Source organism: Episyrphus balteatus, chromosome 3, assembly GCF_945859705.1.
Source record: "Episyrphus balteatus chromosome 3, idEpiBalt1.1, whole genome shotgun sequence".
NCBI lineage: Eukaryota > Metazoa > Arthropoda > Insecta > Diptera > Syrphidae > Episyrphus > Episyrphus balteatus.
In genome coordinates this window covers 51,835,578-51,979,756 of record NC_079136.1, presented here as the reverse complement: position 1 = coordinate 51,979,756, position 144,179 = coordinate 51,835,578, and the positions used below count along the sequence as shown (strand labels likewise).

General features: G+C 32.2%; 7 protein-coding genes and 1 long non-coding RNA gene across 11 annotated transcripts; 3 read left to right on the top strand and 5 right to left on the bottom strand.

Moving 5' to 3' along the window:
• Positions 1-26,393: 26,393 nt before the first annotated feature.
• LOC129916306 (ras-related and estrogen-regulated growth inhibitor-like protein) lies at positions 26,394-103,648 on the bottom strand. Of its 4 annotated transcripts, none has more exons than XM_055996167.1 (7): positions 102,912-103,648; positions 64,533-65,590; positions 52,704-52,760; positions 41,092-41,168; positions 27,005-27,186; positions 26,753-26,942; positions 26,394-26,661 (listed from the first exon to the last, which is right to left on the bottom strand). In XM_055996167.1, the coding sequence occupies exons 2-7, from the start codon at positions 64,591-64,593 to the stop codon at positions 26,566-26,568; spliced, it is 663 nt and encodes a 220-aa protein (XP_055852142.1). In that variant the 5' UTR covers positions 64,594-65,590; positions 102,912-103,648; the 3' UTR covers positions 26,394-26,565. The 4 variants fall into 4 exon arrangements, with proteins under 4 accessions (XP_055852142.1, XP_055852144.1, XP_055852141.1 ...); XM_055996169.1 differs by having other exon boundaries at positions 26,394-26,631; XM_055996166.1 differs by having other exon boundaries at positions 26,395-26,661; positions 27,005-27,204.
• Positions 103,649-112,826: 9,178 nt separating this feature from the next.
• On the bottom strand, positions 112,827-114,221 carry LOC129916305 (spermidine synthase). The gene is made up of 2 exons (XM_055996165.1): positions 113,757-114,221; positions 112,827-113,699 (listed from the first exon to the last, which is right to left on the bottom strand). Exons 1-2 carry the CDS (start codon positions 113,888-113,890, stop codon positions 112,958-112,960), a joined length of 876 nt encoding a protein of 291 aa, XP_055852140.1. The 5' UTR covers positions 113,891-114,221; the 3' UTR covers positions 112,827-112,957.
• A 4,405-nt stretch (positions 114,222-118,626) lies between these two features.
• LOC129916308 (protein PET100 homolog, mitochondrial) lies at positions 118,627-119,118 on the top strand. Its single transcript, XM_055996171.1, has 2 exons — positions 118,627-118,741; positions 118,794-119,118. Exon 2 carries the CDS (start codon positions 118,811-118,813, stop codon positions 119,057-119,059), a length of 249 nt encoding a protein of 82 aa, XP_055852146.1. The 5' UTR covers positions 118,627-118,741; positions 118,794-118,810; the 3' UTR covers positions 119,060-119,118.
• Positions 119,119-119,204: 86 nt separating this feature from the next.
• LOC129916298 (testis-expressed protein 10) lies at positions 119,205-123,207 on the top strand. The gene is made up of 5 exons (XM_055996158.1): positions 119,205-119,489; positions 121,259-122,429; positions 122,483-122,726; positions 122,784-122,941; positions 123,005-123,207. Exons 1-5 carry the CDS (start codon positions 119,310-119,312, stop codon positions 123,190-123,192), a joined length of 1,941 nt encoding a protein of 646 aa, XP_055852133.1. The 5' UTR covers positions 119,205-119,309; the 3' UTR covers positions 123,193-123,207.
• A 2,057-nt stretch (positions 123,208-125,264) lies between these two features.
• On the bottom strand, positions 125,265-133,183 carry LOC129916299 (eukaryotic translation initiation factor 4B). Its single transcript, XM_055996159.1, has 5 exons — positions 133,054-133,183; positions 131,362-132,711; positions 131,232-131,301; positions 126,157-126,283; positions 125,265-126,095 (listed from the first exon to the last, which is right to left on the bottom strand). Exons 1-5 carry the CDS (start codon positions 133,064-133,066, stop codon positions 126,039-126,041), a joined length of 1,617 nt encoding a protein of 538 aa, XP_055852134.1. The 5' UTR covers positions 133,067-133,183; the 3' UTR covers positions 125,265-126,038.
• A 3,367-nt stretch (positions 133,184-136,550) lies between these two features.
• LOC129916301 (26S proteasome regulatory subunit 7) lies at positions 136,551-138,033 on the top strand. Its single transcript, XM_055996161.1, has one exon. It carries the CDS (start codon positions 136,695-136,697, stop codon positions 137,997-137,999), a length of 1,305 nt encoding a protein of 434 aa, XP_055852136.1. The 5' UTR covers positions 136,551-136,694; the 3' UTR covers positions 138,000-138,033.
• A 3,354-nt stretch (positions 138,034-141,387) lies between these two features.
• LOC129916307 (40S ribosomal protein S20) lies at positions 141,388-142,593 on the bottom strand. The gene is made up of 4 exons (XM_055996170.1): positions 142,445-142,593; positions 142,140-142,295; positions 141,797-141,886; positions 141,388-141,566 (listed from the first exon to the last, which is right to left on the bottom strand). Exons 1-4 carry the CDS (start codon positions 142,445-142,447, stop codon positions 141,453-141,455), a joined length of 363 nt encoding a protein of 120 aa, XP_055852145.1. The 5' UTR covers positions 142,448-142,593; the 3' UTR covers positions 141,388-141,452.
• An 873-nt stretch (positions 142,594-143,466) lies between these two features.
• Positions 143,467-143,899, bottom strand: LOC129916312 (uncharacterized). Its single transcript, XR_008772432.1, has 3 exons — positions 143,752-143,899; positions 143,563-143,695; positions 143,467-143,520 (listed from the first exon to the last, which is right to left on the bottom strand). It is a non-coding gene; the product is annotated as an uncharacterized LOC129916312 (long non-coding RNA).
• Positions 143,900-144,179: the final 280 nt, after the last annotated feature.

Below are 144,179 nucleotides of genomic sequence, written 5' to 3'. Positions count from 1 at the left end.
AGTATGTTTTAAACCATTGCAGGTTTGTTTTTTGACTTCTGACTTAATTTAGCGGAAAATTCAATAGCTCAAAAACCATGCGAACAACAAACTATTTGTTTGCGCAACAAATTAACAACAAATTGCTACAATTAGGTACTGAGATTATTTTTTTTTACTCTGCCACAAAGTGTCCGCACTCGGCCGATCACTCCAAGTAAAATTGTAAAGCAAATCTATTTAAAGAAATAGAGGAGCGTCAAAACTTTGGAAGAAAGATATCCTTTTCTGGCAAATATTAAGAGAATTTGCCTATCGTACTTGGTGCCCTTAGTTACTACTTTCATTCGAATAGTTTTTTCACTCGTATTCGATAGTTTTTTCATTCGAATAGTTTTTTAAACGATAATTTTTTCGGGATCGGGACAAAATTCTGGCTTCAAAATTCTGTTTTTCAAAATTCTGCTTTTTTCACGAAAATTCTGTTTTTAAAAATTCTGCTTTTTTTCTATTTTGCCTTTCAAAATTCTGCTTTTTAAAATTCTGCTTTTCAAAATTCTGCCAGCATATTTTTTGAACAAAAAAATTCTTCTAATTCTGTTTTTTTTTTTTCATAGCAACTTAACTACTTTCCTTACTGTTTATTGTGTAATTGTCCCAAACATTTGTTTTAATGCATCGACTGACGTTCTTATAATTCACATCTATAAACCGTTGAAAACTATTAGAAACTAAAAAGAAATATACATATCAACAAAATAATCCTTTCTTAATCAATTTTTCGATAAATTAATAAGATTCTAATAATTTTTCGAAATTATTTAACATTTAAAATCTTTTCTTAATATTTTTTCATTTATTGGTTTATCAAACAAACAATGTGATTTTTCAATTAAACAATGAACATAAAAATAACTGACAAAGTGAGTAAGTAATCAAATAAGCAGCGAGGAGATAATTTTAGAAAATTCTGCAAAAAATTAAAAAATGGTTTGGAAAATGTTTAAATTTTAAATATTTTCCAAACCATTTTTTAATTTTTTGCAGAATTTTGTAAAACAGAATTATGAAAAGCAGAATTTTGAAAAGCAGAATTTTGAAAAACAGAATTTTGAATAGCAGAATTGTGAAAGCAGAATTTTGTAAAGCAGAATTTTGAAAGCAGAATTTTGAAAAAAGAATTTTGACAAAGGCAGAATTTTGACAACAACCCAATTTTTTCATTTGAATAGGTTTCTTAAACCATAGTTTTTATTCGATAGTTTTATTCGATAGTTTTTATTCGAATGAATAAATGAATGAATGAATGAATGAATGAACTATTCTATAGTTCAAACCATTCAGTTACTAACTAACACACAAACCAAAAATTTAATATTTGCTTGTCAGTCAAACCTTCATAAAATTGTCCTTAAAAACCAAACCTGTCTTTTGGAGCCTTAAGCTTAAAAGAGGTCATTGTTCCCTAATTTAAGACCATATTATCCATATTATCCCTATGTAACCCACAATAACCTTATTTCTCCTTCTTTTTCGGTTTCGGTTGTACCTTGTACCTTCCAAAATTACCCTCTTAAGCACTGAATACTGAAGGAAAAAATTTACTTAATAATCTTGATCGCTCAAAAGAATGCCGGGTCAGTGGGAGTTCATACATTATCCAGAATCCGCAGTGAATGCGTTCAACTCTGCGTGGATAATGATGTCTTGTTTTTGTTATCTTAAACCTGTTTTCTTGACCACGCGAAATGTGCGTACCTATACCTTTTAACTTAACTTATAGATTAATTTCGAATCAATTGAAGACCGACGACAAGACCCAAGAAGAACCCTTATTGTATATCTATGTTGTATCATGGCATATAAACGATGTCTTCCAAGCGATTAACTCTTTCTCGTGAATCGATGTATACATTTTAACAATCTTAAGAAGGACCTGTCCACATGGCCTCATCAATAAATCAGTTAACAAGACTTGGGTGCATCCGAAAGTCATAAATTATATCAAAGCGTATAATGACTCAATGGGGCCAACAATGGTCGATTCGTGCCGTAAGCCGTGATGGTTCTTATTAAACCGAGTCGCAATGCCAGCATTCCATAGGTCCAAGTCCATCTTGAATATCTTTATGTGTTCTGTGTCATCTGGCATTCCACACGACCAATGACCAGCAAACACACAGGTCAATTGCATGGCCATATTGTGTGCGCACCCTAAGGCTACGTAATTTGACTGTTTGCCATACTAATTAAGTTGGAAACACACATCTCTAGTAACTGATTTGCTAGAGATGGGCCTCTGGCAATTAGAATATTTTCCGTGTTCCTGTTTCGAGAGTTGGTGGTGTATCATTTCGTTTCGGTTAGAGATTTCATCATATAGACTCCATTCGAAAGGGATTGTGCTTACACCAAGACTTTTTATGGTCACATAGAGTCCAAGAGTGTAAGTAGGTATAATATGTGTGTTAAAGTAACGGTTTTATTGCGCGGATATCAGAGGTACGGATTTATTCATTTCCCCAACCGAATTAATGGATTTTATGTGAAAAGTCTCTTTTCATTGTGTTTTTTTTTTTGTCTTTTCTTTTCTGAGAGAAGAGGGCATCAGTAACAGTGCATATGGCACCGCTTTTGGTATCATGTATCTCTCCTGGGCAGTGAGATGAAGAATGTTAATGCAGATTGGAATGGTGTCTGTTGGAATGGTTTTAAGGCCTAAAGGTATTTTAAGATTCTTCTTCACGCTGTTTTTCCTCTTCCTTATATCGAGTGAGTGTAAGGAGGAAATATTTTTTTTATTTGTGGGGTTTTCATTGCATTCCCTTAGCAATGTGAAAGAAATACCTTTGATATGATCATCTTGGTCAGAAGGTGTGGATATATGTATATAATATTTCCGGTCGTCGTTGTATTTATTTCAGCGCAAGTTCAATGAGTACTTTCAAGTTTTATATAAGTTATGAAGCAGGTATTAATATTGTCAAATAAATTGATAAGCTAGAATTCTATTTCCTGCATTAGGTATATCCACGCAGGGATGTAAGAACCTCAAATTTAAACTCGGTTCATAAAAATTAAATTAAAAACTAGGGGAGTGATAACAAAAAGTAAAGTTTTAGGTGTTTTGGTTTAAATTTCACACAATTTTGCAGGTTTCCAGTAAACTGTTTAATTTCAATTTAACTTCAAGGTTCCGTAGATACTGCAAGGAGAGTTTTGAGAATTCTGTAATTTACTCTGAAGTTCTATTCGTTTGCATGCACTTTAAACTTCCCCATTTTTAGAAAAAATGTTTTTAAAAAAATATACAATTTAAAAGAAAATAACAACTAATACATAAAACAAAGTTTCAATTAAATCCATATAGCTCCGTTTTCATAAAATTGATTTTTCAAAAAAGAAAAAATTGAATTTTTCAAATTTTTAATTGAAAAATGATTTTTTGAATTTTTTCCTTAATTTTAACATTAAAGTTATAAGGTAACTACACACATGTTATGTAAATGTTTGTGTAATGTTAAAATGGGTAAAGTCGTTTTAGAGGAAATTAGAAATCACGAAACCATTTTTTTGGCAGGTACCGTTAATAGCGGTTACAAAAATATTTTTTTTAAAACAAGAATTCCTCTAGGGAGGAATCTAGGTAATCTTTCAAAACTCTCAACCAGACATGAGATTGAGTAATTTTTCGCATTCTCTATCATCGTTATGTCATGTTTAATTGTTATCTCCAGCTGTTTTTACTAACGAATACTTTACCACAAGTTAAGTTAAGTTTATGTAGTTCAGAAAAACAATAAATAACAAATTATTGACACGCTCAGGATGAAATTCAGGTTGAAGGTTTAAGAATTGGGAATTTGGTCTAAAGCCTCTATCTTAACAAACCATTTTGAATGTTCGTTCCATTTAGTCTTGTTCGGTATAAATGCATCTTCTAGAGTCTTAAGACCTAGAAGTAACGTTTTCAAATACATATATTTCTCCACATGCACCAAACAATGGCCAAAATGAATGTTTTCCAAATTTTTTTTGGATTTAGTTTTCAGGAATGATATGAAAATATTTTTGGTTTACTAACTAGAAATGTGTGTAATAATACAATTTATATTTTTAATGCGAGACCTGGAGCCTTTTTCAAAGCCTACAAAATCAACTTAATCCAGCGACCTCAAAAACCAGTAGTTGAGTTCAATTGAACATCGCAAAATACTTTTTACGGTCTGAATAGTGAAAATGATCTAAACAGAGTGTAGAGAAATCCTTCAACCCGAACCATTAATGCTTAAAGTCGTTGATGCAGCTGATTATTTCGAGTTTTTACATCGATGTTCTGTCTTTCGAGATTTTGGTTTTCGATTTAACGGGGTACACTCCAAATGATCACAACTGATTTGTGTGAGTGTTCAAACTATTTGCTAATGGGTTACAATTGTTTCTTACAATTTTAAAAAAGGCAAACAAATTTTGAGAAAGCAGAAAAGTAGGGTGTGTTTCACTAGTCGACAAGTCAAACACGATATTTTTTCTGACACTTTGCTAATTTTTTTTCTTTATGAAAAGAAGGTGAAACTTTCTAGGCAAACGCATTTGACTATCAGCCATAGGCAATAAACTGTTTTTCTCTGAGAAAATTCAACAAAACATTGTTCATTATTGACCACATTTTATAGTTTCCTGTTGCAATATTTGTCGAATGAAAACACTTGCCCAACGTCATCATATTCCTATAAAAAAAAACTTCTTGTCCACTTGCAGTCATCAACCAATAACATCGTTAACATCAATTCTCAAAAAACGGAACACTTCGCATCGCCGTAAAAAAAAACAAAAAAACTCTTGAAATAAACCTCCAGGCCATAATTTAGCTAACTGCACTTCTGCAGGCAATAGGACAATAGGAAGTCTAACCTCAATACTAACTTCAACTTCAATTCAAATGATGTATTTTTTTGTTTTGTTTCTTGAAAACAACTACTCACTAATTGCTGCAGGTTCAGTTTGAGTATAAAAATAAATTGTATCATATTAGAATCTAGTGCAAATGATTGCCATTAGCATTGAACTTGATCTTGGAGGCGGTCCATATAACAAAACCACCTGGTTTGAGTCCCATATAAGCAAACAGCTTACATCGCAGCACATTGCGACTTTATAGAAGTTCACATCACCGCACGACATTGCGCGCGCAAATTGTAAATTAGTGCCACAATAAAATAACGAACTCTCTTTCCTTTTTTATGCATTGAATGCAATTTTTATATATCGAGAGGATGTGAGGATTGAACTGAGCGCAATGCAAGGTTTATAAAACATAAACGGCCGACGGATGGACAGGTTTTCACTCGCAATCTCATAAATTCTATGCCGGCAGAGAAACTAGAACGCCTCACGACCTTGTGGACATTTTTGATTGCACTACACACAAATCGCCACACATCACACCGCACCGTTGCGCACGGGCTTTTCCAATCCGTGCAGAAATGAATTTAAAGCAGATTCAAATCGCGTGCGTAGAAATTTTTGTCATTTATAGAATTCGGAATTCGGTAACGAAATCAGACCAACTGAACGATCTGAGAGATACTTTCTGTATCTGTATCTGTTTCTGGATCTGATGTGTCCCATGGCGCACAGCGGGATTGATGGTGATATTATTTAGTAGAGCTGTGCGACTTTTTGGAGCAATGCTTGCGCCCGAAATCAGTTGGATGCCGATTTCGCATGATCGTTTCACCATTACGCCGCCGTCAAACAGGAAGTAATATCGCGCGTAGAATAGAACGCGCACTCTCGTCCTGCAATTTGAGATTCATTAGCGACACACTGGGCGCGTCTTCTCAAAACTGCACAACTTGCATTCGACATTAATGATGCGAACTTTCTTATAGATTTAAGCGCAATCACTATATATGCAAAGGCAAAAAGGCTGGTACGATCACGTCTCTGCGAAGTCGGAAAGTTTGCTAAATTAATTACCAACTGCAAAGTCTCGAACACGCAGCAAAGAAATGAGATACTTTATGCCGTTGCAGTGCACAGTGTTGTTTAGCTATACGCAGCTTATCAGGTTGTTGGATAGCTTTTTACTGCGTCTCTAAAACCCCCTTTAGCCGTATATTTACAAGGAGGTGTTAAACGATTCAGGATCATTTAGCCAAGTAGGCATGGCGGATGACGGGCGATTAGTTGGTAATTGCGGTGGTTTTAATTAGCGGTGTTTAGTTGCGAACAAGTCGGTAAATTAGAGAACATTTTCTGTGCACAACAGACGCAATGGGTGCGCGGAATTCGCTATCTCATTCGAAATGATAAATTGCATATAATAGCCTGTGGTAGCTAAGATGGATGATTGGTAAGTTGAAACTTATCCTTGACCATGTTGAAATGTTTCCTTCATAATTCAGTCTGCGATAAATAAACTTGAGTGACTATTAATATTGATACTTTCCATATACAAAATGATGGTGAATTGAAGCTAAAACTATTTAACTGGCATTTCTTACTAGGTTTTGATTTGTTTTATACTAATGAAATACGTATTTTAAGAAAACAAGAATGTTTCCTGAACACAAACAAACATGGTACAACATTAATTAAAAGTTAACTTTTCAGATATCCTGAAGTATTTTTGGACTTATAACTTCCTAACTTTATCAGAGTCTTGAATGCCGAATGGCATTCGCAATTGAGACATCTGCATTAGCAAAAAGGTAAATTTCGAAGTTTCTTCTGCTGTTCAGAGTGTGCACACTCAATTTAGAGTTAAGGATGCTTCGATTTCAAGCTTCAAAAATTTGCAAGTCTGCACCGGGTCTAACGAACTTTGTAACCGAAAGATTCTGTGTGCGTGTAGATACTTTGTTCAAAAAGTTTTCTGTGGAGCGGCATAATTATGATTGAGAATAGGACAAAAATGGATCCGCAATTCTATCTAATAATTTAAGTTAGGAGCAAAATTTAAATTTTAATCTTAAGACCAAAATTAACGGTAACTGCGATATCACCAAAATGAAAAAAAGAATTACTTTTCTTTAAAAAAAAAATTAAACAAAAGCGTTTTAGAGCCGTTTGCTCAAACGTGTTTTCACGTGTTTTCAAAGCCTTATGTGACATTAGGAAATAAGAACTTATGTTCTACTTAAATTATTTAAGATTCGTTTTAGCAAGTGACCCTAAGTAGCCGTAACATTAAAAACAACTAAAATTTTTGAAAAACACAATAATTTTAGATCCAGTTTTTGAAAAAGGATCCATGCATTTTTTTTTTAATTTTAGTTTTATCATGTTTTTTCATTATTTCTTTTGAATGGCGTACTGTGACAGCTTGTTAAGTCGGTTGTAGTGCTGTGGTATCTTCCAAGCAAAACTCAGACACAAAAGGATATTTTAAAATAGTAGTTTTATTGAACAAACGAAGATTAAATGATTTACAAAGTTTGGTACTACATACTTTTATTGAAAGAGTATTATTATGGTGTTCCGCAGTTATTACAGAAGGCGTAAGGAAACACTGTAATAATACTTTCAGAAAAGAAGCCAAGGATAAGAAGTGGTAAGTGTTACCTCTGTAATATCTTGACTCTTTCCTGGTCAAGTCGAAAGTGATTTAATTCTAATTTTGGGTCTCCTTTTATAGCAAGAAAACATTGATAAATTATTTAAAAAATAGGAGGCTTTGAAATTTAGAAAAAATATAAATAATACTAATATAGTCAAAGGCGACATTGATTTCAAACTCATATAAAATAAAATATAAAAATAATAGGCAAAGGCGGTACTGCATGCTAACAACAATAATGTGTTGTTACAGTACCAAAAACTTTCTAAAAAATGTTGGAAAGTTTTCATAATATACAAAAAACGATTTTAAAATGTTTTATCTAAAAATTCAAAAGCAAATTTTACAGTGCCGGTCGAAACTTTTTGGTCATCATTTTAATTTTGTCAAATTTGTTACATTGGGATTTTATTATGCGGCTTAAATCGATTCATGATAAATTAGAGTGACAAATTTTATCACACGCTATCACGGTAGTAAAAACGTTCTGAGTCCATTTTGGATGCTCCAGAGCCCAGAGCAATCGTTTTTCTTTGACTCTTATTTAGAAAATCTGGCTTCAGTACCGAGACGTTTCCTCACTGAGCTTGGTAAAAATTATTTTTTTTTTATAGCTCAAAACGGATCATTTTTAAGATCCGACGAGGTTTAGAACCGATGCCGATGACTGTACAACATTAAAAAGGACCTTCCACTGGAATCTTCGTTTTGGCCTCCCTGAGCCTTTATTTCTGCCGGTAGTTCCGGCTTCACGATATTATTTTAAATTATATGGCTCAGTTTGTTCAGCGGCATTCAATTTCACGTGTTTTCAACTTGAGACAGATAGGAAATGTTGGCTAATATAATTGATTTTTCCTACATTTTTTCACTTGATCAGTTCGTTCACTTCACTTTGTTCGGTTCGTATATTGGATTGCTATCAAATGCAGCTCTTATTGATAATTACGTCGACTTTTATACATCGATGTGTGCAAAAAGACCGTTAGCGTTCCTGAACTCCATAAGAATTGATCCCATCTGCATTGCTGTATATATAGTAGACTGGGCCAAAAAAATAAAATATTTTTTTTTTGAAAATTACTTCGAAAATCTTGTTCAGGATGATGAAAAAAAAATTTTGTGAAAATTTGAGCCGTTAAAAAAAATTTTAAGAGGTCTATCATCGATGTTTTTTATTTTTATACATGATATGATGTTTTACAACAGAACTGCTAGACGAACAAAGTAAAAAAAATTTCTGTTCATTTTTTCTTATATAAAATTAAATTTCCTACAAAAAAGATCAAATTGAAAATTTTCGTCAGACGAGCCGTATTCGAGTAATTAAGCTTTTTAAATCGAAGTGTTTTTTCAATTTGACTGTTTCAATTTGGAATTTTGTGATGAGCAAATAAGTGAATAGAAAAATAAAACCACGACAGATTCTTATAGGAAATTTAATTCTCTACAAAAAAGGTCTTGTAGTAAATTTCCCTAAATTGAGGTCTAAAGAAGTTATTCACGATTTAAATCGAGAAAAAAATTAAAAAATCAATTTTCAATTTCAAAATTTTCTAATTCACTGAAAATTCAATATTTTCAAATTAGCAAGATGTTTTCTTGTAGGGACTTAAACGTTCTATAAAAAGTTCCTTGGCAGCAAATTAATTGCTTAACCGTTTAGAAGATAATAGTATTCAAATCGCAATGCATACTTGTCATAAGAAAACTATTGAAATCAGTGGACATTGGTTTTGATACGAATATCTTCTTAACGGTTAAAGCAATTAATTTGCTGCCAGGGAACTTTTTATAGAACGTTTAAGTCCCTACAAGAAAACATCTTGCTAATTTGAAAATATTGAATTTTCAGTGAATTAGAAAATTTTGAAATTGAAAATTGATTTTTTAATTTTTTTCTCGATTTAAATCGTGAATAACTTCTTTAGACCTCAATTTAGGGAAATTTACTACAAGACCTTTTTTGTAGAAAATTAAATTTCCTATAAGAATCTGTCGTGGTTTTATTTTTCTATTCACTTATTTGCTCATCACAAAATTCCAAAGTGAAACAGTCAAATTGAAAAAACACTTCGATTTAAAAAGCTTAATTACTCGAATACGGCTCGTCTGACGAAAATTTTCAATTTGATCTTTTTTGTAGGAAATTTAATTTTATATAAGAAAAAATGAACAGAAATTTTTTTTACTTTGTTCGTCTAGCAGTTCTGTTGTAAAACATCATATCATGTATAAAAATAAAAAACATCGATGATAGACCTCTTAAAATTTTTTTTAACGGCTCAAATTTTCACAAAATTTTTTTTTCATCATCCTGAACAAGATTTTCGAAGTAACTTTCAAAAAAAAAAATATTTTATTTTTTTGGCCCAGTCTAATATATACCTAGGCTCAAAAAAATCATGTTTGTATCTCTTCAAACTAATTATCGCCTCGCCAGAACATTTAACTATTTAAATAACATAGAACAGGCCTTTTTGACATTCACAACAATCTCAGCGGGTGCAACTTAGACCGCATGGGGTCCATGTCCAAGTTATAATATTCAAAGCAAGGCGTTGCAAACCTAGTCCTATTTCGCAATCCCTTTTCAAATACCATTCATCATGTATCATCGACCCTCAAGCTAGACAGCAGAATAGAATTTAATTAATATTTTAACGTGCATTTGCGAGCATCTATTTCCAGCTTCATCCAATATTATGGACATAGGTCAAAAACTGGACAAACTATGATGCAGTGAGAGTGTAACATGGAGCGTCAAACCAAACGCCCGCCCCCTTATAAAGCGTGATGCATTCGCAAAAGCGAAACAAATCCGAAGCGAAACTTGTTGATTTAATTTCGCATCCATTTGCGCAGATCAAACCCCCAACAAACCCACCAGTTTAGAGTGATGGAGTGACACCCTGACAGACAGTCCAGACAGACAACAATTATTAATTTTATTCTAGAAAGAGTGTTGCATCTTTCTTCATTTTTGTTTTTTTTATTTTTATTACGGGCTTTCCACAGCTGCTGTCCACAGCTGGGGTCTGAGCTAGAGCTGATCTCTTGTCATATCTTTCATCCTATTTAGAGTAAGAATGGGATTACAATTTGAAATACTCTTGTATCTTAGCTCCTCTATAAATAGGATTTAAGAACACATCCAATTCAATATTTTTGTGTCCGGTGATGATGCGAAACATGCAAACACGCCCTCCCGCATTTGCACCGCTTCGCATCTTGCACTTAAATGCTATTTTTTTATTTCGGAGTTTTGGCGCGCAGGCGCGTGAAGTGCATGTTGTCTGTCTGCGCGCGAAGAGATTAATGAAGGACGCTCTTCAACGCACGCACGATTAACGACATTTTATGCAAATTGTTTTGTATTGTGCGAGACGAAATATTGGTATTGAAATGGGCTGTCAGATTTAAGCCAGTGAAACCTGTCAGCCTAAGAGGTTTGAGCAATTATTTTTCTGCGCCAAGCTTTATACAAAGCTGTGGTCTATCTGGTTTTAAATCAGTGTTGATGCTCTTGTTCCCTTAATCAACATTCAACAATGTGATGACCCAGAGGCTAGGCTAGGCTGTATTCGCATCGCATTGAGAGATAATTGATGACCAGAGAGATGGTTGGTTCCATTGTTAGGCTCATCATGTTCGGATTGTCTCTGGTTGAGCATGGTCAGTTTATTATTTATGTAAAACTTGGTGATTGTTGTGGTTTGTTATTTTTTTCGTGCGAGATTTTGCAAAAGGAAACAAAATGAAATAAACAAATGCAAGTGATTGCGAAAGTGGTTTGTTCAACATTCAGCGAGGAGATATTATTTATTGATGTTGCATTGAAAGGATTGAAGATATCAGATACTTTTATCTGCGTGCTATTTATGTAAGCTTGTCTATGATCATCTTGTGAAGGTGATTCGACAATAGGTGTTGTTTATACAATGGAACATGAGCATGTGCTAAAAGCAAATATTCCACGTACGAAAGTGAAAATAGATACTCATAAAAATGCAAGTGCCCAAAATGTAAACTACACAGTGTAAATTTGGAATTGTCTTCTGATTATCGTCCATGAAATATAAATATTTTGCATCCCCTTGAAACCTTTTAGCAAAGGCTTATTCACGGAAGGCTTTTTAAGGGACTATACAGACACTTTACTTATGCCATAATCTTCTATTTTTTTAAAGTTTGATGTAAGTTTGTGGGTAAGCAGGATTTTTTCCCGAGAAATAACTGAAACTAAGTTTGAAGGCTTCAATCTTCGAGAAATGAAACAAGCTTTTTTTTACCGTAATTGGTAATTGGTAATTGCTTTAAGTTTTCATTTCTTATTATAATATAGGCTGAAAAATCCGGGGATGCCTTGAAATGACGCCGATCGGAATAATTTCCAAATTTAGGCCTTCCCTAAATAACCCCATGTACCAACTGAGAAATAAGGCCGAATGTAAGTATTAATACAAAGTACTTTAAATTATCTATTAATTCGTATGGAATTATACAAAGTACTTCCTTAAATTATTATTCATCTTGAAGAATTGAAAATGTACGAATTGGTTGTTTATTTTTTATATTACTATTTTGTTGGCAGCTGGTGAACTGAGAATTAGTGTTCGAAGACTGAATTAGAAATTTCTTTTTGATCGTAATGAAAAGGGAATTTATCGATAAAATTTTTTAAAAAAGTATGTGAAATTGAGAATTTTTTACATTTTCATACTACCTAGAATATTTAACTTTATATGTTTTCAGCTGGGTTTTGTTAAAAAAAATAATTAATTGAATATAAGAAAAACCATTTTTAAGGTAATTTTGTTTTATCCTGAGAGAATTTTAATCAAAGTAGTGTCATAAAAAGTCCTATTTAACACATTTTAACCCAATTCGCACAGCAAAAAAAAATAAATTTGATCCCTTTTTTAACCAACCGTCAAAACTTAATCGTGGTTAATCGAACATTTAACCAATATTTTAACGCAATTCGAACACGGCCTTAAGGTCAAATAATGCTGAATTTTGAAACTCGACGTTACTTCACGGCAACAAAAATCCTGTAACATCAAATGATGCACTTTGCACTACCTTTGATTCAACTCTGTGCTCCCTTCATTTTATTTAGTAAAATAGAAAGTCAAACGAACTCCGCAGGTATAAATAAAATTGATATTTTTTTTTTTTCAATCCTATAGATTAAGCTAACTTTTTATTAAGATCATATTAAAAAAAACTCTTCATTAAGAAAGCTTTTGGTTAAGTTATTCTTGTCATTAATTCAGCTTTCTGCAATAATAAAAAAACAAACTGAAGTCAAGCTGTGATTCAATATAAAAGCTACCCAATTCCTTTAACATGAATCCAACAAAAATATTCTTTCACAGAAAAATCAATAAAAAAAACTTAAAAAAAAAATCACACTCGAAATGAGAACTGTCATGCCATTAATTCCCTTTTTGACTTGGAATTGCATGTGACTCAACTCAACTCAGGGCGGCATTAATGGACCACGAAACGATCGTTAGTGTGTCTTGCCAGGCAATTAGAGTTCAATTGGACTGGCTATGGGTATGCTTGCTAATCACTTAATCAGTTTTTATAATACTAAAGAAAAATTCCAATGGATTTTATTTATAATTTTTTATTTTTTATTTTTACTTGATTTCATAGAATGGTAAGAATTTCACCAAGATTCTTTGTTTTTGATTTTTTGAAAGCCTTATTATTTCTGTCAAATAATCATGTTGTCGGTTAATACTTTCAAATGGCAACGATTGGCACGATCTTTCGTAATATCGATAATATCTTAGTAATCGGTAATTATCTTCATTTTAAGCTGACTACCGATATATTCTTTTACTGGAGAAATTCACCTTTACATCGAAGCCTAAAGGGCCGACCAAAGGTGAAGCTATAAGCGGGGAAAACTAATTAAGCAAACGCCATCGTAGTTGTCACGCTGTTGCGCCGCTGCCTACCAACCAGCCTCAGTCGCCGCAGCCTATTCGCCTGTTAGGAGTCCACTATTTCATGATTATTATGATATATGTTTTTACTCAGCATTCCATTATCCTTAATGTCATTACATTAGGATTCCATGGGTCTAAGTCTGTTTTATGACTGCGGCAATGTGTCCAACCGAATAATATAAAAGCGGCTGAGTTAAAAGCTAAAAATAAAGCAAAAGGGACCCAGCGAGAGAAAGAGCCTAGACCAGACCTTTAGCAAAGATCTATGAAATGCTTATAGGGTCATTGCCTTGCAACAGAATGTTGCAGTCTATGAGCTACACTCTACGCAGCTGCAAGACTTAGCTAATTAATTTTGTTTCTTTGTATATGCATTTTGTGTTGAAGAGGATGAGTCCCTTTTGGGATTTAAATCATTTTGGCATTCAAGTGAACGATTGGTCATAAACTTGAAGTTATATAGTCTTTAATTAGATTGTTGTTGTCTTAAAGAAGCAATGGAACATGTTTCTCATATTTACCTTCCATCTTCACGAGGTATTTCTATTTTTATTACAACTAAGCTACTGCAAAACAAAATTAACACAGATTTACTCGATTAAGTTAATTGAGTTGAAATAAATGAACATTAACAGTCCATTTAGTTAGTTAAATGGATTTTTTTTATTACTTAAATTATATTACTTATTTAAGCTGCAATTAAGGATTTTTTAAACTTGTTTCTTGATAATTTTGCTGTTAGCTAAATTAAATTTGGTGTCAAAATGTTGAATTTTATTATCTTCGCTTTCGATAATAATTTTATGGGAAGTAATAATAAAAACGACAACAGCTGCTATAATATTGTCGCCTGATTGTAAAAAATAGTGAACTCGTTTTTCAATTTCTTATAGCAATGTTTAGTTTATTTGGGAAAATAACTATTAATACATGTTTGATTATAATACATGCTTCAAACTCGAGTTTCTGATTTTCATTTATACAAGAGTAATGGCTTACAAGGACGATTTTCCTTGTTAGCAACAAAAGATATTTAGTTCTGAATACTTGTTTCGGTTGGCAGACGATAAAAATACGTCCTGAAGAGTAAACAAGCAATTGAAAAACAAAAAAAAATTATTTTTATGTGTTCAGGCTATGGAATCAATTTTTTTGTTTGACAACCTATGTATATACCATGTGAAAGCTTATTATTTCACCTTTCATATGACGTATCAATCTGTCGAATGTTAAATTTCTAGACTGAGATTACGGTACTTCCCATACTGGTGGCTGTTCGGGGGGCAACAGATCATCATTTTGCCATAGCCCTTACACGTGTACAACGTTCAAGCAAAACGTTATAGCTTAGTTTCAAAATTTTTTAGAATTTTTTCTTAAATGCAATTATTCTTAAATTAATCTCATCTATCTATAGCAAAAAAATCAATTCTCTAGACTTCGCGTTTAGATTTTAGCCCAAATTTCATCTTTCCGTTTTACCCCTGTTTACCCTATTAAATGACGGAATTTTTAAAAATCCTTCATTTGGATTAAGCTTTCAGTTATTATTTTTCAAATAAGCTACAGAAGATTTTTGTACCTGTAATAGTTTATTTTTAATTTTGAATTGAAATTTTTTGCCGCACTGCGAAAGTGCGAGAGTGTAACGTTAGAAAATGGCGTCACTTTTTTGTGGTGGCTGCCATGGTTCATCGATTTATAAGACATTATCACGTCAAAAATGGAAGCAAATTTAGAAAAGAAACACACACCTTACTTGTCACAGTACATGTATTTTTTTTTTTAAATCGTTTAAGCAGTTTTTGAGATTTTTGGACCGTTATAAACTACCTGCCAAAGAAATCTTTTTACAAAAATTCTTTTTTGAAAAAAAAATGTATTTGCAAAAAGGCAAATACATTTTTTTTTTCAAACGAATTTTTGAAATTTTGTATTAAAAAAAACATCTTCAACGATTTAAAAAAAAATTCTAAAATATTTTCCCTAAAGAACTTTTAAAACAAAATTTCTAATTTCTTTTTGAAAATACATTTTTTTAGACGAATTTTTGAAATTCTAAAATATTTTTCCTATGCAAGAAATTTTATGGCATACCTACTTCAATTCAATGCTAATGTAAGATTGTTCTGCAAACCAAAAAAAAATACCTAGAGAGATATTTAAAGCATATAATAAATAAAAAGGGTAACGCTCAATTGTAATCGTTCATAATAATAACAAGATAACAGGGTGTTACATAATAATGCTCGATATGCAACAAACTCTTTTACACGAAACTTCATCACTTTTGATATCTCAGGCTAATCGTAAGCAAAACTTAATAATTGCATATAATTACTTAATTTTCAAACTTTTATTTAATAACTATAAATTGCATGAACTCTAACCAATGTAATAAAAGAATAATGCATTATGTCAAGACATTAGTCATGAATGGTATGCCTCTTAGCTGCTTTTCATTGATATGATGCCCCCATATAGATTACAAATGTCCCATGGCGCCCCAACCAGCAGCGTAACCAACAAACTTCTTTGCGCTTTAGAGCTAAGCTCCTTTATCAACCATTTTTACTTGCTCTATAGGGCAAGTATTGGTTTCGTGTAGAAAAAAAAAATCGAGGTTTTAATCAAAACCAACATTACGATGATGGAGAAGATCAAAAAAGTGGTTTTCGTCATGCCGTCCGTCGGTCTGTGCGTGTGTGCGTCTGTGCGTCTGTGCGTCTGTGCGTCTGTGCGTCCATCTGTACATCGAGCTAGGGCCTAAACGGGTGGATGGATTTGCTTGAAACTTGGTACAGATGATTTTTACGTAATTCCCTAGGTCCGTTTTTTTTATTTTTTTAATATCTCCAATTTAACGCATATCTCCCATATAACGTTTTCGAGGTATTTCAAATTTCTCGAAAACGGCTCTAACGATTTCGTTTAAATTTGGTGTGCGCAGTACTCTTATTGATTCCAACAAAACTGCGTTTTTAGTTTTTCTCAAAAAATGCCAAGAGCGGAAATATGGCGTTGCCGTTTTTCAAAAATTGACATGTTTTTTAAGTCCATATATTTCATCAAAGCATAAGTCAATTTTTTTCAAAATTTACAGACATCATAGGTATTGAAGTGTAAAATGTAAAAAAAAAATTAAAAAAAAAGTTTTTCAAAAAATTTTTAAAAAATTGAATTTTTTTAACTTTCGATTTCGATTTTCATTTACTATGCTTTTTAACCATCGCACTGTGGGCTAGAACGCTATTTTAGCAGGAATTAATTAAAAAGTCAACTTCTTCAAATATTGCTCATTTTAGTCTTATTCGATAGATAAATGGACTAGCTATAATTGTTCATTCAAAATTAAGGTCAAAGCATTCATTGGATACATAAAAACACAATCGAAAAGCAAATTTTGGAAAAAAAAAAACAAAAAAGTCCACTTTTTCCTCTATCCAGATATTCGTTTACTGAGTTTGTTTTAAGGGATCGATTGTGAAAATTTTGCTAGTTTATCAATTAGTGATATATCCTTATATAGTATTTGCTATTAAATTGTAATTTTATTGAACTTTTGTTTATAAATTTTATGTTATGTTATGTTACTAGCACCGATTTCATATAAAACGAATGTTCCTAAGCTTTAAAAAAAAGGCACGCGTAGGCACACTCTAGAAATAATTTTAAAAAGTAGCTAGCCTATATGGCATTATGTTTTTTATAAAACTATTTCCTACAAGCACAAACTTTTTTCGCTGTAACTCTGAAAGTATAGTGAGAAAAATGTTCAAAAAAACCACTTAAACTTGTTGAATGTTTTCAAATAACGGTTTTTTACTTGCTCTATAGGGCAAGTATTGGTTTCGTGTAGAAAAAAAAAATCGAGGTTTTAATCAAAACCAACATTACGATGATGGAGAAGATCAAAAAAGTGGTTTTCGTCATGCCGTCCGTCGGTCTGTGCGTGTGTGCGTCTGTGCGTCTGTGCGTCTGTGCGTCTGTGCGTCCATCTGTACATCGAGCTAGGGCCTAAACGGGTGGATGGATTTGCTTGAAACTTGGTACAGATGATTTTTACGTAATTCCCTAGGTCCGTTTTTTTTATTTTTTTAATATCTCCAATTTAACGCATATCTCCCATATAACGTTTTCGAGGTATTTCAAATTTCTCGAAAACGGCTCTAACGATTTCGTTTAAATTTGGTGTGCGCAGTACTCTTATTGATTCCAACAAAACTGCGTTTTTAGTTTTTCTCAAAAAATGCCAAGAGCGGAAATATGGCGTTGCCGTTTTTCAAAAATTGACATGTTTTTTAAGTCCATATATTTCATCAAAGCATAAGTCAATTTTTTTCAAAATTTACAGACATCATAGGTATTGAAGTGTAAAATGTAAAAAAAAAATTAAAAAAAAAGTTTTTCAAAAAATTTTTAAAAAATTGAATTTTTTTAACTTTCGATTTTTTTTTTTGTTTTTATTTTTTTTTTTCTTCACAAAATCTTAAATTTCCAATAGATATTTAAGATAAAGATGCTTTGAACTACAAGAGCAAGTACGTGCGACCCAGTCGTGCATTTTATTTCGATGGGAACTTCTTTTTTTTCGTGTAAGTAAGCTCGCCGAAGCGTACTTTATAGCTCCTCATTTACTGATTCATCTCTTGGAATCCGCTGTAAAAATAGTCCCGATTCCAATATGCAATGTCCGGTTATATGCATACATAGTTTCGGTCCAAAGACCAAAATCATTACATGTTCTAATCGCAACAGTAAATAAAGCCTTTGGGATAGTATTATAAACGATTTTGGTGGGTTACCACCACAATAGTTTTCATGATGTCAGAGATATAGCTTCTGCCAGAGCTTTGTGCAGGTTGCTCTAAGATTGCTGTAAGCGACCAACGAACGTAGACCAAGCGCGCGCGATCTTAACAAATGATTTGCATCCATTACACAGGTGGTTGATTGTTTAAATTACAGTGCTTTATGGTTATTTGAAGTTGTTGCTTGTTCACTTAACCATCTTCAGTGTGGTATGGTTACGATCGTATCATCCGATCCATTCGTTCGGTTGTGTCGTCGCCCAGCAGCTATGCGGTCTTCCATGGTCTTCTTGAGATGATTTTTTCCTAAGCAAAAAAAAAACTGTTTACTTATAGTCAAGTGATCTTGTGGTTAGGCTTTGTTTACCACTTTTAAGACTTGTTTTTAAAAGTAAACAAAAGGTAAAAGCTATCACGCGGGAATAGTCCGCACTAATTGACCACCTTATTATATTCTTATAGACTTTTTTTTCCATCCATGAACCATAATTTTTTACCTTTTACAGCTTATTTACATTGTTGCACGCTTCAAATAGCTTTGAAATGTCACAGCACGAGCAAGCCAACAAAAATAAAACGCATTCGAAAGTTGTAAGAACCTCTAAACACAATGGATATACGACTTTTGCATGCAACTTTTGCAAGCAAACTTTGCGTCGTCATGCGTCCATAATCCCAACAAATCAAGATTGAATGTTGTGTGTCCTTATAGCTGTCTGCTTATACCTGCTGACTTCTTCCTCAAGTTCTATATGCCAACTGCCAAAACGTCCCGACCATGTCCAACTGTTATAAGAGGTCTACCGGTCGTATACTGGTCGCATTATTTTTATTTCAAATCCGCACAGAGAATGCATATTCAAAAGTCCAACTTCTTGGAAAATTAAATAAATTCCAATATACACAAAGACTCCTTAGAGTACCTACACTCGCTGAAATAGAGTCTCAAGTTCTGGATGGTTTCTTCTTTTTTTTTCCCCCATCTAGCACACGCAATGCGGTCTTTGCGCGATTTGTTTGCAGCCCATTTTTAGCATAAATTCGCGTGCTAGAAACAGGTTAACACCGATCGCCAGCACCACAATCACGCTGGCCCAAAGGTTTTCAATTAATTTAGAGATCATGTTCTGATTATGTTGGTCAAACATGGAATTGAACAAGAAGCCTTACGTTCTTGTTGGTTCTGGTGTGTCGTTCGTTCGGTCGGTCGGTTTGTTGATAAAGCCACTGCCGATATATTCAAAGCTTGAATTTAGTTTGAATGGAGGTCGTCCGTCCTCAGCGACGACGACGACGTTAGCTATATAAGAGCATTGTAACGTCTGTCACGTCTGTCGGTCATCGATGGGGACTTCTTTCCACCCAATTGACCAAATGTTCGTATGGTGGTGGACAGGCAAAGTTTTAGAAGAATTTATTGCCCATTGAGGTTAAATATTGGGAGGGCTGCTGTGATTTGAAGATGGCTCTATGCAAGAGCACTTTACTTCTTAAAAGAACATCAAAAAATGGTACTTTGTGAATAGTAATAGTCAATAAGCTAGGGATGGTTCCGGTTTTTTTGATTCGGTCAACCGGTTTTTTTTGTTTTTTTTTGTTCTCCCGGTTTAAACCGGTTTTTACAAAAAAACCGAAAAACCGAAAAAAAAACCGGAAGGAAAAAAAAACCATTGTGTAGCTTGTAGTTAGTCTACCGTTATGTGTGATATACCAAATGAAAGGTAATTGTATCAGGATGCTCATAAAAGTTTAATAAAATTTCTATCTGCTCTTGGTCAAAAGTTATAACCTGTTGAATTCTAAAATTTTATTTTACCGTTATCTCAAAATTTAGTTTACGAAAATGATTTAAACTACTCACACATATAGTCGTAGTCATATTCTATCATTACTCCATATACTTTATTCCTGTATCTATTGAAGAAAAAAAAATAAAAATAAAAAACGATGAAAATCGGTTAAAAACGGTCAAAAAACGTGTTTTTTAAGAACTTGTTTCTTCCGTTATTTAATCAAAACTCACTTAACGTTTCCAAGTTTGTGCACTGCAATGCATAAGGCCAAAACCTATGTCCTATAAGTTTGAGATTTTTTAAACGCAAAAATTACCCAATAATACCCCTAAAAATGAAGATGTTTTTCAAAAATTCATATATCGAAACGCAGAGTGTTGGAAAAAAGTCCGTATCAGACCCCTAAATTTAGTTTTTCCCTCATCTTTCATCTAGCATCTTTAGAATTGTCAAAAAAAAATTTCTTTTACCCAAAATCATCATTTTGTCATAGCCCCAACACGTGTACAACATTCAAACAAAACGTTATAGCTTAGTTTAAAAAGTTTTTTGAATTTTTTCTTAAATGCAGTTATTCTTAAATTAGTCTCATCTATCTATAGCAACAAAAATCAATTCTCTACGACTTTGCGTTTAGATTTTAGCCCAAATTTCATCTTTCCGTTTTACCCCTGTTTACCCTATTAAATGACGGATTTTTTTAGAAATCCTTCATTTGGATTAAGCTTCAAGTTATTATCTTTCAAATAAGCTATAGAAGATTTTTGTATCTCTAATAGTTTATTTTTAATTTTGAATTGAAATTTTTTGCCGCACTGCGAAAGTGCGAGAGTGTAACGTTAGAAAATGGCGTCACTTTTTTGTGGTGGCTGCCATGGTTCATCGATTTATAAGACGTTATCACGTCAAAAAATCTTTCTCATCGGAGGTTCTGCTAGACTTCTGATGGTAATGTAAAACTAAAACTTACTATTTTTTTTTTACTTACAATTTTGCTAAGAAACTAAAGTTGAACTTTTAATTAACAAGCCTCTGTGGGTAATAATCCTTGTTTTATTTTTGTTCACCATCTCATGATTGTTTCTACTATTTAGAGGTGCATTTCTAACGCCATGCCAAGTCGTAAGTAGTAACCTATGGTGTCGGTAGTCGGTCGGTGTGGCGGCACACCTCTCAAATGGCAAAGTAAAACGTTTCCGTGTATGGAAGTTACAAGACAGCATATTGTATATATATGCAACACCAGGAGTTCGGTGGCTTCTTTAAACCTTTAGCGCTACTGGATTTTTGTAGCGCCCATCAAGATTTAAAATCTCACACTAAACCTTGACACTTCGTATGGCAGTAGCCTAGCTGAAGCCAACATGTAACAGTAGCAAACACACCAGTTTCCAGTAGCAGCACCCATCGCACCTATAGTCTCTCTGTGCTATCTCTAATCAGAAGTCAAACTGACAGCAATTAAATGTAGAGTGCTGTATGTGAACTTGGAAGTTGGAAGGCGCGCTCGTGCACACACGTAGTGTAACCACAGTAGCTAGTTCATTTCACACGACTGCAGCAACAGCAGCATCACTTACTGCTTACTGCTGCTACTGCTTCGGAGTTAGCAGAGATTTCATTAGATATTGCATGTTAGAGGAAAAGCCTGTGTCTGATGTTCTGACAGTTGCACAAACAGCACTCTAGCAAATGATGGACAGTCAGAAAGAAAGACGCGGAAGATTCTGCCCCAAACTGGTCTCAACAGAGAATAATGGGATAATAAATTTGTTTTTTTTTTTTTTTGTAAGCATGTGAAGATCTAGCTAGAGTGTCTTTGGAGGTGATTTAATAATGTTGTTCCTTGGTGTCGAAGAGTTAAAATGCAAATTGATATTTTCTAAAATAAATTGCAAGATGGTTTAAGTTGAGGTATAGAACTTAAAGCGGAAAAAACATATTTTCATTTGAACTTTTGAACTTGTAAGCTACACAGGGTGTCCCTTAATTAATGTTTTAATCGATACAGTGTTGAATGAACATGCAATTATTGTGAAAAGTTCAGTAAAAAGTAAAAACTAAAGAAATGGGAGAGTTCGATTTTTTCATTCACACTTAGTGTTCTCTTGGATTCCTCAGCAAAACCCTGCGTTCCGGCGAGCTTGAACTACTCGTACTCAAAGTAACAGAATTTGTACGTTCTTCAAGAAAAAATATTGCCTGTGCACTGGTTAGATTGGTAGACACTTCTTTTTTGATGAGATACATCGCTGATTTTGACAATGCACCATATAGCAAATATATTCCTTGGGTTTTTTTTTTGAAGTAAAAACTTTTTTAGTATCGTAGTGATTTGAAACAAGATGAAACGAAAACGCGACACGAATTCAACTTGTTATAACTTTTTTGTTTTAATAGATAGATGAATGAAATTTGTACTGTAGATAACTTTACTTTACTTTAACTTTAATACGCATGCTGATAACATATTTGATATATCACACATAACGGTACGTGCTCTACAAGTTACACAATCTTAAATTAAAAAAAAATTTAAAAATACCTCAAAACACCTGTGGAGATCTGTTGGCGATGACCAGCTACCAGTGTAGGAAGTACCGTAATCTCAGTCTGGAAATTCGACATGGTTGACTTTAAAAAATTCTAACTTCTCTTGTAGACATCTTTGAAATAAGATTTATGCATCATAATACAAGGTGAAACAATAAGCTTTCACATGGTATAAAATTTTGTATAGGTTGTTAAACAAAAAAATTGATTTAATAGCATGAGAACATAAAAATAAATGTTTTTTTTTGCTTTTTGGATGAAATTTCATCGAGTTTAAAAAATTCTAGCTCTTTTTGTAGATGTCTCATAGACCTGATCGTTATAATATATATTTTAAGCTAAGACAATAAGCTTTCAGATGGTGTAAAAATTTGTATAGGTTGTCATATAAAAAACATGGATTTGAAGGTGATAGAATAAAAATACATAGATTTTTTCTATTTTTTTTTTTTTTGCAAGAAAAATGATTTCTTAAGGTTTCACTTCTACCACGTGTGAATTGCACACATGATTTTTTTTTTCTTTTTAAAATACATTTAAGAAAAAAAGAACATATACGACACAGTGAACATTCTGTAACCTACACTTTTAATATTTATATGCATTTTATCTAATTAAAGTTTTAAAAAATAATCTTTTAAATAATTAATAACTGTTATATGTCATATTACGTAACTGAAAAATAAATAATGATTATAGGATGTCCCACAGTCATGAAAACACAGACGAAAGCTATAAGTTCCTTAGGTAATTCTACTTCGAAAAACTTATGAAGTAATATTTTATTTCTCGAAAAATAACGATTTTATTTTCTTGATATATGTCTTGTTTTTTTTTTTTTTTTAAGCACCATTTTTTATAATATTTAAAAACTAAATACTATTTTTAATCAAACAAGAAAAAATGATAAAACCATTTAAACTTGTCTCAATACTGTTTTTTTTTAATTTTGAAGGATTTAAATCGTTTTTGAATGTTTTTTTGTTCCTCTTTTTTAACTTGCGATATAGGTACTATAGGGCAAGTTTAGGATTCGTAAAAAAAATCGAACTCGAGATAACAATTTTAGATGACATTACGAGAATGCCAAAAAAGTTGGTCCGGCAATTCTGTCTGTCTGTCTGTCTGTCCGTCTGTAAGTACCTCGAGCTGCAGCCTAAACTAATGGAGCGATTTTCTTTAAACTTGGTAGTTAGCAGTTTTTGGTGATTCCCTAGAGGAGAAATTGAATTTTTTTTTTATGACCAAAACTAACGGTACCTGCCATATAACGGAAATAGAAAAGTAAATTTTTTTCGAAAACGGCTCTAACGATTTTGATTAAAATTTTTGTGTATAGTATCACACATAAGATACAACTTTTGAAATAAAAAAAATATTTTTTGTACCGTTATTAACGGTACCTGTCATAGAACGGTTTTTTTGATTTATGAATATCTCGTACAAGACTAACCCGATTTTAACTAAAATTTTTATACAAAAGCGTTCAAGTAAAGGTAATATTAAAATTTTGGAAAATTTCCAAAAAACACATTTTTGGATTTTTAAGAAATATTTGAAAATTTTTTTTTGAAAAATCAATTTTTTGAAAACGGGTTTGTGAAAAATTTTTTAAATTTCGTTTTTATGTGTAAATTAATTATTTCTTCATAATGGCATACCAACTTTTTTTTTGAAAAATGTTAGAAAATTTTTATATCCAAATAAAAAATTATTTTTTTAAAAAACGGCTCTAACGATGTTGGAAAATTTTTTTCTACAAATTCCTTTCTATACAAGACATAACCTGGCATACTTGTTTTTTTTTTTTTGTAAAAGATTATTTAAAACGGTGTTTATTTAATTATAAAAAAAGATTTTATTTTAATTTTCCCAAATATTCTTGAATAAAAAGCTGTAACATTAAAGTCACTTTAAGCATAAGAGCAAGTTCGTGCGACCCCAGTCGTGCAATTTATTTTTTTTAATTTGGATATTATTTTATACAAAAAAATGCATTATTAGATGTGTAAGTTTTCCACTTTGTTTTTTGACAAAAAAAAATCGTTAAATTGTTGTGCTTGATTAAAAAATTGACATTTTTTGAAGAACATGGAAAATATGACTTATACCCAGAGGCGTTCGTTGAGTTGCAGGGGCCCCAGAACAAGACTAAATTTTGGGGCCCCTTTGATATTGATTAAAAAAAAAAAAAAAAAACCTACGTATACGCCATACTTTTTTTTTTAACCCTGATGTATCTATTTTTTGTTGATCGCCAAGATTATTGAAGTAATATTTTTTGGGGCCCTAAAATAATATAATGCATTATGTGTTACGCCTTAAAATTAATTTGTTTCTCTTCTGTCTTGTATCTGTATTGATTCATGTCAAATTTCTTTTATATTTGCTTCGTTACTTTTCCTATAATAAATTTAATTCTCTACATTGTATCCAGTCGGGGCCCTGGCATGAGTCCGGGGCCTCGGAGCACCACCCCGCTTACCCCAATGGTGTGTATGCCCCTGCTTATTTTTTAAACTCATAGATGGTAAGGGTGGTCCAACAATTTTTTTTTTTATGATTTTTATGAAAATTTGTGTGCACATTGGGTAAGCCTGAGAATCGTCCATTTGAAATTTGTGCATTATTTTGAACTTTGAGAAGCTTTTTCTCAGGAGCCAAAGGAATTATTTGATATAAACAATTTTATTTTTTATTTTCTTGGAACGATTTTTATGTTATTTTGTGTGCATATCAGGTTGATCGAAAAATCGGTCAACATCGATTTTTCATACGATTTTTCACTAAATCGTTCACTCAAATTATATGGACAAGTGCTAAAAAGCTTTCGTTTCCTTTCATGTTAAAATGCATTTAATTGTTTTTTTTTGTGATTTCATGTTGGTAAACAAGTCAATTAAAAATCTGAGCACACTCTATTGCTATTAAAAAAATAAACTTCATAATCAGAAGCTGCAAATGAAACTCAAAAAAATACTACGCTTTGGCTTTTCTTTATTCCTTTGGTTTTAATGTATGCCTTATTTGAACAAATACTTACTGTACGTCGTCGTGGTACAAATTTTCTTATCTTGGATATTCAACGATTTTTACAATTTTTTATATGTAGGTAATTAAACTACATTATACGATGAAAACAACATATACCAAAAACAGTTATTTAAACCATCGCTGTCCTACATGAACGAGGTTTTTCAGCAGCGTTTTCAGCTTTAAGATGGATAACGACTTTTTTCTACGTCTTTGATTTCTCCTTAGATTTCTGTACAAATTTTTAAATAAAAGATTGATCAATTCCTTTTTTTTTTTAATTAAAATATTTTATTATATATTTATTTAAAATAAAATTTATTTTATTTATACGCATTTAGGAAAACATAATATAAAATGATATTGCTTATATACAAGTAAAAATATAATGAATAACTACAAATACAAAAATATACTTATTTTAAAGTTTATTGAAAATGATTTCAACTAAAATTAAACTTTATTCAATCTTTAATCCTAAATCTTATAATATACCTAATAAAAGTTCATAATAGGAATGTAAAATTCAATACTGTCAAATGAATATATTTTCTCAAATATTTTGTATTTAAATTTAATTTAATTAATTCTAAAAAAAAAAAAAAAAACATTTACAAAAATAAATAAATTTAATTTTTTTTTTACAAAAATTGTAAATAATGTTCAAAAAACCTCTTTAAACTTATTAAAAAAAAAAAAAAACTTAAAAAATATGGCATTGATGGTTTGTCTTTATAAAATGAAGTCGATATTTAAAATACAATAAAACTTAAAATATAAATGGAACTTTTTAAAATGCTGTGTTATTATAAAACTCAAAATCTCATTATTTCTGAATTTTATTTTAAACTTAATTTTATATTAATTTATATACTAAGAGATGGACGTTTTCTTTTGTCTTTGCTGTTTTTACCAAAAATATTGCCTAAAACCTGAAAGACAAAATCAGAATGACGAAAATACTAAACAAGATCAAAAGAGAATTGAAAAAAATTAAAAAAAACAAAATTGTAAATTACAAAATTTGCAAGATTGGGTCAAGTTCAAACTTACTTTGGACACACTATTCACTCCGAGTTTTCGTCTCATCGGTAGGGATTTCAGCAATTGAATGGACCTAGCTTCACGTAACATGGATTGAAAAGCCAACGATACCCCGGCAAAACTCTCAGCAGCTGACACTTCATAGAATTGACAGGAATACTTTAGTGATAGCTCGTGTCCATCGTTAACAGAAATTTTTCTAAAAAAAACATAAAGTCTTAAAAAAAACACCCTTTGAAAGCCTTGAGGTTAAAAACTTACCTGGCATGATCTAAATCTCGTTTATTTCCCAGCAGCAGGGTAGTATAATAGGATGGCAATTTGAGCTTGGCAAGTTGTTCTAAGCAGCCTTCGGCATTGGAAAAACTCGGCTTGTCGCAAATTGAATAAACTATAACGAACGCATCCCCCCACCGGATGTGTTCGTAAAGGCAGGTCGCTTGCTTTAAGTAAACCAAAAACTGAAAAAATTAAATCAAAAATTGTCGTCAACTTAACTTAAACATAATGAGGGGGTGTTTTGTTTTTTTTTTAGGAAGGATGGGGATTACATTCAAAGGTCTTGACCACCACACTAACTTCGCTGCCTACCTAACATCCATATACAAAGTAATAATATTTGTGCGAATAATTTGTGGTTAGGTTTGTTTGTCATTAATGTCAGTTGGGTTTTTGTGCTGATCGAATTACGAGCGGTGCACAACCGCAAAGACAACGTCTTGAGAGTTGGCGAACATAAATTTAGCACACACAGCATCGCAAAGATTGTATAGGAAACTTATAAGAGTGGAGGGAACGATTGAGCTTCTTTATTGATTTGTTTTCGCAAAGCAGTTCAAGGTTCGCGTGTTGTCTCGCAAATAATGTGATTTTATTTTGGTTTTTTTTTTTTTTTTTTTTTTTCTTGTTTTTGTTTTATTTGAATCGACTGTGATATTGGTGGTTTAAATTGGCTAGCAGGCACACAGCTAACAACAAGTCGATTAAGACACACTCTGTTGTACGCTCTGTGGAACTATTGCTGTCATCGTATGGTTGCACGAACCATATTGAATTTCATTGGTGCGCTCCAAATAATCGTACAACATAATGCGTTTTGTACTTGGACCTGGTTTTGTATATATAGTAGTTTTATTTTTCATGCTAATTTGTTATTTTTACACCAAAACAAAAGTTTTGTTATAAAATTAGATCGAAAATTGAGATGCTTCAAGAGTGGAGTTGGTGGTTTTTGAAGGGGGTAGTAATACGTGTTAAGAGTTGAAGCAAATTAAGAAGTTAGTCAAAATTAAATGAGGAAAAATTCAAAATTTTTATAAAAGGAAAAGATTTAGAATATTTTCTGAACAAAAAAGAAGTTTTTGAGGAACGCTCCATTGATCGATAAAGTCCAAAATTATTAGTTACACAGTTAGTTATTGAGAATTGGAAACAACAACAAGAAGTATAAGAATTATAGATTTAGTGGCAGTGAATGCATACGAATTTTATTCGAAGTTCCCAAAAATGGAATGTCGTGAAATCGGAAAGAGCAGGATTCAATAGAGGTTTTTAAGGCTTCCATTGGAACAAAAAAAGAGGTTGTCTGTAAAGCCGGTTTACGGACAATGATTTTACGTGATAACGTCGTCAGAAAACAGGTTGTGTGCTTTTGTTTAAAATGAGTCAATTAAAGCGTTTACTTTTTTCAAACAATCATAATTTACAAGAAAAATCTAAAAAAAAAATACCTTTTTTTATTTTCTCATTATATTAATTTTTTTTTATTTTAAAAGCTTACAAAAAAAAGTATGCAATTTAAAAGCCAAGTATTTTTTCTTAAGAATAAAACCATTTTTAAATTTTTACAATGCGCAAAAAGTATAAAAATAATTTATTGGAAACAATCATTTTCATCAAAAAAAGCAAAGAAAACATGAATTTTTATCTTCTCACGTCATTAATTCCATTTTTTTTCCCTAACAACCTATAAAAAGTTATATACCATCTGAAAGCTTATTGTCTTAGCTCAAAATATTATATATATCGATCAGGTCTATGGGATATCTACAAAAAGAGCTAGAATTTTTTGAACTCGATCAAATTTCATTAAAAAAAGCAAAAAAAAACATTTATTTTTATGTTCTCAGGCTATGTAATAAATTTTTTTGTTTGACAACCTATAATTTATTATTTCACCTTTCATATGACGTATCAATCTCATTTCAAAGATGCCTAAAAGAGAAGTTAGAATTTTTTAAAGCCAACCATGTCTACATTTCAAATTGAGAATACGGTACTTACCACACTGGTGGCTGTTCAGGGGGCAACAGATCTCCACAGGTGTTTTGAGGTTTTTCGCAAGTTTCTTGATTTAACATTGTGTAGCTTGTAGTTAGTCTACAGTTATGTGTGATATACCAAATTGAAGGTAATTGTATCAGGATGCTCATAAAAGTTTAATAAAATTTCTATCTGCTCTTTGTCAAAAGTTATAACCTGTTGAATTCTAAAATTTTATTTTACCGTTATCTCAAAATTGTGTTTACGAAAATGATTAAAACTTCGCACACATTTAGTCATGGTCATGGTCTATCATTACTCCATATATACTTTATTCCTCTATCTATTAAAGAAAAAAGATAAAAATAAAAAACGATGAAAATCGGTTAAAAAAGGGTCAAAAAACGTGTTTTTTTAAAACTTGTTTCTTCCGTTATTCAGTCAAAACTCACTAAACGTATGGCCAAAACCTACATGTCTTATAAGTTTGAGATTTTTTGAACGCTCCAAAAGAAAAGCTAAAAATCAAAAACTACCCAAAAATACCCCTAAAAAACAAGATGTTTTTCAAAAATTCATATTTCGAAACGCAGAGTGTTTTAAAAAAATTGCTTAGTTCCAAATTTTTTAGAAATTTTTCTTAGATGCAGTTATTCTTAAATTAGTCTCATCTATCTATAGCAACAAAAACCAACTCTCTACAACTTCGCGTTTAGATTTTAGCCCAAATTTCATCTTTCCGTTTTACCCCTGTTTACCCTATTAAATGACGGAATTTCTAAAAATCCTTCATTTGGATTAAGCTTTAGGCTATTATCTTTCAAATAAGCTATAGAAGATTTTTGTATCTCTAATAGTTTATTTTTTTTTGAAATTTTTGCCGCACTGCGAAAGTGCGAGAGTGGAACGGGAGAAAATGGCGTCACTTTTTTGTGGTGGCTGCCATGGTTCATCGATTAATAAGACGTTATCACGTCAAAAAATCAAAGAAAAAATTAAATAAAGTTGGTACACTGAGAGAAAAAACAATTTAAAATCAACGAAAACCACGTTGATTCAAATATTTTTCGGATTGATTTTGCGTTGAAGACGAACGAAAGTGCTATCTTACTGTTAGAAATAAGGGTGATAAAATGCAACAAAAGCTGAAGTCCGACAGAAAAATAAAATTTTCTTACGTTGTTCCAAATTTAATTTTAAGATGTTTAATGTTAGTTTTTTCCACATTAAATCAACATTGAACATTTAACATTTTATGTTGCGTTTTTTCCCTCAGTGTACTTCAGCTTCTACATAAATCACGTAATGTTGTGTATGATAATACCAAATGAGAGGTTATATTATCGACTTGTGAAATAAAGTAAAGTACATTTTTTAAGTGCTCTATGTAAAAAGATATTACGATTACCATTTACGATCATTTTTTAGCATTATCCCAGAGAAATCTAACTACGAATAAAGTGTGCACAGATATATACCTGTCCATTTTCTATCTTCCCTAAGAATTTCATCTATCTATCTATCAAAATAAAAAAGATATGCATAAATTAAAAAAAAACGGTTTAAAACGGTAAAAAATTTGGGACAAAAAAATTGTTTTTTCCCTTTTTTCGTTAAAAAATCATTTCAGGAATCCAATTTTTTCCACAAATACGTTCAATTTCATTAATAAGTCCTATGTTTGAGATTTTTTGCGAGCTTTCAATATTTCCTTTAAATAAAAAACCATTTTGCATATTTTGAAAATTAGTTTTTGGGTTCAAAATTCATTCAATTACCTATGCAATAAATCGCAAGATATATGCAAAAAAAAGTGTTTCTCTTCAAAATGGTAATTTTTCGTCTCAAAAATTCAGTCGCTCAAGGAATTAGTTCATACAGCTCATTTGCTAATTTTTTGGGGAGATTATTTATACAGAAAAGTTTATATTTTGAGCTAAGGTAACGGTAAAAAATGACACACAAAAAGATTTTATCACATAGGTAATTTTTCTACATTCTTTTCGCATGGAATGATTAGTAGGAAAGTAATTTTATAATAAAGTGAAGGACGCACTCGTAAAAATGTGACATTATCCCATTTTAATTCCAAATTTTTTGTGAGAAACCATCTACTTTGCACTAATCACAACATCAGACATTGAAAAACATTTAATAAAAAGGTTTGAGAAATTTCATTACATTTTCCTTTAAATAGGGCTGCCACGTAACATTTTCAAAAAAAATTTTATCCTTATTTTACTATATTTACTTTTTTCATTTTTTGTATAGTTATTTTCAGGGGCGTACACTAACTTGGGGAAAGAGGGGCGGCGCCCCGGTGCCCCAGACAGACCCCAGGGCCCCCACTGGAGACAATGCAAAGAAGGAAACTGTTAGCATAAATTGATTTACGAAGTAAATTAAAATGTATTTGAATCACTTCGGATACAAGGGAGACTAATTATGTCATTCAGTATAATGCATTGGTAGCCACACAACATAATGTATATTGATTTAAAAAAAAGGTTATCCCAGGGGCCCCAAAAAAATAAACTGCCTTTTTAAAAGAAAAATTATAATTTTATCTTAGGGCCCCAAAAAATATTACTTGAAAAATCTTTGCCACCACAAATAATACATTAGGGGCCCCAAAAAAGCAAAAAAAAGCTTTGTTAATGGCATAACAAATATTACTTCAAGTCAATACATTAGGGGCCCCAAAAAAGCAAACAACTTTAGGTCAGGGCCCCAAAATCCTTCATTTCAGGGCTACAAAAAAAAATTAAATTAAAAAAAAATAGTTTTTTTTAAATATTACCTTAGTAGCCCCAAAAAAAATTAGCTTGGGGCTCCAACAATACTATATGTAGGGTCCCAAAAAATAATTTTTAAGGAACCTGATTAGTTGAGAGGCAATCAAATATTAATTTGGGGGTCCCAAAATCTATTACTAAAATTATTCATCAAATTGTTTTGAGGATCCTGAAAAGCTATTACTTCAGTGGTTCAAAACAATCAAATGGAAAATTAAATATCAATTCAGGGGCCCATCAAACATAAATACATCAGGACCCAAAATAAAAACATTACGTTATTGGTGGCATTCCGAATATTACTTCAGAACAGAGGCCCCAATACCTATTAATTTTTGGCTCCAAAAAAATTATATTATATTTTAGGGGCCTTTAAGCACTTAATTTTGAGGCCCCAAAAATTATTTTTCAGGGGTACCAAAAGAAATAAACTATGTTTGATGATGGAAAATCTAATATAAATTTATTACTTCAGAACACTGGCCCCCAGAACTATCAATTCTAAGCTTCAAAAATTTTTATTTTAGGGGAATCTAAATATTTAATTTTAAGGGGCCCAAAATTAATTTTTCAGGGGCCACACACTTAAAAAAAATATTATGTTTGATGATGGAAAATCAAATATGTACATATTACTTCAGAACAGAGGCCCCAAGAACTATCAATTCTAAGCTAAAAATAATTTGATTTTAGGGGTCTCTAAATACAGTAGACTCCGTCTAAGTCGAATTTTCCTCTAAGTCGAACTTTTTCACCACTTTTAATAAACAATTTTGAAAAAAAAAAATATTAAATAAATCCCACTAACTCGAATTTCCCTCTAACTCGAATCGATTTTCGAGTCCCGTGAAACCTATAAACCTAAAAATAAATAAGCCATACAAAAAAATGTATGGCGTATGCATACTTTTTTTTGTATCTAAGGGGCCCCCAAATATCAAAGGGGCCCCAAAATTTAGTCTTGCCCTGGGGCCCCGGCGACTCAACGTACGCCACTGGTTATTATCTGTGTTCCAATTTTGTTTTACCAATTTGAATCTTCATTTAGATCGTTTTGAGATGATTAATTGGCTAACACTGTGTCAAGTTTTTAATATTAAATAAAGAGTCTCCATAAACAACTCCCAAATGCCTCCCACCATAAAAACTCCAAACTAACTGGAAGCTTCTCGATTGGAATTCCAATCATAAACAATAAATTGTTAAAATCAGTTATTAAAATAGTTATTGGATTTATGCTAGCTGCTAATAAAATTCACTTAGCAATTTAAAAATCCCACACACACTTCACAGCCACTGAAAATGCAAAACACCCATTTGTTCTGCAACGATTAGCATAAATATATCCAAGTCAAAATACACATGAATTTATACGTTAAATGTTCGCAGTTAACTCATTTTTATTTATTGCATCTTGTTGCACCTAATGCCAAATTGAGTGAACTATCTCCTCCCGCAACTTGCATTTGCATCGTTATTGTCCACTGCTGTTGTAGCATCATAGCCAGAGAGGTTTTGACCCAATCTTATAGCCCATAGCCAAAATGAAACTGAAAACTATATGCTTTTTTAGCGGCGACTTTGACAAATGTACCTTAAATTAGCCTCCTTGGCTGAATGTAACCTTTTCAATTATTGATTACTTGTGAATTTGAGATTATTATGCAAATATCATTTGGATTTTAACCATTAGACTCGTGTTGCAGATGCGAAACATCGTCGTTGGAGGTTTTATGGGCATAGTTTGTTGTACGGTACGGATACAACATGTTGGCACATAGTTTTGCAAAATGGGCTGCTTGTTTGTCGTGCTTGTTTTCAAAAGTAGGACATGACTACTTGGTACAACTACAACACGCCAAGCTGGCTGGTTGGCCCCTGTGTCGAATTCATATATCTACCATTTGTTTGTAAACAAAACAGGGAGCATTAAAATGCCTAGAATTACGCAAAATTTTGTTGACGATGTCATAATTCATGCGATAACCGCAAGGGACAACTAGAGATGTGACGGTGTTGATAGACGATTATGGTCTTCATTGTTGCAAAGGTGAATTTCACCAGCATAAAAATAAAAAAATATTTGAATAAAGCCGTTTTCGAGAAAAATGAAATATTAGGGTTATTCTTTTCGTTTTTTTTTTTTTTGAAGTGAAAACTTCTTTAGTATCGTAGTGATTTGAAACAAGATGAAATGAAAACGCGACACGACTTCAACTTGTTATAACTTTTTTGTTTTAATAGATAGATAAATGAAATTTGTACTGTAGATAGGTAATTAAATAAATTATAATTGTACAAAATTTCAATTAATTTCATATTCAAAATTCGGAGATAACGGTAAAAAGATGTTCTTTTCCAACACACGTTATATCTTTTGATTTAGTGCACATACAAATTTGGTTTAACTCTAGATATATCACATAACGTTACGTGGTCTACAAGTTACACAATCTTAAATTGAAAAAAATTTAAAAATACCTCAAAACACCTGTGGAGATCTGTTGGCGATGACCAGCTACCAGTGTAGGAAGTACCGTAATCTCAGTCTGGAAATTCGACATGGTTGACTTTAAAAAATTCTAACTTCTCTTGTAGACATCTTTGAAATAAGATTTATGCATCATAATACAAGGTGAAACAATAAGCTTTCACATGGTATAAAATTTTGTATAGGTTGTCAAACAAAAAAATTGATTTAATAGCATGAGAACATAAAAATAAACGTTTTTTTTTTTGCTTTTTGGATGAAATTTCATCGAGTTTAAAAAATTTTAGCTCTTTTTGTAGATGTCTCATACATCTGATCGATATATATATTTTGAGCTAAGACAATAAGCTTTCAGATTGTGTAAAAATTTGTATAGGTTGTTAGGGAAAAAAATGGATTTAATAGTGTGAGAAGATAAAAATACGTGTTTTTTCGCTTTTTTTGATGGAAATTGATCGAGTTCAAAAAATTCTAGCTCTTTTTGTAGATGTCTCATAGACTTGATCGATATATATATTTTGAGCTAAGACAATAAGCTTTCAGATTGTGTAAAAATTTGTATAGGTTGTTAGAGAAAAAATGCATTTAATAGCGTGAGAAGGCAAAAATACGTGTTTTTTCGCTTTTTTTGATGGAAATTGATCGAGTTCAATAAATTCTAGCTCTTTTTGTAGATGTCTCATATACCTGATCGATATACATAAATATTTTGAGCTTAGACAATAAGCTTTCAGATAATATAAAATTTATATATAGGTTGTCATATAAAAAACATGGATTTGAAGGTGATAGAATGAAAATAGGTAGATTTTTTCTATTTTTTTTTGCAAGAAAAATGATTTTTTAAGGTTTCACTTCTACCACGTGTGAATTGCACACATGATTTTTTTTTTTTTTTCGTTTTTCTTTTGAAATTCTACTTTCTTTTTTTTTAATACGTGATTCTCCAATTACTTTGCTGGCGAATTTGATTTGATACTCAATGCATCAAATATTTGATACGCTATGTCTGGTAGAATTCCCTATTATTAAGAATTTCAGCACTTTCGCCGTTCAATTCACAAAACCACTTTCACAATCAGAATTCAACCAATGAAGACGTTTGTTGCAATGCAGTGATGATTGTGGTTAACCTACGCACTTCTCCTAAAGGCTTATTCCACGACTGTCGAAATCAAAATTGTCAGACATTCGCGTTCTGATGGCAGTGAGACTATGTGGATGCAAGTTGCAATGGGTGACCTGAATTCGAGTTACAACTCACTTTTTTTTATTTCAATTCTTGATCTGTATTTTGTGCATGGAAGTAAATTTGCATATATCATTGGTTTTCTGCCTTTGGGGTTCAAGCAAGGGGGAGTAGTAGTTCTGACTGAGTTCGTATTTTTTTTTTTTTGTGTTTCTGTGAATAATTTGTAATTTCTTGGAGTAAGTTATATGCATGTATTATTTTGTACCTCTGCCGGAGGTATTATTCTGAGTTTTGTTAAAGGATAAAGTATTCAAAAACGTGTCTCTGTGAGAAGCTTTGATTTCAATTTTGTTTACCTTGCTTGCACTTCAAGTTATAAGAAAGGAAAATTTGATACGCTCTCGTTTTGTCAGTCATTTTTTTTTTGTTATTTAAGATGAATTGAATTTTTCACTTTGTAAAATACCTACATTTTTCAAAGGAGGGCAGGTGTAACAAAATTATGAAGAGCATTCAGAATCGGTATTTGAAATATTCCTGAATTGAAATATCCGAATTTTGTTAGAAACTGAAATTTCAGAAGTAGGGTCGGTAAGATTGTTTTTTTGTTTTTACTGTTTTTTTTTTTTGTGTTTTTTACATTAAATAAACAACCAATTTAAATGGTCAATTTTTGTTCAAAAACGTTAAAGTTGCTTTAGTATAAAAATTAAGAAAAATTTTCAAAAAAAACGTTTTTGCATTTAAAAAAAAAAAGAAGTTTGAAAATAATTTTTTGTATGAAAACGAGTTTTTACTGAAACTTGATTTTAAAGTGTGGATTATTATTTTCTTTGGAATGGCTTAGTAATTTTTTTTCAATTTTTCTATAAAAAAAAAATATTCTTAGAAAACAGTTCTAACGAGTTTCAATTTTTTTTTTCTAAAATTCTTTGTTATGCAAGAAACCTTCGGAGGTCAAAGCCACTTCAAAATAAATTTTATATTACAAACTTTTTAATTTTTTATTTTTTTAATTTCTAAAAAAAATCTTTTATGAATTAAAAAATAAGGTATAATATTCCAAGCCACTTTTAACAAAATATAAGTCCGTGTGACGTACATTTTAATTTGAAAACGACTAAAAAATGTTTTGATAAGAAAAATGTTACTTTTTAGACAAGATCTAATTTTTAATGAAAAAAAAATTATTTTTTTCGAAAATCATTTTTAACCGTTTTTGCTATAGAATATTTTTTTGTTTTAATTTCTGACTGTCTCGAAAAATGTTAATATCTTTTTTGTTGTAGTGGAGTAACTAAAGCTCAAAAATTGGCAATATTAGGGAACCCGGCCGAACAGCTTAGATTTTGATGATCTTTTTTTTAAACGTCGGTAATTAAAAATACTTTAAAGTCTATAGATTAAAAATTGCCGGTGTTGCCATTTTGATTTCTTAAATTTAATTGAAGATTTTTGTGAACAAAAAAATTTTTTTTTCAAAAATTTTTCTTAAATTTCATAAATTTAATAGAGCCAAAAGATTGTCTAGGCAATTCAAGGAAAAAAAATATATGGGAGTGAGAGACAATCTTCCATCGTTCAAGCGATAGATGCACTTTTCTTATTAATTGACTTCAAACACAAAAAAAAATATTTGAACACAACGGCAACACCTACAATATTAAAATATACATTTTTAAAAAGCTAGAAGCCTAGTCATATTTGTAAAATTAAAATTAAGTTAATTGAATTAAGGGCTTTTGAAAGAATGGTAACTGAAGTCAGATTTTTGAAAAAAAAAAATGTTTGAAAAAATTTTAACATGTCTTTTTTTAAACTTGTTCGTAACATAAAATGCATTTATTTTCAATTTTTTTTGGCCACATTTATAATGATTTGAAATTAACAAAGGAAATGTCAATATGTATTACGGTTTATGAAAAATATTAAAAAGTATTTCATTTTCGAAGAACTTTTTTTAATAAAAGTTTTGAAAAAAAAATTAAATTATTTTTTTTTAATGTTCAACATCAACACAAAAAAATTATTTTTTATTCATTTAATAACTCTTACTGTTGAAAGTTAAAAGCAAAAATTTAAAGTTCTTATTTACCAAAATCTTTGAGAAAATTAATTATTTTTTCAGTTTTTATTAAAAAAAAAACCCATTGAAATTGAAGTAATTTTTAATTTTTTTTTTCAAAAGTGTGATATATATTACCTTTTCTGCTTCGGAATTCAACTGATAGTATTTATGGCCAAAAAATTTTTTAAAATTAATTCACATTTTTTTAGAAAAAGTTTGGAAAAAAGTCATTTTAAATTTTTTTATTAACATTTTTTTTTTTTAATTCTGAGTTTGAGGACCATTTTTTCAAAAACTCTTAATTAAATTTAGTAGATTTAAATTTAAGAGATAAGAATGAGCTGGCTTTTTTCAAAATATTTTTTTTGTGTTTGAAGTCAGAATGTTAGAAAATTGCATTTATCACTTAAACGATGGAAGATTGTCCCTAACTACTTTATATTTTTTTTCCTTAAATTCCCTAGAGAATCTTTTGCCATCATTTGTTTTATGAAATTTAAGCAAAAAAAAAAATGGTTTTGTTGAAAAAAAATTTAATTTTAATTTTAAAAAACAATACGGCAACATCGGCAATTTTTAATCTATAGACTTTAAAGTATTTTTAATTACCTACGTTTGAAAAAAAAAATAGTTAAAATCAGAGTTGTTCGGCCGGGTTCCCTAATAATTTGCTTTAGTTACTCTACTATTGCTCAGATATTCATTTTTAAAGGGAATTATTTTTTTCTTACCCATGATAATTTTTGACTTTGGAGCCGATTTTCTTCGATAAATGTATAATGAAAACATATTCTTTTATAAATTTATTCTTACCAAGAAAACAATAATGAACAAAAAAGGTCAATTAAAAGTTTGCCAGAAAACTCATAGATTTTATGATATTTAGGAAAACCTGCCCAGGTAAATCTTTAAAAACTGTGTTTTTTGCTTTCGTCAAAAATGGGTAAGAATTAAAAATTTATGTTTGCAGTTTAAGTTTATTTCTATTTAAGACCTAGTTACAACAGTTATTTTTTTTTTTTTTTTGATTTTATTGCGAATATTCTAAAAATCAAGACATTACTGAAGTTTCTATCATAAGTATTAACAGAGAAATTAACATCAACATGAGTAAAGGCATACCAAAGCAAGCGTTTTCTTAAATCAAAACTTAAACGGTATCAAATTTGCAGATAGAAAGTTACTGTACTGTTGTATACTTTGTGTACTTTTGCCGATATTCAAAAGAACTCTAGAGAAAAATTCAAGATTATTTTGGATAGCGTTTTCATTTATTGTTTTTTATTTTATTTTAATTATTATTTTTCTTGATCAAAAAATTTAGTTAATAGTTTTTCCATTTTTAATTAAATTTTTTGTGTTTCAAAACTTATTTTCTTGATTTTAATTTAATGTTGAATTTTTTTTTTTTGTTTTGACTTTGACAGAATCCTTGATGATATTTCCTTTTCAGCTGCTTATTAAGCTTTATAGACAAACAAAAAATAATGAAATTAAAAAATATGTTAAAATTTCAAAGTAAAGTCTTAACTACATCAGAACTCAAAGCGAAAAGTGCAAAGCAGTTTTCAAATAATTTTTATTTTTAACTGTCGTACAAATTTGTTTTTGATATTTTTTTTATTTATTTTACTAAAAAACCTTTTTGATATTTTTTTTAAAAGATTTCTGTTTTTTTTTTTTTTTTAATTTTGATCAAAAAAGTAATAGGAGATCAGTGATTTTAGAAGGAAAACAAAACATTCGCCATGTAATAATTTTATAAACCATAACTACCTACTCTTTCATATTTCAACATTTCGGATATCTTACACATAAAACCGTTATAAAAAGGTCAACAAATTTTAAGAATTGTGTGGTTCCTTGTCCGTATCTTTAGCTAACGATCAAATAAATTCTAAATTTTCGAACTGAATAACTTATCGGTGAAATCTAATCCTCCAAAGAGATCAATTTCTCAATCAATTAAATACTTGAAATTCACGAGTTTAACCCAACCTTAATCAGATATTTATTATCTTTGCAGCAACAATTCTAATTTTCATAACTCAAAACTTCTAAAAATGATCATTTGAAAAATCTTAATCCGTTTATAAGGGCACGAAAATTTCCACAGTCTCCGCTCACGATTTCCGCTAATTAAAACATTCATCACTTTGCTGTCAATCGATATCGCACGATACCTTCTTATTCGTCGTACGTCGCGTCGCGTCGGCATGCTTCTCTTAACTGCCTCAGTATAGTGGACTTCTTTCGAAATATCATTTGGCAAAGGAAATATCCGACATGAGACCGGCTTGGCCGATCAAACCAAAACCACGAATAAATGTGGTGGCGCAGTATTTTTAATTGCCCATTTCATTTCCCACTAAATGGCATTCTATAAAAGATTTGCTTCGCGCCAATGTGCAACTGCGCTACAAGCCCACTCGAATCGCGACAATAAGGCTTTATGATGATTGTGCCCGGCCGGCACTATAAGAGTAAAGAAGGGATATAAGGACCTTTTGAACTTGCGTTCCGAAATCTTAAATTCAAAATGCCATGCCGACACATTTTGTGCAAATCGAAGTCAAGTGGCTTAGCGGAGTTATAGACTTGCCGACTTGACTTGGACTGTTACTTTGTAATGCGCCAGCGCGCGAGCGGTCTGATGCAATGACGCACACACGATTTGCCTTTTCCTCTCTAGCTTCTATCAATGAATGTCTGCGAGGGATTGACCAAGTCAAATAGATGGAACTACTGTAGTTTGCTTATAGTAATTTCCATGCAACTTAGATAAATGACTTCAACAAAGCACAAAAAAAGACTGGAACCTCCTTAGAGACTTTGCGGTACGGTTGCATTGTTAATAGAAGTAAAATAAAAAAAAAGGTTCGAAGGCAATTAACGTTATTGGGTCACTGGATTGCGCTTTGCATTCGTGTGATCCAAAGGCTCTCCCAGTTTTGAGATTGTTGCTGGGAGACAGCGCGACATGTGTCCAGACAACAAAGCACTTTTGCCGACCAACACGGAACGTTAAGCGCGACGGACGCTGTGAAACAACAAACTTGAACGAAAAAAAAAATTAGAAGCTGTTTTCTCTCTGGCCATATCCAGTGGCCAAGTGAGGAGGCTGCAATTAATCAGCTTGTAAGAGAGGCTACATTGCTAAAGGCAGACGTTGTTGTCGTTTTCATCGACCGACGACGACGACAGTGGCAATTGGTCATGGGAATGCATTCAACTGTGAAGGTTGTGAAACTGATCGCAGGAATATGGTGGTCATTGAAAATCAAGGTTAGCTCCATTGTTAAATTTACATAAATCTACTCAGCAACTCAACTATACTTAGTAAAATGATTCTTTGAAAAATTTGAAATTTGAGCTGCATCCATTAGGGCGTGAAATTTTCAAGTATAGATCGATTAATATGGTTTAGGATCAGAACAGAAGGATGGTTGACAATGGATGGGGAGGATGGAGGAATTTTATTGATGCAAACGGGAAGTTATTTTTTTCAAGGTTGATGCAAAAATAATAAATTGAACTCACCGCGCATTTCGATGTGTCCATGATTTCCACTTCAGTTGTTACACTGTCAAAAGTTACACTGTGCCGATAGAGAAAATCTGGAAAAAAAATGATCATAATAAATGTTACTGAAGGTTCATAGAAAAGAGAGTTTGTGTAAAGCTTAAATAATACAAACTTTGTTTTCTTTAACATTTTATTAATAAAGTACAAAAACCCACAGCATTGCTGAATGCTGATAATGAAAATTCTGAATATCATTAATTAAAAATAAAAATAGTCTCAGAACAGAACCTTGTGGCACTCCATTATTTAAACTTTAATTTTTTATTTAATCGAAAGCAAGGAAACGTTTAAGCAAACTTAAAAACAGAAAGAGATAAAAAAATCTATTTAAATGCCTTTGAAAAAAAAACTTTGAAAACAAATAAAATAAAATGCACGACTGGGGTCGCACGTACTTGCTCTTATGCTCTTATAAAAAAATGGTGCGAAATTATAATTAAAATTAATTAAAACATTTCCCACAGTGTAATAAAGTACATAAAATCTGTTTTTTATAATTAATAAGACACCGTTTTTAAAGGTTTTGATCACAAAACGAAGTATGCTTTCTTGTAGGAAAAGGACCTTTGAGAAAAAAATTTTGAAAATCGTTAGAGCCGTTTTTTACAAAATTAATTTTTTATATATAAGAATTTTCTAGCATAAAAAAAAATTGGTATGCCATTTTGAAGAAATAATAAATTTACACTGAAAAACAAAATTTCGAAACATTTCAAAAACCCGTTTTTAAAAAATTGATTTTTCAAAACAAAATTTTCAAATATTTTTTTAAAAATCCAAAAATGTATTTTTTGATATTTAAATATTTCGGTTAATTAAACACTTTTGTTTAAAAATTTTCGTTGAAATCGGGTTAGTCTTGTAAAAGATATTTTGAAACGAATAAAACGGTTCTATGGAAGGTACCGTTAGTAAAGTTCCAAAAAATATTTTTTTTAAATCAAAAGTTGGGTCTTGTTTGTAAAATTATACAAATATATTTTTTATCAAAATCGTTAGAGCCGTTTTCGAGTAATTTGGTATAACTTGAAAAAAAAATTGTATGGGAGGTACACTTTCTAAGTGAGATATAAAAAAACAAAAAAACAAAAAAACAAACTTTCAGAATTCTATAAAAATCATCTGTACCAAATTTGTAGAAAATCCGTCCACGCGTTTAGGCTGTGGAAATGTGTACAGATGGACGTACAGACGCACAGACGGAATTGCGAGACCCACTTTTTCGGAATTCTCCATCATCGTAATGTTGGTTTTGATTAAAACCTCAAATTTTTTTTTCGAAACGAAACCTTTTTTTTATGTTAAAATTTCGAAATAGAAGAATTAATGAAAATAAGTAAAAGAGTTGGAAACATAAAGAAATCTTGAGCCACACCAGCATAGTAATTATAGGATTCAGAACTAAATAAATCACCTAATTCTTGTTATTTTACTTTTTCATGTATCGTTAGTATTTTTCGCATTTAAAGTTAAGAATAAACGTTTGCAAGGAACGCACTTTTTGATACATTTTCTTTTATTTTTTTGCAAAATATAAATAATTAACTTTGTATACCTCCGATCTCCATAGCTTCTGATTTTTCCTTAATTTTCTCAGGTTTAATGTAATACTTGTTTTCATAGATAAACTTGCCTTAATTAATTTTTTTTATTGCATAAATTAAAATTGAATTTATTTTCAGTAATCAAGGAAGATTTAATACAGATGTATGAGAGTGTATAAGAAATTATCAAAGAGGGTCACTGTGGCGTATGTGTGATATTTTTTTTGCCGAAATTCTTCAATGGTTGATACCAGAGATCAGAAATAAATCTCAACCTTTTGATAGGTTTTTTAATAAATCTTATTTGTTGCCATTTTCAAAAAAGGTCATAAAATAACCTTTATTTAAAAAAAAGTCGTTCAAGTTCTGAGAGAAACCTTAATTTTGTATTTTTTTATGTTTCGGTTAACCAGTGAGATTTTTCGCAGAGAGAAAAAAAATAAATCTCATATGCAAATTTGTCAATTAGAACATTGGTCTCCTGAAATATTCGAAATTGCATTGGTTGTGCTTATCGTCCCAGCGCAGCAGCGACTTAAATCACAGTGGAAACCGAAACTATTTAAAGTAATCAGAGAGAAACCGATTGAACATGAAGGTTTTTTTTTTGTTATTTCTAGTCTCTGGTTGATACAAAAGTTCTTTTCGCTAGAAATGTAACAAAACTAATTGAACTTTTGTTCCCATTTTCTAATGTTACGATAAACTTAGAAAAGTCCATTACCAAATTACCAAATCTAGACATTTCACAAGCGACCAAAATCTGAATTCTGGAATTTGGTTCGTAATAAAACTCATACAAGGCCTTATGGTAACCAAATATCGTAGTTTGGATTTGAAAAAAAATGTAGAACTAAAGAAAAATACAACATTTTAAACAACATTAGGAAGGAATTTCTTAGGTTTCATTATTTAACACCGTTTTAAATTATCTCAAAACAAAACCAAGTATGCCATTTGATTGTTTGTATACAAATGGATTTTTAGAAAAAAAAATTTGAAAATCGTCAAAGCCGTTTTTTTTTTAATTAATTTTTTATATATAAAAGTTCTCTAACATTAAAAAAAAAAAAGTTGTTATGCCATTTTTAAGAAAATGTTATTCAATACATAAAAACGAGTTTTCTATAAAATTCATCAACCCGTTTTCAAAAAAATTGATTTTTTTTAAATAAAATTTCGAAATATTTTTAAAAGTCCAAAAATGTATTTTTTGAAAATGTTGTAACACTTTTTTAAATAATAAACTTTTCCTTCTAAGTTTTTTTTTTGGTGAAACTCGCTGTGGCAATTATGAAGAAAGAATTCATAAATATAAAAAAAAAAGGTTCTATGACATGTACCTTTAGTAACAGTTCAAAAAATATTGTTATCTTACTACACACACAAATTTTAATCAAAATCTTTAGAACCGTTTTTTAGAAAAAGAAACTTTTCTATTTCTGACAGGTACCGGTAAAAACAACCGAAAACGGTCCTACAAAAAATCAATTTGTCCTCTAGAGAATTACCCAAATCTGTTAACTAGCAATCTTGAAAAAAAATCGCTTTACTACTTAACCCTCTGTCGGCACACGGGTGCGAATTTGGCATGACAAAAATAAAAAGTGGTCACAAAAAAGTGTCTTTATAAGGGTGAAAATACATTTTTTTGGAATTGCAAATACAATATTCGAATTCCTCGGAAAATTCTACATTAATTTCATACATGATTCTCTATAAAATAGTGAGACCGAAAAAAGTTCCAGCTACATGAAAAAGTATAAACCAAATTCGCAAAAAAGAGGTGTGCCTACAGAGGGTTAAGACTGCAGCTCGAGGTTCATACAGACGAACAGATAGACAGACAGAATTGCGGGACCCAATTATTTTTGCATTCTTCACTTCAATCTTTTGCATTTATTAAATTAGTTTTGATGCATTTGGAAATCAAAAGCACCCCTTTGCAAATCAAATTCATCTCTTTTTGAAGTTAATTTTTTTTTTTTAATTTCATGTCATTATCAATGCAAAAGGACAAATTCAAAAGGGTGAGGTTCATATGAATGCATAAAAACTTTGCACACCAGCACTAAATGTTCTAAAGAATACAAAAAAAGTAGATGAAATTGATCCGTTAACATAAATGTCAAGTCATATGTACTTCCATAAATTTAATTTATTTAAAATTCCATTCTAATACCGTTCTTCAACCTTATAATTCTCATAACTAACTGTTTTCCAAGTTTACCAAAGTGACAAAACACGCTCACTCAGATGTCGATCACATGACACCTTCTGGCCTTTTAAATTAGAAACCATATCATGCAATTTTTTTTTTTCTAGAAAATACAAAACATAGAATATATTTCACAACAAAAACCATCAAGTGAAGTCAACTTTTTTTCATCCATCCGTGAGATATATTCTCTTAACCACTGACTGAAATCTCGCATGCGCCATGAAATTCTTCAATTCTTCACACACAAGAAACCGAGAAGAACCCACATTGCTCTATCATTTAATTTTTTTTTTTTATTTTGTGCAACACTTCCATTCCTTGAACAAAACAACAAAACAAAAAAAAAAAAAAACAATAAATTATTTCCTTACCAGACCGTAACTAATCTTCGACTTTGTCGCAACATCCATGCATCGCCCTCTAGTTTCGTCGAGTCGAATTAATTGGCTTAAAAGCATTTTGAGCGCGTTTTTCATTTCATTTCCCCCCCAATCCTTACCTCTGTCCGATGTCGTTGATATAAACAAACAGATCTAAAGAAAAAAAAATACATCAAAAATAACTGAGAATGATCTCCCGCAAGCATATCCTCTCGAGTTACAGTTCGACCTGCTTTCGTGCCTGCGTCCCACATTTAGAGCGAACCCTCTCATTGCCTGATGGTGCCTGTGCTTCACGCTAAAAAGATAGATGGATAGATGCAACCATCAAATGGCATCCTCAATGCCATTTGAAATGGCATCTGTCATCGCGTCTTTATATCGGATTTGTGCGGTGGTAGTGGTGAATTTAGACTGGCATGGCGCTATATCATATTGCCGGGCTCTTTCCTCTCTGGCATCACCTCATAAATTTATTGCAAATTGCCCTATTCTTGTGAGAGGGTATTGCCAGATGAGTAGTTTCTTGCATTTTCGTAAAGATAAAAGAGAAAAAAAAAATTTGACAGTTCAACATTCGTGATGTAGCCGCACATCACGAATGTTGAACTTTCAAAAGGAGTTATAACGGTGTTTTTATTTCAAATTTTCTACGAATTATTCCGTTTGACATAAGCATTGCCAGATATTCAAGAAGATAAATAAACTTATGATTGAGCTGCTTATCATTTGACGTTATTCTTTACTGAAGAATGACGTTTCTGACAGAACACGCAGGGATCTGTCAAACCCGAATTTTGATGATTGCAAAAATGACGAGTGGAAGCTAGCTTTTTTTTAAGTACCTAAAGGCAAACCTGGCAACATCCTCAAAGTACGATGGAAATAGTTCCATGCGGCATTGTAGGGTAACACTTGTTGCTATGGGAAGTTAGCACCTCGCACCAAATTGATGGAAGTTAGGTAGGTCGAGTTGTCGGTGTCGTTGTCATCGTCACCGTCACCCGATCACATATCCCACAACATTTGCAAATAATCATTTAAAGCCACACACACACACTTACACATAACCAACGGTCTTTACTATATAGCTGCGCTGCGATGCTCACAGCATTATAGAGCGGCACTAAATTGGTGGCGGCAGTCAGCCGCAGATTACTATTGTGAAGAATCTGAGACCTGTCTTCAAGATCGTTGCATTGGAGATGATGATGATGATGATGATGACGATGAGGTAGATGATGGCGTAGCCGAGCGTTTGATTTTGCGGTGACTTGGGTGACATAGCACCTTATAGTTCGTATAGTCTTGTGCAACCCAATACACTCTGAACTGACTTGGTAAGCACCAGCAACCAATTTTCAATTTGAATTGATGTGGAAGAATATGATCGTGTAGGGTAAATTGGATGATTGGATGATCTTGCAACTTTATACGAGACATGTTGGCTCTGGGAATCAATCATTTGTCAATGATCTCATAATTTTATACTATTTTGAGACAGAGCGGGTGGGCTTGTCAGTTAGTTAGGTTGTCAATAATAATGATAACGGACACGAGGTGAAATATAAAACAGTGAAACAGAAATATATTTTTTTATTTAGGTGGTTCAAGTTTCGGAGACCTCAGGGATTTCAGCAATCTCTCAGTCACATGAAAAGGATTCTATATCAAAATTCTTCAATTTTACTGATACAAAAAATACTTTAGATTTGCTTTATCACTTTGGAAAAAAAAACTGTATTACGATGATGGAGAAATCCAAAAAAAAGTGGTTTTCGTCATCACGTTCGTTTGTAAATTTTTGACATACCTATATTTTTTTTTCTTTTCCTTTTTACAACTTAACCATATCTTTTAATTCCAATAGTTATTTAAGATAAACACACTTTGAACTACAAGAGCAAGTGCGTGCGACTCAGACCCAGTCGTGCATTTTATTTTTTTTTTTTCTACCTTTTGTTTTTTTCTCGCAAAGCCTTTGTTTTGAATTAAATTTTGTTTAATAATTTTGAATGTTTCCCGAGTAAAAATGGAATTCCGTAGAACCGCACCATGATCAAAAATCTATGGAAAAAGTTACATAGAGATTTTATTTTTTACTGATTTTGATTTTACTCGAAGATTTTCAAAAGAGCCGTTTAAAGTATTTAATTAAGAAGGATTTTCGTGAAAATTGACAACCAGTTTTTTTTTTTGTGATTTCTTTTTTTGCTCTTTTCTCAAAAACGTAGTTTTTCGACTATTTCAATTTGCCTTACAAACGACTTTATTTAAAATGAGTATAATCAATATTTTTCTTATAATTTTTCAATAAAATAGCTTTAATTTCAAATAACGTAACACAAACAAACTACATTGGAATGTATTTTTTCTTTATTTTATACTCATAAAAATAATTAAGTAATTTTAAGACACGAAAGGAAAGATAAAATTAAGAAACCAGTTTTATTTTATTTTGCAAAATTTGAGAAAATAATCTTTTAAGATACAAAAGTTACAGATTTTTTAGACGTTCTAGCCTAGTCAAAATCGTATTTTTTTAGCTTTAAATAAACGTTTAATACTTAAATAAAAATATTAGCTAAAAAAACAGTGTGTCAAATAATTTATTAAACATTTCAGGTAATATATTCTTAATTTGAGTTTTTTCAGAATCGAAGAAATGACAGATTTTTGGAACGCCATAGTCGAGCCAAAATTGTACTTTTTGAACTTTGCCTAGCTTTTCAAAGCTCAAAAATAATTTGCATTAAAAAAAACTACGCTAAATGATTTCTGATACATTAAAGATTATATGTTCCAAATTTGGTTTAATTATTTCAGGAGACAAAAAAGTTACAGATATTTTTAAATACCCAAATCAAGCGAAAATCGTAGTTTTTGAACTTTGACTAGTTTTTAAAAGCTTAAAAACAATTTTAATTTCAAAAAAAAGTAAGTTGAATGATTCGTTATATATCAAAGGCATTATATTCCAAATTTGAAGCAATTATCATGAAAGACAACAAAGTTACAGATTTTTGAGACGCCTAAGGCCATATGGGCCCACTGTGCGCCGCACCACGTACGCACAGTGATCAAAAATTTCCTCACCATGATAAAACATTTCTACTCCACCGCAACTCGTCCGTACCATGTTGAAAAATGTCTAAACCACCGCCGCACCACCGCCGCACCACTGCCGCACAACGTCCGCACCATGATCAAAAATTCTATCCTCGAACTTATATGCCGACTTTTCACTAGTCGATTTTAGCCGTACGATATGTCGCACAGCTTGAGACGACTAGGATTATTCTATAGGGATTGTCACCTGCAACTTACGTACACACGATTCGAAAAGCTTAGCCACACGGCAAAAATCGACTCGTGAAAAGTCGCCATTATAGAAATGTTTAAATCATCTTCGAAGTTATTTTGACATAAATAAAAAACTGCCAGCTCGTACAAATTTGACTAGGTGGTCGAGTGGTTAAGGCGTTGGATGGCTAATCAAAAGTGCTTTGCACATGCGGGTTCGAAACTACTTCTCGTCGGATACCTAGTTTTTTTTTTTTTTCATTTTTCAATACAAAATTATTTATAGAGGTGTGCGAAATTTTTGATATAAAATGAAAGAGTGCGGCTGTGGTGCGGTGATTTTTTCAAGAAACGGCGATGGTGCGGCCGTTTTTACCGAGATTTGAATATTAAGTTCAGACTATAATTCGGATATAAGTTTTGAAAAATTCGACTGTTAGATAAGCAAAAAATTCTGTCGTTGTCAAAATATTTTATACATTTTCAGTATTTAATGAATTTAATTTCATGTGAGTTACAAAAAGATTCTGTTTTTTTTAAGTTTTTTTTTTAAGTTTTTTTCCACTTACAAATTTCAAAACCTGAGGACTTAATAAACAGTTATTTATTTTTTACGTGTCAAGGAAGTATTTTGTGCATGCAATACAATTATCGTACTCTCGCATGAAAATCATTTAAATGACAAGCGAACAGTTATTGTATGAGTATGTGTCTAAATGACAAAACTTCCCAAATTCTGATTATGAAATCGTTTATTTCAAAAACAATTAACTTAAATAACCTAATTTTTAAATTAGTTTTAAGTGTATAATTCTAGCTTTTGAAAAAAGTATCATTCATAGCCATGCGCGTAGGAAGGGGGGGTCCTGGGTGGGCCAGGCCCACCCTAGAAAATCAATGGCCCACCCTAGAAAAACCGACAGTTCTACGGAACTTTTAGTCTGGTTTTAGCTCCCACTAACATTTTTTTTTAATATCGCTTGCTGAGAATTATAGGGCTGTATGTATGTTTAATAATTTAATTAATTTTTTAATTAAAATTAATTTTTAATTAAATTTAATTTTTTACAAAATTAAGATCTTTGGACGTCAAATATCTTTTAAACGGTTAGATAAACGAAAATGGTGTCAAAGGCCTTTTTTGTAGAGCGTTCAATTTCCTACAAGAATATGTAAAGAAACCTGCTAAAAAGCCGATTTATAAAAACATGATTTTTTTTTAGTAGAAGGATAATATAAAAAATGGAAAATTGCGAAGCGAAGGACCTTTCCGTCAATACAATGATTTTATATTTGGTGAGTATATTCTAGAGATGTCTGGCAATCTATCGGAGTATAAAATCAAAAAAAAAATCGATTTTTTTGAATCAGCCTTGTGTTTATGTATATTTTTCTTAGTCAGCGATATGTATAAATACCCCGTTTATATGAGCAGTCTAAAAGGTCGTATTCAATAATTAGCTTTTTCAATTTAGGCCGTGTCTGAATTGCGTTAAATAGTTAACAGCATGTAAAATTTTTGACACTACTGAGGTTAATAAAAAATTTTCAGCTGTTAAAAATTTATTGGGCTCTCGCACCGCACCTGGTTAAATTTGAGTTAAATTTTTTTTGCAGATGCTTTTATTTTTTTTTTTCTTATTAAAAAGGAGTATCATGGCAGAAAAAGGCAGAAAAAATTCTAAATTTTTTTTATTAAACTCAATAGTGTCAAAAATTTTACACGTTGTTAACTCTTTAACGCAATTCACACACGGCCTAAGACAGTGTATGAATCGGGTTAAATACTAAGCCAAGAATATATTTTTGACACTTTTGAGGTGAAAGGATAATTTCAGTTGTCAAAAATTTATCCTGCTCTAAGAGCCGGTTTAATTTTTATTTTCAGAGAAAAATTTTTTTGCAGAATTTTTTGAGTATTTTTTTCAATAACTAATCAAAAACTGAAAATAAAGAAAGAAAATTGAAAAAGTAGTACAAAATTATGAGTGTATATTAGGAAATATTAATATTTTTCAATATATTTCATTTTATTGATGATGAAAAAAATTGTTAGTTACCCATTAATGGCAACACAAAAATAAAATGCACATGACAACGCGTGTTGGAAGTTTGTAAATTGTTAATATTTATACTTTTTTTTAAATCATTATTTCTTTCGATTTGCAGAAAAAAAATATTTATCTACGTTAAAAATGTATCCAAATTCACACAGCTAAATTGAGCTAAAGATAATGTTTTATTCACCAGACATTCAAATGTCAAAAATGTATCCTCTGCTACATATTTAAAATATGGCTTTAGAGTCATATAGTCACCCGCATACAACAACTTTTAATTACAAATTTTTATTTTTATATGTACCTACACTTCTGGCTTAATTTTCAAGAGCACCTTAAACAAAAAAATAATGCAAATAAAATTGAAAACTTGGTAAGGTCAATTTTTAAAGCTAATCGCTGTCATAATTTGCGACTGAATTCAACTTTTGTGTCGCTCAAAATAAAAGTGATGTAACTCCATCCAATTGCATTTCGATATAACAAACTTTTAAAAAACAGAGTACCATATTACACTAAACAATATAAAAAGAAAAACCAGTAACTATCAAAAATATATTGCGTGTTTGGAGTTGATTCCTTTTTATATTGAAAGATATTAACAAAATACGATACCATTGAACAAAAAACACACATTTTTCAAAAAAAAAAAAAAAAAGAGTTACCGATTACATTACCGATCGAATATATTATTAAAAATACCGATCGAATATATAATTAAAAATAAACTTTTTGCTAATTTTAAGTTATTAAAACAACAGAGCGTGGAGAATTATTTGCCAATTAAAAGAGCAAAGTAAATAAAATGCACGACTGTGTCACGTAGTTGCTGTAAACTAATACTTATGTTAGTTTACAGATTGTAAGGGCTTCCTTTATATAAATTTCAAAGAAATTTTGTCGATGTTGGGGAAGAGCCGACATTCAGGGCAAAATTTTGTTAAATAATTTTTTTTGTTATTAGACTTTTTTGAGAAAAACTAAAAATGCAGTTTTACGTTTGCAAAGTTTAATCAAAATCGTTAGAGCCGTTTTCCAGTTATTTGGTATAACTTGAAGAATTTGTATGGGGGTACACTTTCTAATTAAGGTAGAAAAAGAACAAAAAAAAAACAACTTTCAAAAAAATTGCACACTTATGGTTATGGCTTCAGGTCGATGATAACATCTGGCCCACCCTAGATAAAATCTCTAGCTACGCCCATGTTCATAGCTGAAAGTGTTGCCGTTGTTTTTTAATAATTTTTTTTTTTTATTTTAAGTATTTTTTTAGAAAACTGCCCCTCCTACCAAAACGGGGGAAGATAGACCCCCCTCTAATAGTCAACAATGATTGCATTTAACCCCTCTACAAAACGTCATTATCAATCCTTTGTTCTTAAGTTATCGTACTTTCCCCTCAAATGTTTCTGTTTTACTTGAGAAAAACCAAAAATTCGAACAAAAGCTAGATTCAAATGGCCATTCTTCTGTTAATTTTCAATGAAAAAATTTTATGATCCCAGAATTTTGAAGGAAATTAAATGTCCTTTTTTTCTTTAGAGCAATGTTTATGCCTATCTCAACCCAAACAAAATACACAACCAAAAAAGCAAAAAAACTCAAATAATCGAATTTTTTGATATTTTTTTTATGATTGTTTCGACTATTTTGGTATGGACATTTTTTTTTTTTCAATTTTTAAAAAACATTATTCTAATAGGAAATTTAATTCTCTACAAAGAGTTATAAGAGCAATATATCAAAATTTTGCTTGGTTTACGAGATATATTGAAAAAACCTAAAAAAGGGCTTTTCAACCCCTATCTTCCATTTCCTCCCTCTCATCTAATAGCACTCCAAGGTTTTGTCTTCTATTATTACCCATTGAACGATTCCTGCAATAAAAACCCGTGAACATTTTAGTTCCTTTCTGTTCGACATAATCAATAGCCTAATAGGAACAAACAAAAAAGTACGTATACGCCCCAGTGAACATTTTTTCATTTCAACTCTACAAAGAAGTACATTTATATAAAATTACATTTACTATAAAATAATATAATTTCAAATTACTCACCACCAGTTGAACTGTATTCACCAATATACCGCTTCGTCAAATATCTCACAGTGACAGCTGAAAAAAAAAATGAAAAGGAAAGTCAAAAATAATTTATCACAACAAAGTGTATAAAAAAATTAATTCATAAAACTAACAATTATCAAGATTTCAATTTTCAACACACAAGCACACAAAATTATAATAATTGAAATTGAAATTTGTGTATGCAACTCCTTCAAAAAAAAAAAAAAAAACTTTTACAACAAAAGGGGTTAATTATTTAGGCAAACAAACAATAATCACACATCGTTGAACATATATTGTAAAGATGCACATCTCTAAGCAATCAACTAGCATGTACAACAGCCCCCTTCTATACACGCAACATCATCAATTTTATTTTCACCATTATATGCACAGTATAAACATGCATAGAAGACGCGTTAAGTTCCAACGCGTCAGCACTTTATTGGAGAGTCAACACATTCTGACCTTAGACACCTATAATTACAGCTCTAATCAGTTTCAGTTTGTGCGCATGCGCAGAGGTCAGACATTTATAATTTTTACACACCAACACACACTCTCAAAGAAATTCGTACGTGCGAGTTAGATGGGCTTTTTTTGTTTGAATTTTTAAAAGATGAAACATAGTTGTTTGGTGAATAAACATGGCGGATGGGTGGCGCTGTTGATGGTTTGCCATCGTCTACTAAATGGGATGGGAAAAAGTGAGGACTAAGGGGCGGCGATGGGTTACCTAGTTAAGAGATGAAGGCTCTGATTGAGAGTGAAAAATTTATTAAAAGTGATTGTGAAGTGAAAGTGTGCGAAATGCAAAAGTGATTGTTATAAACGGTTTTTTTGTTGTTGTTATTTTCCTTCTTCTAATCACGGGTGATGATTTGGAAGGGAGACTTTCAAAAGGTAGTAAACAAATTAAAATCGTTTTCAATTTCAGTTTTGTGACATTAGAGGTCATGGTGGTTGTCAACTGTAATAGTTAAGGGCGTGTAAGCATTGGTTCTATTTTTAACTGACAGATGGAATTACCTTTTGACATAACATGAAGTTATGACAAGGTTCACTTTTCTACTTGAATTTTTTTTATCTTAATAAAATCATGATATTTTGTGGACTTACCCACCGAAAAATTTGTCCCGTTTTTCTTTCTTAAAATCGTGAGAAAATCTCCAAAATAAATCGAAAAACATTATCTCCAAGGTCTGAAAAGAGGTTTCACATTGTTTGAACCTTTTCATTGATCACGATGACAGCATAAAAGTGGAACACTGGAAGCCTTCCGACAACAACTCAACAAAGGAGTGTCTGTCTTGAACAACAAGTTGCCATAAAATGTCAACAAGATGAAGTCCTCCAGATCAACAAAAGATTGATCGTGATTTGGCTACCCAACATTAACTTAAAATTAAATGCTCTGAGCATTGACCTTTGAAGCTAAAAATATCTTAAAATATCTTTTCTTGTCGAATTCACCACAACGATCGTTGTTGTGACGATCGATGAGAAAAATTCCAAAACAAAAATGTATAACAACTCTTGTTGAATCTGGGTATTTAAATCGTCTTCTGTAGTTAAAAGCCATGTAGAGAGTGTGACAAGCAATAAATGACACCTCTTCGACTGACTTAACTCTTGAGGCAGTTTAACCGGCGCCAATTGTATTACCATAGTAATAATTACAGAGATGACTTTGGTAAGTCAACTACAACACATAGTTTGGAGTTGGTTGGTTTTGTTGGTTTTCTCATATTCAAAGAGCTCAGACAAAAACCAACCCAACAAACTCCAACGATAACAAGGGGGTTTATATGTGTTGCTCTTCTCCTGTCATAACAACCGCGACATCTTGCGGCGATCGGAATTATGCTAATGAGAATGAAACGGAATGAACGATCAACTTTGCGATAGTGATCAGAGGCGCGCGACTACACTTCACTTGTTCTCTTGTGTTTGTTTTTTTTATTTTTGCCTCACCCCAGGTACATGTTTTCAGAAGATTACACAACTTTCTTTGACATGTTAATGCATAGGTACATGTATCCATAAGAAAAACAGTAACAACACATTAATCTGACGTCTGGTATGACAGATATGAAAATAGCAAGGTGTCAAGATTGTTACTAACTTGACAAATGTCAACTGGAAGACGATGAAAATTCCATCAAAAAGGCTAAATATGTTGCTGAACGTCATGTCCTTGTGTTACTTTTGACATTTCAAGGTTAATTTCAGGTTATAAAATGTGTAAATGTGTATTTACATAATTGTAGCTTATTAAAGGGGCGGACTTAACAAGAATAAAGTAGTAAACGAATTGTAATACTTTGTACATCTACCTACTAGTGTTAAAGGATGATAATGGACGAATGTTTAATTGGCAGTCAGGTAAAAACAAGTCCAAAAATATGTCGAATTTTCTTGTTGTTTTTTACGTTTAATAAATCTGTACTTGGTCAGGGGAAAATGATCATTAAACGTGCTTTTAATTCCAATTAACTAAAATAAAAATATTTATTATTTAAAATTAGTGTACAAAATGTTTAATATTTTTTTTAAGACTGCTATTAGGGCTACCTTCGTAGATTTTGAAAAAGAGGTCATTAAAGAGGATTTCAAGAAAATAAAAAGAGACATCCACCAGAAATGTTCCAAAACAAAACTAAATAAATGGAGAACAGAAATTTTGAAGTTTGAATATTAAAAAAAAAAAAAAAACTCAATATCAGAAACGAGGCAAATACAAAAATTTGCACAGTTTTTAAACAGTTGAGGTAGGAATTGTTGAAACAAAGAGGAAAAACGTCTCTTTAGAATCGAGAAGGTAGGCTAGTAAAATGCTGTCAAAGAGACCTCATTTATATCCAATTATAACAAGTTAAGTGGAAGTTATGAAGGAGAAGATGAAGGAAGGTACCCTTAGGCTAGGCGCACACATGCGATTTCGATCGCGCGATTATTCAGTCGCAAATTAGATGACAAGAATTTCAATGACTGTAGACACAATTTTCAAATTTTTAATCGCGAGAAGCATGTGTGTTCACAGTCATTGAAATCCTTGTGATCCATTTTTTGCGACTGAATAATGTGCGCCTAGCCTAACTCTTGCGACTTAATTTGTTCATGGGATGGCTAAGTGTGATGACAAAAATCATGATCACTGATCGTTTTGGTCTTAAAGAATGTTGGTTTTAACCTACCATGGTCAGAAACCTGAGTGAGCTGGGTAAAGTAATGATGTTAGTGGCCGAGTAAGAATGCTCAATGTTTTCCTTATAAGGGCTTGTCAAGCCGATGGACGGACGCCCACTGCCCTGGACATACTATTGGACTCCATGAGTCTTAACTACAATTATTCTGGCTGAACTGTTTTTTATTTTCTATGCATACTTCATTGTCTTCATCCGCAAACCTAATTTTATTGTTCGTTGTTGTTTCAAGGCATTCTTTCTTGATTGATTGATAAGTTGCAAAAATAAAACAAATTGACTTTCATTTGAGGTTAGAATTCAACGAGCAGCTTTAAACTTGCATTATGTTCAATTTTATCTTTTAACTTTCGAAAAACTTTCGTTCGATTTTAACTCCCAAAAAGAGTAAAAGAAACAAAATAAAAGGATTAAAGCATCGCGAAGGAAAAATCGATCTTTGGCACAGGATTACATATTCCAAACAAAAATTTACTCCAATCAATTTAATTGTTAGCAAATATTTTGGGAAAAGAGGACGCAATTATATTACTTCAAATTTATAATTTGTATGGGTAATTATCTCATTTGCATTAGTCCAAATAGGCTACAATACGGATATGGATATTAAGGGACACGATCAAGTTCTCTAGCAACTTTGGCACTACACCCTTATTTACAGGAAACAACTCAGGCCATTTTCGACCGCCCTCTAACTTCCACACCAAAGAAGACAGAAATTTATAAAGTTCTAAAGTTTGGTTTCAAATTTGTATTAATAAAATTTTTATGGGATCGGGTCAAAATTCTGGTTTCAAAATTCTGCTTTTTCAGCGAAAATTCTGTTTTTCAAAATCCTGCTTTTTAAAATTCTGCTTTTCAAAATTCTGTCAGCATTATATTTGAACAAAAAAATTCTGCTAATTCCGTTTTTTTTATATAGCAAATGCGCTGGCTAAAGAAAAATACACCTCATTAATGTAATTCAACATAGGTACTTTCCTAAATTTTTTTATTTAAGTGTAGCAAATATTTTTTTAAATGCATATACTGACTTTATTTCAAATAAAATATGTATACTAATTGGGACCGATGTTGTATATTCCTTTTCTTATTAAAATTTTTGAATATTCATCTTTATTTGATAAATTAATAAATTTTTAGTTATTTTCGGAAATGTTTAATATTAAAAACCTTTTCTTAATATTTTCAAATTTATTCATTTATAAAACAAAAATTAATTCGCATTTAAAAAACTGACAAATTATGTAGGTAAGTAATCAAATAAGCAGATAATTTTTCAAAAAGATGATTTTACAGAATTCTGCAAAAAATTAAAAAAGGGTTTGGAAAATGTTAAAAAGCGCGCGCTTTTTAACATTTTCCAAACCCTTTTTTATTTTTTGTAGAATTTTGAAAAGCAGAATTATGAAAAGCAGAATTTTGAAAAACAGAATTTTGAAAAACAGAATTTTGAAAAGCAGAATTTTGAAAGCAGAATTTTGTAAAGCAGAATTTTGAAAGCAGAATTTTGACAAAAGAATTTTGACCCGGCAGAATTTTGACCCCAACCCAATTTTTATTGTTTACTTGGCAATTTTTCAAATAGGTATCTTTAAAAATATGTAATTAACCCCTTGTTACCCAAGATCGTAAATTTTAAAATTAATAATGACAATCGACTGGGGTTTAACTATAATAAAACACCTATTTTTTTAAAATTCAATAAATTCGTTATTTACTTAGTTATTTCGATATTTAGGGAGTAAAAAAATAAGTTTAAATAATTTATTTTTATACACAATTGCAAAAATTCAAATAAAAAACTATCTAATATTTATTTTTAGGCACTTTCCTAAAATCCAAAAATAAAACCCTGTTGGTTTATCCAGAAAAACTATTTTTTCTGAATTTCGTAGTTTTTATTGTGATATCCTTTTTTTAAAGTATCCATTGACACCATTTTGCTATTTTAAAATCTGAACAAAAAAGATTCGTTATTTCGGTAGAGCAAAACCAATAAAATGTTTGCACTTATAGTAATGTACAGTCTGCTTTAATCAAAATCAAATCCGTTTGGTGATGGTGCATTATGATGTAATTTTTTATCCAACATTTACCTAAATTAACAATACGTGAAAACGTTTTGTTTCTTTTGCAACAAAAACTAGCTGCAGTTGTAAAATTGTTTGCCAGACTTTTTTTTCTTTGTCTTAAACTTCATTAATTTGCTTAACCAAGTGAACATCCGGAGCATAATTTTGTAGAAAATAATAACCAGCTCAATTTAAAACAAGAAGAAATTTGTTTATTTCTGTTTAAGAACAATTAGAAGAATGAAAATATTTAAAACATAAAATTCAAAGTACGTATGCAAAGCATACTTTTCTAAAATTCAATTTGAAAAGTGTTTCTAAAAACACAGTGTAAATGTATCTCCAACACTCCTCCTCATTTACTCAACTAGACCACATCTTTCACGAAGCATCTTGTGTCTTCCAGCTGCCAATGGTTTTGTAAGTAAATCAGCAAGCATTGATTCTGTTGGACAATATTTGCATACTACGTTCTGTTTCTTGATAAAATCTTTTACGAAATGATACCGAGTATCTATATGTTTGGTTCTATTCGAAAAATGTTCTTCTTGTATCAATTTCAAGCAGCTTTGGTTGTCTTCGTATATAGTCGTTGGACCACATACATTCTGCTGCATTTCTATCAACAAACGTCTAATCCATGATGCTTCTTGACACGCCTCTGATAATGCAATGAACTCGGCTTCAGTAGACGAAAGTGCTACGCAAGTTTGTTTACGACATGACCAGCTCACTACACCACCGTTTAGCTTAAATAAGTAGCCACTATTGGATTTTCGGTTGACTCTATCCTCGGCCCAATTCGCATCCGCATAACCGTGAAGAAGTCGATCTTTGTTGTTTCCGGTTTCACTTAGTAACAACTTTACCTTTGATGTGCCCTTGAGATATTTAACTATCCGTTTGAGCTCATTCCAATCGTTTTGTTTGGGTTGACTGACCTTCTGTGCCAAAATCGAAACGCTTGTAGATATGTCAGGTCTTGTGTTCACTGAAACATATAGAAGGCAGCCAATTAGTTTTTGATATTTACCGTTATCCATCAAAACTTCGGAATCATCAATCTGCTTTCCGTAATTTGGGTCCATTGGAACTTTTGAATATTTTGAGTCGGCCAGACCAAAATCGCTTGCTATTTGCTGGATATAGCTTTCTTGATTTAAACTATAGTTACCATTTTTATCTTTGTCAATTTTTAAACCCAAAAAATTCTTAATGTCACCCAAATTCTTCATTATAAACTTTGCTGATAGTATCTTCTCCGTTGAATGAATCAAGTGTTTTGATTTGCTCGCCACAATGATATCATCAACATAAATTAGAATGAAGCACCACTCACCCTTCTCCTCCTTCGAATAGAAACAAGTATCAACGTTGCTTTGAAGAAAATGAGCACCTATGAGAACTGTATGTATTGCCTCGTTCCAAGCTCTTGCTGCTTGTTTCAGCCCATAGATGCTTTTCTTCAACAAACATACCAACTGCTCCTTTCCTTCGACTTCAAAACCTGGTGGCTGCCTCATGTAAATTGTTTCTTTTAAGTCACCATTCAGGAATGCTGTTTTGGCATCCAAGTGTTGAACGACAAACCCTTCTATTGCAGAGATAGACAATAATATTCTAAATGTCGTTATCTTAACAACTGGTGCGTATACTTGATCGTAATCAGTGCCATATTTTTGTGAGAAACCCTGGGCAACTAGACGAGCCTTAAATCGCTTTCCATTGTCATTCGAATTCGTTTTTAATTTGAAAACCCATTTACTACCCACAGCAGTTCGGTCTTTTGGCAACTCACATAACACCCAAGTCCGGTTTTCTTTCAATGACTCCATCTCATCTTTCATAGCATCAAGCCAATGTTCTTTCTGATTGCTAGACATGACCTCCTTCAGGTTCCTTGGTTCCTTATCAGTACATTGTACAACATTTACTTCTTCGATTAGTCTAATCGGTGGAACCCCTTTATTTGATCTTTCAGAACGCCTAATGCTAACATCTGGTGGAATCACATCAATTTCTTGCTGTTCTAGAACTGGAGCCTCTTGTTGATGAGAAGTACTTTGCTCAACATCTTGTTCTATAGTGTCAGGAGGAACATCACTTGGTTTCAAATTAAAATCCGTTTCTATCTCCACATATTCTGGCTCACTTTGCTTCTTTTGACTAACCTCAATTGATGCTGTGTTGGATACCCCACTTTCCAGTGTTTCATTGAAATCTACGAACTGAACATCTCGACTTACAACTACTTGCTTATTTGACGGATTGTAGCAGCGATAAGCCTTCGACTGTTCATCATATCCAACAAATATCATTTGGGCAGCAGTTTTGTCTAGCTTTTGTCTCTTTTGAGCTGGAATATGAACGAAACATTTGCAACCAAATATTTTGAAATGTTGAATACCTGGCTTCGAATTATTCCACCCTTCATACGGAGTTACTGCTGCTGCTCTTGTCGGTAAACGATTTTGTATGTAATTAGCAGTTACAACAGCTTCTCCCCAAAACATGTACTGCAAACCAGCATCTAACAACATACAACGAGCCATCTCAATCAGTGTTCGATTCTTGCGTTCTGCAACGCCATTCTGCTCGGGTGTATATGCTGCAGTATATTGAATTTGAATACCTTGACCTTTCAAGTACTGCACTGTTTCGTTAGCCGTATACTCTCCTCCTCGATCTGACCTTATTATTTTTGGTTTCCGCTGGAACTTGTTTTTCACCATTTCCACATATTCCTTTAACTTTGACAAGACTTCTGATTTATGCTTCAGTAGATAAACCATGGTATATCTAGTAAAGTCATCGATAAAGGTTACCATATAACGCTTGCCGCTTGGTGAAACTGTTTGCATTGGCCCGCAAACATCTGAATGTATCAGATCAAGAGGAGCAAAAGTTTTAGTACTTGATTGTTTCGGAAATGGTAATCGGGTTGTCTTGCCTTGCAAACATATCTCACATCGACACTTTATGCCACAATCAACCAATTCAACCCCATCAACTTGTCCGTTTAAAACCATTTCTTTGACAACTTGAGGATCACGATGTCCGCAAACCCTGTGCCAATAGTGAATACAATTGCACTTATGCTCACATGCTGAATACACCTTATTGTATTCCCGTAACTTATAAAGACTTGATTGAAGATCCGCAACAGCAACTTGTCGACCCTTATGCTTGATTTCACATAAATCCTTTTTGAAATCAACGGTAAAACCTTCTTCGGCAAGTTTTCGAACTGACAACAAATTTCCCCCAATTTCTGGAATATACAAAACATTATGTAAAGTTACTGAAGATACTTCACTATTCTGATTGAGAAATTGTATGATTCCACTTCCTCGTCCTTCAGTTTTCACTTCATTGCCATTCGCAACATTTATTTTTTCATGATGTTTCATATTTAGGTCGGTAAAGAAACGCTTGTTGCTTGAAATGTGACATGTAGCTCCAGAGTCAATAATCCAGCCACCCACGTCTTTTGAAACCATGAATAAAAACTCAGGACTCGTTTCAACTTTGTTTGCTTTATGTGCTTGAGACTGATCAACTCTGGATTTACTTGACTTTGACTTCCACTTTTTGTATTGAATGCAATCTTTCTTGAAGTGACCTTTTTCTTTACAGAAGAAACAGTTCTTTTCTCTTTTGTCGCTTATTTTCAGTGCTGATTCTTTGGTTTCTGTACTTGGTTCATTTCGACGACTGAACTCTTCCAACAACTTAGACTGGACTAAATCATAAGTCAAGTCTGCCTCCGGACGTGTCTCGAGTGCAGTAATCAGAGTATCATAGCTTCTTGGCAAGCTACTAAGAAGCATAGCAACTCTCCAAGTTTCAGAAAGCAGTTCTTCACCGATGTCTCGCAATTTATCAAATAACTCCGTCATTTGATTTATGTGATTCTGAACATCAGCACCTTCTTCTAATTTCAAGTTGCAAATCTTGCGCATCAAATGGACCTTATGACTGAGAGTGCACTTTTCATGGTAAGTCTTCAGAGCCAACCAAGCATCTCTTGCGGAAGACGCTCTTCTAATATGAACAAGCTGTCCATCTTCCACCAGCAAACCGATAAGTGCCTTCGCCTGGTTGTTTCCCTTTTCCCATTCTAATTCAGCAGCAACATTTTCCGCAGCAAAAGTTGGCTTCGCTTTATTGACGACATCCCACAGACCTTCTTTTATAAGCAAAAGTTCGAGCTTGAACTTCCATATTGAATAATTTGCATTATTCAATTTAGTCAGATTGAACTTCGTCCCTTCAGCCATTATGAAATCAAATTGCAAATAAACAAAACTTCTGATATTTTAAAAACGTGATTTCTGGGCCAATAACCTGTAGAAAATAATAACCAGCTCAATTTAAAACAAGAAGAAATTTGTTTATTTCTGTTTAAGAACAATTAGAAGAATGAAAATATTTAAAACATAAAATTCAAAGTACGTATGCAAAGCATACTTTTCTAAAATTCAATTTGAAAAGTGTTTCTAAAAACACAGTGTAAATGTATCTCCAACAAATTTCTGCATTTGAGTTATTTGTCTAAAATTTTTGTAACCAATCGAGTGTAACTTAATCAAAATAAGTAACTCTTTGACTGGAAGTAACAACGCAGCACCTACAAAATAGTTAACAAAAAAAAAACAACTACAGATCGGCAAAATGCAAAGAGAAACGCGCTCAGCATGATCGTGCAACCGCACTTTATAGACAAAAGTGCGTTTAAAAAAATTATATCTCAAAAATATTCGACAGGGTCTCAAGTGTGTTGACTGTAGATATATGGGTACTCCATTTAGGTTTGATAGGGTTCGGCTTATGCTCTCCCTAGAGATGCCTTTCTATTCAACTCTAAAAATGGTGTTTGATATGCAAAAAAGAAGTGATACAACTTTAAGCTTCTACTATATGCGTTTGACATATTAGAGCCAACGACAGCGGAATAAATGGCGGTAGAAGGTATATACATAAAAGAGTTTTTACCGCCACACGCGTGGCGTGACGCAGCACTGACATTGGCATGGCATCGCTGTACTATGTAAAAGTGAATGGGCGAATTTGTCTTGAGAAAGACAGGATGGAAAACGTATAAAAAGCTATAAACAAGAAGTTAACAAATTGTATAGTTTACTCAATTATGTGGGAAGATCAAATTAGTTTAAAGCCAAATTAAGAAAACAGTTAAGAGTTGCGCTTACTTGTGTCTTAATTGAATATTAACCAAGGTCTAAACTAACACAAAAGCTTCGTTAACAAGAGAAAAATTGAAATCAAACAGGCCATAGCTTCTATAAGACTTCGATAAGGTTTTCCTCAGAAACAATTTTTCCTAAAAAGTTAAAACTTCTATGAAGAAGTGTGTTAAGAAGTCTTAATTTGGAATAAGGAAGAATAATTGAAATATATGATTAATTAAAAAGTTAAAAGTGTCGAAAAATATCTTTTTCAATGCGCAAGTAACTTCACAAGTGAAAGTGACTTTTAAAAAAAAGAAAAAAAAAAAAACTCAAAATAAAAACCATCTCTAAAATAGCTCGTGCCACCAAACTATACCCACTCAAATGCTTTTATTTCCTTCTTTAAAATCAATTAGTTTGTTTTTATTATCGTCCAGCTTCTTTGTAACCATTAAAAGTTTAACATCAGATTTATAGTGTTATCCATAATTGGAATAATTTACATGGTTTCGCATCAGGATAAAGCAATTTAGCCGTTTGTTGTGTTGTGTTGACAATGAATTGTGGTCGGTCATGGAAAATGTACACACACAATCTTTTCTTGAAGATCTGCAAATATAAATAGCGCAAAAAATATTTGTGTGTAAACAAAGTTTTTTAGCCATAGGTTTGTTTGTTTTTGCCAATGAACCATGCAATTTGAACTGTTTACGAAGACTACAAATAAAAACTAGTCAACATTTACTCTCCCTTTCTCTACTTTTTTTTTTTCTTGTGGAAGATTTATCTTAAATTTGTAGTAACTTTGAACTTGAAAGCTATAAAAAACTAGCAGCCAATTTCTTTTGAGTTGATGTATTTACAATGCAAACTATCTACAAAGTAATTGAGTTGAAAGACTGCGAACTTAGGCACATCAAAGCGTTTTTTTTTAAGCAACAAAGAAGTTTTTTGCTGTCAGGATTCGCAGACAAGAGTCTAAGACAAGATTCGCAGACAAGTGTCGCAGACAAGAGTCGCAGACAAGAGTCGCAGACAAAAGTCGCAGACAAAAGTCGCAGACAAAAGCCGCAGACAAAAGTCACAGACAAAAGTCGCAGACAAAAGTCGCAGACAAAAGTCGCAGACAAAAGTCGCAGACAAAAGTCGCAAACAAGAGTCGCAGACTAGAGTCGCAAACAAGAGTCGCAGACTAGAATCGCAGACTTGAGTCGCAGGCAATTGTTGAATAAAGTAAACAGGAGTCACAAACGAAAATATCACGGCTTCAAAAATATAAGAAATAGGTATGTTTGATTACTTTTTATCTCATTTTGTTATTATTATTATAAAACAAAAGGGACAATAACTTACCGGATTTTCCTACTTTGGATCCACCAAGCACAACAACTCGAATTCTATTCAAATGTGTCATAATTGCTTGTAGTAATTATCCTAATGTACACCATTTCCAAACCGAAATCAATTTTAAGTTGTTTTTTTTTTGTTTATTTTGTTATTGTTTTTATTGTCTACATAAAACCGACAAATTAATGTTAACAAAATGTCAGACACACAAAAATACGTCCTCTATTAAACACAATCTACACGCTCTATGTGTGTGCATGTGAACAATCTTAAAGCGCCGTTTACACTGTCAAATTAAACACAAACATCACAAACAGTGCTAGCGAGTAACAAACAAAGAATTATTACCTTGTTAACCCGAACAAGCAACAACACCGTTATTTTATGGACAATAAATTCTCAAGATTTAACAACAATGTTACTACACACAACATAGAGATGGCGCAATTTTCGATGCGCGCATGCATGCGATGTGACGCGACGACGCGAAAACTTCCTTCCTTCCACACTATGTGAATATTGTTGGGAAGGTATTTGTTGTTGATGATGATTATGGTGTGGCTTTTTCTTCTTCGTAGCGCCTCTCTGCGGGCGAATTCAAAACAAACACGATGTTAATTGAAATCGATTTTCAATAACTTAATTACAGCTGTATATCACTTGTTAAAGCTGTCACTGTCATTATGCAACGGCTGCACTATTGCACAAAAGAGCACTGTCTTGTACTCTTCGTTTCTCACGCTTGTACTTTATACAGCAGCAGGTGTCTTGCTGTGCGCTGTTAGCCGTTGGCTATCTGTCAAAGTATTGGCGTCTTCCTTCTGGGTAAAATTTTGACTTTTTGAAAAAAAAAAAAAATGCTTGCAGCGGGTTTGTTTGTTTTGTTTAGACACGTCTTTTTTACTGTGAAAACGAAAGTAATTGACCCGGTTAAATAATTTCGTTCGTTCACACAAAATTACCCACGGCGTTGTTAATGAATTTACGACCAGTTGAAAGTGTTGCGAAATGTACAACGCCACTAAACCACCGTTTTGCAGTCTTGCTTGACACTTGCACACAATCTGCAAAAAAAAGAAAGAAAAAAAAATATAGAAAACATAAATATTTTGCGCTAAGTACCTAAATCAACATTTTATAAAGGTAAATACAAGTTTTATACACATAAGTTGATGTTTTTTTTTTTTTTTTTTGGATACAATTACATTAACTCCCATGGGGGCTTTTATAAGTGCGTTTGACAGCGTTATCAAAATACCTAAGGCTACCGTCTGACAGCCATTAGTCATCTAAAAAAAATACAAACATGTAAGCATGCTGTTTAGACGATCATGAACATCTGCATGGTTTCTACACTAGTGGAGTTTAAAGTTAAAGTAATAGTCTCGCACTGTAGATATAGTAGGCTTGCTTGCTTGCTTGTTTGACTTGACAGATTGGCCTGGGGGAGAGAAAATGCAATATCTTCTTAAAAAGGTGTGTGTTGACTATTTGAGATGTAAACCGTACATTTAAGGAATAATAACTAATAAATGAAATCGATCCAAAAATAAGTACACATTTGATTTATTTATTTAAATAAAATAAATATGATATCAATACTTGATTTGACCAAAATCGATCTTTTGCTACAAAACAGTTGTGAAGTTAAGTGGAATAATAAAGTTTTCTGCATCGTTAGTAAGATATTTACTTCAGCTAGGATTACAAGGACAATGAAATCGGTCAACGAGTTGACTCTCTGATGTCACGAAAAACATTGTCTTCACTTTGTCCACCCATCTTCAATGTCAAATCTAGAACAAGTGTTATCGTGCACGTCAACGCGTCGACAGTAATTTTTGTGTGTGATGACGATGAGACAACGTGCCACCCTTGGAAAAGATCCTGATGTAATTTTTACGTTGATCTACTTTGTTGACTGTGATTAGAAGATCTAGTACTACAATTAACACATGACCTTCTGCTCGGACCTTCTGATAGGATGTGTAATACACGTTGTCTATCTAGTTGGTAGTACTAGATTTCTACTCATGTGCATGTGGAGTCTACCACCTCCAAAGGAACGCGAAATGCAGAAGACTTTAGGCATCGTGAGAAGAATTTTTCCCCCAAAACAATTTAGGCCTGGCGCACAGCACACATTTTTACTTGCTCAATAGGGCAAGTATTGGTTTCGTGTCAAAAAAAAATTTCGAGGTTTTAATCAAAACTAACATTACGATAATCGAGAAGTACAAAAAAGTGGGTTTCGTCATGACGTCCGTTGGTCTGTGCGTCGGTGCGTCCATCTGTACAAGTAGCTGCAGCCTAAACAGCTCGGCAGATTTTCATTAAATTTGGTACAGATAGTTTTTTCGTAATTTCCAAGGTTGGTTTTTTTTGTTTTTAAATATCTCGCCTAGAACGTATACCACAAACTTTTCGAGGTATTGCAATTTTCCCAAAAACGGCTCTAACGACTTTGATTAAATTTGACACAAGTAATGCTGTACGTATATATAATATAACTGCGTTTTTATTTTTTCTTACAAAATACGGAGATGTGAAATATGACATTTTCTTTTTTTTAATCGCTAATGTCGGCTCTTCCCGTGTATCTTTAATGAGTTATTGAAATTTTCTCGAAAACGGCTCTATCGATTTCGATTACACTTGGTATTTGTTATAGTCTTAGTGATTCTAAAAAAACTGCGTTTTTAGTTTTTCATAAAAATTTCGGAGAACGGAAGTATGGGCGTTGCCGTTTTCGGCCAAATTGATATATTTTTTAGTTACTATGGTATATTTCATCAATGTAAAAAAAAAATTAAAAAAGTTTTTGAAAAAAAAAAAAAAATAAAATGCAATTTTTTGTTACGTTTATTGTTTTTTTTTTGTTCAAAACTTAACGAAAATCTTTGATTTCCAAAAGTAATTAAAGATATAGATACTTTGAACTACAAGAGCAAGTACGTGCAGCCCCAGTTGTGCATTTTATTTTGTTTTGACGCAGGTTGCCGCAGAAATTTGATTCTTACATTACTCACAGTAAAATTGAGTAGTCATACTCATACTGCATACACTCTGCGGCGACGCACGCTGCGATGACGCAGTTTCAAAAAAAAACACCGCTGGGTCGCAGCTCGCAGCACTTGATGTGATTCCTGTAAGAATCAAATGGTTGCGTCATGCGTAAAAAAAAACTTAAGTTTTGTATTCGCTGTTCCTTCTTACAACTTATATATCAAGTACTTGATATTGATGGTATTTCACTGTCATCTTCCTAGATCGTCATCAAAACATGACCGAAGATTTAGTCATCTAAATAAATGTAGGACAATAGATACGGCCCTGCCTTTTGGCCTCTTGGCAGTGTTTCTATATTTTGACCTCTTAGTAAAATTTCCGACAGATTTATAAGTGTACCATCTCAAAATTTTCGGACATAGACAGTATTGAAGAATGCACGCGACATGAACAATTTTGCTAAAAATTTTTAATATGTGGGTCACCAAGTCTTTTTGTGAATAGTGAGGTCCTAAAATCGTATAATGACCATCCCACTGATAATTACATCAAGTTTTTTGAAGTCAAGTTCCTCAAATTTGTTTGACAAACATTATCCATATAATGATTGTCTAATTTTGATAATGTGCAAATACCACAATTTTATTAAGTTGAAAAGTTTTTCTGCAAAACTTGAAGTAGTTCCAGTTTTAACTGTCCAAAGAAATTTTGTTAAATTACTTATTTTAGGTTCTTAGGTCACGGGTGGGACATAAAATAAAATAGATTTTAAAGTAGGGTATAGGTGCATTGTATTTTTTTTTTAACATGATTTAGATAGTTTCAGTTTATTTCAGTTTATTTTTCAGTTTATTTAATATATCTAGAGCTGTACATTAAGAACTTAATCTTTTATAGTACAAATATTTACATGTATTTACATTTTAATGATAATATAAAAAAACTATAACAATATGCGTAGAAAATGCTGCGTAGAAAAGTGTTTCATTATTTCTTTTCGAAAATTTTCAATATTTATTAGTTTTCTAATTGCAATGGGTAAACTATTCCATAGTTTAACAGCATGAATGAAAAACAATCGGGAAGAAATTAAATATCTGAACTTAGGCAGAAGAAGGCTTTGAGATCTTAATGATCGCGGGAAATTCAAATTATTGTATAGATAAAAAGGTGATCTGGTTTGCATAATGGAATGGAGAAAAATACAGTTTCGAGCCTTGGTATAATTTGACAATGAGCATCCGATAATGTATTGTAATGTAGATCCTTTTATTCTCGTTAATTACTGAAAGTTTGTTAGTTACTAGACCCTGCTCCTTCATGGAGTGTCATACCATAAATATATTTATTTACTTACTACATATGAGAAGGTCTGTTTTTTTTCGACAGTTTATTTTTTGTGTCAACTTTGGAAAGTAAAACCTTTCACTTGTGGTTTTTGCTTTTTAAATACCAAATTTATAAACCTTTCATCAACTCTCCTGTCAAAACACCACACCCTTTTTTTTCCTGAAATGACTGATGATGACATCTTCTGTCAATATCCGCCGCAAAATCAGATCCTTTCTCATTTCGTTTCATTGAAAATTTAAAAGAGTACAATCTGACCGCAATTATTGAACAACTTTATTTTGTTTTGCCATTTAAAAGAAAGAAAACATAAAATAATTGTTCAATGTTTATAGCAGATAAATGTAGTTGCCTACCTGTGTGATATTTTATAGCAAACCAATACAACTAGAGCAATTGGTTTGTCCTTTGATTGACACAATTGGATCACTCAACAAACAATTACTTTTATTTTTCTTCAGAACCAAAAGTAAAACAAAAACAAAAGAAATGAAATGAAAAATGAAGAACCAAACCGTTACATGCATTTAAAAGCATAATCAAAAACAACATTAAGAAAAAATTGAGGTTAACGAACCTGGCCGCTGCCAGCCATACAACTTCTGATGCACTTTTACCAAAAACATAACCAGAAGTAGGTGGGTCATCCATTCATTTCATTCGTCCCGAAAATAATGATGTCGAAAAACATGGGTTTGCGTTTTTGGCGTATCATTACCCCCAGACTGACATCTCTCTGCACTGGCATCTGACATTAATTTTATCCAGCAACATTATCCGTGCACAGAGATACAGGTTTATCCAACGGATAAGATAAAACCAAACGATTTGCGGTCTTCATCGCTTCGCAACGATATGTTCGCATTTAGACGAGACGATTCGGGCGGTAAAGAGTGTGTGCCTGTTTCAATGTAATCAATTTGTGTGTGTGGAATGAAATTACCAACTAACCGCTTTAATTCAATTTAATTAACCATTCAATTGTCTCAATGCTAATAAATTGTAATTTCCTCTGATCACTTCGCAAAACACAGCCGAGCCGGGATGACGATGGAATGATGATGATGACGCGAAGTTGGACACCTGAGATGGCGGCTGTGCGGTGCGCACTCAACCGTCATTTTGTGATCGTTGAAGAAAATACCGAGACCTCAACACAACGAGTCAATCATTGTCAAAGTACCAACTCTCCTGGACATGTCTCGCTCGGTGAAAGAAACACACAAAAAAAAACCTTACAAACGACAGACACGCGGGAGAGTAAAGATCACCATCAACGACGTTGTCGTCGTTGTCATCACATCAAAGTGATGATCTCTGCGATCAAGATGGTGATCAATGGGACTCAATTCCATAGATTGAGGAATTCATTGTCGTAGAGTGATTGAGGTAAAGAGAAGACATACAATCACGTAGTAGGTATTACAACCGTATACAATTGAAGAATATTGAACGATGTGTGACTGAGTATACTAGTTTATAATCTAATTTGTGGAATAATTTACTTCAGGTATGATTGGTGATTAATTTTTTGACAACTCGTTGATCAAGCGTAAATGAATGATTTTGCCGGAAGTGTCATGTATAACAGAAAACAGAGTTGTCTGCAAATTGATGATGATGAAATGAGTTGACCTACATTTCAAATTATAATTACTGGTGAAGGACTAATGAATGATTCTGGAGAAAGAAAAAAAAACACTAATTAAGTTTTGGTTAAATGTCGATTAACTGGGCAATTTTTATTTAAATCAGTCACAGTGAGAAAGTTCTTTGGAGAAAGTCATACACAAATCAAAACAAACAGATCTTATAAACGAAGTAATCAATCATTGAAGGGTTTAACTAATTAATAAGGAGAAAACAAAATACAGTTTAACCAATGCTTTATTTCATTTATTCCAAAAAAATGTGAAATGAAAGGGGATCAGATATGTGCCCAGTCGCAGTTTAAATTTGCGCAGTTTCAAAGTAATTTTCCCAGATTGATCTTGGCCAGGCTTATTTACTTGCTTTATTTATTAAGAAATCTCCGCGTTCAACGCAGGCCACCTGATCTTAGGTTCTGAATTTTTAGAGGTTCTGATTGGTCATATGTCATTAAAAGTTAGGTGACATTTGGTTCTGACCAATCAGAACCTCTAAAAACTTAGATCTTAAGTTCCGGTGGCCTGCTTTGAAATCTGTTTGGTTTTACTTCTTGGCACACACAAACCTGTACTTTTTTATCTTTTCTGTTCTTTTTCTGTGTGGATCAGATTAATTAAGCAGACCTAGTTTTTTAAGTTCAGATTTAGATTAGCGAAAAAATCATTGAAAACAATTCTTTGAAAGACAGAAAATTCATCGAAGAACAATTCCTCATTACATGACAAATCTTCGAATGACAATATTCGCCGAATCAAAATTCTACGAATAGGAGTTCACGCTAACTTACCGGACACATCGATTGTCATTTGCCCGCATATCCGGATGGTTTTTGGCGTTCACACTCATCGGGCGAATTTCATCTAACCCAATTTTCCAGCAGATTTTAAATGTTTCTTTCGACTCTTCTATTTTCAGTCGATTCTGATGCGTCGATTGGGTGTTCACACTATCATCAGACGATGGATGATGGTCTCATCAGTAAGCTAGTCAATGTGAAAACACCTAATAAAAATTTTTTGCTAAGCCGCGGGAATCCGTTTAATTTAACATGAAAATATTAATTTTTTTGGTAATAAAATACTTTCATCTGAAATACAGTGGATTTCCGCTGAATTTAATACATTTTGGCAAATATCTATGCAAAAATCCGCTTGTTTTTATGTGGTCTTTTCTCCGTGTATTTTGCACCATTTTGTACTGTTATTTAGAATTATGTTACAATAAAGCCAGCTTAAGCGGGATTTTTCCTTAAACGAACCCCGTTTAACTGAAAAAATTATTTGGAGATCAAAAAAGTGTTTCAGATAATCGGGTTTCTGTCTTAAATGGGCTTGCCTGGCGACTTTTGACCTCTTTCATGACATGATATTAATAGGCATTTATTTTTCTGTATACATTTTTCTCATAAAAAGAAAGCTAAAATAAGACTAATTGAACTTAAACTCTTTTTAAACATTTAATTAAATACTAAACACCATTTTAAGTGTTTCCTTAAAACATTCATTTGTATTTCAAGACCAAAATTTGACTCTTTTTTTATACCGAAATAAACAAAAAAAAAACTTTTAACATTTATTGAGAGTTTTTTATCAAACACGACAAACATTCCAATTTGTAATTATCTCACTTTATTTTTCGCAACGTTTTACAAATTACAGATAAAATAAAACCATTTAATCATATTTCAAAACAAACAAATATGCCGCTCGCACGCATAAAAAATTCTCATCACCTCGATCGTGTGTCTTGATACTCTTATAAAGGTGATATACTTGATTGTTATAAATCTTATGCGTAACACACATTAAATTGCGGAATGCACTGATTCGCATAATAATTCATTGTCTTTTTGTGTCGTTTTGCAATTAAAATTTATATCTATAAAACAAATGATAACCGCCTAAGGTTGAATATACTCGCATTTTTTTTTTTATTATAGGAATTTTTTTTTTTGTTTGCACTTTGCTTAAGAGATTTATTTGACCCTCGAGTTTGTTAACTCGTTAATAATTTTTTTTATTTATTTCGTAATTTTTTTTTAATGCAATAAAATGATGATTTCAGCTTTTGAAATATAAAATTCGCCATTGATATACAAAAATTAAATGTAAACAAAGTTATAAGTGGCGCCAGAGTATTTTTTTTAATCGAATTTTTGTGATTGTTCAAATTATTCAGCACTTTTTATTTTCTGACGGATTTCCGTTCTCAAAAGCAAATAAAAATACTTAATTTGAGTTTTCAATTTAACAAAAAAAAAAAAAAGGTTAAAAATAACACATCAACTTACAAATGACTAAGACTCTGCCACAAAAATCTCAGAATATCTCAAGGTAGCATTTATCTAAAAAGATGACCACAAATTAACACTGATAATAACTTAATGATTCACCCAATAATCAGGCTGTTCACCTCATTAATACCCACAACCCACTATTTGGACAGGTAAAAATGAGTCTCTTTTCCTGTAGTCTAATTAAATGTAACTTTTAATTAAAGGGGTTTATAGTTCTTTGAAAGTCGAAATAGCCGATTCGTATTACAAGATGTATTTTTTTTCGATAGCTTGTCCGTAAACCCAGCATAAGAAACACATGGTTAAAATTTAAACCAATCTGGGATAACAAGGTTACACAGCAACAATAAGAAATAAAGATACGTACATTTTAACTAAGGCTAGGGACAAGCATGCGATTTCGGTGGCGCGATTATTCAGTCATACAAAATTGGATCACAAGGATTTTAATGCCTTTAAACAGACATGCTTCCAAAAAGTATCATCGATTAAACAATTAAAAATTCTTCCCACAGTCATTGAAATCGTTGCGATCGTTTTGATCCATCGTATGTGTTCCTAGCCTTAAATCAATACCCCTGAAAACGCCACTGACATGAAAAAAGTTCTGCACTTTTCTTTTGAAAACGGTGTTAAAAAATTCGAATGGTTCACTATTGGCATTGTTTGAATACTTGACATAGAAAATATGGGTGGATTTTTAATATACTTGAATAAACTTTTGGTTCCAAATTTGGAAGCGGGTCGAAATTCTGACTTCAAAATTCTGGTTTTCAAAATTCTGCTTTTTTAAATTCTGCATTTCAAAATTCACAGAATTTTGAAAAACAGAATTTTGACCCCAACTCTCCAATTTTCCTCTTGGAAAAATAAACAGTCAAAACAAAACTCCTGTTCTCTATTACAGATTTTCGGCCCTGAAAATTGATAAAATTCAAGATATAAGAGCGAATTGTTCCATCTTGTTGACAATTGATTTAAAAGAAGATCTTCCCTTATGAATTTCAGGATTGGGAAACTACTCACTCGCCGCAACAATGTTCCATTCCGCAACAAAGTCGATCAACCTGAATTGGTTATAGAAGGTGGTGTCATTTGAGAGGTAATTTTAAATAGTATTTCCAAGAAATCCCTTCTCTTCCTAGATCTCTGTTAAAATGAAAAAAAAAAAATGCCTTGGCCAATTTTTTAAATCTCAGCGTTAGTATTACATATCTACCAGATTTGCTCAATTTTTTTTGTACATAAGAGCACTTAATCGTCATTCAGTTCCTATACCCACCTACGCATCCAATTTCTGTCATAAATTTATTATGTGCACTTTTTAACTGACTCCACAAGACTCTATCCGATCATAACTTATGCTTAAGTGTCTAAAACGTAATTACAACATGACATGCTAAATGCCTTGTAAAATTTTACAAAATAAATCAACAAAAAAAAAAAAACAAATCCTTAAACCATTTGCCACTATCCCGGAAATCACCAGATATGACGACGACACTGTTATAAAGACCTCAAAAAGTCGCTTAGGTTCAGATACAAAAAAAAGTACCACAACAACAAAAAAAAAGTACCTACCTATCTAGTAGAAAAGAGAGTGACTAAGTGAGTGTTCCTCACTCACTAGTTCTGTCTACCCGAAATGGTGTATAATTAATGCATGTTAGCCGGGCCTATGGAGTTGTCCGGGGTACTTCAGCTACACGTGTTACTTGCGCTGCGAAGTGCGCACTCCACCTTGTTTCTGCTTTAGCGCAGTGTTGGCGAATATATCGGCAATGGCGGTGGCGATGGTGATTGTACTAAATTTCAAGGCACAAGCTGTGCAGTAGAAAGGAGCTTAAAAGATACAATAAAGGAGCACAGTAGTTACTAGCTCGGTCGGTGTCTGTCGGTCGTCTTTACTTTGAACCACAGACCCATGATTGTACCCACCCAACGACAAGATGGTTAAACGCGCGTGCTTTACACACATTTTGTGTGCTTGTTGCTGTTCGATGTTGGTTATAGTTGTGGCCCACAGTTCAGTGGTTTATTCCCAGTGGAAATTGCAATCATTGTTTTACTTTCCAACTCGCGGAACTAATAATTTCTAATTAAATTCAAAAAAATCTACGCGCGCAAGTGTTTCGCCTTTTTTTCTATACCATCATACAAAGTAAGTAAGCTAAACTAGGCTTGGGCTAAGCTTAAAAAAATTGGAACGCTATCGATGGTCAATTAAATTAAAAAAAACACCAAAATAGGCTTGATACCGCTTTTCCTTTTTAACGAGTTTTTTTTTTTGTATTTGCGTTCACTTTTATTTAAAGCGTGATATAGTTTTAAAGAAGGTATTGCGTATATACGTTGATGGAAGTAGGTTTGCATTATTGTTATTATTTTTACTAATAACTATGGAAAATGAATACTCTTGAAAATTTTAACTAACGAAATTGAGTGATTAAAACCTAATTTTAGTCCTTCTTTAAACAAGAATCCTTCTTTAGCAAGAATTCTCATCTACTAGTATCTTTGCTAGTGGATGCATGAAAAGTGTAATTTGTTCGACCGATCCTTCTTTCAAAGGCAGTGCAGTAGAGGGAGACCTCGTCTAAGGTGTCGAACGCATGTGAAAAGGGACCTTAACCAATTTGGCGTGCGGAAGCCGTTAGCTAAGAACAGATCTGGCTAGAGAAATTTGTTGCAGAGGTCCATACCGCAATTGATTGCAGCGCAGCATTTACGCGCTTGTTAGGGTCACCCTAAGTAGCCACACAGAAAAAAACAAAAACAAATGTAAAATTTGGTAAAATGTATCTGTCAGCTGTCACAAATTGATGTTTAATTCAAATTCTTACCACCGGTAGCGCATTTCAACTCTACTAATTGTCAATCAGCGATTACGATAGTAACGATTTAATTTTTGACGTTTCCATTAAATTTATCGATAACTTTTCAAAAATTTTAAATAACAACCCAAATGACTTATACGAGTGACAACTTGTCATTTAATTTATTATTCATTTATCAATTTTTGTCAATAAGAACGTTCAGGAAACATTAGGGAATTAATATATATTTAGTCAACGTCATTTTCTGAACAGAAAGTATTGTAGATCAGTAAATCGAGTTAGAGAGATTTTTCTTGTATAACTTTCCAGTCAAGTTTCTTAAATTGGAAGGATTTTTTTTTGACAGCTAACCAATCAGAGACGCGAAAATTGAATAAATATCACTGGTCAACAAGGTTTTTGCCACAAGAACCAGAATATACTTTTCTATATGTTTTTGATGTGCTGAACTCGAAAATGAAGTCAGAAAATATGTATTGGCCTCCGTTTTTGAAATATTACCGTTAGAAAATGCCGAAAAACGTCATTTTGGCTGTTTTCGAGGTTTTGTTTTTATGTGGTATAATTCATTTTGAAATAAATTATAACGGTGTCTATAAGAACTGGTTTTATTCTTCCAAAAAATGTTTAAATCTTTCCGATATCACTTTTACTGTCCGAGATATTAAAAAATTAAGTACCAGTCTTTGACTCAGAAGCAGCACTGGCCAACCAAATTAATTTTTTTTTTGCCACAAGAACCAAAATATACTTTTCTAGAGGTTTTTGAGTTGCTGAACTTGAATATGAAATCAAAAAAATTCTATTGGCCTCCGTTCCGGAAATATTACCGTTATAAGATGCAACAAAATGGTTTTCTTATAACGGTTATATTTCAAGAACGGAAGCTAATAGAATTTTTATGATTGTAGATTCGAATTTAGCGATTCAAAAACCTTTAGAAAAGTATATTTTGGTTCTTGTGGCAAAAATTGTATGCCCAGGGACTTAAACTTTAGATTAAATTTAGTTTCTCTTTGGCTTACTAACTGAAACTTAAGATATCTCGAGCAATAAAAGAGATATCGGGAAAATTTAAACAGTTTTTGAAGAAGAATATCTGTTCTTAAAATTATCGGTACAAATTTGTTTATAATGAATTACCCCACATAAAATTTGAAGCTCGAAAACAGCCAAAATGACGTTTTTTTAGCATTTTATAACGGTAACATCTCAAAAACGGAGGCCAATCAAATTTTTCTGACTTCAGATTCGAGTTCAGCACGTCAAAAACCTCTAGAAAAGTATATCTTGGTTCTTGTGGCAAAAAAAAGTTCAATTTTGTTGACCAGTGTATTTAGTCAGGTTAATTTTATTTTTGCGGTGTGTCTTTATTTAAAAAAAAATGGTATAGAAACAAATTAATGACATTTTATCACTCGTATTAACCCGACAAAAATATCAACCTTCATGAAAACAAATAAGCAAATATATTTTTAAGATTACGTACATACTTGTAAGTATGCTACAATAAACATGAGTGGTCCAGGGTAGTTCCATAAAATTTTCTACATTATAATGCTTAATCCGGAAAAAACAAGATGTTGTTGTTCTCTTGTTATTGTTGTCACTTACATGACCCAAATCCAAAAATTTTAAAAGACTAAAATTTTTATTGAACGTGTTTACTTGAATACTGTTATCAAGATACTTAATCAAATGCGAGCAACCTCTTCCTCTGATATGTATCAAAATAATTCCTTATCTGCCATAAATAAAAATTAAATTAAAATGCAAATAACAATTGTACATTAATCGTATGAAAAGTAGAACGAATTCAAAAAAAAATTACGACCCGCTCTTTCTGATCCAAAACAAAAGAAATGATAAAATGTCAGAACCACCAAAAAACCTGAACATATTTTTCAATATCTTATTCCGATTTCATAAATATAATATATTTTTGTGTAAAAGAAATACTTCAGGGCATGTTGCAGATGCCACCCATCCAAAGAATAACATTACACTTCTGCCATTCATTATTTACCAAAATTCATAAAAATAAGCAAAAACCTTTAATTTTTTAAACCTGTTCTACAGAACAGATAATGCAAAAATAAAGTGCCTCTTTTTTTTAGTACAAAAAACTGCCACTGGCCAAAGGTTTTTGAATAAGTAACACATTCCAAAAAATTGAGATCCATTGTAAAGAGACAGAGAGACCCCGTTCATTAAGTCGTGTTGTTGAATGCCAAGTAAGAATGAATGAAGCGGGGGGGGGCCGTGAAAGGAACGAACTGTCAGTACAGAACGTGTAAGTGCGGCTGTCAGTGTCGATCTTCAACTGTCATCATTGATTGCTGGGTAATTATGATGATTTGATATATCATCGACTCTGTTATTCTCAAAATTCAATTTGAATGCAAAACCTCACAATCATCATGAGGCGAGCTATGCTACCAACGACAATCGTCATTGTTGGAGGATTGACCTAAATCCGTTTTAACGTCTTGAAAGTTGGACGTGTCGTCTGCAAAAAAAAAGAACGAATAAGCAAAAAATAAAAAACCGAAAACCGAAAACACAACATGGAAACTGCAATCACAATAAAGACAGTAGAAGACAGGTTCCATTAATTGACTGTCATAATCTGAATGTCATTTTTTTGTGTCTTTATTTTTCCTTAGGTTATAACTCTGTTCGGAGTTCAACTGAATTTTTTTTTTTTGAGAGATGCAAAATGTTGTGATTTGATGACATCGATATGGGGATTGGTTTTTTTTGTCTGTCTTTTTTGCAAGTTTCTTTATGTGAACACCAGGTGCATGTGATGTGTAGACAGATTCATATCTCAACATGTGCAGTGGATTTTGAAAGGAATTAGGTCGACTTAACGATGACCTTTATTTAACAAAAAAAAGAAGAATGACAGAAATGACAGATAGAGGGGGTATAGTGAGGGCGTTTGTCGTGATTCGAATGCAGGATTTTGTAAGTCAAGCCTTTTAATCTGATATGATTGTGACTTTTGTGGAGATGGTGAAGCATTTTGACAACAACAAACATAAAGTCTAAAGTAAATATTATTTTTGTGAAGTGTAGATTATGATACTTTTGTTGAATGGTTTGGATCCAAGATAACAACACAATGGTAGTCACGTAGTGAAGAACATAAATTCTTTGATCTTTCAAAGAAACATTTTGTTGACATTCATTACGTCAAATCAACTATGAACTTGACAATCAACAATGTCATTGACATTGCTGTCAAAATACATATTTCAAGTTTATATTTCTTAAACCAATTCAACTTAAACTGTCATTTGTAACTTTGTTGTGTGGAACGTAAATAATATAATTAATGACATCTTCCTTGTGTTGGCCTCACGCTGATAAGCAAAGCCCTTCAGAAGCTATTTATCAGATTCTACTCTTATTCATGGGCACTTTGCTCTTTTTATACACAATCATCTTGAATTCCATTAATTTTAATATTATTCCCCTTGGAATTATAAAAATAAGAGTAAAAAAAACAGTAATCATTTATGTTCCACATTTACTATGCGAAAAACACAATGACAGTTCATATTTAAATTGTTCAAAATAGCACACAGAAGGTATAGGTAGGTAAACCCTGAAACCCGGACAGGCAAAATAAAAATAAACTTTCAAATCAGGCTTAATGGGCCAAGATAAGAAATTTTTATAGAATGTTAACATTAATCACAGAACCTGCACGCACCATGGTTATAATTTCCAATTCCAAAAGAGTAACCCCGTCGTCACCGCATGGAGCCATTTTATTTACACCATTTTACGAGCAAGCGTCCATTAATCCTGACATTTCTTTGGACAAAGATAACAATGCCATTCACCGATTAAATGTTATTCAATTGAACATTAATAAAGATAAAGTTCCAAGCTACAAGAGGCCAGAGGTATATTTTTTACATGTCCAGATTGTCCAGAAAGACTCTGTTGAAGTTGGTAGATATTATTTGCTTCTATAACAAAAACATAAATACTTATACAGCTGATCGTGCTAAAATGTTTCTTTTCTTATTATCCTTGTACCTATTGAACTGATGAAAAGTTATTTATACAAGCATTAATTAAAAGTTTTTCACAAAATGCTAAATCAATTGGAGGTTTTTTGTTTGAGCGCAAAAAGATAAAGCAGACACAATTAATTATAGTCCTTCTGTTCCTATAAATAAATATTTGTGAACTAGGTGTTTTATATTTAGATTTGTGTTAATGAGTCACTAGCTTGTTTAATGGATTTAGGTTTGTAGACTTCTAGAAACTAGATTTATGGTCTTTGTACTTATTGTTCATGTCAGTGACAGTCGAACTGTGGAAAGAAACTGGCGCAATTTGATCGCGACTGAAATTTCACCGATACTTTGGTTTCACTCTTCATATCCCAAGCGTCGAGATACTTCATTCATAAGGTAAGAGGTTATATCTCGAATGAAATATGATTAGTAACTGAAAATGAAAAAAAAAATAGGACTGCCACTTTTAAAATGGGAACTTCTATGTGGCAACCCTATTTCAAAAGAAAACTTGATTACATGATTTAGTTCGTAATATATTTTACTTTATAAAATATTATAAATTTTGGCTGAAATATTAGTGTTTTTGACAACTAAGCAGGGTTGCCGACTATTTTTAAAGATAGTACTCGCCATTTTTTTAGGTGGGTACTAGAGTCTCAGCTAAAATTTTTGTTTGTATTTTAACATTTAAGTGAATACAAAAACATACCTTTATTTTTTTTGTTGAAAACATTTTATTTGGAATTTTTATTCATTTGACTAGGGTTGCCATACATTCTTCTAATATTATTTTATTAATTTTTGTGCACTATTAAGGTTTTTTGTTATTTAAAAATAAATTTTAAATTTTAACCTTTTTTAAATTTTAACCTTTAAGTGAATACAAAAACATACCTTTATTTTTTTTGTTGAAAACATTTTATTTGGAATTTTTATTCATTTTACTAGGGTTGCCATACATTCTTCTCATTTTATTTTATTAATTTTTGTGCACTATTAAGGTTTTTTTGTTATTTAAAAAATTAACCCTATAAAGCCGACTTTTCACTAGTCGATTTTCACCTAGTGAAAAATCTTTTCTGCAAAAGTCGACCTGATTGAACGTAGGCCGAAGGTCACTAAAGTCGAATTCCCCAAAAAGAGTCCTAGTCAACTTTTGTCGTGCTGTGGGGCTGTGGGGTACCTATTGTGGGGCTAAAATCTTGACAAGAATCTTTTAATACTGATCTTAGCACCACCTAGTTCTCATAATTGTAAAATAGTTTTGTTTTTTTATGGTGTGGACTTACTTAGTGAATTTCTGTGAGTGAAAAGTATAACTTCAATCACGTTTATCTACACACACTCATTTTTTTATGAAAATTAAGAATTTATTATTGCATTACAATTTTTATCTGAAAGATTAATGCATCACAATTCAAAGCGACCGCCATCGCCACATTAAATTTTAATTTATTATTAAACACAACTATTCATATATGCTTATTGAGTCCCGAAAAAAAATTCCAGACAATTACGTAAGAATTTTGTAATTGGCAAAAGGTGACAGACACATTAAGTTGAGGTATTTATCTTTTCAAGGTTAACAATATTAATTTTCTTAACCATGCGTGAAGAAAAAAATTCAGCAATATTATATTTTCTCCGAAAAGGCGGTCAGCAAAGTGACGTGGACTGATTGGATTTTATACAATAATCAATGACACTAATGACGTCGGCGAAGTTTCCAAGCGATAGCATGACAAAGTATGGAAATACCACATGGAATTAAACTATATTAAATTGTAATTCATTAAATTTATTGCGATATATTAACGATCTTCGCGAGGAATGATGTCATAGCATTATCTAAATGTCAAAAAAGTTCATAGAATTTGTAAAAGTCATTTTAAAATAAAGGTAACATCTTTTTGATGAAAAGATATTGGGGCATATTATAGTTGTTTTTAGACCCCAGTTTATCTTAGACTGCGAATTTGATGACGTTTATAACGGTGTTTACATTGGCCTTGCCAACTCCGCCAGCTTATTTTGACGTTTCGGTGTTGATTTTTCATTTACTCTTCATAGTGAGAAAGAGAAAGCAATAAAAAAAGGAGGACATTTTTAACTTATTTTAAATCTTCGGGTAAACAAACAGAATTTCCTTCATTAGACTTTTTTAGTTAGACGTCAGAATTCTACTTTGAAAAGGTTTAAAAAAAAAGAAACCGTCACTTGATTTGTATCACTAAAAACAACTCTTCGGATAATGCATTATTGGGAAGTTTGACTTTTAAGAGAGTATACTTATCCAAATCAACCACAATTTGTTACCTTGACAGCGCTAAAGTGGGTAACCACTTTTTGAAAAGTATTTTAAAGTCTTTAGATTCGATTAACTCACAGCGTCAGTTTTATTTCACAGGTTCTAACATATTTTGTCACTTTTCTACATAACCTAATCGCTCTCTGCTAATCACACGTTCCAACGCAAAGTGCTTAAGTATTTGTTTTTTCCTGTGTGGTTGTTCTTTGATCTACGATCAGCAACCGGCACAGGAAGTTGTACGCACTTGTGTCTTTCAGTTCGCAGAATTACCATCAAGTAATGTGTGTAAACCTTAAATTCCTTTTTTCACATCTCACGAATAATTTAAAAGTATATATAGCTTCCCAGTTGTTGTGCTGTGAGATGTGCGCTGTCTATTCTTTTAAGGCTTAAACACAATTTACAAAAAAAAAATATTATGCAAAACAAGAATATTCAAGTGTGTGATGAATGATGTATACGCAATCGCAAAGATTCACATAAAAGTTAACTCTCTACAAAGTCCTTGGTTTTCACTTATCTCCCCTCTCTCTCTCTCACTCTTTCTATATGTCTAGGGCTTGAGAATGTATAAATACTTTAGAAAGTCTTAGTCTAGATTAAACTGCCGGTCACGACATTAAGTCTAGTCCCCCGTCTCCATTCAAGACAAACACAAACCGCAAAAGTAAGTGGTACGCGCGCATGTGCAATCAAGTGACGTTGTAGGATATTTTTTTTATTTTCGTTTTTGAAGATGCGCATTGTCGCGCTCTTCTTATACTACTTTCGCAACCATCACAACAACACAATCTTCTGACAGCAAAACAACAAGACGGACAGAAACATTTTCGCAGATGCTCGGTGAATGTAAATTATGTTCGCAAGTATGATTCGCGCGGGAAGATCATGTCACGTCATCTATAGCGCACGTGTGTATACTTACCCAGTACGCTGCACTGCGCTGGCTGACTGGCGCGTCTTGCATGTTAATATGATTAAGTTCTATATGCGCTTAGACTCTTTTGTGTATAAAGTGTGTATAACTGTGTGTGCAATGTTTGACAAATGCGAAAAGAAGTAATCAAATTCATGAAAACGTAAGTTTTTCACGTACCCACTCTACAAGGAAGTGCGCGCATTTGCATATTTGATTTTCCACTTTGGAACCATAGGTCGCTTCGTATGTACTCGTATGTATATGAAAAATGTCCTCTTGCTCGTCAATGGTTTACATGTGTTCGAGAGCTTGTTATCTTCTTGCTTTTGTATAAGTTAAAAACAGCAAGAGGGTCAGGAAAAGAGAGTGCGAAGAAGATGTGGTGTGATGGTAAAGCTGGATGGACGGACATCAGACAACAAACACGTAATGTACGAGCAATTGGATTTTGTGTTAAGTTGGATTTGTTAGAGGAAAAAGTCCAGTCCAGTGTTCACCACAGTTCAGTTCACAAGAGACACACTCGCACATAAGAGATGTCCCGCACTTAAGTTGGACATGATTTGTCGAGTGTCTGGCCAGAGTGTAGGTCAATGAGTTGCAAGGAAGTGAGCATTTGTCATCCTCTTTTTGACTTGCTTGTTATATATGAATAGAATGTAAAGAGCCAAGGAAGTCGTTTTTGCAACGAAATAGAAATTTATAGACATCAACTTTAGATTAGTTTGGTGGAATGGTGGGGTTATTTGAGAAGAAAAACGGGGACCTTCAAAAGTGTCTCAAAGGTGATCATTGTTATTATTTCTAAAGAGTGGGTGCCTGCGACAGCATTAAAACTTATGACATTTGGCTACGGACAAGATGCGTTTGCAAACAAAAGATAATCATAAACTCGGAAAAAACACGGCGTTACATTTTGACATTTCTATTTTATGAATCTTAAATCTTCCAACGTAAGTATTATCGTATTTCCGTAGGAAAAGAACAGAGGAGATGGATTCTTAACAAGCTCTCGTATAAGACTTTATTTAGACTTGAGAAATCGACGAATGAACTCAGTAAATCAATGCACGATTCCGAAAAACTACCATGGGAACCGACCAAAGCGACTGTTGGACCACGGAATGCGTTTGACTTGGTGTATTTGACGGTACACGAAAAAATGCTCCTTAAAATGAGATGATGCCCACCTTAAATCCTACCCTCTTAAAACAATACGATTTCCGCTTAAAATAAGTGGAATCCGCTTGAATTTTAATTAATTTTAAGGTGTTAATTTTTAGGTGGACGTCATTTCATTTTAATGTGAATTTTTATCTTAAAAATCCGGCAAAAATTAATATTTAAAAATTCGGCTTTAGTTGCAGTTTATTATACTTATTTCCTAGTGACCCAACAAATGTAGGTTCGATCCCCAGTGGCAAGTTTCCTTATAAATATATGATGACTTGATGACTTTCCGCTTAAATTAAGAGGATTTCTTTTAAATTCGCACATTCAAGAAATTAAGACAATTTGTCCGCTTAATTTAGTTTGGCAAAAAACCTTGCAAAAATCCGCTAAATTTAATGTGAAATCCGCTTGTTTTTTGGTGGTCTTTTTTCTTCGTATACTTTTCATCATTATATTTAAAAAATTGTATTTTAAAAGATACAATTTTTTCATTGTTGTCATGGAATCAGACCATGACAACCACCATGTTTTTATATTTCACGGCTACCACATAACAATGTTCATTGGTTTACCAATCTGGACCAAAAGTGACTCATTTCCTACCCAAGAGAGAGAGACGCCAATAAGGAACAATTTTATAATTCCTGTCCCGCAATGCATTTGGAATTTATGTTCTTGTCTTTATCCAGGAAATGATTTTATCCTTTGTAAAATACCTAGAATTAAAATGAATCCCCCTGTCCGAAGACAAAGCTTTGAAAAATGTCTCCATTGTTCTGTCAATATTCACTAATTAGGTGGGACACACAATCGCATAACAATTTCGAATCCAAATAAAATTCGAAATCGAAACTGAATTTAAACATTCTTTTCATCGAATGCTGGATGATTGTGGTGGCATTTTAAATGCTTCATCGCGTGGATATCTTAAATTCCCTATCCATTTCGCTGTATGTGTGTTATTTTGTGTACAGATTCGTTTGATTAAAAACAACATGATTCTACCTGGGCACTCTGTTTACAAACAGCAGCACCCACCACGGAGTTAAGCGGCTGAGTCAAACTCAAAGGTTAGCATTTATTATCTGCTAATGGCAGCGTATTGCACATCCATGCCATGGCCGTCTTCGACGACGACAACACGGCAGCAACGCGGTATCTTCCTGAGGCAAACCTGTGTGTCCATCTGATACCCGTGTATTTGGATGTTTTGAACTGACATTGAAGCTTCCTAACATCTGCATTATTTGGCCTGCGCGCGCGTCCCTGACGCTGCAGTCGCAGTTCACTCACTCTCGCTCATGGTTAAAAATGTTTTGTGGAGCAATTGTATATATTTGAGGTTGCGAAACTCCCGCCGGGAGTTGCAGTCTTTTGTGGTCGTTAGTGCGATTTCGTTAGATCTGCGTTGTAGTTTACGAATTAAAAATAAAATATATATTTGTTGCGAATGTGTATGCGACGCGGTTGCAAATCACTTCTATTGTGCGCATGATTGTGTATATAGTTAATATAAAGGTAATACGACCACCAGCACAACCGCTATTCTGCATCGAGAGAGCCCACCGTCAATTTTAAGTAGGCCAGCCTCATAGAGGTGATTTCTAAGTCACAGAAAAAATCGACTTGTGATCGTGAATTTCACTCGCAATATGGCGAAAGAATAAAATATCGTGAAATTCCACTTTCAATTCTTTCGAGCTTCATTGAATATTATATGAACAAGTAGGTAAAAAAAAAATACCGGATAGGGGCTTATGCTACTTTGCATATGCAGTTAAAAATGTCTAAGTTCAACGTCAGTTAGAATGATATTGTAACAATGAAATATAAAATTTATAGCTTCCGATTGGGAAGGTGTCAAAAAATTGGATCAACTTTTACTTGTCTAGTTTTTAATTAGTTTAGAAAATTCAAGATGTTTTCTCAAGCTTAAGCTTTCGAGGAATTCAAAGAAAGTTAACAATAAGAATTTAAATGTACATAGGTACAAACTTTAAACTTTTAAAAAAGGGTTATTTTATTTTTTCGCAAAAAAGTAAGGAAAAAATTATTTTATTTTGACACTTTTAATAAATTTCCATATCACAAAACTATCCGGGCAAACCGTACTGATCGTGTTGTATACATACGTGGTAAGTCTATGGCAATGGTGAACCCCGTATGATACTTCATTCATTTAATGTAGGTACTAATAATGAAAACGGATAATTATTTTCAGCTATTGTTATTTTTTTTGACATTTTTTACATTGAAACATCTTTGTTTTAATTCAATATAATTAAATAATTTTAATAATTTTTTATTATTTTTGTTATTTTTTTCTTCGTTATCTTTGTTTTATTTTTAACTTGTTACTATTGTTTTCTTTATTGAGAAATCGATTGAATAAGTGACACAACTGTGCTCTTTATTGTTGAGAGTTGTTTAATATTTCTGTCTTTGTTTGCAGAACACTTACATTTGAATTTAAATTAAAAACAAGAAAAATTATGACCCTGAAATTAGCCCACAGCCGACAAACTACAATTTTGGCAGCTTATGTTACAGACAAATTAAATAATTATTAGTTTTTAAAAATGTGGAAATGTTCATTTCGTGATTGTCAAATGTGTCATATTTCGAAAAAAAATTATCGGCTATATGTAAATTTTTGGAACCAAAACAAAACTTTGGCAAGCTCTCCTGGGCAATCCAATTTTCCAAATATAATGAAATTTGGTCAAAATACTTACAATACTATTCTCTAAATGTGTTTTCTGTCACTTTTTTCAAATTCAGTCTACAACTTTTTTCCAAAAAAAAAGATCAATATTTTCGACTTTTTTTTTTGTTATTTTTTGTGTTTTCGTCTATAGATAACTTGAAAAGGAAGCCGAATATGAAAATTTTAATTAAGTGATTTTTTGAAAAAGAGAAAAACATGACATTTTTGATGTTTTTACTAAATAGTCTATTTTTATCCTAAAGAAAATACTTTATTTTTCAACATAATGGTCACAAAAATTGAATACGATAAAAATTGGATAAAATATGGACTTTCAAAATCTACTGTTTTTGGTCTCTTTGAGCCATTTTTCTTTAACGATTTTTTTTAAAGTGTTTTGATACAATGCACTTAAACTTTTGGAGTGACCCAAAAAAATTAATTCCAGTGTTTGTTGCTTATTTGATCAGCTTTCAGGAACCGGTTTTTCTGTTCGTGTTCAGATTAGTTGTTTATTACTCAAGATATAGCCCGAATACTAAGTATGCTGGAAAAAAACGACAAAAAACTTTGAAAAATCATATCTCGAAAACCTATCCATAAATATTTTTTTAAGATGAAATTTTCGAGTTTTCTGTGCTCAAATCTATACGAAAAGTATAACGGCACATGGTGTCCAAAAAATTTTTATTTTTTTGTTAGCTAGTGTTATTTATAATTTTCATCTTTTAAACTAATTTTTAATATGTTAATTTGTGTTTTTCTATTTTTAGTTCTTATTACAATGTTATAACATCATTAATTAATTTATTATGAAAATAAGTTTTGAATATCTAAAAATAGGTAATAATTTCAAAAAGTTAAAAAATAAATATATAAAAGTTGAATGTGTTCAAATAAATAAATATATGTGATTTGTGGACCAGATACCATCCCTCTCAAACATAATATCAGAAACATTATTGGAAATAATAAAAAGAATCAAAAAGGAAGGAATGAAAAATAATAAATAAATATTATTAAATACGTTACCCTTTTTGTTTGCAATTTTTTTGATGTCATTATTTTTTAATGCAATATTTGAAGAGAATGAAAAACCAATAAAACTACATTTAAAATTGTGTGGTAAGTGGTGTACTTTAAGATGAATAAAATAAATCGTAAAAGCAAAAACTACGAAAACAGCTAATAATTTAAAAAACCGAAATAAAATATAAAAAAATTTTAACGGGAAATTTTGAATGTGATCTTTTAAAGGAACTATTTTTCAACCAGAATCAACAAACATTTTAAAAATAGATGATTTAACTCGAGAGAAAAAAAAATTTATGTAAAAGTTAAAAATTTCCAACACAAATTTGTATGGTATGACCCTAGAGGCACGGGTTAATGACCTCCAAATTTTCCCGTATTTAGAGCCTTTACTTTTGATCTGGGGGACGCTCCCCCGAAAACATCATTTTGGAAAATAACGGACACCCTAATGTAAATATGTAAATAAATTTCTAGTCTATAAGATTGTACTTATTTAAATATGCAAACAATGTAAGTATAACAGAAAGTATAAAAATTAAAAATATGTACATAATAGTAAATTTGACAATTTGAGGGAAGCTTCCTCTTATGAAAGTTTTTTTTTACCGATTAATAAATAAGTGAACATTTTTTTTAACCAACTTCTAACCAATGGAGTTTTTTTTTTGACATGGTACATAATTCAAATTTGCAAATGTATAATTTTAAGGAATTTTTTCCGCTTGACATGATTTGACAAAAAAAAAATTCAAAAATTAAAATTTTCTATTTTTTAAAAATTTCGAAAATTAAAAATTTTCAAATTTTTAAAAATTTCAAAAATTAAAATTTTTTTAATTTTTAACGAAAGACATTAAAAAAAACTAAAAAATGACACATGTAGATATTTAAGAAATCTAAATAGACATTTTTTAATTTTTGCAAAAAAGTCATTTTTAGGGTCCTTATGGGTTGCCAAAAGTTATAGACTGAATTTGAAAAAAGTGACAGAAAACACATTTGGAAAATAGTATTGTAAGTATTTTGACCAATTTTTATGATATTTGGAAAATTGGATTGCCCAGGAGAGCTAGCCAAAGTTTTGTTTTGGTTCCAAAAATTTACATATAGCCGATAATTTTTTTTCGAAATATGACACATTTAGACAATCACGAGATAAACATTTCCACATTTTTAAAAATTAATAATTATTTAATTTGTCTGAAATATAAGCTGCAGAAATTGTGGTTTGTCGGCTGTGGGCTAATTTCAGGGTCATGAAAAATTAAGTGCACGGTCGTAGGTACGTTCTTGTTCTTATAGTGCAATTGCTTTAAAAAATCTTTTTAAACTAACAAAAAAAATCATGTGTGCAATTCACACGTGGTGGAAGTGAAACCTTAGAAATCATTTTTCTTGCAAAATAAAAAAACATCGAAAAAATATAACTTGTTTTTATTCCATCACTTTTTTTATATGACAACCTACAATAAATTGTATACCATCTGAAAGCTTATTGTCTGAACTGAAAATATATATATCGCTCAGGTCTATGAGACATCTACAAAAAGAATTTTTTGAACTCAATCTATTTTCATCAAAAAGAAAACATGTATTTTTATGTTCTCATGCTATGGAATCAATTATTTTCGATGACAACCTATATTAAATTTTATATCATGTGAAAGCTTATTATTTCACCTTTCACATGACGTTTCAATCTTATTTCTGTGATGGGTACACGAAAAGCTAGAATTTTTTAAAGCCAACCATGTCGAAATTTCAAACTGAGATTACGGTACTTCCTCTACTGCTGGCTGGTCATCGGCAACAAATCGTCTCAGGTGTTTTGAGGTATTTTTCAAGTTTTTCATTTAAAGATTATATAACTTGTAGAGCACGTTCCGTTATGTGTGATATATTAAATGAAAGATAATATTATCAGCATGCGTACTAAAGTTAATTAAATTTGGTATATGCTCTAGATCAAAAGATATAACGTGTTTAGAAAAAGAACATCTTTTCACCGTTATTTCAGAATTTGAATATGAAATTAATTGAAATTTTGCACAATTATAATTTATTTAATTAGCTATGTATCTACTGTATAAATTTCATTCATCTATCTATTAAAACAAAAAAGTTATGATCAATTGATTTTTCGTGTCGCTTTTTCGTTTCATCTTGTTTCAAATCACTACGATACTAAAGAAGTTTCACTTAAAAAAAAAAAACATTTAAATGGTTTTAAACTCTAAACGAATCTTTTCCACTACGTTTACCATGCAATAAAGAATTTTTAGAAAATAAAATTAAAAATTGTTGAGCTGTTTAAAAAAAAAATATTTTATGCTATCGGAAAATGTGTTCTTCGAAAAAACATTTTTTTTTTTATTTTTATGTGAACTAAAACGCTTTTTTATAAAAAGCTCGTTCAAATCGGTGGAATCGAGAAATGAAGAAATCGGTTCCTTGACAGGTACATACAGTTAATACAGGTTTAAAAATATTTTTTTTATTTCAAAAATACGACATTGATTGACACGAATTAAAAAAAAAACAAATTTAAACAAAATCGTTAGAGCCATTTTTAAGAAAAAATATAGTTTTTCATTTTGGCTATATGGCAAGTACCTACCGTTAATTTTCGTCCAATAAATTTTCAATTTAGATTTTGAGGAATGTCACATAACACATAACTTAGGTATACTTATGTATGTAGCTTTGACTGCAGTTCAAAAACTTTAGAGCGGTTTTTAAACTAATTTTGAAAAAAATGACATTTTTAAGCAACTATCAAGTAACACATATGTACATACATAGATCCAAAATTTCAAAAATACCAATGTCCAAAAAATTAATTTAAAAAAAAAATCAAAATTTTTGATTTTTATAGAAATGATGTAATGCTTCCTCTTAAAAAAGTTGAAATCGAACTAGTAGTTTGGGAGAAAATTAGATCTAAAAAAGCAGTTCTATAAAATACATACCTAACGTTAATAATAATTTTCGAAAAAAAAAATTCATTAAAAGATATCCTTGTCTTTAAAATAAGATTTGGTTTGATGGTAATTGGTACACCCGTTTAGGCTGTGATTGCATTCTCTATCATCGTTATGTCTGACTGTTATCTCAACTTTTTTTGTAGGAATGCATAACTTAATTAGGACGTACTTATATCGCAAGTAAAAATGAAGTATCAAACAAATCAAATCATTGTGAACTAGCCCAGGGGCGTACACACCATTGGGGCAACCGGGTCAGTGCCCCGGGGCCCCCGACACGCCAGGGCCCCGACTGGAGACAATGCAGAGAAGTCAACTTATTATAAAAGTAACGAAGCAAAAAGACATGAATCACTTCGGACACAAGAGACACAAATTATATTCTTCATTGTAATGCATTATGAATTGGTATATTTCATCTAAAAAAAAAATACTACCTCAGGGGCCCAGCAAAAATCTTTTCTTTTTTTTTAAGAAAAATGTAACTTGAATAATCTTAGCGACAAAAAAATGGAGGGCGTATACGTACTTTTGTATTTGATCTTATTTTCTATATCAAAGGGGCCCCAAATATCAAAGGGGCCCAAAAATTTAGTCTTGGCCCTTGGCCCCGGCAACTCAACGTACGCGGTACGCCTCTGAGCTAGCCACTAATTTGCTGAAAGCAATAGATGCAAATTAAACGTTAAATACAGGGTGACCCAAAGAACCTTTCAGAACAATATTTTCGCCTGACAGGTGACACAGGAATTTGCAAAACAATAATGTGGAATACAAGGAATTTGACTTGTACGAGTATATTTGCTTTTTGATTTCGTATACCTCATAAAACAGGTACATTCCCCGACGATAATGTCATTTCTCCCTGATACTGATGATCACTCAGTTATTTCGTATTATCACTCGTTAACATCACGTTTACCTTATCTGAGGAATTTTAACAACCGGAAAAAATTCTAGATAAGATCTTTTTCATCTTTATAAACATTCTGATAACAATTTTAAAAATACTTCATTCCCTCTAAAGTAATCATGTATGTATTTTGTACCCAACACCATCTTTTGCCAGTCACATATGATTAGTAGATTAATTCTGACAGATACATTTATTCCACAACAATAAAATCTATCGAAATCGAAAAATATACAACTCTATAACAACAACAAAAAATAAATAAAACACCATTTGTCAAGTCCAAACGATTTTGTTGTAAATCACACTCCACGATTGAGTGCGGTTTGAATATACATATAATTTATGTTAAACAAACTTGAGTTACAACTTACAATAGCGATTGGTTACCTATAGTATTTTTTTTATTTATAATTTTTTCAAAAACTATTTGCGTTCCCGTAAAGAACAAGAAAATGTCACGACAAAACCACAAAAAACACGACGTAATATGCGCACCACCGCACCACTTAGAGTAGAGACTTCGAGATGGAGACAGTGTGACGAATGTCAAGAATCTTGCTCCAAATTGTTGGCTATAGTACACTTTTAATACCAACTTGTGGACTAACTTTGGGGGAGAGAGATTGTAGACATTCGGGTCTGCAATGGGTAACCACATTCAATGCATATGTCAGAATCGCGCAATTTCTCACAATCGACAAACATCAATTCGACTTGGGGTGGTGTGTACTTGGGGTAAAGTATGTTGCAATTTTCGATTATGGAGCTCAGGAAATAAGTCCACAAGCTCTCTGCGAATTCGATGATGAATTATGAGTTCGGGGTATACACGTTTTGTAGGTCAGTGTAATAATTCAAACAAAACTGTCAAACACTGCCACTAATAATAGCGATAGAAGCCAAAAGTGCAATTCAATTGAATAATTCTGAGCGCTGCTGGGTCCTTGAAAGTCAATTGAAATCGTGCAAATATAAAAAATCCTTCCTTCCGTATGCTTGCCTGATGGCCAACACCGATCGATCGGTGGCGAGCCGAAACCGACCACAGCTAAATTTATAGATCTGATAATAGACTTGTACAGGCTCTGACCACTGGCTACGCAATGCAAAGTTACACCAAAACCGATACCACTCTTTCGTCCACCAAAACACAACAGCAGCAACAACAGTGGAGGCTCTTAAATCAAACTAAATCACTCAATTCGCCACCGCCCCCTATTGGCTGACGGCTATTGATTTCTTTATGGACTTTTCAGTGAATGTTTTGTTTGATCGAATTATTATTATTGATTGAACATTCATTGTAACGCTTAATGCAGCTGGGACGATTGACGCCTGTGCTTGAAATCAATTTGTAAATATGTGACACTCAAGGCCTCAAGTTAAATATTTGAGAATTTGAACTTTGACTTGTTGATGGTTTTGTGTTGATCTTTTGTGTATTTTAAAAATAAAATGATGTTGTCATTGGGATCTAAATTGAGACTGATTTAAAATTGACTTGTTTTAAATTCCTTTCGGTCAATGAATTTTGTACTTAGTCACTTAGTTAAAATCATATACAAAAAAAACCGATCACTTGCTTACCGTTCTGTGTTTTTCAGACGAACATTCCCTTGCTGCTGGTTCGCCAAGAGTGTTCGTCAAATTATTTTGCTTAATTTTTGGAACTAGCGAAGCGGGTCCACATGATAACAGCTTACAGGAACTGATGAAGTTCCTAAGGGCATTTGGGCACAAAAATAAGACTCCTGAGCTTATAACCAGTTTTGAATTTGAATAAAAATTGGTAAAATTGGTTAGTGGTTACTTTGTAACCTATAAAATCAGTTATTTTAAACCTAGTTACGAACTTGGTTAAAAATTAACCAGAAAATCGAAAAAAGTTAGTTATTACGAAAAATTAAACCTAATTTAAGACCTAGGTTGGAAAAAGATATTTTTAACTTATGGGAAATAGGTATTAACTTTTTTTGATATGCACAAAATTTAGATACAAAATTTTCATAATTTACGATTTTTCTAGTAAGAGCATTTACTAGCATAGCATAGCATTTGTATGCCTATAACTTTAGGTTTTGAAAAAACCGAAAATAAAAAGCACAACTGGGGTCGCACGTACTTGCTCTTATGTTAAAAATAACTTTTATGTTAAAGCTTTTTACTGAACAAAATTAGGAAAAATTTAAAGTTTGAATTTTTAAGGAATTTCATTGATAGTATAAAAAAAATCTGTTTTTATAATTAATTAAACACCGTTTTAAATGATCTTTTATACAAAACCAAGAATGATTTCTTGTATTAAAGGTGTTTTTTTTTAAATAACTTTCTAACATTTTTCACAAAAAAAAGTTAATAGGTATGCCATTTTTAATAAAATCACACATAAAAACAAAATTTCGATTAAATTCATCTGCACATTTCTAAAAATTTGTTTTTTTTTTTTTATTTTAAAAATGTTTATATAACGTTTATTTTAATTTTTGTGTTGTTTGAAATCTGCTTTGTTATTTACGGGAAATGGGTTGGGGTCAAAATTCTGCCGGGGTCAAAATTCTTTTGTCAAAATTCTTCTTTCAAAATTCTGCTTAACAAAATTCTGCTTTCAAAATTCTGCTTTTCAAAATTCTGTTTTTCAAAATTCTGTTTTTCAAAATTCTGCTTTTCATAATTCTGCTTTTCAAAATTCTGCAAAAAATTAAAAAAGGGTTTGGAAAATGTTAAAAAGCGCGCGCTTTTAAACATTTTCCAAACCCTTTTTTAATTTTTTGCAGAATTCTGTAAAATCATCTTTTTGAAAAATTATCTGCTTATTTGATTACTTACACACATTTTTTAAATGCGAATTAATTTTTGTTTTATATATGAATAAATTTGAAAATATTAAGAAAATGTTTTTAATATTAAACATTTCCAAAAATAACTAAAAATTTATTAATTTATCAAATAAAGATGAATATTCAAAAATTTGAATAAGAAAAGGAATATACAACATCGGTTCCAATTAGTATACATATTTTATTTGAAATAAAGTCAGTATATGCATTTCAAAAAATATTTGCGACACTTAGATAAAAAAATTTAGGAAAGTACCAATGTTGAATTACATTGATGAGGTGTATTTTTCTTTAGCCAGCGCATATTCAATAAAAAAAAAACAGAATTAGCAGAATTTTTTTGTTCAAATATAATGCTGGCAGAATTTTGAAAAGCAGAATTTTAAAAAGCAGAATTTTGAAAAACAGAATAGAAAAAAAGCAGAATTTTGAAAAACAGAATTTTCGCTGAAAAAGCAGAATTTTGAAAAGCAGAATTTTGAAGCCAGAATTTTGACCCGATCCCACGGGAAATTCATTAATCAAAAAACCGTTCTATGGCAGGTAACGTTAAAACCGGTATAATTCAAAAGAAGGCTCTTTGTTACACACAAAAATTTTAATCAAAATCTTTAGAGTCGTTTTTGAAAAAACTTAACTTTTCTATTTCCGCTATATGATAGGTACCGTTAGTTTTGGTCTTAAAAAAATTTCAATTTATCCTCTTGGGAATCACCTAAAACTGTCAACTATCAAATTGGAAGCAAATCGCTCCAGTACCTCGAGGTACTTACAAACGGACACACAGACATACAGAATTGTTCGAGTTCGATATTTTTTCCAAATCCTTAACTTGTCCTATAGACAATTGTACCCATATCACAAGTAAAATGTATTCAAAATTACCAGAAATGAACTTTGGGTTGATTTAAGGTATTTTTTTTACCAAAAAATTACCTGCAGTTACGAAATAACCAATTAGTAACCATGTTATGCCCGCGGTAGTTCCAAATAATATTTTTACCGTGATAGTTTTGCGTTTACAAATTTTTGCTTGAGCAGGTACAAACCAGTCTGGGGGCACTTGAAAATGACAGGTACTAGTGAAGCCTGTGGTGGCGATTTAGAGCAGTAGGTAAAAATGAGGCTATTGGCTGCACTTGATATCAGCAGGTATTAATAAGGTCTCTGAACGACCCTAGAAGCAACCGATATTTTGTAACTTTGGTTTATTAATAACACAAAAGTCAATCAATAATATTTTTTTATAAATGAGAGTTTGTATTGTCTAAAAACTGCACCGGGACAGTTTTTTTTTTCTGTCAGATTGTCTTTCCAGCCTTATTATAGTTTACATTCAGTTAAGCATTAAAATGTTTCAAATTCCGTCACACTCATGATCAACAGTACTCAAGTCACTGTTTAAGATTTTCGAAATGCAAGCAATTTTATTTAACTCGTTATTTATTACCGAAATCAACATTCCAGAATTTCGATTTGACTTTTTGTTTTCGTTCTCTTCTTAAATTATGTATACCTTAGCTGTACCTTTTTACTTGTTTTCTTGTCTCTTCTTTTATTTTTTCACACGTGCTTAACCAATTGCAGAGTGATGTGTGTGTGTGGAAAAAATCGTGACTGACATGAAGTAATCAAATTCAATTAGATATCCAGGTGATGAGCATCACCGATCAACAAGATCGGACATCGACTGCAATTACCTGGAGCTGTGCCATCATGATCACTATACCAAGATGATTAAACGTAAAATTTCTATAGATAGAACGCAAGTGTGGATGGGCAGTAAAATGGCTTGCTATATGCAACATAGTTGCTTTGATGATCTTGCAGACTCTGAGGATATATGTATAGTAAATTTAATTAAGTTTCTCGGAAGATGCGATGTTGTAGCCAGTCAAACAAAATGGGTGGTCATTTTTTGTAAGTAGATATATCTCCATCAGTTCTAGAGTCAATGTATGTCTATCGTAAAGGAAGATTACATCAATGAGAAGAGTAATTGTGGCAGTGCAATATGGTTCGTTGAAAAAATAGCAATGTAAGTTGATACTTAGTCATTTCCAGTTTGTGTGCATATAAAGTTGGTATATCTTTATTGCAAGTGACAAGAACTTAGAGTGATTAAGTTTTAAAACGTAAGGGTAACGATCAAATCAGATTAAGGGAATTAAAATTTTAACATCTCAACTTAATAAACACCCACATCGGTTTATGTTGGAGTTATTGAAACCTTTTTTAATGATTAAACACTATTTACTTTCAAGTAAGTTCTTGTGTTTGTGTTCGTGTCTTTTGGGACACCCGCCATTTTGAAGAATTCGTATCTCAGAATATTTCGAGAATGACTTATAGCAAGGATCTTTCTTATCAAAAATATAATAAATCTTTCTTTCTTAAATTTATACATAAATAATTCACACTTTTAACCCTCTACTGCATGAATTAATATTAGCGGACGAAAAAATTAAAAAACGCTTTACATGGGTTCTTTTGGTTGTTTCAAAACAGTTTTCATTAAAAAAATTTTTTTAAATTAATTTGTTTAAAAAATTTGTTTATAAGCCAAATTTGGCTTCGTATGCATTAAGGGGTAAGAAATTTTACTAATTCTATTTATTCAGATTATGTAAAGAATAAAATTTAAAATATCAAGAGATAAATATTTATCATTTAAAAACAAAATAAAGTAAAATAAATACATTGCATTACAAAAGGTTAAGAATTAATTCAAATTTGGCTCATTTTAAGCCATGGAACCGAGAAAAGCAATTTGTTTTTTCCGTTATATATATTTTTTCTGATTCACATTCTTTCCACTGTCAAAGTAAGTAAGGAGTGGGTGAAAATACCCACTCCTAGATCTTTAAAAAACTTAAAAGTAATAAAATGATTGAAAAATATTATAGGTGAGCCTCCCTAAGTAAAACATAGCTTCCAAGCAAAATAAAAATGTAAAGGAACAAAATTTTTCAACAAAAAAATGCATACGAAGCTAAATATGGCTTCCGTACTTTTTGCCCTCTCAAGACCAGGCCAATAATTTTTTTTCAATAAAAATTGGTTCATAGCATACATAATAAGACAATCGATCAAAAATAAATTTTTAATTCCACTTTTCTTACCAAACAAACGCAGTAATTAACACTTAAAGTATGAATATATTCTACACTTTCGATTTCAATGCACACGACTGATCGACTCACCTGTGATCATAAAATACACCTTTATTTTGTGTCGGACACAGGAAAAAACTATCTCTATGGGTTCTCAGAAACACAAAGAAGAGGATTGTATTTAATCTTTACCATTTTTTTGTGACAGAGAAGAGAAAAGTGCATACAAACAGATAAAACCATATTTGGCTTCGTATGCAGTAGAGGGTTAAGTTATTTTGCAGGAATTTAAAGTACAACTACCAGTACCTTGTGCTTTGAACTTAAAATACAAGTTGCAAGAAATTGTATTAATGAGTAGCCATGTGCTTGAGCATTATTAATAATTACAGTAGTTGATAATGTTTCAATAAAATAGATCGATGTTTTTTTTATGCACTTAAAATTTTTATTATGAAAGTACTTAAAAAACTTTAATGTTTTTTACGAATACCTTATTAATAAGAGAAAATCACAAAGTATACATAAATCATTGATATTCTGACACGTAAAGACAAATTACCTCACTCGACCGAAAGAGTTGAACATATTTCTGTTATTACTTGTGGAAAATATTTGTTTATTCTTTGAGGATAGAAAACTCAACACTATACAGTTTTCAATTCGGCACTCCGTCCTTTATTATTATTATTATTCAGAAGTATAAAAAAATGTTCAACAAAACCCAATCGGTTTGATTTTTGTCACAGTCGTGCACAATTTTGTATAAATTTTCAAAGTTTAAACGGTCACTGTGGTGTATACGTAATATTTTTTTTACACATTTTTGATAAATGAAAGATTTTGAAAAAAGTTGACCTGTGTGATTTATTTTCTGAACATTTATGTTATGTAGTGTTAAGTCGAAATTTTCAATAGGAAGTATCCCGACAAACAATTTTGGTTCTATGAAGCTTTACAGATACAATTGTTGCTTCTGTAAAGCATTATAGAAGCAAAATTGTTAGTAGGGATGGTGATGGTGAGGTTGCTCTTCAGGGTTAAGGCAACATTGGTGCATGTGTCAAATTGTTAATAAAGGGCTTCAATTGTGTTTGGCCTAAACATATAGTATTATTTCCTTTCCGCTTTTCAAGTGATTTCTCTAATTTTCTTGTTGTTATAAAAAAATAAAAAAAAAAGGGATCGGGTCAAAATTCTGGCTTCAAAATTCTGGCTTCAAAATTCTGCTTTTTTAACGAAAATTCTGTTTTTCAAAATTCTGCTTTTTTTTAGTCTGTTTTTCAAAATTCTGCTTTTCAAAATTCTGCCAGCATTATATTTGAACAAAAAAATTCTGCCAATTCTGTTTTTTTTTTTATAGCATATGCACTGGCTAAAGAAAAATACACCTTATTAATGTAATTCGACATTGGTACTTTCCAAATTTTTTTTCATTTAAGTTTCGCAAATATTTTTTGAATTCAAAATATTACTTTCCATATTCAAATTTTTGAATATTCATCTTTATTTGATAAATTAATAAATTTTTAATTATTTTCGGAAATGTTTTATATTAAAAACCTTTTCTTAATATTTTCAAATTTATTCATTTATAAAACAAAAATTAATACGCATTTAAAAAAGACAAATTTTCTAAGAGATGATTTTACAGAATTCTGCAATAAATTAAAAAAGTGCGGGCTTTTTAACATTTTTCAAACCCTTTTTTAATTTTTTGCAGAATTTTGAAAAGCAGAATTATGAAAAGCAGAATTTTGAAAAACAGAATTTTGAAAAGCAAAATTTTGAAAGCAGAATTTTGTAAAGCAGAATTTTGAAAGCACAATTTTGAAAGCAGAATTTTGAAAGCACAATTTTGATAAAAGAATTTTGACCCCAACCCAAAAAAAAATTTAATAACCCTTTTTTAAATTGTATTAATTTTTTTTAACGTAATCCTAAAAAATTCAAATCACATAATCCTTCGTTGATAAAAAAGTCGTGCGAAATTTTGACAGCCCAATTACCTATAACCATTTTTTACTTGCTCAATAGGGCAAGTATTGGTTTCGTGTAAAAAAAAAAATTCGAGGTTTTAATCAAAACTAACATTACGATGATGGAGAAGCCCAAAAAAGTGGGTTTCGTCATGACGTCCGTCGGTCTGTGCGTCGGTGCGTCCGTGCGTCCGTGCGTCCATCTGTACAAGCAGCTACAGACTAAACGAGTGGACGGATTTTTTTTAAATTTGGTATGGATGTTTTTTTCGTAATTTCCAAGGTTGTTTTTTTTTTTTGTTTTTTCAATATCTCGCTTAGAACGTATACCTCTCATACAAAATTTTGGAGTTATTGCAATTTTATCGAAAACGGCTCTAACGATTTTGATTAAATTTAACACACGTAGTGCTGTACGTAGTTCTAACATAACTGCGTTTTTAGTTTTTCTCAAAAAATGCGGATAGTGAAAATATGACATTAACTTTTTTTTTATCGCGGATGTCGGCTCTTCCCGTACATCTTAATGAGTTATTGCAATTTTCTCGTAAATGGCTCAAACGATTTCGATTAAATTTTACACACGTAATGTTATATGAAAATCTAACATAACTGCATTTTTAGTTTTTCTCAAAAAATACGAATAATGGAAATATGATATTAATTTTTTTTTTTTTAATCCTTGATGTCGGCTCTTCCCGTTCATCGTTAATAATAAGTTATTATAATTTTCTCGAAAACGGGTCTAACGATTTACTTAGACTAAATCTGACATACATAATGCTTTAAGTGATTTTAATATAGCTAATAGCGTAAGAAATACCATACAAAAAATGTACATATTTTTGCATTTCTTATGAAAAATAGTCAAAAAATCAAATATACATATATAAAATAATTGAAAATATTTTTCTTAAAAGACTTTGATATGAAAGCTACTTTTATCATAAGAGCAAGTACGTGCGGCCCCAGTCGTGCATTTTATTTTATTTAAGTTTCGCAAATATTTTTTTAATTCCATATACTGACTTTCTTTCAGATAAAATATGTAAACTAATTGGAACCGATGTTGTTTGATACAAAATATTACTTTTCATATTCAAATTCTTGAATATTCATCTTTATTTGATAAATTAATAAATTTTTAATTATTTTCGGAAATGTTTTATATTAAAATCCTTTTCTTAATATTTTCAAATTTATTCATTTATAAAACAAAAATTAATACGAATTTAAAAAATGACAAATTTTCAAAGAAATGATTTTACAGAATTCTGCAATAAATTAAAAAAGGGTTTGGAAAATATTAAAAAGCGCGCGCTTTTTAACATTTTTCAAACCATTTTTTAATTTTTTGCACAATTTTGAAAAGCAGAATTATGAAAAGCAGAATTTTGAAAAGCAGAATTTTGTAAAGCAGAATTTTGAAATCAGAATTTTGTAAAGCAGAATTTTGACCTCAACCCAAAAAAAAATTGAATAACCCTTTTTTAAATTGTATTAATTTTTTTTTTAACGTAATTCTTAAAAATTCAAATCACACAATCCTTCGTTGATAAAAAAGTCGTGCGAAATTTTGACAGCCCAATTACCTATAACCATTTTTTTATTTTGATGAAATCCTTTTGAAAAAATTTAGTGTCTTTGAATAAGCGTTTTACAAGAAAAAAATTTAACTGTGAACATATTTTTCGTTTCATTTTGTTTTATAGCATTTATTGTGAGATATTGGAGCTTATTTTTCGTGTATATCTCTACTAACATCTTATGTTTTATTACTCTAAAAAAAAAGAGTTTTTAAGCTTAAGAGTTTATTTTAACTTTATGTCTCTTCTTTTGCAATTTTAGATTATTATGTAGGTAGTTTTTAATACAATAATCTGGAAGCACCAAAATAGGCACTAAGCTGGCTGGTGAGGTTTGTTAAATAAGACTGTGATAAATCCTAAACTCTATTTTCTAATTTTTATGCATTTGAGTTTTTTTTTTTAAATATTAAAAATGTTTTAATTATATTATTACATCAAAACGAAAATTGCCATTTAATTTCTTATACAACAGAGAATTAAAAAAAAAATCGTTAGAGCTTTTCAAAAAAATTAGAATTTTTCAAAATGTTAAAAAAAAAAAAAATAGTATGACACATTAAAACTTTCAATAAAATCACTTTTTCGTCTTCAAAAGATTGATTTTTGAAAAAACAAAAACTAATTTATTTTTAAGAATCCGAAAAATATTTTTTCCATCTATATTAGTTTTAACTTATAGGTTAATAAACCTCTTTTTTCACCTTTTATTTAAGTCAATGCATAAATTATTTATTTTTATATAACTTTTTTTAATTTAACCAATTTTTCCTTTTTCATTTAAAGACGCGGATTTCTCAACAAATCCTTACCATACAGAGAGTAAAACCAAACAAAAAAATTAAAGAATAATAGAACAATTCTTTTTGGTCCAGAAACTAGAAGCCTTGAGTTTTAAATTAATAAATGTTTTATCTCTTTGCATTTAAATAAAAATAAAACTTTTCGAAAATCTTGAATGAATATTGAACTTCTCCCAAAAATGGGTGCAACACTATAAGTTTGCCAATTCAGAGATCACCTTCACATATGCATATCAAATAATTTACAAAGAAAAAAGAACGTAAAAATGATTGTAATAAATAGTCCACTTAAAACATATGAAGCCTTGCCACATACAATAATGTCATTAACCTTAAATTTTAAGTGAAAGACACCATTAATAAACACCTTCTTAAAAAGTCTCAACTTAACTCATAAATAACATTCACATAAACAACTTAACAAAAAAAACCATAAACACTTTAACTTAAAATATCAAAATAGATAACTAAGATTGTGTCTACACTATTAATAATAAAAAAAAAAAATAATAAATACAAACAACAAAAGGGTAGACCAATCTGTCAAAATCCACCCACAAGCTCACACTCAATACTCAAAAAAATAACTCCCATTAATAAAACATTTGTCACACTCTCTGTGTCGTTTGTCCAAGTGCCCATCGAAGAAACTCGAAGGCAAAAGACAAATTTTAAAATTCCAAAACGTTTTACACTTGAACTTGACGTATAGCTTTGCATTTTTAACAAATTGTCACGCTTTGCAAATTTGACAACCATATAGCATCACTTAGCCAATCCCAAAAAAAAGTAAAATAGCGGTAGTGAAATACAACACACCAAAAAACAACACAAACTTACCGAATGTATCTTGTCAAATTGTTTTTGCAGCTGGCTTTTATGTTGTCTAGCCCTTGTTTGGTGTTATCCAAAAAGTGTTCCCGCACTCAGACAAACCACTTTACACTTTATGGATAGTATAAGTACGTTCGTTTTGCAATACTAGCTACTACGGTTCACCATAAGAGTACTTGCTTTTATGCTAACAAACAACAGGTTGGCGACTACTGAATGGCTATGCCATACATCAAGTCCGGCTTCCGTTGCGCGCGCACGGGCCGTACAAAAGCACTTAACATTCAATTCACTGCGTTATATTTGGTAGCAGGCGCCCGCAACTGCTTTCGTTTTCCTTATATTGAACTTGAAATTGGTTGTCAAACAAAACTACAAAACGATATAACTCAACTTATTGTGTAATTGTCACTTTTGCATTCGTGAATGTGAACAATTTTATTTCGCACTTAAAATTTCATAAAAAAAAGAAACAAAAAACTTTTAATGCTTCCGTAGCATAGTATGAAACATATCAAAATAAGGTCTTGACTTAAATTTCACAACATAAATCGATTGTACTTTGAGACCGTGTTGAATGGAGCTCTGGGTTCCTTTCGAAGGTATCCGTTGTACGATCGTTTGCTAACTGAAGTCGCGCACAACCAGACCAATGGTTTTAATCAAAAAATGAGGAGAGTTCTTTCGCAGCCGCAAAACCCAACCGATGCACAGGTTGTTCAATATGGAACTGTGGGAATTCAGTGGAAACCTTTTGCACAGATCAGTATTCAGTGCTCTGTGGTGCAAAATTGTGCACAACTTGTAGTTTTTTTTGATATTAACTTAACGATCAAGAGAGTAGAAACTTAACGATAAAAGAGAAAATTGGTTTTATTAAGAGACCGGCTTTTGATGAATATCATTTTAATTATTTTTGCATAGAACAAATTACGATCTTTTCTTCGCAAATGCGATCCACTACTCTTAAAATATTGTAAATAGATATACTGCAACCCTTCTGTTTGATAATAAATACCAATAGGTACTTGTCCAGGTTTTTAAATCTAAATTTCGATGTGAATATAATGTTTACACAAAAATACCCTTCATATTATAAAAGTTGATTTCTAATATTTGTATGAAGAATAACAAGTTAAAAAAAATAAAGTCATTGTTGTTGTGGATCAGTGGATCAGTGAAAAAGTCGGAAAGTAATTATCGAACTCTAACTTTGACATAATTGATTACATTTTTATTTGTTTTTTTTTTTTTTGTCTATGTTGTTTATGAAACGTCAATGTATTAATATTGTTATTAATTACATACTCGTAACAAATTTTAATACAAATAAATTTTGTATGTATCAAAGGATATTTTATAACAACTTTCAATGCGTCTTATAAAGTAAATGTGGATCACTGTGGTGTATACGTAACATTTTTTTGTATAGAAAAATTTAAACTAGTATTTCTATTGGTGACTAATTAATCAAACCAATTGACCTTTAACGATAACAGTCAAATCGTTTAAATCAGGCTCTTAACAGTTTATCCAAAAAATATATTTATTCGTACAGTAGAGCAGCTTTTTTAATGATATCTGGGCAACGGATTGATTGATTTCTATGATTTTTTATTTGTTCACCATGACAAAAAAATGGTTCTTTGAGCCACGGTCGTAGGGCCTTTTAACTTCATAAGGATTCTCTTTTTATTTCTTAAAGTGCTTATTCTTCATGAAGTTTTTTTGTATAAAAAAAGTGCGTATACGCCATACATTTTTTGTATGGCTTATTTATTTTTAAGTTTATTTTAATGTTTTAATATGTTCGTAATGCACTTTGCTATACTTACTTCAAATTTCTATAAAAATTTTTTTAGCTTAGATTTGATAGTTCTTGGGGTCTCTGTTCTGAAGTAATATGTAGGTACACATTTGATTTTCCATCATCAAACATAGTTTATTTCTTTTGGGGCCCCTGAAAAATTATTTTTGGGGCCTCAAAATTAAGTGCTTAGAGGCCCTTAAAATATAATATATATAATATAATTATATAATATAATTTTTTTGGAGCCAAGAATTAATAGGTATTGGTGCCTCTGTTCTGAAGTAATATTCGGAATGCCACCAATAACGTAATGTTTTTATTTTCGGCCCTGATGTATTTATGTTGGGGCCCCTGAATTGATATTAAATTTTCCATTTGATTGTTTTGAACCACTGAAGTAATAGCTTTTGAGGATCCTCAAATAATATTTGTCATGCCATCAGAAAATTTGATGAATATTTTTGGGCTCATTAGTAATAGATTTTGGGGCCCCCAAATTAATATTTGATTGCCTCTCAACTAACGGGGTTCCTGAAAAATTATTTTTTGGGACCCTTCATATAATATTTTTGGAGCCCCGAAGTCATATTTTTTGGGGCTCCTAAAGTAATATTCAGTAATCTATCAACAAATGTAATTTAATTTAAAAAACAATTTTTTTTATTTAAAGGCTTTTGGGGCCCCTGTCCTGAAGTTGTTTTTTTGCTTTTTTGGGGCCCCTAATGTATTATTTGTGGTTGCAATGATTTTTCAAGTAATATTTTTGGGGCCTTATGATAAAATTATAATTTTTCTTGTTTCCAGTGGGGGCCCTGGGGTCGGTGGGGGGGCCCGGGGCGCCGCCCCGCTTGCCCCAAGGGAGTGTACGCCACTGGGTATGTTACATATATGTTGCAAAATAAAATGCACGACTGGGTCGCACGAACTTGCTCTTAGAGTTCAAGTTGCTTAAATATTTAAGACTTTTTATATAGAAACTTTTGAAATGTAGGTATATAAAAACAAAAAAAAAAAAAAAAAACAAAAAAAATTCATTTTTCAAAAAAATAAAACAATATCTGAAATCAAATCGCCCCACAAAACAAGTATGCAGTTGTATTTGATATATTAAGGTGCATTTTTAGAAAAAAAATTTTCAAAATCGTTAGAGCCGTTTTTTAAAAAACTAATTTTTTATAAATAATTTTTTGAAAAAAAAGTTTAAAAATAAAACTGGTATGCCATTTTGTAGAAATAACTAATCAACATCTAAAAACAAAATTTCAAAAAAATTCAATGTCCCGTTTTCGAAAATTTGATTTTTCAAAAAAAAATTTTGAAAATTTTTTTAAAAATCCAAAAATTATTTTTTTCAAAATTTTATTTTTGGCTTATATTTAAATTGTATAAATGCTTTTGTATAAAAAATTTCGTTGAAATACAATAAGTAGTTTTGCAGAAAATCCGATTTGAAAAAAGCGGTCCTATGGCAGGTACCGTTAATAATGATTTTCAAAAAAAAAATTTTTCTTCAAAAGATAGATCTTGTTTAAAAACTATTATTTGAATTTTTTTAACAAAATCGTTGGAGCCGTTTTCGTGAAATTAAACTTTTCCGAAATTTTTGTATGACAGGTCCCGTTATTTTTGGTCCAAAAAAATTAATTCCAAAAACCCCTCTGGAGAGTCTCCAAAAACTGCTACATAGCAAGTTTGAAGTCAATCGGTCCATCCGTTTAGGCTCTAGTTCCTTATACAGACAGACAGACAGACAGACTGACAGACTGACAGACAGACGGACAGACGGACTTCCGGGACCCACTTTTTTCGCATTGTCTATCATCGTAATGTCATGGAAAAATGTTATCTCAACTTTTTTTTTTTGTACGAATGCATAACTTGATATATAGTACCTATATCGCAAGTAAAAAATTATATTAAATTTAAAGATGCATATAAATACCTAATGTACGTACTTGTACATATAAACCCAATTAAAACTAATATTCAAAGAAGTGCGTCGCATGTAATTGAAATTTATTCTGTTGCATTTGTGAAAAATCTTGCAATTGCAATTATTTTCTCTCAAAGAAAAGTCAATAATACTTTAACAAACTATTCGGAATATAGTCAAATAAATATGTCAAGACAAATACACATTATAATAGACTGTATAAAATTATCTAAACCCCTACATCAAAGTCAATTAAAATATATACAATGTCCCATCGACATTGACAAATTTACTTACCAATAACCATTCGAGATGCACAAAATATTCTTGTTTTTAATATGAGGACAATCATGTGTGTAGCCAGTAGCAGCATGCAGCGTAAATGTAATGATGCTCATTTTTGTCCAATATGCAACTTTACTTTGTATTTTAATTGACATGTTTTATTGATAACGATAAAATTGTCTTTTGCTTAGATCATTTCATTCAAATAGAAAGATATATTGCGTTTGTATGAAATGTAGAAATTATAAGCAATAATTCAAGGATATTATTTTCGGCGTCTTCTATAGTAAATGAGAAAAGTTTCTTTAATTTCATTATTTGATCGACTCTCAAAAAAATTTGCTTATCAATTTGTAATGTTTAACTTTAATTGGCTACAATTTTCCTTTTTGTGAGAAGAAGCTTTTACTTCACCGCTAACCAGTTGATTTTATTTGATCCCATTCACTTCTTAGTCCTATTTTTTGTATCCTCCCATATTTTCTCCATTTTGTGCTGTATAAAACATATTAGTAACAAAATAAATAATATTAAACAGAAAAATATTGTAACACTAAAGTGGTACCTTTGATTTCAGTAGATCAATGAATAATTTATTCGAAACACTATGGCGTATACGCAACAAAAAAAAAATTAAAACATTTTTTGGAACATAGAACCAATATTCGCTTTGATATCATGCGTATCCGAATACTGACAACAAAGGATTTATTTAAGTTAACACTAGCCTCGGATCGTTGTGACATACTGAGGATTTCCTGGGTCAGGTTCGTACCTTCAAAATTCTTTATTTGCAATAAACCAATAAATATTCAAAGCATATTCCTTTTGATGAGATATTAAAACCTCAATTGCTTAACCTAAATATGAGAAAATTTGTGAGCCCATCCATTACATAACTCAAGAGATTCCCATCGATTAAAACACCCCAATATAAAACTCGTATATATGTATGATCCAAAAATCGCACCCGTTTATTACCGAACTCACTCAGATTATTGTTGCCTCTTTTCATTCCAAAATTCACCATCATAATTTCAAGTAACAACAACAATAAAGGTGATTCACATCTTACTAAGAAGCGTGTTCTTTTAAGTCACGCGAAAGATGCGCCAAACGCCGAAAACAACCAATTAACTGTCAGTGCATTAACTCAGCCACGCAGCGCATCTTTCCGCGTAATAAATTAACACTGAGCCGTATCCTCCTCCTCCGTTTCAGTTGCGTGGTATTAAATTTTAAAATCTCGCTCTTTTTGGACTGAAAATAAACTTCGCTGGCATGAATGCAGACCAAAAAAAGACTTAAAATCCTTTTTGGCACACTGAAATGGTTGCCCAATTGCCCAGTACCCTAGTGCTTCACTTTTTTTTTGTGAGAGAGTGAATCTGAGGGTCGGTCTTGGTCGTCGATTCACCACAGTATTATATAGGGAATAATATTCTTTATCACACGCTATAATCTTGGGGGGTAAAATATTTGATCAGGCAAAGGTTGGAAATTCCGATATCATTTGTTTGACGGCAATTTCTTTTTACCGTTCGATAAGTGGGTTATTGGATTTGCGTGTTATTTAAGTGTGATGGTTGTGCGAGGGCGGGTTGCTTTTACTGTAAAAGACATTTAAGTCAGATTGAAATTGAGATTGAATGTGCGTTAAGTGATGTAAGAAGGAGCATGGTAATTTGGAGAGCAAAACTTGAAGAGTCAGTTTTTGCTTCATGTTGATGATAAGAAATTGGAAAAATGGATTTTTACTATTCTGAAAAGTTTCAATTTCAATGAACATGGTACAAAAAAGTTGCCGAACATAGTTTTCCCTTGGAGAAAGCAGTTTTATTTGAAATTCTTTTAAAATAAAAAATAAATGTGTTATAGACTTTTGGTGTCCTTCGAAACTAGTACACGAATGTTTTCTTCTACCATTGAGCGTATGGTTTGCTTAAGGGTGAGTGTACCACGGCAAAAACTTTCCACATTTCAAAAGATAATTGAATGAAATAAATTTGATTATTTAGTTAATAAATAAAGCTTAGAGTATTCGACCTTGTAATTTCTAAATTTGAACAATTTATTGTAATTTAGAGAGAACAAAACACGATAGTTTTGGTCGTTTTAGAACGACCTATTTGTTTGTGCTTGTTTCTTAGTCAGACTTAAAATTTTAGGTGAATTTTTTAGGCGAACTATACATTATATTCTAAATTAAGACCAATATTTAAGTTTGTAGCCTAAATTATGGTTTCTTGTGAAGAAAAATTATTGATTTAATACATAAATTTTTATTTAAAATAAAAACAAAAAAATGGGACAGGAATCGAGCCTCGGACTCGAATAATTCTCTGTTTAAGAAGCTACAGCCTTAACGGATGGATCAATTACACAGCCACACAAAAAAAAATAAAAGTTCTGACCTGGGGTTGCGACTAAGTTTTTCATATAGTTTTTGGGTCGCTGAAACCGAATCCGGAGTCCGTTTTGCCCCATTACGTCAGGTTTTCGAGATAAAAATTTTTTCTCTGATCTGGATGTGCGAATATGTTAATCATATAGTTTTTGGATCGCTGAATCCAGATTCGAAGTCAATTTTGTCCTATCACGTCAGGTTTCTGAGATATCCTCAAAAAAATGTCAAAACAGAAAAAAACAAAATTTCTTATCTGGGGTTGCGTCTAGGTTTTCATATTGTTTTTGGGTTGCTAAAACCGAATCCGAACTTTATTTTGCCGTATCACGTCAGGTTTTTGAGATATCCTCAAAAAATGTCAGATAAGAACTTTTTTTTTAGTTTAGACATTTTTTGAGGATATTTCAAAAACCTGACGTGAAACACCAAAATAGACTTCAGATTCGGTTTCAGCGACCCAAAAACTATATGAAAAACTTAGTCGAAACCCCAGATAAAAACTTTTGTTTTTTTGGTTTTGACATTTTTTTGAAGATATCTCAGAAACCTGACTTGATAGGCGAAATTAACTTCGAATCTGGATTCAGCGACCCAAAAACTATATAATTAACATATTCGCACATCGAGATCAGAGAAATAAATTTTTTGTTTTCATGACATTTTATGAGGTTATCTCGAAAACCTGACGTGATGGAGCAAAACAGACTTCGGATTCAGTTTCAGCGACCCAAAAACTATATGAAAAACCTAGTCGCAACCCCAGGTCAGAACTTTAATATTTTTTTGTGTTGCTGTGTTATCTTCAAACTTGTCATGAGCAGTTTTTTTAGATTGTGCAGATGATTCTATGGAATAAATTTTTTTAGAACCTTATCTAACGATACCTGTGATGCACCAATCCTAAAAAAGTATAATTTTCTCAAAAGTCATTATTAAAGGTATCTGTCATAGAACCGTTTTTTTTTAAACTCTAAATTTCTCTCAAACGACTTTTTAAATTGTTTCTACATTTTTTTATACAAAAGCATTTATATAGTCTTAGTATGAATCAAAAATTAAATTTTGAAGAAATGCATTTTTGATTTTTTTGAAAAAATGTTGAATTTTTTTTTTTTTTTTTGAAAAATCAAATTTTTCTTTTGAAATTTTGGTGTTATGTGTTGATCTATATTAACTACAATATGGCACACCAACTTTATTTTATTTAGAATTATAAAATTTAAAAAAAATGGCACTTTTAGGAATCGAACTTGGGACTTCCGCGTGTGAGCCGAATGCTCATCGAATTTTTTGCACTTGTAGGGTTTTGAAATTGCCGCTCAGAATCGCCGCTCAGCACGTGGCCACCTCGTCGCTCAGAATTGCCGCTCAGACGCTCAGGACGTGGCCGTAGCCTTCTTAAACTTTGTTTTTTTTTTGTATAAACAAAATTAATCACAACTGATGCTATTTTTCTTGTTTAAAATGTTCAAACAGGTGAACTTCTACAGTTATCAATATAATTCATCGAAATAAAATGAAAGTAGTAGCTCAACTCAAATATTAGTACTGTGATTTTTTACAAAATGCCCACAAACAAATTGGGCGAAAGGGGGTGGGTGGGCGAAAAAAAAGTGTGGTGTCAAAAATCGTGTTTTTTTCTAAGATTTTATGACCTCCTATCGAAAAAAGTTAAACAACAAAAAAAAAATATACATATGTATTAGGGATCCGCGGATTCAGATGCGCATGCGGATTTTTGAAAGTTAACACCTGAACATGCGGAAGCGGATGCTTATGATCTCATATAAAAAAATTAATATAAATGAATTAAAACAATGATACAGTTGTTATAAAAAACATTTTTATTATATGTGTTTAGTGAGAGAAATTAGAAAGAGGTCCATTAGACTTAATAAAAAGTAATACCGCTCACCTTCTCTGCATCAAGTCGGTTACATAGAGGTAGGTTAATTAAGCCTGATCTATTTAATAATTGTTCCCTAGGAAAACTGCCTTGTGGATTGGGTAGAAATTATTGGTAAAGACTCTACTGGCATATTGGCCCTTGAGATAGTTTGCGAAATTATCTAATTTGGGCTCTAGTGAAAACTGCCTAAAAAAAACAGTCATAGACCATTACTTGATGTGACTCCCATTGGTATGCGCCATTCGCCGGCTCCGCCCAACTTCTTTCATTGCGTTATTGCGGATTCGGAGGCGGATGCGGATGTCCCAATTCATGCGGATGTTCCGCATTTGCGGATCCGAATAGCAGCAACATCCCTAATACATATTATAAAAAATTATAGTTGTTGTTGTTGTTTTTTTACTTTCAAATACCTCTTATACTTAATTTTCCCATGCTGTAAATATTATTTTTTCTCAAAAATTAATGGCACTGGTCTAATTAATTTTCACGGTATTTTGACTTTTTCATGTTTTTTTTAATGTATTAATTAAAAAAAGTTAAAGAAGTAGTTTTATAATAGCTATTAAATTAGCGATTATTTTTGATTTTAGAACATTTCGCATCAAATTGGACATTTTTTAAAGTTAAAAATTATTTTTTTCATTGAATACTAGAGAAAACCTTGCTCTGAACAGTGGCTCAACGTTTCTGTCAAAAAATACCTGTAACTGTAACTTGGCCAGTTGCAGTTAAAAAAAATTTTTTTTTTAATTCCCAGATAGCATAACTTTTAGTCAAGAAATGGCTAAGGTACCTAAATAACTTTAGTTTTGACACTAAAATTCATGAAAAGCCCCACAAGCCCCCAAATAAATTAAGTAATAAAACTAAAAAAGAAAATGAACCTTATCCAGAGTTCTTTCATAAGCTGTGATTTTGTCGCTTTTAAAAAAACCTGGAGTTTATCTTATTCATAGACAATTTAGACTCACCTCTTAATAAATTTTCTATAGAAAGAAGCTGCTTCTTACCTTTGTAATAAATTTAAATTCCAGTCTAAGACCCGGTTTTAAAATACGAAAGATCCAAAAGATCCATTTGTTGAAATGGTTGGTTGAAATTATTTTTTTTGTATGAGATACAATAATTAATAAATACAACCATAAAAATTAAAACAAAACAGTAAGTAATAATCTGGATTTAGGTGGAAAAAACTATTTGCATGGCAAAAATTCTTCCTTTTCGACCGATTTTAGCTTTTTTTGTAACATAACACCTAACAATATTCTATTATTCTTTTTATTCAGCGATAAAATATACTCAGTTTAATTTTCCTTAGTCTGGCTTAGACATAATCTTCGAAAGATAACAAAGTCGCTCCCTTGTCATCCAAGTGCAAGGATTTATTCTTTCTTATAAACACGCCGATTGGGATATCTGCTCCCATATCTAATTGGATTGGTTTATATTCGGTACTGAATCTTTTTTTGCCAATTCATCTTCTACCTTTGTAATAGAAAAAATAATTTTGTTGTTTCTTATTTAAATGTATTTAACCCAATACATTTTTTTAAAAGCATTTACAAGTCACCTCATTAGTCGTATTTCATTAAATTTTTATTCGATTTTCAAAAAAAAAAATATTACAACAAACATTATTTAAATCTACAATAATTCTGTACAAAATAATTCTTATTCAGCATAATTTGCCACTTCCTTCTTCGAATTAAGTTTCATAAAAATGTTTTTCAATATAACGAGGCAATGTAAAGGCAGCTTTGTGCATGGCCGTCGAATAATACTTCAAATCCATTTTATCAATTTCTTTGTTAGTAAATTGTCTTGCTGGTTCATCGCGAAGTGATCTTGATGTATCCAAACTTCCAATAACAAATCCAATATTACCACATGGATACGATGGAACTGATGTCACAGCATATGCAACCTGTGCAAAATGTTGCTTACAACCAGACATTGTTTTTTTAATATAATTCTGATCTAGCCAGAAACTGCCTCCTTGCGATGAAACGATACCACCTTTTCGGAGAGCATTTTTCATCAATTCATAATAGCTCTCTTGGAACAAGCTAACAGCTGGCCCAATTGGATCAGAGCTATCTGTTATGATAACATCAAACTCATTCTTGTGTTGCTTCATGTATTCGAAGCCATCTCCAATCGTAAGACGCAATTTGGGATGGTCAAAGCCACATGCCATTTTTGGAAGATATTCCTTGGACAGATCTACGACTCTGTCATCAATCTCCACCTGATGGACTTCCTCGACATCAGGATGCTTGACAACTTCCCGGGCAACACCGCCATCACCCCCTCCAACAATAAGCACTTTGCGAGGTTCCGGATGACAACACAAAGGCAAGAATGAGATCATCTCTTGGTAAGACATTTCGTCACGAGAAGTGCATTGAATGATTCCATCAAGAATCAGGCACGTTCCAAAAGTTTCTCTATTATAAAAAATAAGCTTTGAAATAGAGGGGAAAACCCTTGCAAAACTTACTTACGTTTCGACAATTTTGATATCTTGAAACTTTGATTTTTCCTCGTGAAGTATTTTCTTAACTTTCAGAGAAAAACATTGACCTGGCCAAAGGTCATCTTGGATTTCGCTAAACCAACCTTTGTGAATGGCGTTCATATTGTTATTTATTTGATTTATAATTAATTAAATAAATGAATAAAGCCGGTTTAAATTTTAGCACAAAAATTTGGTTAGTTTGGTTCTTCAAATAATAATGCACCGGAACCTGTTGCTTTTTTAAGCTTACTTAATGGGAATGAGCAAGATTTGACTTTGCTTAAGTGGAACGTAATTTGATTCAATAAAAAAAAGAAAACTTTTATCTGGAATGAAACACAGCAATAATTATTATAAGCTCAAATTAATTATTGGTGGGAATATGTAAACAATTTAATAGGTGCAACGTGCATTTTTTAAATGCTGATGTAGCAAGATTCGCACAAAAACAGGCTTGCCAGATTTTAGGTAGTCGGTTGAGAACTTCCTCCAAAAGTCAGAATGTGCGTTCTTTTTTGTAGCTGTAGTGAAAATTGAAGCTTTTGAGCCAGATGTCAAACTAAATGGTGGATTTACATACCGTCGGCGCACAGTGCGGCGACTAGTGGAAAAAAATCAAAAAAAAGAATTTGCCAAAAATGTGAAGCAAGTATGCCAAATTCAAGGTAAAAAGCATTGACTTAATATATATGGACTGCTAGAAGCATATTCAGGTTGGTTCCACTTGTTTCTTCGCGATACTAGCGCCCTAAAAAAAAGTGGAGAATAAGTGCAACATTTTTGACGAAGTGCGAAAGGAACAAATATAGAAAAACAGAGAAAGCCCTACCTTTTAACGACAGATGTCACTCACTAAAAGTTTCCTCTTTTCGCCGTCTAAGGTTATACAGCTAGTAGAGCTAGAAAGATGTGGAATCATTTTTTTTTCAATTTTTGTATGGAAAAGTCAAACGATTAGCAGTCCATATATAATAGGTCAATGGTAAAAAGTCTGAATGAATAAATCGACAGTTAATTTATGATTAAGTTCAATTTTCTGTTGTCAGAGATCCTCAGAAGATCAATAAAAAAAAAAAAAACAATTAGAGTTGGCCACACCGGAGGGTACGCGGTAGAGGTACAGGTAACGGTACGGGTATTTGTATGGAAAAAATTCCAAACTGACACATCAACGTTCGGGTGTGGAATTTTTTTAATACAAATAACGTTGCCGCTATCCGTACCGCTACCGCGTACCCTCCGGTGTGGCCAAGCCTTAAGGCTTGGCCACACCGGAGGGTACGCGATAGAGGTACAGGTAACGGTACGGGTATTTGTATGGAAAAAATTCCAAACTGACACATCAACGTTCGGGTGTGGAATTTTTTTAATACAAATATCGTTGCCGCTACCCGTACCGCTACCGCGTACCCTCCGGTGTGGCCAAGCCTTTAAGGCTTGGCCACATTGGAGGGTATGCGGTAGCGGTACGGGTAGCGGTGAGGGTACTTGTATGAAAAAAATTCCAAACTGACACATCAACGTTCAGGTGTGGAATTTTTTTAGTACAAATATCGTTACCGCTATACCGCATACCCTCCGGTGTGGCCAAGCCTTTAAAGGCTTGGCCACACCGGAGGGTATGCGGTAGAGGTACGGGTAGCGGTAACGATATTTGTATGAAAAAAATTCCACATCTGAACGTTGATGTGTCAGTTTGGAATTTTTTCCATACAAATACCCGTACCGTTACCTGTACCTCTACCGCGTACCCTCCGGTGTGGCCAAGCCTTAAGGCTTGGCCACACCGGAGGGTATGCGGTAGAGGTACGGGTAGCGGTAACGATATTTGTATGAACAAAATTCCACATCTGAACGTTGATATGTCAGTTTGAAATTTTTTTCATACAAGTACCGTTACCTCTACCCGTACCGCTACCGCATACCCTCCGGTGTGGCCAAGCCTTTAAGGCTTGGCCACACCGGAGGGTATGCGGTAAAGGTACGGGTAGCGGTAACGATATTTGTATGAAAAAAATTCCACATCTGAACGTTGATATGTCAGTTTGGAATTTTTTTCATACAAGTACCGTTACCTCTACCCGTACCGCTACCGCATACCCTCCGGTGTGGCCAAGCCTTTAAAGGCTTGGCCACACCGGAGGGTATACGGTATAGCGGTAACGATATTTGTACTAAAAAAATTCCACACCTGAACGTTGATGTGTCAGTTTGGAATTTTTTTCATACAAGTACCCTCACCGCTATCCGTACCGCTACCGCATACCCTCCAGTGTGGCCAAGCCTTAAGATTTGTAGTTACCGGTTAAAAGACCATTTACTGAAGAAATAAGGAACATTTGATATTTTTTTGCTAGGTTATCATTCAGGAGAGAAATTATAATTATTCTAACTGCATATTTTTTTTTCTACATGTAAATTTAAATTTTTTTTGAGAGTCCAAATCAAAGCTTCTTTGTTCGTGGTAAGTACTAACTTTGATAAGCCATATATTTGGAGAGGGGTCAGATGGAAAAAAAGTGTTTTTATTTAAAGAAAGAAAACAATTATATCTTTTAAAAAAAGTAAGTTTTGTCTGCAGAAACTTGCGCTTTCTCTTGCAACAAGTGTTTGTTTACGAGTATTTTTTACATAATGTGTTCAGCTAGGGAGCTTTTGGATGTTTGTTTTTCCAACCCAACAGCCCGATTGCGTGGTGTTTTGCAGTTAATGAAGTCAAAACTAAATATGCAATCAAATTTAGAGCCTGAAAATCAAGAAATCTTAGCAAAACACTTGTTTTTTTTTATTTTTTTCCCGAATTCCCATACATACAAGTTCCTGGATCGAATCATGTATACAAAAGTAGGCGTGGCAGGGGGCAAATAGGGTCGACTCTATTTTGTACTTTTGAACTCGCCTAGATAATCAAATTTCTTCAATTTTATTCAAATTGTGCAAGCCGTTTTCTAGATATAAATATGCACACTCAGAAGTGGGCGTGGCAGGGGGCGTGGAAATTTCGTGTTGTTATTACATTTAAAAACAATTTTTTTTCCAAACTCAACTTTTTTTTAAAAATTTGATTTTTTTCCAACATCTCCATACAATCAACGCACTGTGCGGCGTCGCTTCAAGGCTTGGCCACACCGAAGGGTACATGCGGTAGCGGTACTGGTAATTGTATGAAAAAAATTCCACATGTGAACGTTGATGTGTCAGTTTGGAATTTTTTTCATACAAGTACCCGTACCGCTACCGTATGTACCCTTCGGTGTGGCCAAGCCTTCAATCAAAGCCCTGTTCCATTGAAGGTGGTAGTCTACCAATAGTAGACGTTTTGGTTAATCTATTGCTATCATCTGCTCATGCTCTTCTTCCCGAGTAGATACGATTTGTATTAGGGGTATTCACGATCCGGTGCACCAAAAAGGTGTAAGATTGCTAAATTTTATTTTTCTACTGCTACAACTACAAAAGACAAATTTTGTACCATTGTATTTTATTTTTACAATAGGGTTAGGGTATAGCAAAAGTGTAAAGAGTGTATATTTGGTTATTTAAGTTTAAGAAAATGTTACACTCTTGCACTTTTACAACGATACAAGAGCATTTGCATCGAATCGTGAATACCCCTATTGTATTCGTCGTTGAAAGTGCGTTCCATTGAAAATCGCTATAGTAAGCTACTAGTAGTACTTTGCCACCTCCCAAAGGAACAGAGCTATTGAATCAAACTCATCGAAAATTTGTGAAGATGTACAAAAGTATATTAAGGCCCAACTATAATAGGCATATGCGCGCATAGGCTTATATCAAAATCCAACGAACTGCTTCGTCCTTTTTTTTGAAAAAATGAGGAGTAGCCATAGTTGTACAAACAACGTGGATCAGCCTTGGTTCAGGAATTTAACCCACCGATTTTGGTGGATTAGCTGCGGGTCATCTTCGGTTCAAGCATGAATTTGGCTATTTCTACATATTTGAACCTTAAACCAGTGCTAAACTTCAGCCTTGCTACCGATTTCAGAAGATAAAAGTTGCTGATCCACGGATTAAATATTTGTACAACTGGCCCTAAGAAGTGTAGATCTGACAAAGAGGTGTAAGTCCAAAGGATTTCGTAGTCGAAAATTACTCCGGAGCAAAACATTTTTTACAAATTACAAAGCGTCTTACGGGAGTCATCACATACAAAAATGTTGTCATCCGTGCTCTTTTTACCTTTACCGTCATTGATTTGGAAGAGCCTTATGGGGATTTTTCACGAGTCGATTTTTGCCGTGCGGCAAAGCTTTTTGACTCGGGTGAACGTATGTCGCAGGCGACTAAAGTGACAATCCCTATAGGGGGGTTCACATTGACCAACTTACCGGACAGACCAGCTGCCATTTGTTCTGATCTGATGCTGTTTTGATTATGTGAACACTCATCCGACGACGGCCTGTCCTGTTTGCCGGATGGTTTTCAAAAAATTTTGATTTTTTGGTGGTCGGACATGTTAGTCAATTAAACGACATGTCTGTCCGGCAGAGAGTGATAATCCATTCTCTCTAATTTTAAAGCAGAATAGGGTAAAGATACATTAAAAATAATCTGAAAAATGGGTTTTGATGAAAATTGTCTCATGAGTGTGAAGAAAAATATAGTTCGGCCATCAGGCCAAATGACAATCGGTATGTCTGGTAAGTTGGTAAATGTGAACCCCCCTTATAGAAAAATCCTGGTCGAACGACATATCGTGCGGCTAAAATCGACTCGTGAAAAGTGGGCATTAGAAATCAAAAAATGTCTAATGTAAGCTTCACCCTGTACTTATGTCCTATGAATAGTGTAAGTCAACCCTTAAGTGGATTCTATGATTTATCCATCCACAATTCACTATCCACATTTCAGCTGTCATTTTTTAAACAGCTGATCCAAATCAAACAAGACAAAAGAATTTATTCAATCGATCAGTATTTTGTGTTTTTCCAAAGTTTTTATAAAATTGTAAATATTCCAGCTAAAACCTTAAATTCTCATTAAAATTTTATACTTACAGCATTAAAACTATACACCATGGGTGGTTGGCATCTTGAAATTGGCAAAATGGCATTATACATGACCTTTCCCGTTGCACTTTTCCATATCTTCAATCAACCAGCTTATTTTGAAGAATGGGTAACCAAAACCAAGCGAGATATCTATCCACCAGATAGTGAGAGTCATCGTAAAGAACTTGAAGATGCTATTAAAATGATTCGAGCAAAACAAGAAGAAAAACAAATGAAAGCTTTTGAAGAAATTGAGAATAAACGCAAACATTAATTAGTTGTAAGGTTTTTAAATGGAAATAAAGATTTTATAGAAAGTACATATAGTAAGTACATATTTGTTGTGAAATTATTTATTTATATAACAAAAGAGAAACATCATTCATCGCATCGGCATTATGAAGTGAATTTTGGAACGTAAACAAACAACTGTCAAAACTGGAATCGCACGTGTTTACTTTTTTTTTATTCTAGTTGATTGTTAAAGGTTTTTTTTATATTTTTCTTTAAATTTATTATTTAAAATGGGAGGACATCATAAAAAGAATATTCGTGCTGAAAAAGCAAAAGTTAAACTAAAGGGTGCCAAATTACCCAAAGGTCTAAATATCACCAAAACCGATTTTAAAGTTAAGAAAATTGTTATCAAAGAACAACTTGCCGAGTCTCAAGTTGAAGATGGCAAGAGAAAACTAAACATCAAGGTAAAAATCATCATTGTCTTAATCATCAGCTTCTATTATTATTTATTTATTTATTCTATGGATTTATAAATCTTTAAGACTAGGTACTTACAAATTTCATTAAAAGCTTAATTAATTCAAGAAATACAATATTTTTGCTTTATAATCATTTCTATTCATTGCCAAATCTATTTCATTAAAGTAGTTATTATAAAGCGAAAGCGTAATGAGTCTATTGAAAGATTCATTACAACCATAGTTAAATCTGTGTATTTCAAAAATTTGCAAAATATTCAAACTTTTAAATAAAATGCATGACTGGGTCGCGCGAACTTTAGGTTTGTTCGTTGTGAGCTCTAGGGCACTCAAGGTCGCTCCGAATTCGTTGTCAAGCGTTTTTTGTAGCTTCTTTTCCAACCAGAGTTATTTCCTCTGTGCAGGGCTGCGAGAAATCATGATTTAGCATGATTTTCATGTTTTTTGTACTAAAATCATGTTTTAATGTTTTCGTGCCCAAAATCATGTTTTTTTTTTTTCAATCCAAGAGAAAAATCTTTATAATCTTTTTGTAAACCAACAATCTTTTTCACTAGGTGAACTGTTTTTAAAAAAGTTATTCAATACCTACATGAAGTATGTATATATGAAATTAACCTTAAATGAGTACAAATTATAAACTGAATTGTGTTTTCAAGTTTTATTCCCGCCATTTTTGTAATTTAAGTTATAACTACAATGGCCACCTTTTGAAAAAAAAGTGGGAAAATTACAAAAGCAAATAATTATTTTTTCCTACAAAGGGCAATTTTTCTCGAAAAAAAACTATAAACGTTTTGAAGTCAAGATTTAAGAATTCTGCATCACAAAATAAGACGGCAGCATTGTCATGTCCGTATTTCCAATAGAAAAAAAAATTGTAATTTATCTAATGAATAAAGGAAGAATCTAATCTAATCTAAGTTTGAAAATTTTCACTTTAAGAATTTTTGCCAAAAGTACCCTGTGTAGTTATACCTTTCATACTTTATTTATTATTATAATACTATTTTCTAAAATGAACTCGAAATAATTTGTTTTATTCCCCCCTATGTAAAATTGACGCATTCTACATAATAAAACAAATACAACCTATATAACAGATATGTACATATTTTATTTTCTACATTTTCGACTTTTCTGGTTCCTGACGAATGTCTAGAAGAAGTATGTTTTGCTTTCATTTAATCGAAATCATAGTAATGCAAGGTCCAAGATGCTTCTTGTTTTTTGTTGTTGCTCAGAAATAAGAGTAAGTGGTGCATCAAAATCTTGAGGTAGAGCAGAAGAACTGATTTCGCTCAACAAAGAATTGGATGCAATTTCATATGCACTTTGGTTTCTGCACCCCTTCTTTAAAAGTCTGTTGGGTTAAAAGGGCGCTGTCGTCGACAAGGACCAAATTTGAAAATTCCCTATACAGATGGGACTTAATTTCATACAAAAAATATATAAAAAATCATAATGTAAGGTGAGCGCAAGCTGTTTCGTCGTAATGTCATATTACGATTGCTCTAGGTGGCTGTTTAGTTTGTTGAAACAAATCTTTTTCGCTATTCGCGAACTAAATTGAACTAAGTAAGAGAACTAAGTTCACTAGTTCACCAAGATGAACTAGTTCATTGAACTAGTTCGTTCGCGAACTACACAAGCCTAGTGGGAATAAAACAACCTAGAGGTTGTTCATTTTCTTTCAAATTTTGTTTTTTTTTTTATATTATATTTATTATTATATTATATCCAACTCTTCTCAGGAAACCCTTAATCGCCTTAAACACAGTAGCTCCTCATTTCGTACGGAAGCGCTTCGCAATCTTCGGGAATCTAGTTTCACTTCAGATGAAATTTTTCGACATTTAGGTGACTTGATTCAATCTATCGCTGCAATCAGTCTCGACATCGAAAAAGACACTCGGCGAGAATGTTTTAAAACTCTCAGTAGTCTATTGGCCACTCTACCCACCGAAGCAATAGAACCATTTTTCCAGGCTTTGTCTTCGTATCTGCGATGTGCTATGACTCACATCCAACCATCGCTCCAAGAAGACTCGCTTCTATTCTTGGACGTCCTCCTGCTCCACGTACCGGTGTTGGTGGCTGAAAACAGTACAAAAATCTTCCAAAACTTTATTGAAATGATTTCCAAGATTCGTACGGATGCTAAACCAGGACGAACACTCACTGTCAATATGGGTAACAAAACAACAACAATCCAATGGCGTAGCAAAGTACTTGAACGTCTACAGGGAATGCTAAAAACTCTCATCGAAAGTCATCGGAATCGGTTAACGATTTCTTCAGTTGGTCAAAGTTCTCGCTACAAGATTACCAATACTTTTAGTGCTGTCCAGCCACAGTACTTTCCTGTAGTAAAATGGCAATTGAATGAGAACTGTGACTTATCGCAGATCTTTAACAAATCGATAAGTGAGAAATCAACTTCGAAGGCAGATCAGAGTTCGATTCTTAAAGGATACATTGAAAATTTAATGCCATTGCTATTTGAATCTTGGTTAGAAGTTCGTAGTAGCGAAAATGAGAACTCCTCAAAGGAGGTGATACTTTCTTATGACGCGGCCAAAACGCTCAAGATTGTTCTTGAAATTCTTCAAAATCTTTGGGTACTTACAGAAATGCTCGAAGCTGAGATCAACAATACGGATTTGAGTAGATGGTTTCGTAAAGAGTATGCCGATAGCTTTGTAGCAAATTTTTTGGGTACCTTTCCCTACAAACAGGGTGAAGGTTCCCGTTTAGCAAAGTCAAAATCGAAAGGGGCTGCATCTGAGAAGGAGGTACTCGAAGCTGGTGGGCCACATTGTCTGCTGCAGAACACAACTCTGGCTTATTTGATGTGTGTTTTTTATGAGAACAAGTTGGATAAGAATGTTGAAAAGGTCGCCGAAATGTTGAGGTTTCTAACGAGTAAGTAAAAGTTACATGAAGCCTGTTTCGTTTATGAATCATTTCTTATTTAGAAATTGTATCTGAGATCAAAAGCACCCATTTGGATGGTTTTCAGTGTCTTGAAAAAGCCTTAAGGGCAAATCTATACCATAGTGGACTGACGTTGCTGAGGTATGATCAGGAAAATACACGGGCTCTTTTGAGGACGGTGATAAATTCAGCTCAAAATGGCTACTTTACGAAGGAAGGACAAACGAAGGTGTTGATATTGCTATGTGATATTGTATCCTCGCCAAAATTAAATTCTTTATATGGGTTAGTATTCTTATTGTTAATCAAAAAATTTCTATCTCAACATTTGATGAATTTTAGACCAACTGAATTTGATTCTTGGCTATCGGAGTTGCCCAAGCAGATTCTACTGAAACCAACGATACCACAAGAAGCGCTTATGGCTTTATCTAATCTTGGAAAGCAAAAAAATGTTAGATTCCTTAAGGCGTTACCTTCTATTATTGAACCAGTTATTGGTAAGCTTTTGTTTTGACATTAATTTTGTTGCTATTTAAATAAGTGGTGTTTTTCTTTTTCAGAAAATATTCAAAAAGTCCAAGTTCTAGGAAGTGAAAATGCATTCGAAGGCAAAAAACTAATTATGAATCTGTTTTTCTGGACAGATCGTTTTAGTCTAGAACAACAAAAGGAATTGATTGTAAAAATTGATGCACATGTAACTGATAAGAGAATATCAAGCTATTTTAAGTTTATTGTGACAAAATAAAATTTATATAAAAAAATGTAAAGCAAGAAGTTTTTAGATAAGAGCATTAACATAATGGAATTTTTATTAGCAACCATAAATCATTTGATATGGCCCTTGTTGCAAGTATCGTTTGTCTATCGATAGACGACTTTTGTCGATCATCGAAAATGACTTTTGGTATTGTGAATCTCTATCGATAGAAGACTTTTGTCGAAAATCGATCATCGAAAATGAATTTTTTTGTTGTGAAATTCTGTTGTGAACGAAATTTTTCGTTTTATCGTTCGATGTTTTTCGTTTACAATTTTGCTATCGACTCAAATCAAGTTTATAGTCCACAATAGAAAATATTTTTGTCAAAAGAGATACACAATACTAAAACAGATATTTATCGATTCGATCGACTTTATAGCATCGAAAGTTGAACGACACTCGCAATAAGGGCCTATTTATTTTTTTTTTGCACTCTTGTGCTTCTTCTGACAATATTCCAAGTGAAGTGATAGATATTCGATGATATTTTGACTATTAACCAATATTTTATGAAGTGTAGATGTAAATAGTTGTTTTTTTCAAGATACTTTTGTTTTAAAGGGATATAAGGTAAATTCGTACCAAAAGCCATTTGTCATAATATTCTGTGACTACAGTTAAAATCTATTTATTACAACCAATGGTACATTAGAGTATGACATTCGAATAATATTATGTACAATTTTCACGAAGATTTTTCAATTTTAATTTAGAATTCATTCTTTGGATAAAAGATTTACCCGGGTAACGCTGGGAGGGTTTTTGAAATTTCAATTTTTCACTTTTTTGAAACAATTTGAAGAAAAAAGCAAAAAAATACGTCGTATTTGCTATTGTAAAATCAAAAATATTAATAAATTTAAAAAAAATATCCAGCGTTACCTTGTAAAGTTTGAACAGAAGTAGTGTTAAAAATTTAAAAAGGATCGGTGTATTAGTTTTGAAGTACTTTGAAAACGTTAGAGAAAACTTCTGTTTTCTTCGTATACTCTCGAAATTTAACTGTATTTACTACTTTTCTGTGATTTAAAATATTAAGTTTATTTTGAGCCTTGTTATGACCTCTCTAAACTAACCAAGTTCAAGCTCATTGCGGAAACACCTTTGAATTTCTTGTGTTCTTCTTTTTTAAATTTCCTTGTTCCTAATTGATTCATCAATGTCCCCTCCCTCCTGTCGAAGGGTATACGTAACATCTTTTTTGCTTACACTTAATGTATATTTGAAATTACCAATTCCTTTGATAGCCCTAAGAACATAACCCTGTCATATATTTTTTATTCACCGTTCAACCACTTAATCAGGGTGGTCGATGCAATCAAGTATATTTCGAGTCCCAGCCTCCACCATACAAAATTTATTTATTTAGCGGTAGTGCCTCTTGCGGGGAACTGAAAAAAACCTCTTAATATAATTATAATTGCTAAGCTTTTCGGACTGTAGGTCCCTTCCATTCTTGCAAATTAATTACACGCACACAAGAATGGTTGAGATTTGTAAGTCAGTTTACTTCTTTTTCCTCTTCTCCATCTTCAATAAAAACACATTTTGGTTTCCTTCGTCGAATCAAATATTTTAAAGGAAAAATATTTAGTTTTGTTTTTATTTAATTTACGCACGACGTTGGTTGGTTGATTTTTTTTGTTTTGTTTATACATTTTATATAATATATATAAATACAATATTAAAAATTATTATTTAAATAAACCATTATGCCAAATAAACAGTTTTATGCTAGAGATATTACTTTTGTTTTGTTTACTTTTCTTTGTTTTTTGAATATCTTTATGTGTGTGTTGGGTAGACTATATATATATATATATATTTATATTCCTTTTGTTTTGTAATATGTTTATATATATATATTTCTGCTTATTTAAAATTAAAAATTAAATAAGAATGGGCTAAAATTAGAACACTATGATATTTGACTATTTAAAACAAAAAAAAATAATAACTTATAGTCCAAGAGATAAAAACAGCATAATATTTATTACCCCTCCTATTAGTTTACCGCATTCATAAATATTCATATCCTATTTTTTATTAAATTTCTATTTTTTGTTTTTTTTTTTTTATTTTAATTTGGGCTTCCAATTTGTCAGCGTTTCGTTTGTTCCCTTGGAAGACCCATTTTTAAAGTTTAGTAAATCTAAATTAGCACACACAACTTGACTTAACTATTAAAAAATTGTTTGTTTTTTCTTTTCTTTGTTTTATTCTGCTTTTTTAATTCTTATTTCATCTATGTTTTTTGTTTTTAAATAAACATTATCTATTGTTTTAGTTTTAATTTGTTTGTTTTTATTCTTTGCGTTTGTTTCATCATTTGTTTTTTTGTCATCGTTTTTAAAATAAAAGAATTCATGTTATATTTTTTTCGTTTGTTTCTTTTTTTATAGACTCTTATAAAAATCATATATAGAAAACAAAAAAAGAAATATATAAAATAATAATAAGAGTAAAAATAAGATATGTGAAAAAGCTTAAAAAAATAATAAATTGCAAATAACAACACGAGGCAAAAAATAAAATAGCATGAAATGTGTAAGAAGGTGGAAAAGGACAAATTTTAACGATACAGATATTTGACTTTATGAATAAAAAATGTCCCAGATATATATTTTAGTTTTTTATAGTTTTAGACTGTTTTTTTTACGATTTCGATAAATAGGTAGGGTTTGTTTTTTGTTTTTTTTTTTTTTTTTTTTAATTCTTAATTTGTTAATTTAAAATGGCATGTGGGGGCCTTATCGTACATTTCCACCACAAGCCCGCTGAGTAATTTATATTTTTTTTTAAAAAGAATTTAAATTTGTAGTAAACAATTCCTAATCGGAGCCGTCATCGTCTAATAGTCCGGAATATTTGTTTGCTGTTTGTAGAATCTGTAGTCCAAAAAAATTTGTATAGAATCATTTTCATATAAAAAAGGGTTGATTTTCTTACCGGGCCAGCGGCAGGTGGCTGATACTTTGGCATTGGCCTATCGGGCCTTGGTTCCCGCTTTTGTTTGCTGTCATCCCTTGGCCTATCTTCTCTGTTATTTGGCCTGTCCTTGTTATAACGGTCATTTCTGTTAAAAAGTGTATCGTGATTTAATTGTTTTATTAAGGGCAGAGAACAAAAATCAATGTTTCAAAATCGTTTTCTTATTTCTGTAAGAAATAAAAAAGATCAAAATAAAAAAAAAAACTAAACTCTTCAGAACTAAATGAGTTTCTTTAAAAAAATTATAAATTGCAAGAAACGAGAAACTCTTTCATGTTACCGGTAACTCAATCTTGTCTATCTTATTTTAATCATAAGAACTTTAAATCACAAGCTTAGAAAAAAAACAACAAAATTGCCAGTAGGTAATTTTTTACCAAAACCTCATAACAAAATTTAAAAAAATAATCATACGTCCGTTTTTAATTTTTTGATGTATTAATATTTATTATTTTTATCTTTTAAATAAAGACTAAATTAAATGCAACGATTTTCGGGAAAATCTAATAAAAGTGCACATAATTTTTAATTTATCAAAAAAGAAATCGTAAAAATCAACTTATTAACGTATAACAAATTAAATTATTGCAATAAAGCCCTGAAGTCAACTTGAATGAATTATATTCATATTTGGTTTTTACTGTATATGCCACGAGAAACATTGCAGTTTTTTTTTTCAATTATTCAATTATGTTAGTTCAAAAAATTTTTAAAATGCATTTATTTACTAATCAATAGGAATAAATATTCATTCCATATTCCTTTTCAATTATTATTTATTACTTGGTATACAGGGCAAGGTATTGGCATTGTGTAAAAAAAATCGATAATGGAGATGACCCAGTTTTTTATTTTATTTTTTTTACTTCTTTTATTTCGGCCTACCATCGGGTGCTATATTTATAGAAATAAATTGACATTTTTTGGTAATAAAAAAATGCTGTGCTAGCAAGGCACCTTGTACATTATCAATCTTTTTTTTTTTTAAGGACAAACTCAACCACAATTATTGATATAGGGTTAGGTCATTTACAATGGATTACATGTACCAAGTTATTGCAATTGAAAATTAATAAGAAAAAGCGGACTCTAGACGATACAACCGTCGCGTTGTACATTCCCGCAAATATCACACACTATGCAATATGCTTACAATTTGTTTCCAACAAAGTTGGCAAAAAATGTTTTTAAAGTTAACTCTGTTTAATTTGTAAAGATCTTTAGATTTACATATTTTTAAAATTCGTTAAAAGAATTTCTGAAGTTATTGCTTACCCTGAACAATTTTAATACAACAATTTGATTAGGTAGCTGAGCGATAAAAAAAATAGATCAAAATTGAATCCCGACTGCAAGATTTCATGCTTTAATTATTGTAGTTCAGTCGCTCGTTGCATGGCCGCACCCTTAATTTTTCTATTGTTTTGTCGCCCTTTTCCTAATGCATGGCCTAAATCTTAAGCGAATAAATTCAATGATTCAAGCAATACATGATATTTAAGCTAAGCATTTTTATCTTATATTGTTATTTGGCACGGATGCATTTTTAATTATGGGTCTTTTGGAATAGAGATATAATAGAGATAGCATAAAACAACACCTTTTTAAAACATTTTACAACTCCCGCCATATTTTTAATGAGCTATCTACAATAATGAAAGGATTTAATGCATTTTCGTTGATCTTGAGTCCAATGCTTTATTCTTACAGTTGTTTTGTCATACATACATATTTCTTAAGAACAACAAAATATTATTTATTTTAGAGTGAATCATAAAATTAGAATTTCACAATTAATCGAAATTCCAGAGAAAAAGAATAAGATTTGAGTAGAGTAAAAAATATTCTTGTAATCGGATGATGTTGGAACATTGTTGTCTATTATTAATTGAAAGAGATTCACAGTCGTCACTCAAGTCTTTTAGAATATCAGCCCAAAAATGTATTAATATAAATGTAATAACTACAATATAATTACATTTTTCTTCAGACTTGCATTCAAGAAATATAAAAACATATTTCAACGTTTTTTTTTTTTTTTTTGAACAAACAGTTGTAACAAAGGGTAAACATCTGAAGAGTTTTGTGAAAATAAGCTCATAGGTTTACTTAGATCGTATTCTTACGCTAAAATTTAGCAAACGTTTTGGCTTTTAAGAGTTCAAACGATCACTTGAGAAAAGCCTCAACTTACGTATTTCACTTACTTAATTATTAAATAATCTTATTGAGTTGTGATTTTTAATTCGCAAAACTAAAACCCTCTAACTATGACAATAAGAAGTGAAACTCTTACAGAATCAAGAGTATGCAATTGCAAGAAATAGTTAAATAACAATGCACTTTTGTTATTAAAAACAAAACTGCCTTTTCTAATACCAAAACGATTTGGTTTACAAAAGTTTTGAATACACTTCTTGTGGCGAGAAAATAATACAAACATTTTTGGTATAATGGAATATTGTTCTCTTTGCAACAATATTTTCTGTTGTCATAAGTTAAAAAAATCCCTATACTAAAACAAACAAAAGGATATAGCAGTGTGATTTTGATTGCAAAGTAACCCCAAGTAACTAAGAAAAAACAATGCAAAACATCGCATGTGTATAAAATTTAATATAAGAGTAACTAAAGCTCAAAAAATGGCAATATTAGGAAACCCGGCCGAACAGCTCTGATTTTGATGATTTTTTTTTCAAACGCCGCCGGTAATTAAAAATACTTTAAAGTCTATAGATTAAAAATTGCCCCTGTTGCCGTTTTGATTTTTTAAATTTTGTGAACAAAAATTTTGTTTTTTTAAAAATTCTGCTTAAATTTCATAAATTTAATAATGCCAAAAGATTGTCTAGTCAATTAAAGGAAAACAACTATGTATATGGCAGTGAAGGACAATCTTCCATCGTTTAGGCGATAAATGCAATTTTCTCACAAATTGACTTCAAACACAAAAAAAAAATATTTGAACACAACGGCAACACCTACAATATTAAAATATACATTTTTAAAAAGCTAGAAGCTTATTCATAATTAAGTAAATTGAAGAAAGGGTTTTTGAAAAAAATGGTAATTAAACTCAGATTTTTGAAAAAAAAAAATTATTGAAAAAATTTTAACATGTCCTTTTTAAAATTTGTTCGTATAAAATGCATTAATTTTTCAATTTTTTTTTGGCCACATTTATTATGATTTGAAATTATAAAAGGAAATGTCAATATGTATTACAGTTTATAAAAAAAATTAAAAAGTATTTCATTTTCGAAGAACTTTTTTTAATAGAAATTTTGAAAAAAAATTTAACTTATATTTTTTTAAAGTTCAACATTTAAATATAAAGTTATTTTTTTATTCATTCAATAGCCCTTATTGTTGAAAGTAAAATAGCAAAAGTTTAAACTTCTTTTTTGCCAAAGGCTTTTAGAAAATCAATTATTTGAATGCAAAAATTCATTCTTTGTCAAAAAAAATCGAATGAAATTGAAATCATTTTCAATTATTTTTTTTTTAAATGTAATATATATTTTTTTTTCCTCTTCGGAATTCAACTCATAACATCTATGCCCAAAATTTTTTTTCAAATAAATTCATATTTTATTTTGAAAAAGTTTGAAAAAAAAACCATTTAAATTAAAAGCGTTTTTTTTTTCCAAAATTTTGAGTTGAGGACCATTCCATAAAATTGCATTTATCGCTTAAACGATGGAAGATTGTCTTTTAGGCCCATATATTTGTTTTACTTAAATTACCTAGAGAATCTTTTATCATTTATTTTATGAAATTTAAGCAAAAAAAATGGTTTTGTAAAAAAAAAAATTAACTTTAATTTAAAAAAAAAAACAATACGGCAACATCGGCAATTTTTAACCTATAGACTTTAAAGTATTTTTAATTACCGACGTTTGAAAAATAAAAATCATCAAAATCAGAGCTGTTCGGCCGGGTTCCCTATTAATTTGTTTTAGTTACTCCACTATAACATGAATTCAAGGAAGGTAACATTTAAGATTTCGAAGAAATCAAGAATGGATTCGTTTTAAATGATAGTTGTATAAGTCATTGAAATGATTTATAGAATAAATCAATTTGATATAACAAAATCAACAATTTAATAGATTTCTTTCTTCAAAATAAAAGAGGAAATTGATTTCCAAGTTTTTGGTGAATAATGTGATACATTTAAATTGTCTCTTATTGCAGAATCTTACCAAAGGTTACAACTTAATTCTCTTAGACTTGTTGTGCTTTCTCTCATACCTACCAGAAAAAATCATCTTACAGATACTGACTCCTTAAACGTGCCGACGATTATAGCGAAATGATACAAGATGATTCTTATTCTATACCTTAACAAGAGTAATTTCGATTTAACATTTTGAAGTTGCAACATTTCATTACCAAAAACAAACTCAGATTTACGTGAAATAAGGAAATTAATTAACAAATCATGTAAAAAAAACCCATGTTTTAATAGAAATCTACATTAAAATGATATATACAAGTTAAAAAGAAATGATTTTCTTAACATGTCGGTCATTTTTCGCATCAGTTCGTCTGAACATTGAACTGTTCGTTTGCATTTTATTGATTTTGGTTAAAGTCGAGAATGATAGATGAACCTATTTTCATTGACGATATATTCATCCAAATGAAGTTCTAAATATGTTCGAAACTTTTTCAATATGACCTCAATTTTAAAGTAATGACCTATTTTTGGAGTGCAACCTGACACATGTTTTATATAATTACTCAAAACTAAATAAGGCCCACCGAAAAAAAAACACATCTAACGAAAAAAATAAAATTAGATAATCATTCATATTGTATCCTAATTTGATTTGGAAATATTCTTCTCTTACTAATTTTACATTAATACTTATACGAAAAAAAAAACCATTTATTGATTTTTCGCATAACAAACAAACTTCGTTTGCATTCAAAATAAAAAAAAAGTAAAACCTGTTTAATAATCATGATGACTAAGGATAATTATTAAAATCTATAAAGTAGGGGTTAAAAGTAAAAAAAATACTAACCTGTCATTTCTATCGCGATTTCTGTTATCACGGTTGTTGTAGTCCCGATTGTCACGACCACGACGATCATCTGCAATTTATATTAAATTATTTTTATTTATTTTTTTGGAAAGTCTAAAACTAAACTTACCACCACCAGATCTACGCTCTTGATTCCTACGATCGGGACTATTTTTCCTGCCACCATCCCCACCATCTTCATCCCTTCGACGCCAACTACTAATTGCAGTATTTCTAGTTTCTTTGTCATCTTTGTTAAGCTCGACATCAGCCAATTTTTCGCTAACATCATTCTCCTGCTCCTTCTGTTCCTTTTCGCGGCGTTCTCGTTCCTGACGACGAGTCTCCTCCAAACGCTCCTCAATTTGTTTCTCTCGAGCAGCTGTATCAACTGGCTTAGCCGACCCAAACACCTTCTCTGCCGGAATACCAGCTGGACGTGGTGCTGCCTTGGTCGTCTCGGCATCAGATCCAGATTCAGCAGCAGCTTGCTGCTGTTGTGCGTCAGATTCCTCTTCTTCTTCTGGTTTACTAATAATCTCAGGAAGCGGCAATGTCCTTGGCTTCAAGTTCAACTTGGGACGCTCTTGTTGAGGTGCATCATCTTCGCGCCGACTGCGACCTCCTCCATCGCCACCCCTTTCAAACCCACCACGATCATTACGATCACCACCGCGATCACGAAACCGATCGCGGTATCCATCCCCACCTCCACCACCACGTCGAGGAGACGAATCATAAGTTGGCCGATCACCAGTACGCCACGATCCACCTCCACCCCTTTCCCCAGAACCTTCCCGTGGTGCCCGATCCCTATTATAACCACCACGATCGAAATTACGCTCGTAATTACGACCTCCGCCGCCTCCACCACGTCCACCCCCATCATTCTCTTCCTTGTCACGACGCCAGTTCGTTGACTCGCGATTCTCCCCAGATCCAAAGACATCATAGCCCCGGCGATTATTGCGATCTCCACGATCCCCACCATCCCTATTCCGTCTCTGATTACTCTGTTGTTCATTCTCATTCGACACTTCAATCCGAACACGCCGATTCTTGACCTGAGGATCAGGCAAGCTGATCACATGAATTAGGTCATCGCGCGTCTCGAATTCGGCATAGCCAAAACCACGAACACGCCCGGTTTCGCCATCCTCGCGCGGCAAGCGAAGCGAAACCAATTCCGTGGGATAAAAGAAGTCGTGGATATCGTCTTCATTAGCGTCGAATGGCAAATTCGAAATGTAAGCTAGAAATGGGGGTTTGTGTGGTATGGAATCATCGTCGAAAATGCGACTGGCTCGTGGAGCCGTTGGCAATTGATAGACTTGAGGCAGAGAGCCGTCATCGTCGTCACTATCGTTGCCGTAATTGCGAACTTTTTTTGCTACCTGGGTGATGCCAGCTTGGGGTTCGCCATTGGCGAGGAATGACTGAAGGGATATTACAGTCCCTTTATTTTTCTTACCCTTTTTACCTATGTGAGAAAAATAAAAGAAAACAAAGAGAGAAAAAATCGTCATATCTTTGTGTGAATTTCATTGTTTTAGGATTTTCAATTTTTTTTTTGTAAATTTTATTATAGCCACGCGGAACAAAAAAAAAAAAAAAACTCTTAAAACGATTTATTGGGAGAGATGTCAGAATTTTCATTTGCTTGTAATTTAACACAAAATGGATTGTTTGGTATAATTTTTATTTGAAAATATAAACAAAATTGTGGTGAATAAATTTCATTTCATTAATTTATTTTGTAATCACTTTAAATTGGTTAATTTGTAATTAATTTGGAAAAGAAATTTTAGGTAAAAAAACCAACCTGAAGAAGCCATGTTGAAAAGAACTATCAAATTTTACACTGCTGCCAACCAAGCAGTTGAACAAGTTGAAATTTCTTTCTTTTTTTTTTTAACACGAAATCAAAGACAGTTTAGGCAACATTGAGATATTAGATGGGTTTGCTTGTAGTGGAGGTTTGGGTTATGATAGATAACTGAAAGTACACTTTGAACAAAAAATGAGAATACACTTTTGCAGCGACAAGGGCAGAAATGTTGGTTGGTAAATTGTGTTTTTTTTTTATGTCAAAGATGTAGAGGTATTACTTTTTATATAGTTTGTATTGAGCTTACTTCAGAATTTAGTTGCTTTTGGAAGTCCGAATTTTTTTAAAAACTTCTAATAAGTTGTTTAAATGCTGTTAAAGAAACTTAACCGAAGAAAGCTTGTTTTTCGGATAAGCCTGACCAGGCTGAATTTATGAATTTATATAAGCTTGCTAGCATACATTTTTGTACCTCTTTGTAAAACATACATGAAAAATACAAGGAAAACCCGAAAGCGAAAATATGACAACTCTAAATTTTTGTTGTGTCTGCTGTTTTCGGAACATTCAATATACAGTGCTGCCAAGATTTCAGGTTAAGCCCCGAGGCATTTTTTTGTCCAGTTTAGACCGGTGGTTTAAGCCTAGTACGCTGCTGATGCGAAACGAAAAATTTCTTTTCACTTCAGCAGCGTACCAGGCTTTACATTCAGATGTATTTTCTAAACTAGTGAATAATATCCCTACTAACAATTTTGCTTCTATAATTCTTTACAGAAGCAACAATTGCACCTGTAAAGCCTTAAGGCTTGGCCACACCGGAGGGTATGCGGTATAGCGGTAACGATATTTGTACTAAAAAAATTCTACACCTGAACGTTGATGTGTCAGTTTGGAATTTTTTTCATACAAGTACCCTCACCGCTACCCGTACCGCTACCGCATACCCTCCAGTGTGGCCAAGCCTTTAAGCCTAGTACGCAGATCGCGCTAAAATTTATCTTTCATACAAATTTCCTCCAAAGATAAATTTTAGCGAGGATTTTTAGCCAGGTAGTACGCAGTTCACGCGCTAAATTCGAATTCTCATCTACTACTTTTGCAAAAAGTCTCCACTCAATTTAGCTCGCGAAATAATGCTCAGCGCATTTTTTCACAGATAAATTTTGACATTTTTGTGGCTGTTGTTGTTGCTGCAAGGAATAAGAGGCAAAAAAAAACCTTGTAATATATAAAAGAAGAGGAATAAAACAAAATGAGAGCGTAAAAAATATGTAATGTAATATTGAATGTAAGCTGGTATAAGTAAATGAAACTGTGATTCACCCGTTATTTTTAAATTTAAATTTATCTTGGCTTTTAGCGAACGCGTGTAGAGATAAAAATTGTCGAGATAAAATTTAGTTTAGCGTGATCTGCGTACTGGGCTTTATAGAACAAAAATTGTTTGTCGGGATGGCCGTAAAGGCTTGACCACACCGGAGGGTACATGCGGTAGCGGTACAGGTAATTGTATGAAAAAAATTCCACATCTGAACGTTGATGTGTCAGTTTGGAATTTTTTTCATACAAATACCCGTACCGCTACCGCATGTATGCGGTAGCGGTACGGGTAGAGGTAACGGCACTTGTATGAAAAAAATTCCAAACTGACATATCAACGTTCAGATGTGGAACTTTTTTCATACAAATATCGTTACCGCTACCCGTACCGCTACCGCATACCCTCCGGTGTGGCCAAGCCTTAAGACTTCTCTAAATTTTTGTCATCAACAAAAGAAAGTGAAGGAGGAGAAATAAAAAGTGAGGGAGGAGATATAAAAGGAGATGAAATAAAATTAGGAGAAATACAAAGAAATTAATGCAATAATGCCGTGTTCCATTGGAGGTCCCGAGTAACAAATTTGCTTCTATAAAGCTTTAAGCCTGGTACGCTGCTCGCGCTAAATTTTAGCTCCCATACAAATTATCGAAAATTTTTAGCCGAGATAAAATGGATCCCATACAAGTTATCGATAACTTGTATGGGAATTTTATCTCAGCTAAATTTTAGCGCGAGCAGCGTACCAGGCTTTAAGGCTTAAAGCCTGGTACGCTGCTCGCGCTAAATTTTAGCCGAGATAAAATTCCCATACAAGTTATCGATAATTTGTATGGGATCCATTTTAGCTCAGATAAAATTTTTCGATAATTTGTATGGGAGCTAAAATTTAGCGCGAGCAGCGTACCAGGCTTAACTACATACACCTTTTTTTGAAAAAGTACAAAAGTGAAAAGTTTTTTTTTCTGACTAGCGCAATTGTTTTGTGATAAAGAGTATACAAATTGTTTTTTAGGCCAAAAAATAAGCTTTCTGCGTCATTTGTTTTAATTTTTCATCCCGAAAAACTATAAAAAAATGCGTTTGAAAATTTTCACTTTTGTACTTTTTCACTTTTTGAGCCAATGTAGTTAAGGCCTTACACGTGCTATCGTTGCTTCTCTAAACGCTGTTCGCGCTAAATTTTAGCAGAGATAAAATACCCATACAAGTTATCGATAATTTGTATGGGATCGTTCTTAGAGCTCAGATAAAAATTTTCGATAATTTGTATGGGAGCTAATATTTAGCGCGAACAGCGTACCAGGCTTGAGTAGAAATCTAGTACAACAACTACACATCTCTATCTCCTCGAGTAGAAGATCGTGTGTTAATTGTAGTACTAGATCTACTCATGAGTAAACTACCAGATAGATACCCTACAAACAATTTCGCTTCTATAAAGCTTTACACAAGCAACTATAGCACCTGTAAAGCTTTATAGAAGCAAAATTGTTAGTCGGGTAGATAGATAGATAAATTGATTTTTATTGATTTATAAATTACTAACAGTTATTACATATTTATATATACAAAAATCATATAGCATGGCATTTGCCGTCTGCCAGATTGACAATTAACATAAATTCAATTACTGTAATTAGATATTACCATTAAGTTAAAAATGAATTTAATACTACTACTTGAAAATAATGGTGAGTTACAGTATGAAAAATTAAAAGTCTTCATTTATTATTTTTTCTCTATAAGCCTGGTACGCTGCTCGCGCTAAATTTTAGCTGAGATAAAATTCCCATACAAGTTATCGATAACTTGTATGGGATCCATTTTATCTCGGTAAAAATTTTCGATAATTTGTATGGGAGCTAAAATTTAGCGCGAGCAGCGTACCAGGCTATAGCCTGGTATGCTGCTCGCGCTAAATTTTAGCTGAGATAAAATTCCCATACAAGTTATCGATAACTTGTATGGGATCCATTTTATCTCGGCTAAAAATTTTCGATAATTTGTATGGGAGCTAAAATTTAGCGCGAGCAGCGTACCAGGCTTATATCTTAACGTTTCGCTTCAGCAGCGTATCTAAAGAGTTTTTGTCGCTTCAAATTTCTTTTAAATCATTTGCTTCTCATAATATGCTCATGTAAGACTCTCATTCAATCACCCTCAACTCAACCACATCCATCTTCACTACGACACCATTTTGACAGCTCCTATGACAAAGCAAGAAATTCACACAAAAAAGCCAACTTTTCTGCAAAAAATTTAAAGAAATTTATTTTTCATTAAAATTAATTATTTAAATAATTTCTAAATAATGCCGGACTACTTGGGAAGCGATCAACGTAAAGTCAAAACAGGTGAGGAAAAAGAAGAAAAAGAAATTAAATCACTCGATGAAGGTGATATTGCTTTGCTAAAAACCTACGGCCAAAGTCAGTATCACAAAGCAATCAAATCTATCGAAGAAGACATTCACAAAGCTATCAAGCAGGTCAATGAATTGACTGGAATAAAAGAAAGTGATACTGGATTAGCTCCACCAGCTTTATGGGATTTGGCAGCTGATAAGCAAACTTTACAAAATGAACAACCTTTGCAAGTTGCTCGTTGCACTAAAATCATCAATGCCGATTCTGATGATCCCAAGTATATTATCAATGTTAAGCAATTTGCCAAGTTTGTAGTCGATTTGGCTGATTCTGTTGCACCCACAGATATCGAGGAGGGAATGCGTGTTGGCGTTGATCGCAACAAGTATCAAATCCACATTCCACTTCCTCCCAAAATCGATCCCACTGTCACGATGATGCAAGTCGAAGATAAACCTGATGTCACTTATAGTGACGTTGGTGGATGTAAGGAACAAATTGAGAAACTCAGAGAAGTTGTTGAAACTCCATTGTTGCATCCAGAAAAGTTTGTTAATCTGGGTATTGAACCACCAAAGGGTGTTTTACTGTTCGGACCTCCTGGAACAGGAAAAACTCTTTGTGCTCGGGCGGTGGCCAATCGTACTGATGCTTGCTTCATCCGTGTCATCGGATCGGAGTTGGTGCAAAAGTATGTGGGTGAGGGAGCTCGAATGGTTCGAGAACTCTTCGAAATGGCCAGGTCCAAGAAAGCCTGTTTGATCTTCTTTGATGAAATTGATGCTATTGGTGGAGCTCGTTTCGATGATGGAGCTGGTGGGGATAATGAGGTCCAAAGAACCATGTTGGAACTGATTAACCAACTTGATGGTTTCGATCCAAGAGGAAATATTAAAGTTCTAATGGCTACCAACAGGCCAGATACTCTTGACCCGGCTCTTATGCGTCCTGGTCGTTTGGATAGAAAAGTTGAATTTGGTTTGCCAGATCTTGAAGGTCGCACTCATATATTTAGGATTCATGCACGCTCTATGTCGGTCGAAAGAGATATTCGTTTTGAATTGTTGGCTAGATTGTGTCCTAATTCAACTGGAGCTGAAATTCGATCTGTTTGCACTGAAGCTGGTATGTTTGCTATTCGAGCTCGTCGTAAAGTAGCTACAGAGAAGGATTTCTTGGAAGCTGTTAATAAGGTTATTAAGAGCTATGCTAAGTTTAGTGCCACACCACGGTACATGACTTATAACTAAAAAGTAGTATTTTCTGAGTTTTCTCTTTTTTTTTTAATAAATCATCTTGGAATAAATAAAAAAATTAATAAAAATAATTATAAAATAAATATTTGTGTGTATATTTTAGAGTCTGGGTTTCCTTATTATTTCAGCATGTAAACTTATTTAGCATACGGTTGATGAAGTTGTGGGAAAAGTCTGCCATCTTCTTTGACCGAAAAATGGCACTAAGATTAACAAGTCAGTTGCTCTCCCAACTTTTACAGGGACACAGTTCACACTGTTGGACAAGGGTAAATGAAATACAGATCCTGCGCATGACAAGAGGAGTGACAGAAGCAAGAAAATCCTTGTAGGTCACATTCAAGATCGTTACGTTGTCGATGATGTAAAACAAAAATTAAGCTTACTCTGACAATAGTTCAATTATAGTCTAAGAGCCCACAGCATATGTATTTTAGGAGTGGAGGTATAACCAAAATGTTAGTATACAGTTTTATAGCCTTATGCGTTCTAATAACGAATTCTAAAGTCTGGCAGCTTTAAATTGCAGCCTTATATAGTTTTCGGTGTGTTAAATAACGCGAATTTTCCAATTAATGTGAATAGGCTAAATTCACAAAAATTCAAATTCTAAATATTAGAACTGATGCTCGTCATTTCCCCTGAGCCTGGTGACATATGACGATGCGATCAATAGAACTCAAGATATAAGCTATTTAACCGACTTTGTTTTGGAGACTTCTCTCGAATTAGAATGCATTAGGCTATAAAATGGCATACACTCCTTAAATATGCTGTGGTCTAATAGTCGTTTAGAAGTACATAATTTGACCAAGTGTTTACTTAATCAATGATGTTTGAACCGATGGTAAAAAAATTGGATATTCTCAAACATCTCTAATGATAGTCATTTATACCTACTCGGCACAATATAGAATATCGATATCCTCGTGAGCCTACCGCGTCATAGATTTATGGTGGACATTTTTTTAGCATTAGAAATTTTTTTGATTAGCAATCAAAATAAAGAAAATAAAAATTTTACGCTAAATCGATTATTAAAGGCTCAATAACTTTGATTCCGATTCGCAAATCATAAAAGGGTCCTAAGCCCAACATTGACCTTAAAAAAATGTGATTTGAAATCAATTTGAACTATCCGATTGAATTGGGTAGTAGAATAGGGTTGTATCACTTTCTATTGGCCCTAAAAGCAGAATAGTTCTGTATAACTTTTTTACATCCTTACCACGTAAACAAATGCTATTTATGAGAGAAATATGATGACTAGAATGTCATAACAGTGAAATATGCGAGTTTTCATCTGGAACCTGAGGAATCTGCTATAAGCTGTATAAGGCAGATATTTCTCCAATACAGCAGATAGATATTTTTTTTGTAATCAAACTATACTAAATTTGTATTCCCGATACTACTCGCCAAAAGATTTGAGTACGAGTACGACCCATATTTGTGTTCTATCAGAGTTGGGGCTCCTAACTAAGCTTTACTCGGAAGTAGCGCGCTTTAGACGGAACTTGTGGCGTGGGTCAGGAAATCGTTCAGTGATGCATTGCGACATACTACAATCAACCTTCTCGATAGAGTGCAGTTAATAGAGGAAGGAGCAACAAGAGGCTCTTTTAATAAGCAAATATCCTACAAATTAACAGATATCCTCTCCAATCCGGTAAAGGAAGTTTTCAAATTTCACTTAACCGACCAAATGTACTGATAAGAAGTAAAATTGTCAACCTAAAGGTGGATCCACACTAGGTTGATTAACACGATCAAAATACGTTCCAATTTATTCTAACTGATGCATATAGGACATATCTGAGTCCACACATCAATTGAACCAGTTTGGAACGGTCTAACTATTCTTAATGTCGATGTGGAACGCATGTTGAACGTGTTAATCAACCTAGTGTGGATCAAGCTTAAGAAACTCGTAGCTTAAAATCAATTTGATAAGATCCTGGTAAAAAAGAATTGCAAAGAGGACATAGGATTCTATTCTGACCATGGTCCTGCACACTATAGTACCTGAAATACTGTGAGCATCAAAAAAATGTTTTTATTATTATTATTATTATTTATTAACAGAATAATTACAAATTTAAATTACAAAGTTAATATCTATAAAGAGCACAAGCTGCAGGGACTAGCGGCTCTTACTTAAAAGCTAAATATAATTTTTAGAGAAAAAATAATGGAAAATTATAATACTTAGTTAAGTTATTCATAAAGTTATATAGGTATGTATTTAAATTATAAAGGTTTTTTTATTAATTTAACAAATTCATTAATAATAGAGATATTTTCAAAAGATGGAGATTTTAAAATTGATATAATGGAGTTGTTTTTAAATAAGTTGTTAATAGTCGATGGCGGCAGTGTGCATTGTCCTAGCCCAAGGAGGTGATTTATGTCGATGACGGCGTTGCATATTGGGCAGTATGGAGGGTTTTCTTTCCGGAGTAGATGTTGGTGAGTGGAAGCTGTGTGGCCTAATCGAAGTCTTACAAAGTTAGTAATCGAGGTCTTGGATGTTTTCGTTGGGTAAATAGGTTGGGAGCAGTCTGGGTTGATGCTGACGTAGTGGTGTGTGTAGGTTTGCCAGATGCTTACTTTGTTTTTTTGTATTGTATTTTGCATAGTTTAAGTAAGATCTTTTCTGGTTAATGAATTAAAGAGATATGTTTTTTTTACTACAGTTTAGTTCAATATTGTTTACTCGCGGCTCTTTAAGTTTTATATAATAGACCCTCAGAAGTAACTCAAAACAGAAAAGAATTTACTTTAGCAAACACTTTTTATCTCAGTTTGGCACAACAAATGGGTACGTTTCCCAGGAGAAACGTGTAGTGCTTACTCTATAGAGTGTGTATACCAGTGAGTGGCCTTATTATGGAATACGAAATCGAAGTACATTTCGCGTACACTAAAACCGAATCATCGGCAGATATCGTGACGAAGCTATTCGAACGACTGTCTCGGATGTTCGTCTGTATATTCCGATCCATTTTAAATGTAAAAGTAACCATCGTATGCATAAGCATCAGCCGGACAAATGAAATACCCAAAAATGCTAGGATTAAACCGGTTGACCGCTTTTTATCGTAATCCCACGCTTTCGCTTTCAGTGGCGAAAGTGCTCTCAATAAACGAGTATACCTCGGCCGATGACGGATTAGGTGCCGAAACAAGAATGCCGTCTTCCGTAGAGGGACACAAAAATCGCCCCTTTGGAAATAAGTTCATATCAATGCATTGGGAGCTTTGAAATGTGAACCAGCAAGATAGCCAATTAAGGCTATTTGATTAAAAACAAGTTCCTAACTTTACATAAATTCGATTAGTTTTCTACATTTTTTTTTTGAAAAATAAAAACAAAAGTTAATAGTTTTTTCTCGTTACTTTTATTGTTTCAATGTACAAAAAAGAGTAGTGTCCAATTGCACAAATTTAGTTGGCAATGGTTACTTCGACCTCTACACCAGGTTCAATGTTGATGGATGTGATCTTCTTGACGATCTCAGATGGTGAATGCAAGTCAATGATTCTCTTGTGGAGTCTCATCTAAAAATAAATCATAAACAATTTGTTTTAGCAAAATGAAATCAAATTAAAATTTTTTTTTTTTTTTTTTGTAAAACTCGGAGAGCCAAAAAGAAGTTGGTATTCTTCAAGAAGGACTATGAGAGTTCGTTTAATCTTAGCAATCCATTGATACTGTCTATGAATTTGTAAATCTTCATAGTTCTATATCGGAATTGCTTGAGAATGTTGCTTTGCATTGAAAAACTCACCTGGAAACGATCCCAAGTCTTTGAACCTTCACCACAAGGTGTTTTACGGGTGGTGATGCGGAGGATCTTGGTCGGCATGCGTACTGGGCCCTGTTAAAATAGAATTAGTACATGAATAAAATGAAATAGTGAATTCATTTCAATTTGAGACAAAATGATGAATATAGAACAAATGTCCATCTAAAATGGATTTTCTCTTAGCCAAAATGTGCAGCGAAGAGATTTAAGATTTCAGACAATTTTATTTTGCATTTATTGTAACTAGGAAGAGAATATTTGTGAATTCAAAACCTCCAGGTAAATGCAGAGCTAAATTTTTGCTTTCTATTTCGATAAGACTTACCTTAACGCGAAGTTTCTGATTCTTGGCACCTTGGATCAAGTCACGGCAGACATTTTCCAATGAACGTACATTCCTTGAAGTCAAGGTAATACGGATACGGTGGACAGATGCAGAATCACCTCCTTGGGGCTTTTCGATATCTTTGACAGCAGCAGCCTAGTATAAAAAAAACAAAAATTGAGGTAAGATTACACGTGGATTGGAAAAACACAAAATTTATCACACGAAAATAATGACTTTAGAAAACTAATTTTAGTGAAATTTAAAGAAATTATTTACCAGATTAAGTTAAAGGAGTTATTTACCATATTTAAGCAGAAATCTGGTCGAGTTATTCAATTAAATAAAAACGAAAATTGAGCAGCGCTGAACCAGCGTTCTTGCGAGATAAAATTGAAATGGGAAGAGTTTAGGGCGCGATGGCAGGAAGTGTAGGCGCCATGTTGGAAATTTTTTGACATTTGAAGAGGGACGCCATTTTGGGAAAGTTTGGGATGTTCTATGTTTTACGATGTTAGGTCATACACACAATGACGCTTTAAGACTCGACCACAAATGATAAATTCATCGTAATAGCAGAAAATAGTTCCTTCCCAGCAAACGTAGAACTACAGAAAAAACCGGCGAAATATGTACGTAAAAGAAGTACTTCTTTTCCACTGAAAAAAGATAGGAGCTCGGGAAAAAACTCAGTTATATACTTTCTGTATATAAGAATACGTGAAGCATCTATCTCTTTCTTGCATGCAAGATGAAATGAATTTCCCCTCCATTAAAAGTACAGACAAATGTACTTCAAAACTACATCAGCGAAGCACATCTGGAAGTGCTTCTGATGTACATCTTCCAGTACTTTTTTAGCTACAGAAAAACCACTGAAACTCCATATCTAGAAGTACGTAATTAAGTGGGGAAATTTGTACGTAAGAGAAGTAGTTTGTTCCTAGTAAATCTAAACCTTTTGAAACTACAAATGAAATTACAAATAAACTCTGAAGTTAAAACTTTGGTTAGAGATTTAGATTTATTCAGTCGAATTGTATATCAAAACATGAACGTCTTGTGTGACACTTTACTTCAGACTTCTATGAGGAATGTTGGCGTTGAATTTCTCTTAAATCTTACATCTACGTCAGGAATTTTGGAAATTCTTTGTCACTAAACGAAGGAGAGTCGCTTCATGCACACAACTGTTGAGGGGAACAAAATGCTTTCCTCGCAATTTATTTGTAATACGAACTTGCACATCTTGATTGCCACTCGAACGGACTTCATCCAATAGTGTGGCGGGCAAGGAGTCTCTGACGTCATTTTTATACTCGACATAGAATGTTGTTTGGATTAGAGCGAACACATCAACAAGTGGTCGGAGGGTGCAGACCTAAGAAAAAAAATAGTACCATCAGCTTCACAAAGAGCTTACACTACAAGTCTGTGGATCACACTCAGGTATTGTAGTCTCTACTAAACATAAGATTCGTTTCACTCGTTCTGGATGGCGTGGAGGAAAATTTCGAACTGTAAACTCAGTCATTGATGTCTGGAATTGATCTCCACTAGAAGACAGAAAAATCAACAATTATATAATTTATTTATTTTAAAATAAGCATACCTATATTTTCCAAATCCATGGGTGGTGGTTTTTGTATCATTTTTTTTTTATTTTAATTTTTCTGAATGCACAAGGCTGAGGTTGTGCATTTTGATGATGGAAAGAAATGGTGGTGGAATTTTTGTGGCGTGCCGAAGAATTTGTGCTACTACACATTGTCTCTTTAACTTACACTACAAGTCTGTGGATCACACTCAGGTATTGTAGTCTCTACTAAACATAAGATTCGTTTCACTCGTTCTGGATGGCGTGGAGGAAAATTTCGAACTGTAAACTCAGTCATTGATGTCTGGAATTGATCTCCACTAGAAGACAGAAAAATCAACAATTATATAATTTATTTATTTTAAAATAAGCATACCTATATTTTCCAAATCCATGGGTGGTGGTTTTTGTATCATTTTTTTTTTATTTTAATTTTTCTGAAT

Excerpts from the sequence above, each read along its gene's own strand:
- LOC129916306 (XM_055996166.1), bottom strand. The coding sequence starts at position 64,593 with ATGACACATTTGAATAGAATTCGAGTTGTTGTGCTTGGTGGATCCAAA. Across the intron at positions 41,169-52,703 it reads TGAATACAGTTCAACTGGTG|ATTTTCTCTATCGGCACAGT; the intron begins GTGAGTAATTTG and ends TTTTTTTTCCAG. Across the intron at positions 26,662-26,752 it reads GAGTGAATAGTGTGTCCAAA|TATTTTCGTCATTCTGATTT; the intron begins GTAAGTTTGAAC and ends GATCTTGTTTAG.
- LOC129916305 (XM_055996165.1), bottom strand. The coding sequence starts at position 113,890 with ATGAACGCCATTCACAAAGGTTGGTTTAGCGAAATCCAAGATGACCTT. Across the intron at positions 113,700-113,756 it reads GATATCAAAATTGTCGAAAC|AGAAACTTTTGGAACGTGCC; the intron begins GTAAGTAAGTTT and ends TTTTTATAATAG.
- LOC129916308 (XM_055996171.1), top strand. The coding sequence starts at position 118,811 with ATGGGTGGTTGGCATCTTGAAATTGGCAAAATGGCATTATACATGACC.
- LOC129916298 (XM_055996158.1), top strand. The coding sequence starts at position 119,310 with ATGGGAGGACATCATAAAAAGAATATTCGTGCTGAAAAAGCAAAAGTT. Across the intron at positions 122,430-122,482 it reads AATGTTGAGGTTTCTAACGA|AAATTGTATCTGAGATCAAA; the intron begins GTAAGTAAAAGT and ends TTTCTTATTTAG. Across the intron at positions 122,942-123,004 it reads TATTATTGAACCAGTTATTG|AAAATATTCAAAAAGTCCAA; the intron begins GTAAGCTTTTGT and ends TTTCTTTTTCAG.
- LOC129916299 (XM_055996159.1), bottom strand. Across the intron at positions 126,284-131,231 it reads AATCGCGATAGAAATGACAG|AAATGACCGTTATAACAAGG; the intron begins GTTAGTATTTTT and ends ACTTTTTAACAG. Across the intron at positions 126,096-126,156 it reads AGCCACCTGCCGCTGGCCCG|ATTCTACAAACAGCAAACAA; the intron begins GTAAGAAAATCA and ends TTTGGACTACAG.
- LOC129916301 (XM_055996161.1), top strand. The coding sequence starts at position 136,695 with ATGCCGGACTACTTGGGAAGCGATCAACGTAAAGTCAAAACAGGTGAG.
- LOC129916307 (XM_055996170.1), bottom strand. Across the intron at positions 141,887-142,139 it reads ATCAGAAACTTCGCGTTAAG|GGCCCAGTACGCATGCCGAC; the intron begins GTAAGTCTTATC and ends CTATTTTAACAG. Across the intron at positions 141,567-141,796 it reads AGACTTGGGATCGTTTCCAG|ATGAGACTCCACAAGAGAAT; the intron begins GTGAGTTTTTCA and ends ATTTATTTTTAG.